The 144179-nt window shown below is 39.6% G+C and overlaps 1 protein-coding gene across 2 annotated transcripts; it reads right to left on the bottom strand.

The window, feature by feature from the left end:
• Window positions 1–36568: 36568 nt before the first annotated feature.
• On the bottom strand, window positions 36569–130615 carry phf14 (PHD finger protein 14). 2 transcript variants are annotated; one of them, XM_022746642.1, is made up of 17 exons: window positions 130536–130615; window positions 122099–122209; window positions 118983–119710; window positions 114032–114164; window positions 90626–90785; window positions 89695–89806; window positions 87630–87767; window positions 86711–86857; window positions 80456–80726; window positions 79021–79127; window positions 67157–67252; window positions 58474–58580; window positions 58166–58297; window positions 50841–51003; window positions 41632–41694; window positions 40682–40803; window positions 36569–38816 (listed from the first exon to the last, which is right to left on the bottom strand). In XM_022746642.1, coding segments are annotated over exons 1-17 (2598 nt in total). In that variant the 5' UTR covers window positions 130537–130615; the 3' UTR covers window positions 36569–38809. The 2 variants fall into 2 exon arrangements, with proteins under 2 accessions (XP_022602363.1, XP_022602364.1); XM_022746643.1 differs by lacking the exon at window positions 36569–38816 and having other exon boundaries at window positions 40678–40803.
• Window positions 130616–144179: the final 13564 nt, after the last annotated feature.

The raw sequence follows: 144179 nt of genomic DNA, 5'->3' as shown, positions 1-144179 counted from the left end.
CACTATTTGGCAAGATTAAGTTAATACTTACTACTCATTAATCTTAATAATGAGTTACTACCATTTATAACTGGTAAAAGGAGCCTTATAGTAACTCATCAATACATGATGATGTGTTTTACACTTAACAATAAGGCTCCCCTTTTATCAGTTATAAATGTTTGTAACTACACGACCTGCAATGCTAAAGTCCTAAAAAAGAGACCAACCAGCAAAAAGCATTTCCATTTTAATAACCACTGTGCAGAACAATCTGATAGCATGAATTACAATATAAATAAATTATAATTTATACAAATATGTGGTGAAGCAGCAGCTACAAATGCTGATGATGGAGAAAAAAAAGAAAGCTCAGTCCTTGAGTCCAAGTGAATTTTTGTGCCAAATTTGAGGAAATTCCCTCAAGGAATTTCTTGCGTTCACAAGAATGGGACGGACGTACGGACTATTGCCGGCACAGAGGCATGAAAACAGACTAAAGGTTGGATTTTTCCACCTCGACGGACACCCATTGGATGAGGAGTTGGTAAAATGAAATGCGTTCCCTGTGCCTCACTTTAAATACCAGAGTATGTGATGAGTAATGATGCCTATTTTTCTTTCAATTTACTCTACATAGTAAAGTCAGCCAAGTGTGACACTTCATTAACTTAATTAGGCTAACTTAATTACAGTCTTTCACAGGTCAAGTGATGAAGCTTCTGATTGATGGGCACAGCTTGTAAAGGTAATCTTTCTCTGAACTGGGAACAACATTAAAATCTACATCAGCTGCTACAAACCATCAAAGATTGAGGTCCACTGGTCTCATAAACACCTTGTAATGTAAAAAGGCAACAACAACCTTAAGCACATAATTGTCATACATACATAAACTGAGCTGAAGACTGTGAGATCACAACAGAACTTACAAAGTGTTTGCAGAGTGGGAGTAGGCCTATGGCTGTGGAGGAAGTAGAGAAAATTAAACTTTTATGGACAGTAATTTCCACAGTTGCAATCCTTTTGATGACAACAAGTCAGAGTGCAGCAAAAGTAGTGCATCCCACACAAGTTCACAGCTGAGTACTTTAAACACTGCCTGAGCGACTTTAAGAGCTTTTGGCATTTCAAACCTTTTATCCAAATCTTCTGGTCTGATTCACCGTGGAGCCCAGCATGCCAGGCAGCGCTGCAAGGGTGTAAATAAAGCCTTAAACAAGCGCCCCTTGGCACAGTAACAGACTTGAATTAAAGGCCATCCTTATATTATGGCAAGACTGCCACTTTATTACTGAAATCAATTCTGTGAGGGCCGGGGGCGACAGCGGGAGGAATGTGGCCTTGGTCAGAGCGAGGTTTATCTAAGTCGAGCAGGCTGCGAGAAACACAGCGTCTATAATGAACTCAAGCCTGTCTAATAAAGCCTTTTATTGCCCCTTTGCACAACAGAAATGTGTGCAACAGCACCAGCGCTGAGCTCCTGCATTTTCCTGCAACACTGTAAACCAGCAGGTCCTCTGTAATTTTTACTGTTCTACAAACACCTCAACAACACAATTCAGATGCACAAACCATCATCATCAAGATATTTTGTTAGTAATCACAATCTCATAGACAGAATCCCATCCACTGTGACCTTTAGCAGGAGACAATAAGAAAAACACGCACAGGAACAAAAGCACTTGTGTTGTAGGGATTGTTTTCTTTGCCAGGAGCTATAGTTGCATTTGTATTTGGTCTGGTCACACACCAAATACAAATGAACTGAGAGTCACAACAAAGTTATTAAAGATATTAAAACATTTTCTCTAAAAAAGTCAGGCCAAGAACTCAACATATCACAAGACTATTATGTTTCCTTCCAACCTCTGAATCACTGAAAACCTTGTTTGATAGTTCAAACATATGTGGTGTTGTGCTTGGTGATGGCTGTGATACTAATCACAGTTTTGTAACCTGGATTAAGAATGGGGAATTCATCCTCCCACATAGCTACGGTGGCTTCAGAAAGTATTCTCAAACCTTCACATTACTGTGTTGTAGTTTTATTTTAATGGATACATTTGCCATTTTGGCTCATCAATCTAAACCCTTAATTCCAATTCTCTGATATGACCCATAGGAGTGTCTTCTGAAATAGCACTGCTACTGAGGCTACTACACAGCCTTGGTTACAATAATAAACACACAGACTGTACTGACAGTGGCGTACCTATCTTCGTCACCATAGTTACTAAAATGACAGTCAAGGCTTGGTTAGGTTCAGGAAAAGATGGTGATTTGGGTTACAATAAGTACTTCCTCAACATGTTATCGAATATAAACAACATAAACTTCTACTTTCACATGGGAATCGAACACTACTCTTCTGTATCATATTCATCCATCCACCACAACCTCCTCTTGACGTGGACTTTGTCTCTTTTACTACGTCACTGCACTTTTCCCTTTGCTCCTGTCATCATTACTACAACCACTAGATGTCACCTAGCAACAAATCCTAGAGCTTCATATCTTCTTCTACATTCTACAATTTGCTACTAGTTCTCCATACCTCATTGTCATTGTCATTAATGTTGATTGATGGACCAAAAAACAAATTCTTTCATTTAAAATTAAATCTCTGAAACAATAAAGTGTACAGAAAGTGAAAGGGTCTGAATACGTCCTGAAGCCAGTGTACATCCAAGTAAAATGTGCCATCAGGCATAAATTACATCCCCGCAGCCATATATGTTGTGCTAATGGACTTGCAGAAATAATAACACTTAAACTGTGATAACTCTGAATGACATTCATATCCCTTTTCCTCCATACATCACTCATTATTGATTGGCCAGGACAAAACCTAACAAACTAACCCTACTGCTAATTTATGCAAACGTAATTTCAGACTGAATGAATTAAGTGAAATGAAATGGAAAGTAGGTCTAGGCTGTGATTTTAATATTTCCTTTATGGCAGGTGATTTTTAAAATTGCCACCAAGTCCAAATATAAAGTCAGGCTGCAGCTGATTGGCCTCCTGGCGTGAGTCAGGGAGCGACTGGAGTGCTGCAATGGCATCAACCTCAGCTGTAGGTCGTATTTGGTGCTAATTATCAAACACACAGCATGCAAACACACTTAACAGAGGTGGTGAACATGGTAAACATATGTTGCATAACATCAGCAAGTTTCCATTGCTGTTATCAACATGTTAGCGTGCTGTGTATAGCTTTGTGAAATGTAAAGCCTCACATGGCTATGGACCCTTATTGAGACTGTCACCCCCCCCCCCCCCCAAAAAAAAAAAAAAAGAAAAAAAAAAAGACAGTGTAGCAGGTTCTTATGACCCATAGTTGGGTTTTGTTGCTAGGCAACATCTAATGGTTGTAGTAATTTAGTAGTTTATATTATCCATGAGCGTTCGACAAAGTTAACCACGTTGTTATTATTGTAACCATGGCAACAAAGGTAGGTAGGCCGCTGTTGGTACAGTCCAGTATGCCTGCTGCTGTAGGGGCACTATTCTATTTCAGGAGACACTCCTATGGGTTGTATCAGAGGGTTGGTGGTTGTTGAGGTTGGAGGGCTGGTTGTTCTTATTGCATCAATGTGATGAAGTACTTTGATTTGTCAGGTATTCAGTTTGGTAGATCATCCATTAACATTTTCTCAATTGATTTAATACATGCATTATATATATATATATATATATATATATTTTATACATACATTAATATTGTGATCTATATATTGTGATTGGACCCACAACTATTGAGCTGTAATTACCACTAGAAAATTCCAGGGAAATTTTGAGTGCCACGGGGGCTACTGCCGGGATGAGTACATTACTTATTTCCAGTGTTCAAAAGCCACCCTGATCATATTCTGGTTTTGAGAAATGTCTTGATATAAAAGACTCTGATATAAAACAATGTCACATCCCTCCATCATGTATTATGTGGGAAATATCTCATATTCTGTGTTGTTTTTTTTTATAAAACAAGAGGCAACATGTCTTCAAACTGGCATTTAAAGGGTTAAAATCCTGAACAACTATAAACATTTGGTAGGTTTGAGCAGAACTGAAGTGGTTTAAGAGATGTATGCAAAAAAAAAGCAGAAAAAAATATTGATATATGATAATTTTATAGCATTTTCTTTTGGGTGTCCTTTTTTGGACGCGAGGAACCCCAGAGGGTACAAAATGTGTTACAGTAGTGTAAAATGACCTGTAACAGTACCTGAAAATTAGATTTGAAAAATATGTCAAAAAAGACACTTTCTTGCAGAAATCCATACCTTCAGCTGTAACACAGCCAAAATGATCAGCAAATCAAAAAAGAAAAGTGAAGAAAATGTCCAAAAAAGGACAGAGGGACCCCTGAGGGTTAATAAATCCATGAACCGCTATTTTAAATTACACTATTATGTTTTTTTTGGTGCTAAATTTAACATTACTGGGGAGGAGAGCAACGTGACTAGAAGTGACAGCGAGAGAGGGCTAGTAGCTTCTCCTCTCCTCTGTCTCAGTGGAGACATCACAACTTCATTCACTCATTTAACAAAACAAAAAGAAAAGCAACAAAGAAGCAGTAAATGGACTTACATATTTAAAGACTTACTAAATGTAATTTAAGACCTAACGTGGCTAATGTAAAGCTTAGCAGAGCTTGGAGAGTTGGTTTTATCTGGTTGCTAGGCACGCACACACTCACACAGTCAGGACTGCTGCCGTTGCATGGCAATGTGAAAATCTGCCCAGAATTTGGCTCTACATGGCTTAAAACAATTGCAAAATTATGAGAAACCATTACTTCTTTTCAAAAACCGAAAACACCCGTGACAGACACTGAAGCCAGAAGTTTTTACAGTCTCTATTTTATTCAGATATTCCTTAAAATGAGTGAGTAAGCTCAGTGCGAAGACAGAGTGAGATTCTTTTGAAAAAAAAAGACAATTACATTAGGTGTCAATGAGAGTGAGACAGGTTTTGCTTGCCGGACTCGGCACCCCGTTTAAATTTTGTGCGACCTTGCCTGTCAAAGTTACATTTTATGAATCCCAACAACTATGTCTACATTTTCAGAAAGAATTATTTGTCTCCTTTTTACGGTTTGGCCGTGAGCTCGAGTTAAAAATAAAAATAAAGGTTATTTTTTACTGCTTCACGCACTCTAGCCAACTGACGCTGTCACTCTAACTTTGAAGAAAAAGTGATTTCCATTCCTCCTTTGAGTGCTCATAGTTTGAAAAGTTTACATGTTATGTAAAAACAGTTGTTGTGTTTTGGAGAGAGCAGAAGTTTTCCTCCGTTTTATAGTTTGAATCACATTTCTACGTGCAGGTATGAAAGAGCTGGGTGACTCAGAAAAAATGTGTTTTGTAGAAAAAAGATGAAATTTTGTGGGTTTTTAAAGAAAATTCCAATGCATTCCTAATGCATTATTTATTCCCAGTATTTTGGGAATAACTTTGGGAAAAATTGGAATTTTCTGCCCCGAGTCACTCCTCTCAGCTATTCTAGCTGTAGAGGAGTGCCTCGGAGCTGAGCACCCGTGGCACTAATTACCATTATCTCTCTCTATGACTTCTGGCCCCACCTTTAACTGTGGCTCTTTGGAACAGGTATTACCACTCCTACCTTCAGACTGACACTGAGTATGACTGAGACCTTAAAGTTTGAAACTCTACCACCTTATTTTCAAGCAAACCTATGGTGCAAAGAACTGTGGTCAGCATTCACATACTGTAAGATACTCTGAGTTGCCTCCTGCATACCTCTTTATTCAGATATCATATATCTTCCTCTCAGATAAGAGCCGTGGCTGTAGGGGGCTCTGACAAATCACTTCCTGTACCATTCTTTGTAGCAGACTGTCAGGAAGAGGGGCTGACTGCCCACTATCTCTGCCAGCAGCTGAATCTCTGTCGCAACGATCAGGTAATATTCTGCACTTAATGTTGGCATTTAAGAAACATTCTTCCCCGACAGGCAAAAATGGTGCATGGCTTGGCATTTAAAAGTAGATAATAAAACTTTCCTTAAATACAGCTCTCATCTCAGAGTGCTTTTTAGATGCCCTTAGTAGAGTCAATTATCTCCCCACACTTGCTATTACTGAGACACTCTGAGCACCTTGTGCCTTAAAAGGTCTGTACACCATGCTTTCTCAAAAATGTCACATTCTTAACTGTCTCTCAAAAAGAGACCCTGCAACATCAGAAATGGTGAACACGTGTTGGCTTTTTTCATCCATTTGTTGCTTAAACATGCCTCTTCAATGTGCTGGATTAACTCAAATTCAATAATAAAAATTCTTCAGAATCAGAAATCATTCACTCCTTATGTATATCTGTGAACTACGAAGTAGAACATAAATTGATTGGTATAATGAATGCTTTCAATAAGCTTGTAGTAACTGAACACTTGCTAAAGGAATGGAGAAATAACTGTTCACACTAATTTGTCACGTAAACACAGAAGACGTTTTCTCCTGTCACCAGTGAAATGTCACCCTGATCTTGGAGCAAAGCAAGCTGAAGCCTGAAGGTTCTCCCATTTGATGTAAACAAGTAGGAGTGAGGAGGAGGAAGATGGGACCAACTTCATAGGGACAAGATGCTCCAGAGGGAATGAGATACGAGAGTCTAAGAGATGGTAGAATCAGAAAGATGACACACAGAGTTGAGGGGGAGAAAATCACAGTGAGTGGCTCAATCCTCACTATGTGTCTTTACTTCTAAGGATCTACAGAATAAAGTATAATATGTGGATACAGTCTATACTTGTCAATCAATAAGTAAAGGAAAAATTACAGCATTGGTTGAATGTTCTAATGATTAAAATGACCTAAGTAACTTCTTGTGGGTGTGGCTGTTCTATTTCCAAAGCAAAGGGGGAAGTTGTCTGACATTGTAAAAGTTCTCCAGGAGATGGGTCATCTGACTTTAACACAGAAAACCAATGTTCACTTCCCATCTCCTATTTCACAATAATCAGTGTACAACAATTGGCCATGACCAATGGATGAACCCACAAATGCATCAGTACACTGAACATCTCCACACTTCCCATCCCTTCCCTCCACCTTGGCAAACAAAGTGAAACACTAAAACAAAGAAAAATAAATAAATAAATTAATTAATTAATTAATTAATTAGAAGAAAAAAAATTATACAAGTGTGTATGCATTTGTATATACACACACAAACCTATATATATATATATTTGCATGTATTACACACCAACACATATACATACTGAGGTATGTCTCAGCAAAAAAAATTTGAACAACAGCAATAACGTGTCATGTCAATAATTCATGATGAAATAACTGCTCATGCACAGTATTTCATTACCAAATATTGTCCAGATATATTATTGGTCATTTCTAGAAAAAAATTCTAAACCAGAAATTAGTGTGGACCATAGGTCCTGAAAAATAAAATCGCAATTATATTTTTCCAAAGCTAATCTTTCTCGAGGGAAAAATTTGGTTCCATGGTCCAGAAACATCCCAAAAGTAGGAGGAGATTCATTTTTCCAACATATGAGTATGCATTTCTTAGTGAAGGGTTTAAATCAAAAATTTATTTTCTAAACAGCTGTAGTGAAGGAGTGAATTGAGTTCCAGAAAGGTTTTAATAGATCACATTGCCAAAACATATGTATACATTTTCCTTCTTTTGTTTTCTTTTATCTTTAGAGATCTTATACTTTTTTATAGGAATGAGATAAAATTTATGAATAAACTTAAAATTGGCTTCCTTGATTTTATTACTTTATTGCTTACTTTATTACTCTTTCACAAATGTTTAACCTGTTGTTTTCATTTATAACCATTCCTAAATCTTTTTCCCAAGTCTTAAATAGTGGTAGGAAAGATAAATGACCTCCTTTGAATAGGATATCATAAAATTCTCAGATTTGATTGTTGTTGTATTTTGTACTTCAGAATTTAAGGTAGACAATCCAAATCTTAATTTATTTTCCTTAATTAATGAGCAGTTTCAAATTTGTAGATATTAAAAAAAAATCTGAGTTAGGTATACCATATTCAGTTCTCAAATCAATGAATGATTTTAATATCATGTTTTTATGAAACAGATCTTTAAGTTGTTTTATACCCAAACGTGTGTGTGTGTGCTCAAGTGTTTGCTCAAGTCTGGATTCTGATAGATAGGAGAGTAAATGGAAGTACAGTTAGTGATACTGAATTTCTTTGCACAATCCCTCCAGGCTACCAAGTAGTTTTGTTCACATAATCTTGACCAAATCTTACAGGGGAACCCAGGGAGTTCTACTGCATATGTCCAACAACTTCTATGAAAAAGCCAATGTCAATGTAAATTTAGGAAAAACACCAATCCCACTTCTTCTCTTCTGTTCTCAAATTGAGGTATCTGCTCATACAGAGTACTGATCCAAAACTACTCTCTTATTCTAAACTTACCAATCACCGCTTCACAGTTGTATCCCTCCACCAACCAGCCAAGTATCAGGAAATAGAGAGTTATGGCATTGAATAATAGCCAGAAGTGTTTTTGCAGAATATTATGATGTCACAGTGAAGTTGACCTTTGACCTTTTCGGATATAAAATGTCATCACTTCATTTTATCCTTAGAGACATTTGAGTTATATGGTTTCATAATTAGTGAATGTGAACAGTGAGAGAGACACAGAAAAGTCAGAGAGAGACAGAGAGGGGATGACATGCAGCAAAGGGCCACACGCCGGACTCGAACCCAGGCCACTGCAATAAGGACTAAGCCTAAATGGTACGCGCTCCACAGATGGTAAAGTTTGTTGTTGCAAACTGCAGTTTAAAAATTTGTAGTGTAAATAATGTAAAACAGGTTGATGGCGAACCACAAGAATAATGACAACACATCACCCGTCCTGTTTTCTGACTAAACCAAATTTTAGGCCAGATATGAACAAGAGCCAATTGCAGACTGAAGCTCACAGCAGAATTAGAAACACATTCTGGAATTTGTCAATTATAAGAGCCTCTAGTGAAGTAGGTGTAAGATGTTTGAGTGACACAGACACACTTGGTGGAAGTGTTACTGCAACTTAAGGATGGTGACATGGATTGTTCTGACTGTTCATCCCACATTTTGATCCATCAATTAAAAGATTCCTTTTGACCTACACTCTGAAATCTACCAGCCTGGTGATCTCAGCAGCATGGACCATTTCTGTTCCAACGGTTTACTCTTGCTCCACTCTTAATTCAAAGTTTGTACCCAACACTGAAAATCATTGTCCAAATTTCATGAAACCGGCTGTGTCCATTCATGGTCCTCATGAACAGATAATGAATAATGTTTTGGATGACCCTCTTTAGTGGCCATTCCAGGCCCAGTATATGCTATTACCATAAAAATTCACTGAAATGAAATTGATGTGACATGATGTTCTTGCTCCTCAGATGATAAACCACTGGTTTTCCTCTGGACAAATTGTACAGTTTCAGTACAATATTAAGCCAATCAGGGCTTTATATATCTATATTAAACATACTTCAGTATATCTCGGTCACAGTGTATTTTCTTGTAATAATGTGTGTATATGTAACATTAATGTTGGGAACACTTGAAAATCTGAAGTGTTCAACAGACTTTGTGTCATCAAGTCTTAATGTTCTATGCAAACACATATAAAGTATAAGTATGTTTTGGTGAGGGCTGATTAAACAGGACTGGACCTGAGTGTCCTCTGGGAGGCTCTACTGTCTCTTCAGGCTGCCAGTGAGCACATCTCCAAACAGTTCTGTGTAATCCCAGTGTCCTCCTCCTACTGCTGTTAAAACCTGTCGCCTCTGTCCTAGCAGCTCTCATTCTACCATTTCTACCAACTGTAATAAGAACAGTGTTTGGATATTAACAGAAAATGACCAAAATAAAGCCTTTATTCTTTCATTTTGTCACATAAAAGCCTACAGACAACACTGCACAAACAGCCTTAAGTATAGATACAATGAATTTGGGCAGTTTATCTCATTCTTCCTCACACATCCTCTCAGACCCACTCCATCAGATTGGATGGGAAGTGTCTGTGAGCTGTCATCTTCAGGCCTCTCCACAGATGTTCTATGGGGTCTAAATCTGGGCTTTAGCTGGGCAACTCAAGGACAGTCAGGTTCATGAAACCCCTCCAGCATTTTCTAGGCTGTTTTCTTCAGGTTGTTGTCGTGCTGAAAGTGAACTGTTGCCCCAGTCTCTGGTTGTGTGGACTCTTCTTCAAAGACCCCCCTATGTTTGGTTGCATTCAGTCTTTCCTCACTTCTGACCAGTCTATTTTCATACTCTCAGTGTCCTAAATGCTGTTTGTTAAACTCCAGCAGGCGGATGCTTTTTTACTTAAAGTGGCCTCTGTCCAGCCAATCTACCATAAAGGCCTGATTGAAGGAGAGCTGATGACATGGTTGTCCCTCTGGCAGGTTGACCAAGACCCTTCTTGCCCAGTTACTCAGTTTGGCTGGATGGCCAACAGAGTCCTGATGGTTCTTTCAACATGTTCTATAACCTCGCTGTGATCTGTGCGTCTCCATTGTTGTATCAGAAGTCTACAGAGAGGTCCTGGGATTTCATGGCTTGGTTTTTGAAGGTCTAAGACCGAAATGGTGCAATAAATTATTTGCTGCAAGTCAGTGTGCAGGATTTTTTGATTGCCACTTTCCTTGTCCTACATCCTGTTCCTACGCATCTGCCTCACAGAATAGAGGTGCAAAGTTTTCTCCTGCTTTGAAATGTTAAGAATTTATCACAGTTTTTTTCATTTCTAATTAAAATCCTTTTTAGAGAACACAATTAAATGACATGGTGGAAAAAACTGCTGTTGCAGGAATACTATTGAGTGGAAACACAATCAGATGACAGTACAATAAAATTATTATACATATAATTCTCTAACTCAAAAAAACGGGTGCAGTGTTACGATAAATATGAACAAAAACTATGACTAAACATTTCATATTAACACAGCAAGAAGCCTGACAGTATTTGGCTATTTCTGTCCCAGCAGAACTGTGCTGTGGTCCATTAGAAGTTTGAATAGGATCTCAACTGAGAGGAACTAGCCCTGAATCCCATTCTGGATATAAGAGGGCAGATCTGATTCCGATACTCTTCATGTGTTCCTACATAGTACGAAAAACAGGTCAGTTGTCCCAAAGAGCACAGACAACACCATCAGTTTAGCAAAGGTTGGAGTAAATTATTCAGTGGAATATGTTATGTCATATATTGCCAACTATTTGTTATGTCTGTGTATACATTATACTGAAGTTGTACATTCAAGTGGACTAATAGTACATTATAAAACAAATGTGAATTTGATATGGTGACCACTTATCATTAAAAGAGCTTTAACCTTTTGGTTTCCTTAATAATTGATTGAAATTTTGTTCCTGTGAATCAGCATTTCTGCTATGGCCTTTATAATTAACTTCCTTTTTGCATCAATCAGCCACTATTTCCTACATAGATGGAGTCAAGCAGGACAAACTACTGGTTTCTAGTGAGATGGAAATGGGGATACATTTATCAATTAGGTTGAGAGGCAGCCAAATGTTAGGCTTTATTGCAATATAATTCAATAAAAACAAACAAACAAACAAGTAGAAAAGAAAAAAATAGTTGTGCAGGGATGATGTCATATTGATGTGTAATTTCATGAAAATGTAATCCTGATTTTAATATATTCATTTACTGATTTTCAATCTTACAGAATTACAATAAGTGAAGGGGACTTGTGTTAGCTTTGAGCTTTACAGGAAATAATTCGACAATAAGTAGGGAAGCAGGAGTCAGATGTAATTTAACCCATGTGTTCTCACAATTACCCATTTATATTATCAGACATTTTCTTAGCAACATGTTATGTTTACATTAAGTGGTTTTCAACAAAAAACTCTTAGGAAGGCTTAATCAAATTATTATCAGTCAGCTCTTTCTGCCTGTGTTCCATTAAATTTTAGAGCACTATACAATCTCTTAAGAAGTCATCACGGACACACCTCCCACCTCAAATCAAATAGATCATAGATCATCCATGAAGCTTTGAATCACCATTTCCTCTCCTTTAGGCTTTTATTTAATGTCTCCACATGCAGCTATAAACAGTTGCCATATCTGTCCAAGGCAGGGAAGAACCCATCACATTTTTGTGTGGATCTGTTTAAAGGGGCAGATCCAGGAATTTTTTATCACTGTCTTTGTGTGTAAGATTGTTTGGCCTTGGTAGAGGTATAGGTCTACTATAAGTGCCATTCAATTTATTATGTGCCTGCAATGCAATAGTATTGAAGGCATATATTATTATTCTGCATACTTATTAGTGTGAATGCTGCAGCATTGTTTTCCAGGTGCTACCTTTTTCAAAGAGAAAGACAGGTGGGCACCCAGTGAGACAGCATTATCACCAAGGCAAACTCTGAGTGGAGGGAGGGGGTACACATCTGGGTCAAATTACATGATTAGAGACTACTCTGATATCTGTGGTGTTTATTAACCACTTTACTGACATTTCTGCAATGATTTACAAACATCTCAACTGGTTTAACTGGAAATATGTTTCAGTCCAGTTTTAATCAGGAAGCATTCAGCAGTTCATTTCAGCTTGTCATTCTAACTGACACAGAAACACACATAAATACAGACAAGCAGAGAGGCACACAGACAGAAAGACAGGCAGACACAGACAGGTACACAGACAGGCAGATGGATACACACACACACACACACACACACACACACACACACACACGCTCACACACACACTCACACTCACACACACACACACACACACACACACACATACACACAAACGAACTGGAGACACATTGAAAACATATTGAATTTAACCTGCTCCACTGGTGCTTTACTGGAGATCCTCCTTTTACTTTCCTTTGGTTGTTAACTACTCCTGCATTCTTTGTACTATATAAACGGTTCAACTATGAAAACGTTCAGCTTCTTCAGGAGATCTATCCTCACCTTCAACTTTTTGATATTAATCAACATTTTTGAAAATAATAGATTGTTTCTGCAATTTTTTATAAATGTAAGTGAATGGAGACCATGCACTGTAAAAAAAATCTGTAATTTAACAGAATTTTTACTGTATATTTTACAGATTTTTCCTGTATTTTTAAAATACATGAAAATATTGATAAAATTACAGAAATAGACTGTGATTTTACTGTGTCAAATGTAAAATAACATGAAAACACCACAACTGTGAATAACCATAAAATTTCCATTTTTTTTAAAGAAATTACATTTTATTTCACATAAAAATACTGTTAAAATACATTTGCAAATGTATTGTAATTTCACAAGTATTTCTTTGTTATTTAAGAGATTAAACTGTTAAATTTAAGTTTAATACTGTAAAAAGATTATAAAATGAGATAAAATTACTGACCATTATCAGTAAAAGAAGTATTTGTTCTGTAATTTTATTGAGATTTGTTTGTTAATTTACAAAAATCTTGTATAATTACAGACGTTTTCACAACAAAAATGTTGAATAAATGTGTTTTTGTCAATGTATAACATGTATAAGCAGTGGTAAACTTTCAACATATAGTTAATATAGTTATAGTTTCAGATTTTTTCCCTATTATATAAGCTTATATATAAGGTAAAGTCAATGTTTGGAAAACGGGTTGAGTACACACCCTGGACAGAAAGGCGCCTTATTCAAATATTAAAGTTTGAATCTTTGCAGTCCAATCAGAGCATTGCACTCGGCTCCGCTTCCTCGAGCTCCGGGACAGTTGTGTGTGTGAACTACGCTACACTCTTCCCCTCCTCCAAAAGTCTGGCTAATTTGCTCCTCCAGAACTTTCTGTCTTCGGCTACCAGGGAAAGGTGGAGTCAAGTTTAACAAGGTAAACATTTTTTATGAGTGGAATTATTTAGATTATGTTGTTTATGTGAGATTATGTAGATTATGTGTTTTCAATTGCTACTAGCTAACGTTGCCGGTGAAGGGCAAATTGATAAGCATTTTAGCTGTGTCTAGATACGTTACCATTAGGCTAACGTTAGCTCTAAGGTAACTTATAGCTGGTATGTTGTTGGTTGTTTGGTTCAAAGACTGTAACGTTATCGGCCGGTCTGTGGACAATCTTTTTTTCTCAGATTTGTGTCAGCTCTGTCTTTCATCTAGACACAAGTGTTGGAACCAGCTCGTTAAGAGACTCTGATGTTTACAAAAACAGCCACACACACACACACACACACACACACACACACACACACACACACGTAGGGAAAAAGCTGTTAAAAGGTTAGTGCTCATAGAGAGAGATTACAGTTCAGACTGGACAGTATAACAGTAAATACAGCAGCAGACTTATTGAATTTACGTTGAGCTTTGAGCGACAGGAACTGTTCAACCATGATAGTAGCACTCCCATAGACCAATACAAAATCAATAGATCCAATACAAATTCAGAAGCTGATAGCAAACAGCAGGTCTTAGGTCTCAGCAGGTGCTGCTAACGCAGTATCCGGGAAGAAATGGACAAAGCTGATTCTTATTGGCTAATTGGACTTGATTGGAAACCCTCCTCCCTGCCCACAACACACACACGACCACCACCATCACCACCCCCACCTGCACCACCCCATTTTTATTACTTAAGGTAGGCTAAATAACAGAAACACCTCCAAATAATGTAATATACACTACATCCACCCCACAGTGACCAACTGAATCAACAACTGTCTAAAACTTTTAATAATAAATTGCCAACTGAGTATATTAGTAATTACCAGGTGTATGCTCAGGCTCCAAAGTACCTAACTGCAATTAATTGGTTGATTTCATTGCTGTTTTCACCTGGGAACTGATATATCTGGTAACCTAAAGATGTTTCTAAAGATGTTCTTTCATTTATAGTTTTAATATAAATAAATAATGTATCATTATTATCACCCTATAACATGTTTTACCCCTCCCCATTTTCAAATGTTACACGGTAACACCTTTACTCAGAAACATTTTAACTGACTTTCTTTGTTCTTTTATCTGAGATGAATTTTATACAATGATTTACTTCTACTGATGTCTTTTCATTAATACCAGTGACGCCGTTCACATCTTGACGTGCTGGCGTCAGTGTGGTGTCCCATCTCCAATCAGTTTCTGTTACTGGTAGAGTTTATTGTTGCTCTGTCTGAACACAGTTAATGTTGCTGTTTTCTTCATCACAGTGTCTAACTACCTGCTGTACATTCAAACTTACACTAGTTCTCCAGCGCTCAGAGAACTCTGCTCCTTTCAGCAACTTTCACTAACTCAGCAGTTGTTTAGATGCTGGTCAGATCTGCTAGTTACTTTAGCTTAGCAGTTAGCACTAGCTTCTCTCTCTCTCCCTCTCTCTCGCTCACTCTGTGTGGTGGTATTGTAACTTCAGTGTATAGGATTGTGATATTTATTACATCTTCAGCGATGTCTGCTTACTTTAAGCACAGCTCCACTCACTAACTGGATCCAACTGCACACTCCATCTTTGAAAATTTTCCTCAAAAAAGTCAGACAAGCTCTTTTAAATCCCACAATTTCCAACCTTCATTGACAATTTTTATATCAAAAATTTAAAGAAATTTTTGTCCTGTATCACCCAGTTTTGGTCTCATTCTGATATCTTTGACAGTTTCTGAAGAAGTGATGGGAGTACCCTCCACCTCTCCCATTGACTGCAAATTCAGGAGCAGGTGTTACTGGGCAGAAATGGGCAAAGCTGATTCTGATAATTAAACTGGCTAATTAAACTCATTAATTCTAAGCCTTTTAAATCAGGTATGAGAGCAACTGTAAGATAAATTAACACAGTATATTTGTGTGTACTTGTGTGTGCAAAATGATGTGTGGTTCTTTGCATGTGTACAAGTGTGAGGACAATTTTGGTTAAAAACCATTATTGTGAGGTCATTTTGGCCGGTCCTGACAACTTCAAAGGGCTGTTTGAAGGTTAAGCTTACACAGTTCCCAACACAACGCACACACATAAATTGAAAAACACACAAACTCCATGTCTCAACTGGGTAACACAAGCTTTTCAGAGGCTCTACGGTAGAAAGCTCTACTCCCACACATGACAATACACACGGGCTCATTGACAGGCACACACAAACACCATCTTACTTTTTTGATATTCACTTTCAAAATAAGAGTCTCAACTAGGTAAAAAGAACTTACTGGAGGTTCGGATGAGCAGCTCTACCGCTACACACACACACACACACACACACACATACATACATATATATATATATATATATTGATAGAAACACACAAATACCATCTCCACGAATTGGATTAACCTTCAAAATAAAAGTTTCAACATGTTAAGAGGGAATTATTGGCTCTGTTGTACAAAACCTTATGCAATTTATACTGCCAAACACAAAAGCACAAACACTTTCAAAATAAGAGTCTCAAAAAGGTAAGAAGTAAGGTAGGTCATAAAAGTTCAATCTTAGAAGCTATCGTCTATATGGAGACATAGTGGCAGATCAACATCTGTTAGGGCATGTACATGTGTGTATACATGTCTTGTTATGGTTTTGGGGACAAATTTGGGTTTGAAACCATCAGTGTGAGGTTATTTTGGCCTGTCCTGACAACTTCAAAAGGCTTTTTGAGGGACAACTGCAGTGACTGAGGTCAGTATCAGGATAAGTCTCTATGACATGAATGAAACTGAAAGTAACGTCCTTTGTCCAGATTGAAATGTGAGGAGTGAAGACACGCACCAAGCAGCAGGCACATTCAAAATTTCTCCAGGAATTTTCTAGTTACTATTACTATACATTTCTGTGTGGAACCTGCATTGTGCCATGTTCTCTTTCCTGCTGCAATCCAATTTTTTGTATTTTTGGACTTATCCCCTCCCCATAATAGCTGCCCTGTGGTTGTTCCTTGAGTGTAGGTTGCCTGGTTTGTGGGCATTGCACTAGAAATCACTCAATCATGTTTCAGAAACAAAATGTAAGTTCTCAATATCTAGTAAAACACAAATATTCAATAAAATGGTCAAGACCTTTCAATGCATCTGTCTCAAGTCTAAGTCAAGTCTCAAGTCATGAATATATGCCCCAGACTCCACCTGGGCCCAGACCCCTGACTCGTTTTCAGTCTGCCTTTGATACCTTTCAATTATCACTCCAGTTTTAAATGCAGAAAAGTACATGGTTTTCTCCACCTCCACCAGTGTCTCTGCCCATCCTGCAATTACAACTTCAAATGGCACCCATAACTCTCTTGCTGAGTCATACAAATATTTAGGAATTTGGCTTGACAGGAGAATATCATTCAAGATTCATATTCAACAATTTATTAAAATCAAACAAGGCTTGTGTAGGGTTAAAGGGTGTCTGTCTTTGTCCAAACATAAAACTATTGAGCAGTCAACCTTCATATCCGTCACTAAAGCTTCAGAGCAGTAGGAGACCTTGGTGTAAGAACTAAGTACAGTACTACATCTATTCAATGAGTGAAGGAGATCAGGTGAAGAAGTGCAGAGAAAGTTCACAGTAAGAGCCAGTTAGACATGTTAGGGTGTTCGAGGTGTGAGGAGAAGAGATGAGTCTTCAACAGACTCTTGAAGATAGAGAGGGACACCCTGCTCTGATAGACTTTGGTAGCTTGTTCCACCATCAGCGAACCACAGACCAGAACAGTCTGGACTGAGACTGTCTTGTGTGCAGGGATGTTGATACCAGACCACATTCATTAGAGGAACACAGTGGCTGAGAAGGAGCACCAGGCTGAATGATTGAGGAAGATGGTAGATTGAGCAGGTAGATGAAGCAGACCCAGATGTCACTCTGAAGGCAGTATTAGTGACTTGAATTTGATTCAGGAAGCCATGGGTAGACAGTGTAGGTCCATGTAAGTGACATGTGCCCTTTTGGGCCGATCCAACCAGAAGGGCAGAAACAGAAACATAAACAAAAATGAAGTTCCAAAGGTAACATACACAATTATATCTCAATTTTATATTTGTTTACCACCTTATTTTTTTTTTATTTAAAAAGTGAACTACTTAACCTTAGACATCCCCTCTGTACCCACTAGAAGAAGTGGTTTTAGGTACTATGCACCATTTAAATAGAGTGAACAACAAACTACCCTCAAACTAGAGTCTTGCATTTCTCTTAGAAATGTTAAAGCCTTATTATTTGATGTTTTTCATTTCTCTTGTAACTATTTTTCTTAACTGCTTGTTTCTTAGTACCTTGTATTGTGTAGTTATGATTTTTCTGTTTTGCAGATTGTGTTCTTGTGATTTGTTCTGGTTTTCAGGTCTCTTTTGGAAAAGAGATTTTAATCTAAATGAGACTGATTAAATAAGATTAAATTCAATTCAAATTACTTTCTGCTTTTTGCTGAAATATTGCTATACTGTCAGTGAAACCATCTGTAGGTACATGAATAACATCACTCATATGCTCTTATGTGATGATATGCATCCTTGTGTGTGTTCAGCATGAGATGTCCATCAAAACATGGCTTCAATCACCACTAGTTAACAAGTGCTGTGCTTTGAAACTGTATAATGTTTCCTAAGGTGTTTAAACATTACACATTTTGTTCAGTGTTGTATTTAGTTTGTCTGGGTTGAAACTGAATGTGTCTTTCCTTTAAATGGTATTGCTCAAATGTAATCCATTAGCACTGTTGGACTAATGTACTGTATTTAATACCATTAGATTTCCTGTAGACTTGTTTCAGTTCAAGTTTTTAACCAGCAGATCCAGTGTGATTCTCGTCTAAGTGAACAGACAGATTATCCAAATTACCAGCCCTTCTTAGGAGATAGAAAACCATCGAAGATATGAGCAGATAAGGGATAATTAATGTTTTCACATATGATATTACTTTGACGGTCTGCCATGTGCATTTTTAATTACCTGCCACTTATATTCACATAAGATTTACCACATGGGCAAGTTATGAAATAAATAACTGCTTTTCTTGTTAAAACTGATAATGGCCTCAATATAAATAGATTTCTTGTGTGGATGTTTGAATGAAGAGCACTGATAAGTGTAACTGCACTGACTATATGCACTTCATCAGCATTTCCATCTGCAATGGGACTAAAAGTAGTTTTCAGTGTGTTAGTGACTTAATGACGTGAAGGGAAATCCTAAGTCACTAAGTCATTAAGTTCTTGTGTCTTTGCTCATCTTGGAATAACAGATTGATGGCCTTGCTGACAATGAGTCTTGCTGCGATGACTCCACCAGACCAGTAAAATAGGACCTCAGGTTCTCTTTGTACTGTCCCCAAACACACACACTGAGTCTGGTCCATTTTCTGTAGCACAAGTTTCTTGTGTTTACCTTAAAAGTTTCACTACTTCAAGACTCCCTAGTACCACCCTCTACCTTGATTTGACTCATTGTGGTGACACCAATATTGGTCTAATTTAACCAGGAACACTGTCTATGTACAAAAATTAGTATCAGCTGCATGGAAATAAACAATAGCAAAATTCCCTTTTCTGTACATTCTGTGTTACTTCAGGAAAAATCTTAAAATTTCAGACTAAAATGATGTAATTCAGAATATTTTTACTGCTTCTGTGTCCTTCCCATTTTCACTCGCAGTGGTGCCAGTTGGTAAATCAAACCCTTGCTGAAGCCAGTCATGAGAAGAGTGAAAACTTTTCCACAGAGAAAAGCCTTCACTGCAGAGCTCTGCTCTACCTTCAATTAAAAAATTATCTCCAGTTATGATGTAACTGATGCTATAGCAGCATCTAGACTAACTTCTTTAGGAGCTGCCATTGTCGTTAAATTAACAGTAGATTCACTGTCATCACACCCAAGAGAGGTCTGTGGCTACCAGTAGCTCCTCCCTCATAGGGTGCTGATTGGTCCAAACAACTGTGGTTCAGCCACAAGTGAATATCATAGAGGCTGGAATGGTGGATTCTCGCTTACAAGAAATCCAGCTGCCTTGCAAGTTTATACGATGGCTGACAGAGGATCACTGCTGAAGCATTCTTGTTAACAGCCAAGATGGCTGTTACTGATGTGGCGAAATGTGTTTGCCGTATTAATGACAGAATTTTGTTGTTGTTTTGTAAGTCGCTCTCATGGATAAACAGATCAGGGAAGTAAGTCAATGATGAGGCAGAAATATCCAACTTATATTTGGTAGCTTGGAGTCCTGGCTGCTGAACAGCAATTGGCAGGACATATTGGCATCCGAGGTTTTCTAAGAAAACCTCATGGGAATTGTTGTGGATGAAGTACACCTCATGTACAAATGGCTGCTAAATCATGTCATTTCAAATGTCTGTTATGTTTCACTCGAAGCCAAATAAATTGGATGTTGGGACTAGCATATCAATTCTACACCATCACAGATCTTCTCTGCAATCTGTAGTATGTTTACATTTATCTCGCTCTGCACAGTCTATCCAACTGCATCCAGAGGCATCTTGGTGCAACCATTGATAATGCCCCTTGGAAACTGAAAATGAACGAGACGTTCCAGACCCAAATCAAAACACCAAAAAGTTCACCAACTTACACGAATTGCTTAGAAAATGTTGCCTTGGGGTGCCCTGTTGGCTCACCTGGTAGAGCATGTACCATGAAGGGTTAGTCCTAACTGCAGCGGCCTGGAATTGAATCTGAATTATGCATGTCATCCCCTCTCTCTTCCTGACTTTCCTGTCTCTCTCTCACTGTACTGATTAAAAGCCAAAAATACCAAAAAAAAAAGAAAACGTTGCCTCAATCTAAGTGATAGTTTTTACACTGTGTGGTCATCCACATTATTTTAATGGGCAGCACCTGGTTTCATTCATTCTCAGCACTCACCAGACAACTCCTCCCAGTTCCAGAATTGTTAATGGGCACAAAGTCACATGGTGCATTACTAACTAGAGAATATTATACTGTATAAACCATGCAAATGTAATCAAAAATTTGTTGTCCGTCCCATTACGACATTAAAGATTTAAGAGGGCCATCATGTTGTTTGTATTCCAGATGAATTTAATTCGCCTTTCTTGCGCTGATGAATACAATATGTTACTTTTTGATCGTGTTATTTTAACACCTGCTGACTCCTGGATAGTGTTGTGTTTGTTCTGTGTTGTAGAAATCCCATAATCCAGTCCCAACATCCAGCAAGTGTTAGCTACCTGTCTTTAATGGGTCAAGCAAGTGTGACGGCAGGAGACTGTCAAAACTGAAGTAGCTCAGTCTGTGATCTTAGCATTATATGTGCTCATTCACATTATACTATTTGACTGTAATTAAAAGAAGCCAGAGGCAGAGATTCGGAAAACTGTCTGCAAAGCCAATATAATAGACAGTTGACAATCCAATACTGATTCTAATTGATTATTGATTGGTTAGTTCAGCCAATAAAAAGGAGCTATAGCTAAATAGCTCATTTAGGATATTTACATGTTTTGACAACAAGGCTAGAAATGGGGATGACCAGCTTGGAGAATACAGGAGGTTTTTCCTGCTGTTCACTGAGTAAATGCAGCAGTAATGTATTGCTGCTGTAAGTGCTGAGGTTACAAATGAGGCCTGTTAGACTATTCAAAGTGATACAACAAACTATGGTTAATGCCCGCCGACACAGACATTTCACAAATCAAATGATGCTACTGAAACTGTCAGTTGATATCAAAAAACACCAACATAGAGGTGATGTTATCACTTTAGAAAAATAAAGAAAATATTGATTCCTCTTTTTGGATCAAATAAGCACACAAGCCAAAATGAACAGGAAGGATATACATGTTGATCTCAAGATGAGAGACGTCAAAGCAGGCCAGACCCCACAAACTGAATTTCACCTCTGCTGCATTCTAAGACTTGCACACACATACTGTACACACACTCACCTTGGAGGAGGATGTGTCACACTCTTGGCAGATCCAGCCATATCCCGTCTGCTTGGGGGATTTCTTCAGTGGGGGGTCCAGACACCCAAAGTGATAGCAGAGCTGGCACTCATCACACCTGAGGCACAAACAGGAAGGGCAGGTGTTACATGTCACATAAATAAAGCCACCGTCTTCCTTCAGTGATGAGACCAGCTCAGGAGGGTTGATAGATGATGACAAGGGAGCCGTTTGTCAGTCAGTCAGACTTTGTTAATGCATTCCAAAGTCCCTCTAATCACTCCACTCCCTTGACCTTACACAGCCAATGACTGTCCAATGGTTCGTATCAGCCAGCAGATAAATACAGGCCTTGTTAGTGTCAGATAAATGCCCATCAGGACTGTCTCTGTCCTCAGATAAAGCAACATGGGTCAGACCACACACAGGACACACACTGAAACAAATACAGTATGTCTGCAGAAGATGATCACCATGCTTATAAACAAGTTACACTGATTGAGAATATCACTCAGTATGGAATTTAAAAGCATTAATAGATAGATTTCAAGACCAACAGTGTGGGTTTAGCATCTGAAATAAGCAAGGCAGCAAATATATATAATATATATCCTAAACTGTCCAGTTTGCAGCAGATACAGTGCATTCAGAAAGTATTCAGACCCCTTGACTTTTTTAACATTTTCTTATGTTGCAGCTACTCAAGGACATTCACAGAGCTGTCAATAAGCCACTGCCCTGTTGGAAGGTAAACCTTCAGCCCAGTCTGAAATCCTGAGATCTGGACCTGGTTTTCATTAAGGATCGCTCTGTACTTTACTCTGTTCATCTTTCCCTCAGTCCTGACCAGTCTCCCTGTCCCCCCACAGTCTGATGCAGCCTCCACCATGCTTAACCGTTGGGATGGTGTTGGGCAGGTGATGAACGGTGCCTTGTTTCCTCCAGACATGATGTTTAGAACTGAGATCAAACAGTTCAGTCTTGGTTTCATCAAACCAGAGAATCTGGTTTCTCTCAGTCTCTGAGGCCTTTAGCTGCTTTTTTACAAACTGTAACTGAGGAGAAGCTTCATATGGACTCTCTGACACAAAGCCCAGGTCAGTGGAGAGCTGCAGTGATGCTTGTTCTTCTGGAAGTTTCTCCACACAGGATCTCTGGAGCTCAGAGTGACCATCAGGTTGTTGGTCACCTCTGTTACCAAGGCTCTTTTCCCTTTATTGCTCAGTTTTGCCAGGCGTCAAGCTCTGGTTGAAAGTGCTGGTTGTGCCAGACTTCTTCATGTCAGAATGATGGAGACCACTGTTCTTCTCAGGAACCTTCAATGCAGCAGAAATGTTTTTGAGCCTTGACACAGTCCTGTCTCTGAGCAGTTCCTTCCTCCTCATGGTTTCTGCTCTGATCTCCATTGTCGCTGTGAAACCTTATATAGACAGGTGTGTGTCTGTCCACATCATGTCCAATCAGCTGTGAGTTTACCACAGGTGGACTCCAATCAAGGTGGAGAAACATCTCAGAGATGATCCAGAGATATGGAGGAACCTAGTGTCATAGCAAAGTGTCTGAATACTTGTCTGAATAACATCATTAATGGGTACCGAGTGTAGATTGATGAGGGAAGAATTCATTTAAAAGATTTTATCATCAGGCTGCAACATATCAACATGTGACAAAAGGGAAGGTGTTTGAAAGCTTTCTGTATGCACTGCTGGAGCAGGTGTTATCCAACTTGAAGTTAAAATCATAACAATAATTGACTCATACTGCAAGAGCTGTTCCATCTTTCCAGACTTCATTGTTTGATCCTCTTTTATGTCTGTATGTATGTATTGCTCAAATTTATAACATCAAACAAGACTCCCATTCTGCAAAGCTGCATTGTTTATCCTACATCATTTTATCATTTCATTTTATCATGTTATCTCTTGTTTTACTGCAGTGTCTCTAACTACAGTGCAGGATGTCAGAATCATTCGGTGAGCACAGGCCTAGGTTTTGGTCTATGCAGAGACACAATGGTACCAAACCCTACCAGTCTAAGCAGGGCAGACACTGTATGATTTGGCCTGATTTCATACCTGAGTTGATCGCCCCAGACTAATTTCAGAATCAGGCCAAATTTTTGCCACATCAGTTGTCCTTTGACGTGCAGTTTAAGGGGGGTCATAATGTCTGATTTATTATCTAAAGCATCAACAGTCAGGCTCTGGGGTTTCTGGCAGGTCAGAAATGTTTTTGGCTAGCTGTCTGCCATCTGAGCAGTTCCATGGTCCACATTCCCACATGGCTGCTGTCAAAAGGTCTGTTATAAACGGTAGTGAGCTTGTTTTAGAATGACTGGAGTAGTATTTCTTATGTATCTAAAACTATAATCTTGACTGAGACTGTGCTGTGATATAAAACTGATATAAAACTGAACTTCACTGCAGTATAAACAAACAATATTGTCTACATCTTCTAGGTATCTGCAGCTCCACATTTCTCCTTTTCTCCTGTCACTTTCTATCATCATTGGTAGCTGTGTTGTAGAATAAACTTACAACATGTAGTGTGAGCTAACACAATGTACAAGATTGAGAAAAATGCAGTGTCTGGCTTTCCTGCGATGACTGGACTAAACCTGGGAAGCTGTGCACAATCACTACACCAAGAAACAGTTTTCAGACAATGAGCAGTAACTATCTAAAAACTAAAGTACTGCTGAGACTAATGGGAACGGCATTACTTTTCCACATATTAGCTCATAAATCAAAGCTCTTAACAAGCTGAAATACTGACCTGTTGATGGTGCTAGGAGAAAAGTAGAGGATCACCACAGTCATTAGAAGACATTAATATCCAAACCAAATTTCATGGCAATCCTATCAGTTGAGATATTTTGGTCTGGACTAAAAGTTGTTCATTTCAAACGTCATTTGAATTCCTTAAAAAGCTGCTTTTTAAATAAATCTGGTAAATGCTGCAATAAAACACTACAGGGTCTTAAGGTAAATCTTTTTTGGCTGGACCGCAACAGCAGGGCAAGCCCTATAATCACCAATGTACCTGACTGACTGACTGACTGACTGACTGACTGATCATATTTCCACCACTGGTCAGCTGAGTGCCTCACCACTGAGTTGGAGTTCCTGGATCAAACTGTTTCTATTAGGGGGACGTTTACAGCTGCAGAGAGACTTTTTCTCAAACAAACTGGGTATAAACCTGGTTCAGGTCTAGAACATGTATGGATGCTGAGCATCCATGTTGGCTTTGGTCAACACCTTTTGTTACAGGCAGTCTACTGAGCTGCTCTGGTTTCCCGGCTGCTCGGGACCTGCAGGGAAGAGAAGGAGCACTTCCAATACACTGAGCCTCACCTCCATTACAGCATATAAACTTTCATTACATGTATTATTATTACCAAAGGAGGACAGAGGAATAACTAAACATAAGACACACCGAGCAGAGAGAGCAGGAGAGAGGAAGTGAACTGCTAAAGAAACTAGCAGATCTGAATAGCATGTTAACAACATAAACACCAACAACAGGAAATGAGACAATAATCTCAATGCAGGACAGCAATAAAAGCCCTGTTAAAAGATAAAGAGTTTCTGTCACTGAAATGCTAGAGGTCTTTTAATTTGAAATGATTACAAGAAGTGTTGAGTTTGTATTAACACGTAATGCAGTAACTTTAACACAACAGGCCTAAGAACAACTGAAAACAAGGCTTCATACTAAAATACTGCTACGGCCAACTATACATATCAAATAGAAAGAGTTTGACATAAAGACCTGCCTCTAATAAAACTGATACATTCTGGAGTTGAAGTAAATAAAGAATAAACTACAATTTACAATGTTTACACTGTGAATCCACTCATATTCATATGTGTCATGTGGTGTTCTTCTTCATGCTCTGCTTGTTAATGATATGTTTGTAAACGATCTAAAACTCTATCGTGGGTAGATTAACCAGGTCTCAAAAACTAGATACACTTGTCAGTAGCGCCTTGTTGAGTTTCTGTCCCTGGCGTCAAACCCCTCATGCTGTCCTTCTTTCCCCAGTAATGGAGATGAATAGAGAGGGTTCAGGTTGACCTCCCTGTCTGTTACCGCTGTTATCAGATTTTCACTGAAGAATGTGAATCTCTTTCATTGATTAGGACATAACTGGCTCTAATTGTGGCGTGCGTATGTTTACCAGGCTGGGGGAGCTTGTTGAAGGGCAGTCAGCCTCATAAATGATTAAGAGAAAAGTCTGCTCTCCTTGTGCTACAGTCACAGGCCAATTTCCTCTTGTTCAGATAGACCCATGCTTTTAGTGCATTTTATTGTGTGTCAATGCAGTATTGACTCTACTTCCTGTTGTGGGGTATTTTACGAGCCTTACTGACATCTCCAGTTGTCTTGCTGTGTCCAAACAGGTCTGAATACCAAAGATATTCCATTTACAACGATTAATTGACTTAAACATTGTTGTCTTCACCACAATTGCTGTCATTGAAGTCAGTTACTCCTGGTTTGGATTCCTTCAGTGTCAATTGTTCAGGAGGTTTTTACTGAATTATCCACAGAGACAAACTGATCTGGTGATTAACTCCAGTAAAAAGACTGAATAAAATAGTTGTCTATAGTCATGTTAGAAATTGTCCCAGACCACTAACATTTGCTCAGTTTGTTCGTCTGATAACTTATGATCCAGATGTCCGATGACTAAAATCTTTCATCAAAACAACCAAGATCTGAAACTTGTATCTTAATAATGTGGCTTAAAACTGGGTGAAAAGTCAATTTTGATGCTTCTGGCATACAAACACAGTGATGATGCATGCACAACCCAACAAAATAAATAATATACAGTAGCTGTAGTTGTTTTTAGACATTTCAATGTGGAAAAGTTCATGTTACACCTTTAGTTAGCTAATGTTACCATGCTAACATGCTAAACTAAGATGGTGAACATGGTAAACATTATACCTGCTTAACACCAGCATGGTAGAACTGTAATTGTGAGATCAGGAATGTTTTCAGAGATTTGGTTTTGGTGCCATGAATTTGAGCCCGTGGCTCCGAAATAATTTTCTTCATAGCAACCATTATAAAAGATGTCACAGACCACTTAACTCACCAAACATCCCCAAAACTAATAAGGTCTTTTTATTTAGCAATCACAAGCAGCAAAATGTCTAGCCAGCTGAGTTGAAGTGGGGTTTAACTGCTCGAGGCATAAGCACCCATGTAGTAGGTGCCCTAACCACTTGACTATCAGGTTGTCCTAACCAGGGAAAAGTTTAATTATCGGCAAACCCTGTGCGTCAGACACTGCATGGCAACAAGTGGTACTAATAATGTAGCAATAAAATTATCATACACATATGAACACTGGCTGGATGTCACCAAACTCACTATGAGTCCCAGTCGTGTGACGACATTACCAGTAAAACTTAACACTTGCCTGTTGTGTCTGTATGTCGGGGGTTTCATTTGATTTTCTTTTAATTGACCACCGGTCCACAATCTTTTCCGTTGTTCATGTTTGATAGTTAACAGTCTGATAACTACAGAAATTAACACAATCCCAGGGCAGCTAACTGTTAGCTTCATCCATATTTCCTGTCAAATGTCACACTGATAATTTTTGACAGAAGTTGTAAAACAAACTGTAAACTGGTGAATCTACGTGAGTACACAGTGTCGCAAAATCTGTTACATTCCAACAACATTGTACAACAGCCAATTCAGATAATAATGTTTGAATTTACATGAGTTGATTTCATATTGAAAAAAACGCTTATACACTACTCACTACCAGGCTTTGTGGTCACTCAGACAATTTGAGAAACACTACATTTAAAGGGGACCTGTTATGCTTTTCTGAGTTTTTCCTTACTTATAGTATGTTATATAGGTTTTTGTGCATGTACACAGAGTCTCAAGGATCAGAGTTTACACCAAAGGGAGAAACTCTGTCAGGGTAAAACCCAACTTTCTCCTTTGAATGAAACGCCTCATTGGGGGTCCAGCCTTTACTTCCTGGTCTTACTGACATCAGTACTTCTCTTGGTGCTGCCCACCTGCAAGCTTGGCACGTCCTATGTCTTCTAAAGGATAAGTGCTTATAGTTAGCACATATTAGTTTTCATGTTTAGAAATATTAGACATATTTATTTTGCTTATGGACTTTTTCTTTGGTAAAAAAAAGTACTTCCAATGAGAAATGACCACACTTTGTTCTGTGGATTAACCAGATTAACAGGGACATTGTTTATAGAAAACTAAATTCTCAGAGACAAACAACCCAAAAAAGAAACAAAAAAACTCCAAAAAACAAATAAAACCAAAACTATCTGCGTGGATACGTACCACCAGAAATCAGATACAAATATGTTTTGTAATTTGTAATTTGGGTAAACCAACACAAGTGAGTGATAATTCACAATGCTGCTTCTTGAAATACAGACCTAAGAAACTAAACAGAGGCAAAGAACACTATGACGTAAAGCATGGTAGCATGAGCAGCACTTCATTTGCCATCAATTTTTAAATGAGGACACTTACTATAGGTTGAGTTAGTTTCAACTGTGACAGCTAAGTGATGTGTGAAGCATTAGTGTTGCTGCTGTGGTCTCCTGTTGTAAAAATATATGGATAATATATGAATAAATTCTAAAGGATCCACATATACCTTGGATAATGGTTACATAATGTTTTCTTCTTAACAGACACATCACTATCTCTCCCCCTCAGTCAGTAAAATGAGGAATCAGCAGGTGATCACTGCTCCTCAACACTGATTCTGTTTGATGTAGTTGGGATTGTTTGGCCTTTTCATGCTGTGGTTTCAGGCTGAACATCATGAAATCACATTATACGCTCCGTCCAAGAAGTTGTCTGTACATGATTAATATCAGACAGTGTTTGGATATCAACTACTAGTCCTCAACAATGAAGCCTGCTTTGTGTTGGATGTGTGTGCTGAAAGGAATTAGGCAGTTTGATGGTATCAGATCTGATGTTTTAGGATGGTAACGGTGTCTATATATTTATTTTAATGAAATGAATTAATTAATATCTTTTTAGAATAAAGACATGTCTCTATTCTAATCCAGCCATATTGAAGGTATGACAGCTACTGGCCTGATGTATGTCTATTGTGCTTTGAGGATCTCTTATTTGTATGTATATATTTGTATGTCTATGTCTCTATACATTGGGACTTGAGATTGTAAATATGGATATAATGTGTCGATTCAAGACGGCAATTGTATATAGTTAAATCATTCAGTATGTAGCTCCTGGATATCTCATTAATTTTTACATCAGGGAGCCATAGTGTACAGACCTTTACTTTTCTTTCTCACATTGTTTTATTAGTCCTGCACATGTTTATATTTATGGGATGTGTGCATCTACTACAGATACAGTAGTAGAAATAGAAGCAGTCAAACAGGTTTTAAATAAGCTGAGAGCTTAGTCAGATCATGTAAGGCAGGGACACACATTATAATTCTAATCATTCGTCTTCAGACCCGGAAGCTGCCAGTCCTTCTCATAAAGAATTTTTCAAACATGTTGGATGTTTGTGACTGACATCAGCAATCAGTTAGGTCACTTGTGTGCAGCCTGACGGAGACGTACCCGTAAAAGAAATTACCTTCACCTGAAGTTAGATTTGTTTTATAAATTCTCTAATCCCCAACTCCTTCTGTAGACACACAGTGCTACATGATTCTCCATCCAGGATCTCTCCCAAGCTCTCGATTCTTTTGGCCTCTTCAGCGCAAATGTTACTGTGTACATAACTACTGGGGATTTGCTGGGGTGATTTACTGCCAGAACATTATGGACAACTCGTTCTGTGTGTTCTGTGTATTTACTCAGTCGTAGGTTTGTTCTCCTTCCCGTCTGTCAAAGACTGAATGATCTGTACAAGTTGCAGGAAACAATTTATGTGTGGTTTGTCCAGTCACTGTAAATTTCAGCTAGTTTTCAGATTCATCCCAATCTTAAATCACTTTATCTGGACGTAAATCTGAAAGTGAGCACACCTGAAATGTTGATAACAACCCCTCACTGTAGGAAAACCCTGTGGATGTACGACTGTGGTAAGAACAGTAGGCCAGCATTGAACTTGAGTCTATCTGTAAACTGTGATGAACATTTTAAACAGACACTTTAGGTAATTGTTTTACCAGTCACCTTCGTTTTCTTCCAAATATGTTTGGCTAACCTGGCAGTTTGTGTGGGCTTACTACCTGTGACTGTTCATGTTCATGTTCATGTTCATGTACTCTTGACAGCTTGATCCCAGATCTCAGTAATTAACACAGTGACTTGTTCTCACTAGATAGTTTTGGGTAAATGGCCAAAAGTGAAAAAAGACCAATGTTGTACTAAACCAGAATTATCTTTTAAGCAACCAACAGCACACAGTGGGTACTCCACCTCTGTGTAGACTGAGACTAGCCAAACTCTAATTAGCATGAAGTTATGGAATGCAGCCCTCTGGCACTAGACAGAAAGAAAGAAAAGCTGTGAAACAGGTGTAATAATACACCTGTAGTGTTTTCACATTAAGCATGGTAGATTTACTAAAATCTGAGTAGAAATTTAATTGGCATAGATAATTGGCATCTTATGAGTGGTAGGGGCATAAGCAAACAGCTGCTGCACATTAACACAAATATGCTGAGGCAGGTGGATCTCTCCCCCACACTTACACACTGACACACACTGACACACACACACACACACAGACAGACACTGACTGACACACACACACACACACACACACACACACACACACACACACACACACACACACACACACACACACACACACACACACACACACACACACACACACACACAGAATCTTGGACGGGCTGAGCATGCGTATCTGTCTGGAAACAATGGGAATTTAAAGTGCCCTCTGGCTACCAAGCGAATAGAAGACATATAACCAAAGCGTGTGTTCTCCACTAATGAGCACACTCCTATTGTTGCACACAAACCGGCAATTGATTTCACATGAATCTCCATCTTTAGTTTCGCTGCTGGAGTCTGTTGAAGACCTTCCAAACTTCACAGAAGTGCTCTTTTCATTAGGCAAGGCTGTGACAACTACTAACATGCTTCCCTAAGTATTGCACCTTAATGAACCCTTTGTAATGGCTGTTGTGTGTCGCGGGGAAGATTGGTGGGCTAAACTTCATCTGAAACACTGAGCTTGGACAGTCCACCCACTCACAATAACGTGACCACAGTCTACTACTGTAGGGGCCTGGTACTCCTGCATTCATGGCAATCCATCCAATAATATTTGAAATATTCCATTCTGGACCAAATTGTAGGACTGACTGACACTACCATCCCTACAGTCGCTAAAACTGAAGGCTCAAAGAGTAATTTGAGGCATGTTTGCTTGATTAAAATGTCTCTAAGCCCAACACAAATAGCTGTGATGGGTTTTGTTTCCTTGCAACATCTGAGTAGTGCCCTCCTTGCCCAAATTTGGATATTCTTTAGTAACTGCCTCTGCAACCACAATGTCAACCATCAAACATCCATTCAGAAACCTATAGGTGACATTAAAGACACACTGTCCATGTTTTTTTACAGGCTGTTCAACTACCCAGGAAGTGAGGAAACACACATCTGGCTGGTGTTTGATCCATGAAAGACAGATTTTAGCAGCATTGTGTCTTTGGAGGATGGTGAATTTGGAGCCTTGCTGGCTGATCTGTGTAATGTAGCCGGTGTTGTTCTCAGTCTCTCAGACAGTGTGAGTCACCTGCTAGGACCAGCCTCTATCTGCTCCCAGCACTGCCCTTACACACGCAGCCACTGCAAGGTCCTTGATGTTATCAAAGCAATTTGACCCTGCTTTAATCATTGGGAAAATTGAGCAACCCTCCCCACCCCAATCACCACCACCACCCATACCCCACCTTGTACGTTTGAAACTGACAAATCCAATCACTCATAAGAGAGGTTATTGATTGATGTAATCTTATTGGAGGTGAGGTGGTGGCGGGGACATGATTGATTGCTTTTGTCTGCTACACATGTTGCTCTCAGTTGGCGATTTGTGTCCACTTTCATCTGATGTTTAATCTCTGTGTGAAGTTCTCAGATCCTCCCTCCCCTCAGGCATCACCCCAGGACCTGTCCTCACTGAATGAGGCTGAAGGCCCACAAATCTAAGATGACTTTGTTTGATCTCGTCCACCTCTTTCTGTCTTTGCCACATTTCTTTCCAGGTCTCATAAAGAGAAAGAGTCATTGCTCGTGGAACCGCAATGAAGAGGCTCCATTTATTCATATAGCCTGCAGCAATATTCACTAATATATCACTACAACTAAAGTAAATCACACTGATGAGAACAAAGGTGAAACTATATTACACTGAGTCCTGGACAGAACTGAAAATTATCCACATAGGAGGGGCTGTTCTGTGGATCTTGTGTAACACTCCTAAAAAGTTCTTTAAACATAAGGAACAGTCTGAACCTTTACAGAACATCGGGGTCCTTCCTAAAACATCCTCTTTAGATTATGAAAGTGCTGCAAATTCGAAGTTTCCAATATGACTTTAAAGGGACATTCCATTTTAGTTATTTTATGGTCACATAGCAACATTCCCTGTTTGATGCAAACAGAACATTCATGTCAATATGGTCCCGTGTTAGTCGTATGAGAACCTTTAGTTGAGGACTAATCCAGAACGTTTGCATATTGGTCTGAGTTGGCCATATCATAACATCCCCTATATGACTTATATGACTTTATGCTCTTTAGGAGAGCATCCATCCAGAGTCATATTGCAATGTTGCAAAAGACAACATTTGGGGTGTAAACAGAACGTTCCCCCATTTGGTCATGTAAAAATATTTTGTTGAGGACTTAATCAGAATGTGTGCATATGGGCATAACCCAGATAAAAATTACATTACCAGAATATATAAAGGGCATCGCCTTGTAATGTTCCCAGACAGTCATGATACGGAGTACAGGGTAGGGAGACGTTATTTGATTGAGATTCAGATTCTTGGAACGGTTAGGAGCAACATAGGAGCTAGTTTCTTTTAAGCATACCCCAGTCCTAACACTGACCCAAATTTGTCACTGTAGTCCCATGTAATAATTACATGTACACCAAACGAAGTAGAGGGGTATCAACAATGTTTATTTGTTTGGGGCATTATCATTTTGCTTGCCTTCTGATTAGCTTCTCTGTGGCTGAACCCCAAGAGGACATACGGTTTCCACGTCCAGTTCATTATTACAAAAACAATGACAAAAATCAACATGACAGCATTGAAACACTCAGTGATGCATGTTGCTTCCCTACTGCTTTGTACCCACAGTTAAGGGTCCATGCAATCATAGTGGGATTTTAGCTTTAGAAACCTCTTTTGTCTCCAGCAGCACTGGCATCTGAAACCAAGTGGCTGAAACAAGGCAGTGAATTTATCACAAGTGAGCAATGCAATTACCTTGGGAGTGGCCACGTGACAGAAATCAATATGACACAAAGCACTCAGCCATTGACTCTCATCCATGACAAAGTGCGCTGGTGTCTTTCTGTAGAAAGGAGTGGATTATTGGACTTTGCAAGCTCCCTAGTTTTTGATTTACTGTTGGGTCATTGCAACATTATAAAAGAGCCATTGTTTTACAAGAGGGGGAAGTAATGTATTGACTGCTGAAGTTGCACCTATGGAGAAAGCGAAGTCAGAGCGATTGACTTTATTAGCTGATCTGGACACAACTCATTCACAGCTGGAAAGGAAGGGAAGGGAAGGGAAGGGGAGGGGAGAGATCTCTCAGCTCTCCTCTAACTCAAGTTTCTCATGTTTGCCAGCAGGGGGCCTCAGTGAACTGGGTACAATACTGTAGAGGAGTTTGAGAGTGATTTCAGCGGCAGGTCTATGTCCTCACCTCTGTGGGACAAACTGAAGCCCTGACCTCACCAGAAACTCTCCTCAACTGGTACCTCGCTACAGAAATTCCACTAGAAAAACACTCATCTTGTAGTGCGCTGCATCTCCTTTAAAACAAGTCTATGATGAGGTGGCCAGTTAAGATATAAGGTATCCATAGGGCTTTGTGGTTCATGTTCTGTGTGTAATGATTAAACATTGGGGTAGGAGGAAACACAGTGCAGTTATGAGAGGATAAGACAGAAACCATTTAAGGGGGAGGAGAAGGAAGAGCATGTACCTCAGGAAGAATTTGAGCAGACTTACACTGTGGCAGATTCAGTGGGATAAAGAGAAGGGGAAAGAAGCTGGGGAGTAATAGATTTTAGCTGCTTGGCCACACTTCCCACACAGCCCCAGTCCCAGCTCTTGTGTTTTCTGTTTTAATAGGGGGGAAAAAGGGTGAAGTCAGCAAAAACAAAATGCCACCATTAAATCATCTCCCCGGATCCAGTGTCAGAGCAGTAATGGGAAACGCACTCATCATCGGAAAGGTTACTGCTTTCCAGAACCTCCCTGCTAGCTTTTCTCTCTCTTTATCTCTCGGCCCCTCCTCTTCCTGCACTTCGTGGCCTCAGTCTCATCCGCTGACCAGAAACCAGCTGTAACTGCGCTAATCTCTGGTTTGCTGTTCAGTCCCAAAAGGCCTTGGGGTTGGGGATGAGGGATTGGGGCAGCTACACTTTGGCACAGTCAGTTGGTTCCATCTTGCAGAGATGCCACCAAATGATGCTGCATCCATGTTGAAAACCAATTGTAACCCTTTCTGTGTTCTGCCACAATTGTTTAAAGAACAAAGAGCGCCCACCCACTTGCAGACAAAGTGCTTTTTGTTACACTTGGTACCAAATGTAATATTGGCTTTTTACAGGACTGCACAATTTGAAATTTGAAAGCCCATAAGGTCCATCAGTCACATTTTTTGACCTTCATCAGTGGATAGTGTTTTCTTAGTTGTCATGGAAAGCTGAAAAAAAATCTACATTACAACTGAGAAAACACCGTCCTTTGAACACCACAAAATGTGGCAGAAAGTTCTAGAAAATCACCAGGAAGTGGACCTGGTGCTAAGAATATTTGTAAAATTTCCAACATCAGTAATGAACCGCCATGAAATTTGTTGTAGATGACTCCTAATGTGTTTTAGGTGACCCCTTCAGCTTTTCTTTACTCTGACAAAAAAATCACTGATCAACATGCCTTTGATTCTCCTAGTCTCTGGACTCTGAAGGATGAACCCTTCTTCCAAAAGATATTCCCTCATTTGATGTTTTGATAATGGTGGTGGAGAGTGCTGTCTAATGCTGGGCTCAGACTTCAGGAGTTACAGCCTGACTTAACCCTGATTACCACTCCTGACAATCGGAGGAGAAGTCTGGCCCTGGACCTTGGTCAGTACCGATGTTTGGCTCAGATTATCTGGTAATGTGAGGGGCTCACAGATCCAGTCTTAAACCTCCAAAACTGCTGCTGCCCCGGTAATATCAAACATGTTTGATATTTAGGATTTAAATTCGGGATGGTTACAATTATGATTCTGTCAGTCCCAAAGTTGCCAAGCAACAGTAAGCAGTCTAGCACTTTAAGATAATGTTAACAAGCACACTACTGTTGACAGAAATGTTAAAATCTCACCGCCACTTTTCACTGAAAAATTGACAACCCATGCTGACCACATCTCACCAACCATTTTCTCATCCAGACTCCTTTAGCCTTCTGCTTTTGTTTTTTTGTCATTGCAATGTTTTACTAATGCTAACAGCAGGTTGCTGCATCAACAGACTGTAAATAAAGATGGACGTAGCCTCTGTGACATCACCCAAAGGTTTCTGAAGAGCGGTTTTGAAGCTAAGAGTGAGCTGCTCCACTGTTGCCATCATGGCAGTGTCTGACTTCGCCCGTAACTCCTAGCTAATCAAAAAATGGTCAGAGAGGTGTGTGGAGCAGAGACTACAGTGAATGCCGGTTTGTGGAAGCATACGCTCACCACCCTGTCACTCAAAGAGGCCATGCCCTCAATTATGCAGAACATCAAGCCTTAATAAAATGTAAACAGGTGAGTTGTATAAACAGCTGGCATCAAGGAGGAAATTAGCTATGGAGACGAAAACTGTTTTGGTAATTTTAACATGGGAGTCTATGGGGATTGACTCACTGTTGGAGCCAGACTCTACTGGCCATTAGACAGACTGCAGTTTTTGGTTCTTTAGTGTTGGCTTAATTTTTTACCCTCAGCTACTTGGCCACGTCTTTGGCCTTGGCCTTCTTCTCTTCTGTGTTGTCATATTTCGATATGATGCATGCGCGCGTGCACACACACACACACACACATATACACATATACACATACACATACATATATATATATATATATACACACACACACACACACACACACACACACACACACAGTTTTTACATGATTACAGAATTATTGTGGAACCCATCCATTCTTTTTTATTTGTCTTTGAGCTGTCAGCTTTAGTATTCAATGCTCTAAATCTAATTTTCAGAGGTCCTTTTTATTCTGACAGCAATCAAAGAATTAGACTGTACTCTGTGTGAGCTGAGAGGCAACATTTGCCAACAAGAAGGCCACTTCCCAGGTGATAAATCACAGGTGACAGAGGGCATTACACGCACAAACGGACCGCCGCTGCCGCACCTTTAGAACGATTAATTAGCTGGCTGACACTCATTTATCACTGCAGCAATAAGGTGAAAAAGTCAAGAGTTTATTAAAGCTCCGCTTAATTTTCAAGAGCTATAGGCCAGAGACTGAGACACTACATACACAACAGGAGCAACATTCATGTTGTTACTTCATACAGTATCACAATAACACAGTACACAATTAATCTGAAATATTCCCTTAAGAACATGTCTGTAAACAAAGGTAAACAAATGTTTGGCAATTAAAAGAAAAAATGGTGGTTGCTTCAAGACTACATCACAAATCAGAGTTCAACTCTGTTCACAACACAAGCTTATGATATATAATGAAGTCTGTAGGCACAAAAAAAAAGATGTATGTTTGGCCTCTTCAATAAATACTGTACATATCGTCACACTACCTGGCATTCAAATTCTACAAGACCACATCACTTATTTTCAGTTTTAAATTATTATACATATCTGGGTAAATAGATACAGCCATGCATTGTATAACTGACACACAGTCTTTGGGACTGACTGAATATGATTGATGGAAAAGAGCTGGTCAGGAGTCAGCAAGTCATTCTGCACCAAGATCTCATCTCTAAAGACAAACCCACTGGACACACACCAGAGAGGCAAAAAGCAGTAAAACTGCATGGGTTTGACTGCTCCCAAAAGCATGCATATTGGGCCCTGGATAGGCAACAGACTGACACATGAGGGCAGAATGTGACACTTGTCATAAGCCCTGACAGACCAGCAAGCAGCTGTTGTTTTGACAGCACTGACTATGGGCCACCAGGGACATGGAGACAAAGCTGGGGTTCTGTCTGAGGACGTGTCAGTTTAACTGTCACTTCAAGATGTGGAGACAGAGGAAGACTTCTAAATGCCTAAAGACACTAAAGACATCTGGACTAATATTTAAGTGCTATTACCACTAACTACACTAGTTTGTTCATACTACAGATGCTTTATGGCAGCATTACTTTACTGCTACAGTTGACAAACCAGAAACTGTTGGCTTTTCTATAAACACTGACTTTTCTTCTGGTACTTCACTTAAAAAACTTAAAAGATACAACACAACACTCACATCTGAGAAAGCCTACGTTCAAATCCGCCTGTAATTAACCACTAATAATTGTGTGTAACTCACACTGAAATTCTAAAGAATGACTGGATGACTTCAATGACAATCAATCCGGCTGATTGGCTCTGACGAGAAGTGGCACAAGGAGGTGAACAGTCTAGAGTGCCAGCCGAGTACCAACACAAACAATCTGCTAATCTAAATCATTTCACATACATGTTGAGTAGCTAGGGCCACAGAGAGTCAGACTGTCACAGAGAGTGCAGCAGGTTCATGACTTTAAGAGCTCTTTCAGCTTTTTGTTGTGCTTTCACACAGCGAGCAACAACCCAACAGGATTTATTTCATTTCCTAAAGAGTGAAGAAGCCAAACAAACTTAGCTGCCATATGAGCAGTCAAAAAACTCATCAGCCTTGGACCAACTAATTACACATAACAGCCAGATTTGAATGCAATCTATAAGATCCCATGAAATGGGCATTTGACCTTCCTGGAAAACTACAACGATGGAAACCAATTCATCTTCAATGCTGACATCACGTTGCACTGGTGGGCATACCGTAACAGCGAAACCTGTCTTCTGACTCATCTGACTCCATAGGTTATAGACCCATCAGTTTGATTTCTTACTGTCTCATGAAAAGCCCCAACATCTTATTTCAAAATAAAATACATCACATTCAGGAAGTAATGATGCAATACCATGTAACTTCTGAAGATTACAGGACTCAGGGTCTAATAAAAGATAAAGACAGTTGCATCTATCAGTTGGCCCATTGATAAGCACTTATGTCATTGGGCTACATAAATAGCACAGTATTGTGTTCACTTGCTAAAATCTTTTAATACAGACCTTTCCATAGATGCAACTGGAGCCCAAAATGATAAACAGAAAAAAAAATGAACCCATCAATCAAGTTACTTGTAGTGTATACAAGCATTTCAGAGTCGAGCATTAACCAAACATTACTGGCTTAAAGCAACCTTTCATGATTTGGATTCCATAATTTAGATTCAGACAGTTCTGCTCAATTTTCGTTGGACAGTTGTTGGTCCAGTTTGGATCAGAGGTGGTTGTGGGGCGGCGTGACGGTCTCATTCTTCAGCCTGACCCGAGTGCCATCCTTCAAACGCCTCAATTTGCCTCTCTCTGTCTCTAAGCCAATGGTCATCTGTCCCGAGTTTTTATGGGAGGTGAGGTGGCTGCCCGGGCTCTCACAACCTGTGCAATGCAAAGATAGAAAGAGTCAGGGCAGCACACCTCACACCCCGACCAGCAACCCTCACAACGTAAACGCTGCCTCAAGAGCACACAAGAGAAACACAGACACTTTGACATTCAAGTGTTCAGCTTTTTTGCATCTATTTCCATGATACTGGTCTTGCCATGGGCATGGTATCATTTCAAAAAGCTGTACAAGCCATTGCTGCATGGATGTAAATGAGGTCTATCATAAGTACATACTTTCTTGTGCAGATTAGATTTTACCTTGGCTTTAACATTAACATGGCTTAACCTCAAAGCATCCTGTCTACACATTCAGCTATGTCAAGTATTACAAAAGAAACTAACTTAAAAAGTGAGTTGGGCAAGTAACATTTAGTTTATACAGCACTCAAAGCACAGGCAGGGTTACAAAGCACTTCAGGTGAAATCTTAAATAAAAGCCTGTATTCAAGTCTCAAATAATAAGCCTACATGAACAATAAAGGCCAGTTGATAACAAGGGTGATAATACTGGGGGATGGTGGGTGGTGAAATGGCCTAACTTGCAGCAGAGAGAGCAATAATTTCATAAGAACGACAACAGAGTCATGTCATACTCAGAAACATGCTGCTTTTTCCATTTAACACGCACATTTACAAAATAAATCCAAATACTTCCACCTTGTTGTTGCCTTTGTATAATTGTTAAAAGACCAAAAGAAAACACAGCAGATATGTGACATTAAAAGCCTGTTTGTAAATAAACAGATTTAGGCCTGCAATTAATAATTTTGATTAACTGATTTATTGACAGAAAAAAACATCTGAAAATAATGGTAATATCCTGGGGCCCAAAGTGATATCTTCATAAAATGTTATACAATTTTGGTTGGGAAATTACTGAAATGATTATATGATTATCAAAAGAATAGACAATTCATTTTCTGACTGACTAGATGTTTAAACCCATCAGGAAGAAAATGACTGACTACTGAAGTAGATGCAGCTGGGATTAATTTGTGAGTGACAGAATGACAGTGTTTCTGTTAAAAACTAGTATCAGAGTGTTTAGTATGGTACAACTGTTGCTATGATCATGGTATTAGTGCTGCACAATGTACATCATTGTGAATTTATCAAGACAACATATACGGATGGAGGAAGTGTTGAGTTGGCATCAACAGCAAGTTAAAACAGAGTGGATTAGAAAACCAGGAGGTGCCAAACTAAACTGATGAAAAGGAATGTTAGGGAATAAATGGCAGTCTTTAATACACTGGTCCTCACTGCCGCTGTTTGAGAATTTATAGTTGAGTAATTTGTAGAATGTAAAAAGCTACAGTATCTAATTCAAATGGTTGGAGTTATGTTTCAACACAACAATTCAAAAAGTCATAAACAGGTTCAGGTTGAGACGAGCCGGTTTCAGAAGACAGTGTGAAATTGATGAAGAGAATTCTGTTCAGTCTGAGGTGAGAAAGGAGTTTTATGTAAGAGATTCATCACATGACAATGGGCTGACAAGGTGCCTGTTGTGATCTAGGATTTTTTTTTCTCCACAGAATTCCAATGTCAAAGAAGAATCCTGTTTATTAGATGCCTGACACCTGAGATCCCAAGAAAGGAGCAGAATAAACTGAGCTATTCATTACGCCTTAATGAACTGTGCAAATGTACGTGGCAGGTCAATACAGGGGGCCTATGGATAAGATACCCGCAGCCCCCTCATTCTGCACAGTCCAGGCAGCCAGAGCCTAATGAAGACTGAACTTTAATCATCAGGAGGATATGGCTGCCTCATGAGATACACACACGCACCACACACACACACACAGAGCATGCATAATAACCCCAACCCCTTCCTCCACATATTCTCTCACCTCACTAGATTTTCATTGTCGCCCGGTCCTTTGCAGGTTGTACACTCAGTCCTCGTGTCTTCGGCTTTGGGTTTTTTCTGCATTACAGACTGCCGTTGTCGCCGTTCCCGTGGCAGTGGTTCCTATGGAAACACAGCTGATTAGAATCGAGAGCTGTATGGGCACTTGCTGGTGGAGATGTAAACAGGAATGAAATGTTAAACTGAGGAAAGATGAAATTACAGTGGAGAAATATTTCCTAAACACAAGTCATGAAAGGGACTTTTGAGGTTAGACTGACCTGAATTCTTCAGTCAATATCAAGACGGAAACATCTGGACTTAAATAAGGATGTTGATTTAGATTTTTTTTCTGACTGATTGCCAACGCTCGTTAACCAACCATTAACAAGATTAAAACGTATTACTTAGTATAGACAAGTGTCTGGAATCCATTAAAAAATACCAATACACCTGGGTTAAAGTGGAATAGAATGATCCGGAGTGTCTAAACAGAGAGCATAGAGCACGTGTGTGTGAGCGCACACACACACAGGGAGGAGAGAAGCCCCTCCCCACAGATCATCACACAATTTCATTGTTGCAGAAGAGATGTTCAGATGGTGCTGATTTCCCAGGAAATTTTAACTTTTTAATTAATGGATCAAAATTCTTAATAATGGTTAATGGTTAAGCTGTTAATCATGAACAACATTAGACTTAAAGCAACTATTCAGTTTTTATGTGCCTTTTAGTTTTTGTGGAGGTAAAAGTGAGTCTAATGACTTTCTGCCACTCATTACTGTAGCTATTTCTCTGACTTTATATTAAAATTTTAATGTAAAAACACTTTTTTAAAATTCCCCTAAATAAAGGGTCAACATGGGTAAAAGGGGTGAACAAAAGCAAATATGAGTGAAGGTAATTAGTAAGTAAGCATATAGTTTTCTGCAGCAGGATTGAGAGACAAACCTCAATTTTATCTTCTTTGTCTTCACAGATGGGAACTCTCTTCCTCTTCTGTCCTCTGGTTCTCTGTCAAACACAAAAAGATCACTTTTAAGCTCTGATCAAAATTATAATGCACTACAACTCCAAAGTCAAATTTTCATTTTCATTAAACTTTGCTCTGAGTGGGTCAACACCTTCTTGATATCACAGGTTGAGTAATGTAAACAATGTAAACAGTGTCCACTGACCGTCAGCTGCTAAACTCATGATGAGAGAAGCTGAGTTGATAAATAATAATCTAGTTGCCCTCAGTTATTACAATGTACTAACAGTTATAAGCTTTACGAGCTGCAGCAAGTTCTTGATGAACAGTTTTTTTATGGATTTTGCCTCTAGGGCAACAAACCCACCCTCTGATTCATGATGCCATAGTAACCAAACAGGAAGCTTTGCAGACATTACTTAAAAAATAGCTATACGTCCTCAGCAGGTTTTTCATGTAAAATCAATGAATACATGAATAATCAATATTTTGACTAACAATTATTCTCCTAACAAAATGGCCAGAGTTGAACATCTCAAAATAGAAGCAAAACTGAGCTGATATATGACCATTCTCTATCCCTATAGAGAGATGAAATGGTTTATATCCATGCCCTGATCTGTGCCTTGTCACAGTTTTGTCACAGAGGTCTACAAAGAGTTCTCTGGACTTCACCGCTTGGTGAGTGCATGCAGTGTGAATTGTAAGACCTTATATACAGACGGACTACTTATGTAAATAACAGATTTCACGTGCGTGTAGACAGATGGACAAATTGCAAATGGCAATATTAACCACTTAAGATTAAACGCACACAAAGTGAAGGGGTCTGAATACCTTCTGAAGCCACTGTGTATATACAGTACATGCGTATGAGCACTTCATTAGGAAGATATACAGGTCGTATAACTGCTTATGGAGATTCAGGTGATCAGCCTCAGTTCATGTTCACATCAAACATCACAATGAGGACAAATGTGACTTTGACTGTGACATGATTGTTGGAGTCAGATGCTGGTTTGAGAGTTTCTCAAACTGCCGATCTCCTGGATTTTCACTCATATTCAATAACCAGAGCATTTACCCTATTCACTCAAAATCAGCAGGGAGAGGCAGAGAAACAGATGTTTATGGCTCTCTATCTCTCGTGGACTATCCCTTCCCTGTTAGGACTGAAAGTTCTGTTTACAACCACGAAAAACAAGCGGCAGCTACGAAACTGAACTAAATGACCTGTCTGTCTATCGATCTCTTCCCCTCTGTTTAACCACAGCACAGCATCTACACACCTAAATGACAGTCAGCTGGTTGGGGTGAGTGTGTGGTATGTGCGTGTGTGTTATATGCGGGGGAGCCAATGTGAAACTATGGCAGGGCAAATTAAATTTGACATTAATTCAATACTACAAATATAAAAGTTAATATATTAATGGGAAAACAGGCCAAATATCATTCTGACATTGGCAAAGACATGAGCCATCATTCATGACTCTGAAGACAGATGGACCTGGACCTGGTTTTCATTAAGGATCGCTCTGTACTTTACTCTGTTCATCTTTCCCTCAGTCCTGACCAGTCTCCCTGTCCCCCCACAGTCTGATGCAGCCTCCACCATGCTTAACCGTTGGGATGGTGTTGGGCAGGTGATGAACGGTGCCTTGTTTCTTCCAGACATGATGTTTAGAACTGAACTCAAACAGTTCGGTCTTGGTTTCATCAAACCAGAGAATCTGGTTTCTCTCAGTCTCTGAGGCCTTTAGCTGCTTTTTTACAAACTGTAACTGAGGAGAAGCTTTATATGGACTCTCTGACATAAAGCCCAGATCAGTGGAGAGCTGCAGTGATGCTTGTTCTTCTGGAAGTTTCTCCACACAGGATCTCTGTCACCTCTGTTACCAAGGCGCTTTTCCCTTTATTGCTCAGTTTTGCCAGGCGTCAAGCTCTAAGAAGAGTGCTGGATGTGCCAGACTTCTTCATGTCAGAATGATGGAGACCACAAATGTTTTTGAGCCTTGACACAGTCTTAGTGTCAGAGGATACAGAGGAACCTAGTGTCATAGCAAAGTGTCTGAATACTTGTCTGAATAACATCATTAATGGGTACCGAGTGTAGATTGATGAGGGAAGAATTCATTTAAAAGATTCTATCATCAGGCTGCAACATATCAACATGTGACAAAAGGGAAGGTGTTTGAAAGCTTTCTGTATGCACTGCTGGAGCAGGTGTTATCCAACTTGAAGTTAAAATCATAACAATAATTGACTCATACTGCAAGAGCTGTTCCATCCTTCCAGACTTCATTGTTTGATCCTCTTTTATGTCTGTATGTATGTATTGCTCAAATTTATAACATCAAACAAGACTCCCATTCTGCAAAGCTGCACTGTTTATCCTACATTATTTTATCATTTCATTTTATCATATTATCTCTTGTTTTCACTGCAGTGTCTTTAACTACAGTGCAGGATGTCAGAATCATCCAGTGAGCACAGGCATAGACACCATTGTGTCTATGCAGAGACACAATGGTACCAAACAAATGGTCCTTCCTCCTCATGGTTTCTTTTCTGATCTGCATTGGCAGCTGTGAGACCTTAGCTAGACAGGTGTGTGTCCAATCAGCTGAGTTTACCACCGGTGGACTCCAGTCAAGGTGCAAAAACATCTCAGAGAGGATCAAGAGAAATGGAGGAACCTGAGCTCAATTTCAAGAGTCACAGCAAAATATCTCAATACTTATGTCAATGTGAAATTTCATTTTTTTCTTTCTAATACCTAAAATTCTGTTTTTGTTTTCTGATTATTGGGTATATATCTATGATTGATGAGGGAAAATATTCATTTTAAAATATTTTAGCATCAGGCTGCAACATAACATGTATAAATATACTGTATAGTGTGTGCGTATATATACACACATATGCAGACATAACATATGATTTTTGGATTGAAAAACCTTTTGACATCACTGGCTCCCCACTTCTGAAACCAAACCTACACCTTTGGATAGTTGGACACATTCCACTCAATTAGTAAAAGGAAAAAGTTGATGTTCACAAGAAATGTGATTGTACAACCAAAAGCCTGTAAAGATATTGTGGTTGAGAGGGAGCCGAACTGATCGATTCAGAGCCCTCTCTGTGTTGTAACCACTAATCTCCTAATTTCAACACATGAACACAGCCAGACTCGCAGCGTTACAATCTATCCACTTACACAGCTGGTCATGTTGTGGCAGTAAATATGACTTCTGAACATGCCAGACCATCAATCACATTCTTCCTGTGCAAGCTAAACAGCACTGGATGGATGTCTACCAACACTTCCATCTACTACAGGTCTAAAGTGTCCCTTTTACTCACAAGAGCTTGAACAAAGCATGAAAGGAAATAAAAATCAAACATCTCCTTCTTGCTGCTAGCTAGCACGTGTTGGAGCTGCTAAGGAGGGTTTAAAAGGGGTGGAAAAATCGACAACATATTTAAACAGACTGTGAAAACAATTCCATCTGTCGCCTTTGGCTCGCCACCACTTGCCAGATGGAGCACTTATCATTAAGAATGCTAACTGCAAGAATGCTGCCAGTTGGCTCCTTCAGACCTTCGCCATTTCTCCTGCAAATGCAGCACCAAACAAAAGGCCTGACATTATTTAATAATTTCTGCATTAAAGTGGTGTCTGTTAAAGTAATCTATAAGACCAGAGAGAGCAGAGAGTAGTTCAGTAGCTGGCTCAGCTGAAAGGCGCTCAGCCACACTGCACAGCTAATCTCAGGCTCTGCTCAGGTGAGGAAATTAAAACTGCAGGCAGTTTATAAGTACGACGCAAAATCAATCTTTTAATTAAGTACATCAGTGCATCTTTAACAAGCATGAATCATTTCACACAGGATTAGAGAAATTAACAGAGCATAGGAAGTGGTAGTAACTAGATATATTAACTTAATTCTCATAATTTCCAAATGATTAATGGCATATGTTCTTATGGGCAGTTTTAATGTTAGCACTGTGGTGGGTTGCGGCAACAGTAAATCATGTCCCATTAGCAGGAGCATTTTATTACCACCTTCAGTTAGCCTCTTGAACCTTAAATTCCCACTTAAATTTTCCCTAATTCTTTTTAATGTTAGAAAATTGCTATATCACTGCCACAAATGAATACAGGGTTTTTAAGTGGATTTATTGCCTTCTACTTTTACAACTATCATTGATTAACAAAATTAATTATAGTTGAAATGATTAAAATTTCTTGACAATAAAAATAATCCTAAAAAAAAACCTTTCATCATCTTTAAATAACTTTTTTTCCCCATCTTAAATATCTTGAATATCATACTGAAGAACTGTGATCTGTAACTCTCAAAAACCACAATTTGCCAAACAGGTAACTGCTGTAAACGGAATAGGTGCCACCATCTTTGTAGTGAAAGTTACCTTAAACCCTCTGAACCTATTTTTTCCTTTATTTACAGGCTTATGGCTCTGTCACTACATGTATTAGTTGGGCTTGAAATGTATACTATTGAGAAATTTATAGTTTTTTTTTTTTTTTTTTTTTTTTACACATAATTTAACAGTCATAAAGCAAAAATCTGTATTGACAGGAGACAGTGTCAGTGTGTGAATAAGAACCATATAGATTTGATGATAACGAGGTAAGATCCGGTTGTATGATTTCTAAGTGGACCTTTATCAGTGACAGGGATGGACAAGGTTGACCAGACGTCCCCATTTTCCAGGGACAATCCCCGTTTTGGCTGGCCTGTCCCCGGCTGAAGCTGTCCCCAGAAATGAAATGGAAATGTTTTTAACTGTGAATTAAAAACACAATGGAAAGAATAAAAAATCATTGGACATTTTAATGATAATGAACCACTGAACTGGAAATGTCCCCGGTTTTCATTTCAGAAATCTGCTCACCTTACCATGGACACCATGGAGATATTGCTATCACTAGAAAACCAGCAATATTTGTAGTGTATGACGACAAGTTGTCAGACACAAACTGCATTAACTGGGCTCCAAGAGTTAAACAAACTGAAAAACCAACAAGCACAACTATTTGCAAAGGATCCAACAGTCAAAGCTGTAAAAGGAGCCTTTAATTGTTCATAAGATAAACAGATTATGATATGAAATATGAATCAGTGAACACTATGAAGTCCTTCTCTGTTGAAAGTGTTATTGCAAACAGCCTGAAAAAGTTTGAAAAATAATGATTGACTAATGGTGATAGTGGCAGCTTCATCTGACAGGTTTATAGCAGGTTTACAGCTCTGACAGGATTCATTTATGCCACGTTTTTTTAATAGTAAGACACAAGTCCCTGTCTGCACAACAGGTCAATGTCAAACACAACTTTTAGGTGTGTAAACATGTTCCAAACAAGACTATTTTGTTATTATCATTAAAAAGATGCATTTCTGTTTAAACTTCTTTCATTTTCAGAATGATCTACTTGTGCTTAAACAAACACCCTTCACTTAATTAGTGCATTGATTAATTCATGCATGAGGAGCATCAGGGAGGGAAATAAAACCTGCTGACAGTGAGAAATGGTTAGAATTAAAACTGATTGATGATAGAGTTCCAAAAAAGCAGGTTGTGTTTCTTTTACATCTCCCACATTGAAGAACAAATGTGTGTTAATGAACTGTCCTTGAGTGAAACTCAGTCTTGCTATCTTTAGCAGCGCTGCGTAAAACCTGACAGAACGTGCTACAGAGCGTTAATTTTACAGCTGCGACATTACGTACATGCTAAATAAAATTCAGCTCACAGGTTGATTTTAAGGGTTTTACTCCAGAGGGCTGTACCCACTACAGGCCATGAATAACAGCAACAAAACCCTCATCTTCATCAAGGTGGCAGTGGGCCATGTTAGCCCTTTTGGCCAAATGTGTCTGTGTGTATATATTAGTGTGTGTGTGTATGCATGTGTGTGCTCAGACAAATACACACTCACAAACTGCCTGACACACACACACACACACACCTACAGCGCAGCCTTGGAGGCCAGCAGGAGGTCGATTAGCCAGTCCTGATAAATTGAAACATGGCTTTAGAGAAGTGCCAGCACTTGGGTGCCCTGGTAAAAGCATTAAAAATGCAAAGCAGGGCCCTTTTAGCGCCTGCCATTGCACGCCTTGCATTTGAAGATAAATGCTGCACTGAAGTGCTGCGCCTGAGTGGCTGTGGCTCCAAAAAAAAAATAACAGGAAGCTGCTTAATCCCTGAGAGCTCCAGCAGAGTCCTCAGCACATGTCTGGACCTCGGGTTTCCAAACCTGAACAGAAAAACACATTAACCCAGACTGCCACTGTGCTCCAACATTCTGCTATGTCCCCTCTAAGACAGATAGAGCGCAGAGTTTGGGAAGTGGCTGTGACTCCTCCTTTTCTTTGTTAATTTCTCTATTTGTGACAGAGAGTGTGGACAGGAGTTGCTTCAGTGGCACTGGCTCTACTGTGAGTATTCAGTCTGAAGAGGAGAGCTCCCTCTAGTACCAGGTGAAAGGCAGTGGGTCACACATTGACAGTGGAAAAACAAAAGAGAAGTTAAAGATAACTCCACTCCCCCCTCCCTCGCCACCAAGCTGTCAGACTTCAATCTGGAGGGTTTCTTGAGGCAGCTCAGTATCGCAAGATCAGAACATGGATGGAAGCGGTAAGTAGGAACCAGTGAGGGTTGGAGAAGAGCTCTGTTCCCTCTTACAACTGACACAAAATGTTATACCACAAACTGACAAAGTCCACATGCTGTCAGTCTTTTATGGACAATGAAAAAACTCAGAGATGACTTTCAAAATCCCAAGAACACCTGCTTCTGTCACTGGTCTTAATGATCTACTCTTATAGCTTCATTAGGATTACAGAAAAGAAGAAACACTGCAGCTACACCTTCCTCTGAGACTGAGCTGAGGCCCCAAAATAAGTTTTAAAAAAGACACAATCACTGACCGCAGGGTTTTCACGTGGAGCCAATGACACTAACAGAAGCACCAACCCAGGGTTGAGACACAACAGATCCATTTTACCAGTCTGCACAGCAGCTAGTTGTGTGTGTGTGTGTGTGTGTGTGTGTGTGTGTGTGTGTATGATGAAGTTGCTCCCTGCACTTGTGTGTCTGCGTCCCCAGAAAGGCAAACTGTCTGACAGTGTGAACAGAGTCAATTGCCTGGCAGGTTTACCTGTGTTTAAAAAAAACTGTTTATAACTGCTATAATGGGAAATAATTAAGTTCTCATTTTATTTATTGTTTTCAAGTAGTTGGTGCTAATATAGGTGATAAAACATGTTCCCTGTAGGTGGTGTAAGTGTTAAGCTGCTAGTACACTCCATCAGTGCTGCCTGTCAGATGATCAAAAAGCTTGTGAGAAAGTTGGATTTTCCTGAAACCGACTATCCAACATTTGCACCAATTTCACATAGTTATTGGTCAGCTGACCAGGAATGAGCTTTTCTCTCCAGCTGACTTATTACATTATTACTGCCTTTACTTCTGCAACTCAACATTAAAACATTGTTCATGAATAAAAAAATACAAAGAGAGAACTTTGTACTAAAAAGACTGTAACTTTCCACTCATATTTCCATCAGATAAAGGAAAACTTTTCTCGATTTTTGTCATCAGTGCATCAGGAAAGGATCTTTAAATGGCTTTTATAAACAGCAGGAATGATTTCAACAGGCAAATCCTGTTTCAATGTTTACATGGACACCTATGGCAAGCTGATTTAAGATTTAATTACTATACTGGATTTGTATTTCAGACATCTGTAATTCAATTCTTCCTAGTCTAAGGCAACATTTCAGACATCCACAACATCATTCTTCCTCAGACAGATGATGTCACATTTGTCATTCATGTGTATTGGGCTTCTAGTTTCAGATATCCACAGTTTCATGTTTGAAAAACACAACAGACTTCTTACTAAGAAAAACTTTTTTTCAGATTTCAGATATCCACAATCGAATTGTTACTAATTTCAGCTATCAAAAATAAAAAACAAAGTCCGCATATCCATTATTTAATTTTGAATATCTAAAATACATTGCGACTAGTAAAAATGGATATCCGCAACTGTATTTATGGTCAGTAAAAATGCAATCTCACATACCTTCATGTAGAATTATGACTAGACACAATGCAATTGCTGATATCCACAAATAATACCTGTTGACAAGTAGGACACATGACTAGTAACAACTGGATTGTAGCTATCTGAAATGGAAGTTAATATGGATTGTGGATTTTGCATGTTTGGTTCTGGAATATCAAACATGCAACTGTGGATATCTGAGAGTGAAAGCACCATACACGTGAAAGGCAAAATGACTTCATTTGTCCTGGCAAGTATGAAGGTGTGGATATCTGAAATGTTTCTTTAGACTAGGAAGAATTAAATTATAGTTAGCTGAAATATACAGTATATTCAGTGATAAGAGTGGCTGTGTCATCCTGACACACTTGAAAAATTGTAAACATATCCTTTGACTTCTTAAGAAGTTTGGACTGGCATTTAACTGAGTCAGTGCCAAGTCCTCTTTCTCAGTCTTCTAGAGGTTTTATCTTATGGCTGTCAAATGCAGAAATCTCTTCATAAAACCAACTGAAGAAACTGCATATCATCATGAAGGCATTAGTGCTTTCAGTCTGTGGGGGCCTGATGCTTTGTTTACATGACTGAGCAGGTGGCCTTTTCTCATTTTTTATGAGCCTTTAAAACTATTTGACTTCTGTAGAGGTTTAGGAGCACAGACAACTTATCTCTAGGTAAAAAAGTGTATTTGTTTCAGTTATTTCCCACCAGGTTGATTCCTTCCTACTCTTGTCTCTTGTCTTTCATCAAATGAAATGTTGTATCACTTCAAAGTTCTATTTTTTCATTCTAGTTGAAATTGTTTTTTTTTTCAATTTGAGTGGATGCATCCTGTCTCTGTTCCACCAAGAGTGAATCCACGTGTTTTGTTTTGTGCTCAGGGAAACACACTATCACCTTGTGCAACTTTGAGATAACCTTAAGAAGAGCTTGACACTAATGAGAATTGAAGTTAATTATTTGTAATCAATACAGATCAATTAGCCAACAGTTACACTCTAATTGTGTGGAGGATGAGGTGGGCATACAAAACTTTTCATTCTTTTTAGTTGTAAAAAATTTCTACTGAACAGTGTGAATACACACCGTGCCTCTCACTTGATGTTTCTTGGGCTCTGGCGACATCTCCTGTGGGATGAATTTGATTGGTCCTTTGATCTGCCTCCTGGACCTCTTGGTGCCATCAGGTAGTGTCTCCATGGCGATATCGGCCTCATCGCTGCTGGCCTGGTCGCACTCGGAGCATTGCCTGAGGAGAAGAAAGAGAGCTCCTCTCACCAAACTGCATTGATTTTATTATCACAGGCGCAAATCCTTAGTCTGTACTGTTAAAAAAAAAAAAAAGAGACAGACTTTCACAGCTTGTTCTGATCAAGAGGGCTGAATGAAAAAAACAAACTCAATATGTTTCACTTCTTTCTGACAGAACTGTTTTTGTAAATTCTAAATGTTGTTGATTATTAGCCAGTACTATCCTTAGATAGTGTTTGTCCTTAAAAGGGCACAGAGTCATCTACTGCATTATTGGTGACCTATCTGAATTTTGGACAGAGCCAGGCAAGCTGTTTTTATGCTAAGTTTGACTAGCAACATCCTGACTCCAGCTCTGTATGTAACGCAGAGACATAAAAGTGATATCAATCATCTTCTCTCACTTGCATGCATGCATACAGGCCTATTTCCCAAAATATTAAACTATTCTATACCTCAAGGTGTTTTTTTCAACACTGTGTAAATCAATAAGCCTGATGAAGAAGTATGGAAGTCAAGGTCTGATTCTTCTATCAGTCCTCATCAGTGATTATGTATAGATAGTAGACAGTAGATAATATACAGCAGGAGCACATAATGAAAGCAATACTTGTAATGCAATCCGACACAACAGTAACCACAAACTTTATGAACCTTATAATGTCATTATTTGTTGATGCCAGAGAGATGATGATAATTTTAGCCATGCTAGCTGAATGGTTCTTGGAATGGCAATGTGAGTCCACTACTTAGGGTCCAGACTAAAATATCTTGACAAATGGATTGCCATGAAATTTGATAACTCTGATTTCAGTAGGTAGAAATAAAGCACCTTGCTCAAAACCAGCAACCAGAAGCAGTGCAACCACAAATGATAAACAGAAAATAAATATATGGCCGTTAGTAGTGACTGGCCACATAGCAACTACTCGCGGCAGCCCTAGATAGCCTATTATCAGGCAACTGTTGGATTTATCAATAAAATTTTTTTATTGATTCGTCCTTTCTGTGCAGCCTGGTAGCGAATATACTGCAGCACCAGTCCATGGCAGTTGGGGACGACTGGATTAGACTGCATTCTAAGGCTACCTTATGTCTAAGTCCTAAGGTCATGGGGCATGTTGTCCTGTATTGAATCAGTACGGGATGCAATTTGTCCCATATTTTCATTCAAGTTATGTCCTCAAAGTGCTGTGAATACTGTAATGTCAAGTAAAACCAAACCAGTTGTAGCTTACAAGTGGATTGGAGAAGTTTATCAATTGGCAATAGACTGACAAGCTCTATGTGCTGTGAAAAAATGCACAAGACAGCGGTACAGTGCTCCGGTGGTTTACCTGGTAGAACGCATGTCATTAAAGCTTAATCCAAATCGCAGTGGTGTGGGTTCGAGTCTGACCCATGGCACTTAGCTGCATGTCATCCTCTCTCCCTGCCTTTCTTCTCTAATACTAATTGTAAATCATCATTAGTCTACATTTTTTGTTACCCTTGATATTTCTGTCATTTTGGGTTATAAGCACATAAAAGAATGTGTATTGGCATTTTAAATTCTCAAAAAATCTTAATCAGTAACATTAGTAATATGTTGCCGCAAAAGGCAAAGAACAATAATAAAGCTGACTCTCTCCCAGTTGAGGAGGACGATAAGTGAAATGATATCAGCCAGGCTAGCTCAACAGGTAATGTTAGCACTGCCCTCCAGTCAGAGGGAGCATTGGCTGAAACGACCCAAACCTTGGATTTTATTCAAAAACTGGACACAGTTCAGTTCAGTCCTGAATGTAATGTGTGAGGCTGAGGACACAGTTAACTCAGATTAAAAAAAAACACTAAAGTGCTAGTTAAACAAGTGGCTCTCCTTGCACACAAACGTGACAAGCTCAAAAAACACTTTTGGAGATCCAACTTAGCCAACTGGTTAACTTTCGAAAAAAAGTGGAAAAGACAGATGCAATCACTTTCCTAGTGAAATGGCTACCTTAAGTAGTAGGCACTGCAACCTTTCCTACACTGACCGTCATCGAGAGAACACACAAGCTCCCTGGTAAGGCACAATCAAACCGTACATCCCCCACCATCCCCCAAGAGTCCTCATTATGGAGTTTTTGAACTTGCAAGATAAAGTCAGAGTAATGTGAGCAGCCACAGCCAAAGGCTGTACAGTGAGCAAGAGGTCAGGATTTCCCCAGACTTATTGGCAGAGCTACACTGGCAGAGGAGGCATTTCAACGGGGTATAACAACAACTGGGAACCCTGAACATTAGCCTTGGAATAGAGTACCTAGCAAAGCCTCATTTGACAATTGATGGACAAAAATTTGTGAGCTTGAATCCCCAGCAGATGCTGAGAAGTTTGTTGGGGGACACACCTGGAAATATGAAGACTACCGCTACTACACAATGCAAGATATTAGACAGTTTGGACTGTTAACTAGTGAACCTACATGCAAAGGGTAATATTTACACCTCTTTATTTGAAAGGCTGTCCTGTTCAGGATGACAGCTAAGGGACTTGGATATGGCAGTATTTTGTTATTTTATGTTTGTCTATTATCCTCACAATATAACTCCATACAACGGCATAAGGTGACTCCCACAACGAAGCAATAGGTGTATTTGTGGAATAGAGCTGATAATATGCTGTACAGTCTGGTCTAATTACTTCAAATAAGAAAGTAAAATTCACCTCTTGGTATGTAAGGGGGATGATTTAAATGATAAAGTTATAACAGGTTATTACTAGGATTAGCAGCTTGAGTCTTTATGACTTTTATCCAAGAGATTCATTAATTTAGAGCAACTTCTGATGGTACAAATCAGGAATGGAAGGCATCATGTTTTTCTTCTCACTCTAGAGGGGTCATGGCTTCAATCCACAAGACTGTGCCATTCCAAGTGCATAATACTCCGATAGAGCTGGTAGGTATTTGGTTGAAATCAAACCACCGACCTTCTGATTAGTGAACGACCCGCTCTACCTCCAGCAGTATACTTTGAATGAACATTTCAGCCACAAGGTGAAGAGAAAAAGGGTTAGGGATAGAGATAAACATCCTCAGTCCCTGGAATTGTTTCACCATTTGGACAAGACGATACACAGCCCTATCAGTTAACACTGGCATCAAGTCAAATTACACCTGGGAAAGGCACTGCCCTTAAATTCAGCTTCTCTCCTCTCTGTTTGTTTGTTTTGTCTCTGTACATGCACAATTGTGTAATTAGTTATGGCTCTGCACCCTCACACCTTTATGATTCAAATGGTTTAATTTTCACCCAATAAAGCAAAAGAGCTCCATGCTCATTATCAAGTGCGACAGTGTGGCTGGTTTTTTTTTTTCACCTTGCCTCACCTCAAGATGGTGTCCAGTTTTATTCTAATTTCAAATCAATTACTCCACTCAGACAGACTGTAGCATACACCCACAAACACATCCTGAAATGTAACACCAGATACACCTCCACATTTATTCAGTTTACAAGAGAAAGAGAAAAGGCTTTGTCCTTTTTCACCACAAGATCTCCTCTCTAAATAAGGAACTACAGTAGTTGAGAGTCGAGACTGTGACATTTCCACCATCTCCCCATCCACCATGTGATAATCCTGCTGCCACCAACCAGGCTCAAATGTCACCAATAATATGAATAAACAAATTCTGCTCATATGAATGAATATGAAGAATGAATATGAAAAGCAATTCCTGTTCATATTCACACAATGACATCTCTGTTGCTAAAACAGATCTCCATCTGAGCAGCAACAGTTACCCACAGAATCACTTCCTCTTTAGCGATTTTGCTTAGAAAATAAAAGTGCGAGAAAGTTATGGTTTCTTTTGCAGCAATGCTTTATTTCAAGCTATTGTGAGCTTTTATTCTAAACATTCTGAAAGGAAGTTCCAAAGGTTGTGTAGCTTGCTTGACAAACCTCTGACGGAGTGGACATATGATGTGTAATATGACAAAAATAACACAAGTTCAGTAAATCAGTCCAACCTATAATATATGACTGTGGGTGGACAAGCTTACTTTGGCAAATAATCTACTTTTCAGATGAATCATACAGATCGCATCATTAAAGTTAAGTTTCTAAATTTAGATATTTAATTTTAAATGTTCAATCACCAGACCATGTTAACTGTTTAACAGCTAGCCTGCTAGCTAACTGCAGCTGGAGACAGCAGTCCTTGTTCTGCTCTGCAGCCTCAGTGAGTTTGTTGTAGCTCCATATGAACCAGTTCACCACCTGAGCAGAACAAGAACCACCGTCACCAGCTGCAGTCCGAGAGGGTGGAGTTAAGAGACTGCCCACGGACCAGAGACCTGCTGCAGGCAGGACAACCCGAGGCAGGGGTAGACAGGGCTAGCTAGTCAGCAGCGACTGAACTTTCAAATTAAAACACTTACATATAGCACCTCATAAATAAATAACAGCACTTTACAAATGATTACTCCATATGAACTAAGCAAAAAGCAAGATTGGTTGTATCACATTGTGTAAACAGAAGACAGCGTTGTGGGTGAAGAGCAGTGGCAGGCAGACAAACATCCAAAAGAATCACAAGTTCTGGTCACGGCTTTCAGAATAAAATCAGAGCGAAAACAGAATGCAGGTGATGAACAAGATCATGGATTGTGATTCTACCCAAAACGATTGTCATATGATCTTTTTACCAGATCGCCATCCCTATCTGTGACTGTGGGCCACAGCGTTAAATATGTGAACAGTAACAAAGTAAATTCCAGTTGCATTTTATCAATCAATTTCTTTTATTAGCCTTTGATTATGTTCTGGCCTGCTATCTAGTGGATTAGAAAAAACAATTTACTTGTTTAAAAGAAACCCTGCTATAGACAATGTTGTGTAATTCCCAATTGAAGCACTAGAGATTTGCACTTTGGATTAACTGTGTTTTTAAACCTTAGTATCACCACCCTTGAAGATGAGGAGTTACTCCTGTTCCTTTTTATGTTCCTGCTGGTCTAGCACCACCCTTGTATTTCTAACTGAGGATTCTACAGAGCCTTCACAGGGTGGAAGCATGAGAAGATCATTACTGGATGTTTGTGTATGGACAAGTGAAGTTGTTTTCTTTTCTTTTCTCTTTCTTTTCATGAACAGAAAATTCAAATAGATGAGACCAACTTACCAACAGCTCCATCAGCAGAAGTAACTTGGGAGGCTTTAAAAGCCTATTTCAGAGTTCACATAATTCAATACTCTTCATTTAAGAAGAAGGAAAACTATGTTAAACTGCAGGAGCTTGAAACACAGATCAAACATACAGAGTCAAGCTTTAAAAAAAGAAAAAAAAATATGTCTCCCAAAAAGGGAGAGGTAGACTACAAGCAAAATACAATAAACACAAAGACGTAAAGCACTATTCCTATAGGGAAGATTTATCTCCTATAAGGAGATAAATGGAGCTTTATGTACAACTTCACACCTCTGAGTGAGAGGTGGACAAAAAAGACATTACTTTCTTTCTGTCAAATCTCAATTGTCCACAGTTGTCAGAGGACCCGCTCAAACATCTTGACTCACCCATTACTACTGTGACTATCCTTATCAAACAAATACCTTCAAATAAGCACCAGGGTTAGATTGCTCCACAGCCAAGTTTTACAAGGTTTACTCTGAGGAACTAGTACCATTACTCCGAGAGACTTGTAATGAAGCCCTGGAGAAGGGAAACCTTCCTCCTTCTTGATCTGAGGCCATTAATAGCTTATTCCTCCTGCAACAGGAAGATTTTATCTATAATTGTAGCTAACCATCTGGCTACTCAGGATAACACCTCTCCTATGCCTGCCATCTCTTTGCACGCCAAACAGACATTCAACATGGTGGAGTGGCAACATATGCCCTCAACACTGGAATGTTTTGGTTTAGCAAAAAGTTAATTGATTGGATTAGTTTAATATACACTCATCTCAAGGCCTCTGTGCTTACCAATGGCATCATCTCTTCTTCATTTCAACTGGAAAGAGGCACCAGAGAGGGGAATGAGACATAGGGGCATAATTACTGTATGAATTCTTCAGTTTCGGCCAAAAACGTATTTTATGAGATCACAACGACCTTGACCTTTGACCACCAAAATCTAATCTTTTGAGTCTCCCTGAAGGTGTTTATAAGACCAATATGTTTTGTGAGGTCACAATGACCTTGATCTTTGACCTTTGAGCACCAAAATCTAATAATTTCATCCTACAGTCCAGGTGAACATTTAAACCTAATTTGAAGACATTTCCTCGAAGCATTACTGAGATATTGTGTTCATGAGAACGTGACCACAGACAGTCAGGACCAACACTGATATGCAAGTGTTCCTTCTGAGGAATCTTAAACTGTTCAACCTTCTCTGAGGGAATTTTCTCTTGTCAACCTAATGAATGACTGACTCACAGTGAAAGGTCAGTGTGAGGCCTTAGATCTCTGTGCCACAGCTACTGCATTAAATCTTACAGGCACACGCTCAGGCTGCTCCTCCAGACACAGCTGTTGGTTTGCTGATACTGTTGGTGCCACGATTGATAACAGCAGACCTTGGATGGTCAGTAACAAGTGGCTGGGTGTTCTAAGAATCAGCACTTGTGCGTATATAGTCTTGTTTCCTTGTTTATGGTTAATGAACCAATAGTTTATTCACAAATCCCTCTTCTTCTAGATATTTGACCAATTATGGAGTGTAAGCTATCTATAGTAATCTCTCTGTGTATAAAGACTATTCCCAGGGGTTTCTGCTTGAGATTTGAGGTGACATGCATCATGCACAGAAGCCTGTATTGATGAATCCTCCTTTCTCCTCGTTCAAGCTTTAAGCATAAGAGATTCTGGACTCCAGCGCTCTTTCCTCACCACCGATGATAAGAATTTTCCCTAACACCTTCACTAATGGCTCCCTGCACAGCCTGCTTATGCTGTTGTTACCTCAAGCTTACAGTGGTTTTCTGGCCTGTATGATTCCAAATATACAGAACTAAGAAAACTTTACTTCATCGTCATTACTACATCGTTTTATGTGGACAGCTTTAAGGTCACAAAGTCTACAGACAGTGTTATTTCACATGTATTTCTTCACAAATCCTTAAACAAACATATTCCCCATGCACATCTCCATCTCCTCCCATTCCACTTGTTTTCCCATGTTTCTCACCAGTAGCTGTTCTTAGTCTTCTTAGGCATGCGTGTTAGTGGTGGCTCCAGGCAGCCCAGGTGGTAGTACAGTTTGCAGGTGTCACACAACACCAGCAGATGTTGGTCCTGGTTCTTCTTACAGATGCCACAGCTGCAGGAACAAATCAGGTGAAATCATGTGTGAGAACATGCTGTTTTTTGACATTATTAGTCATTATTTTGGAACTCTAGCAGGAAGGACAAAATGAAAAAAAAATATTTGTTTCAGTGCTGCATCATCATTACTTTATCATTTGATCGTCATCTCTCTATACACTGTATGTTCACCTGTAGAGGATTGCTGGCAGGCTGGATGACTTGCCTGGGGTTCCTCCCTCCTTCTTGCTAGGCTTCCTCTCTTTTGGGGCTTTCAGAACAGCTGGAGTATTTAGTTTCTACCAAAACAAAAATAGGGGAAATGTTTCATCAATATTTTCATGTAACAGGCATGAACAGCAGCTTGTCTTTCAGTGGCACTGGTAGTGTGGACAGCATGGCCAGTGGGTTATTCCAAAGTTACTAAAAGTTAAACGTTTTCATATGAATATTTTTATTTTATAGAATAGATTTCTAATGACAACTGTCATTGTACGGCCTGTAGAGTAACAACAACACTGTTTCTGGAATGACAAGTTGCTGTTGACTTTTTTAAGCGTCATTTCTCAGTGCTCTGGGTAGGTTAAAATAAAATCCCATTCATCCCCACCGTTGTAGCCTGATTGTTTGTTCACTTTGATGAGAGGAGAAACAGAAAATGCAGATACTTCCACACAGAACACAGGGGTCACTGAATGGGTTGATGAATATGAAATGATGTGAGAATCACATGCTGGTCACAGTCACCTGATCTAAACCCAATTGAAAACTTATGGGAGAGGTTGGACCAATATGTTAGACAGTGCTCTCCACCACCATCATCTAAACACCAAATCTGCTGTGGTAAATGAATTTCCCAGTTGTGGGATTAATAAAGTTAATCTAATCTAATCTAATCTAATCTAAATGAGGGAATATCTTTATGAAGAATGGATTACCCTCCAACACCCTACTAAGACACTTTATATTGGTTTTTCCTAAATGCTTTTCCTTTTAATTAGTAAATTTAACTGCAAATGGATAAATTGCAATTTTTCCCATCAACCTACACTCAATAACCCATAATGACTTGCTGTGGCTCTCCAAACTAGGGCCAGGTGCTTCCTGTTAGCTTTAACTTTCCTTTAGATGTGACTTCATTGTTTTTCTTAAAGAGCACCTATTATGGCCATTTTTAGTGTTCATCATTTCATTCTTGGTGTCGACTAAAACAGTTTTACATGCTTTAATGTTCTGAAAAGACATTTTTCTTTTCTGTACATTTTATACTGTACTCGCTTCATCCTCTGTCTGAAACACTCTGTTAGAGCTCAGGGCTCTTTAAGGCTCCGCTCCTCCCTCTGAAGGCAACTACCATGGCAATGTCACATTCCGCATGTCTTGTGTAAACAAACGGTTGTGGCGGCTTCTGTTCTGCCTTATCGCTTTGAGCAAGAGTCCGATCCTGAACCAGAAGGTGACAGACCCAATCCACCTTCACGAGCTGGACTGGAGCAGAAAAACAAGCATACCCACTGTCCTGCAGCAGGAAGGAGGGAGAAATATGAAGAGCACTGTGAATCAAGATGCTGGACAGTCTGCTTGACTTCAGATGACAGTATTCATAACTTTGAATACTTTTCTGAGAAACCCTTTTGATTTTTTATGTGTGGACACTTCCGGACTAAAGTAATATAAAGAATGGAGGAACAGACAGACGGTCAACAGGTAGAGTCTCCACGGCTTCACCTCCTGCTCGTTTACATGCCGGTAAATCTGAATTAATTAAACATTTGTGCGCATAGTTAATGAAAAATGAACTCAGCGGTTAAATTATGGATAATTAATCCAAGCTAACAAGATATAACATGTCAATACCGACAAACGTTTAAGCATTTATCTTTGCTGCTGCTTCTTACTAACGTGATCAGGTCGTGGTAACATGATTAACATCACAGAACCACAATAACAATGCAGACTGACAGGCTGTGAGTCCCCTGTTCGGCCACATTAAGTGTGAATTACATTAAGTGTGAACTACAGAAATAACCGTTGTGAAAATGAAATGTCTAACGTAGTTTCTGAAGCAGTCCTCCTTGAAGTTCAGTTTGCACTATAATGTTTGGAGCAGTGGAGAACCGTGGAAAAATGAAGTTGATTTCTCCAGGCAATTCAAAACATGTGTCTTTTCGCCATGGCTAGAAATATTTAAGAAAAGTCTTTATTATAAGTAGTTATGTGCTGGGCCTTGTGTGGGGACGTGCCAAGCTTGCAGGTGGGCAGCACCAAGAGAAGTATTGATGTCAAAAGGACCAGGAAGTAATGTCTGGAGCCCCAACAAGACGTTTCATACAAAGGAGTAAATTGTGTTTTTACCCTGACAGAGTTTCTCCCTTTGATGTAAACTTTGATCCTTATGACTCTGTAGACCATGTACATGCACAAAAACCAATATAACACACCATAAGTAAGGGAAAACTCTGGAAGAGCATAAAAGGTCCCCTTTAAAAGACCTCTCTGTGTTTGGCTACCTTAGACATGGTTTTATGCATTTGGCCTGATCCATGTCTTGCCACAGTTTTATCACAGAGGTCTACAGAGAGTTCCTTGGACTTCATGGCTTAGTTTTTGTCATGATATGCAGTGTGACACACAGGTGTGAGTAGACTGTGTAGACTGATGAAGTTAATTTCTTTGAATTTAAATTAAATCTACAACACAATAAAGCATGCAAAAAGTGAAACAGTCTGAATGCTTTCTGAAGCCAGTGTATGTCAATATAATATTTATTAATTCTTAAGTTGACTTACAAGAACCTGTGCAGTCAACTGCACTAGTTGAACTAGTGGGAAAGTAATAAAATACAAAAGTAAGTTGGGTAACTTGCGTAATGTGAACATTTAAATTTGGAGTCACATATAACTAAAGCAGGATTCTGTGAACTGCATGGCCAAATGTTTGCCTCAAATATAACTGATTTGGATGGATAGCTTGGGAGAAACAATACAGAAACGGATGCCATTGTTTTGAAAGTAAAAGGGAAGAATCAATAACTGCTCATCCAACCAGGTTTAGGAGGAGTTCATGTTGCTGTAAGAACAAACTTCATGCAGTCTTAATAAACTAATTACACCACAGTGTTGCAAAGGTCAGAGTTGGGGTTACTAAGTTGGGGTTGTCTGTATAAAGACGCAAGAAAGAGTCAAGTGACAATTATTGAATATCTGTTACCTGAGAGTTTGGACTGTCAAATAAAGCATTAGCCAAAGTAGAGCTGCAAAGTTCCCTTACAGCAGAGTAGTGAGGAGAGTTGAGAAGGGAACCTGTTGTATGTGGCAGGTAAGAAGCAGCAGGAGATAGCCAGTTTATTCTCCCTGCATCTCAGGTGCATTGCTGCCACTCAGGTTAATTAGAAAACTTATCTTGTAAGGACCAAGTCTGTCACTAAATAGACAAAGTTTTCCCTAGGGAAGCTTTAATCTGAGCATGCTTACTCTGCCTGTAGCACAGGGGAAGCGTCCCTGCAGGGAGGCCTGATAGATGGGGGGACAGGGCGACCAAAGCACAAGGGGCTGCTGAGGTTATCTCCCCCCACCTGGATCACAGTCTGCCTGCATCCAACTACGAGAAAAATTATCTCAGCTGCTGATATGGAGCAGTTTCAACATTGTTAACATGCTTTATCAGACAGATGAAGAAGTTTAAAGGTATATTTTATAAATAGTGGGTGGAAGCAGTCAGGTGCATAGACGAACTTTAAGCTTTCTGGTTTCTTACCACACTGCTGTGACCTCAGGGAAAAGGCATCGAAATGTAACAGTGCAGGAGCAAACTGGGCACTTTCTCTGGCTGAGAGCAATTTCATCATATTCAATATAGTAAAATCATGAATCACTAAGCTGTGGCACAAAATATCACTTGAAGACACTTGTGAACAAAGAAGAAGGCTCCTTCATAACTACTGGGTCCTAGAGGCTCTTCTATCTCAAGCTCTCAGATCTAATATCAAATTCTACGGTACAAAAATCTCTCCACTGCCTTCTGACGACGCATGTGGCTAGCAGCAATAATGGCAGCCATTATTAAAAAGACAAAGTATGTACGCAAACAATCTATTATCTCAGACTTTTCTTAGTCTCAGGTGTGTTTTGACCTTGATTTGTCTTGGTCTTGGCCTCAGGATTTGCCTTCTACAGTCTTTGGTCTCAATTAGTTTGACTGTTTTTGTGCCCGGAGCAACTAGCTCCTCTGTTGGCAGTCAATAAAAAAATGTGTTTTCAACTGAATGTCTTAATCATTATGTTTCAATGTAGACAGAAATGTAATCTTTTATTCTTGTAATCATGTGACATTGTTTCAAGAGGCATTTCTAAAATTAAAAAAACAGTGGCATTTGCTCAGTCTCTACCTTTATCTGAGATATGGTTTACTAACACTGAAGGAAGTCCTGTTGTTGTTGTTTTACTATTAAGAGTCTCCAACAAATATCAGCCTTTTCTTTGCAACAACTGACAGCTCAAAGATTTCCAACTAAATAGAGAAAAAACAGCCTGATAATCGACAGAACAACCATCAACCATTTTGATCAATGTTTTAGGCATTTTTCAAGGTGCAAAGCATGTGGTATTTTCAGATTTCAACATGTTAAAATTACTCTAAATTTCCTATCACTATAGGTGGAATGCCTGTGTTTGAAGATGTCATCATGGGCTCTGGAACATTATGAAAGGCATTCTTCACTGTTTTCTGATGTTCTTTTTGGATAAATTAAACTAGAATTCCCAGACGACGGAATTCCTAAGTGTGGTTAAAAAAGCGGCAATTAACACGTGTCGCCACAGGTGTCGCCAAAGATAATGAAACGGAGATCTCTCCAAGACTAGAGCAAATGCTGTACGTAGGAGGCAACCACACAAACAAATGTCCTGTCTTAAGCCTCAGTCAGTGATGGTCTTGGCCTCTTGGCTCCTCAATGCCCTCAGGGTGCCTTCAGTTCACCATCAGATGGCTGAACTCCAGTATATCTGCTTAAAGGTCTATTTCATAATTATTATTCTGTTGATCGATACTAAAGCCTATTACTGAATTGCCTATTATAATATCTCTCCCCTGGTATCTGTTTGAGCCTCAAAGTGTTTTATAGAGGCTGGTGGAAAATATCTTCTGACTTTTTTTTGTTAAGTTGCCAGGAGAGCTAAACTTCTAGAGCATCAGGAACAAAAACACTGACTGTGTACTGGAAGAGGGATGAGCGTCTTAGTTGGGGACATCAATAATTTCTGCAAGTGCACAGGCAGGATGACAACTAGAAGATGAAAATATGGCAGATAGATGGCACAAAAGCATGTGGTGCTGTGACTGATGTTGCTACTTAAAGCGTGCATGTTCATAATTAGGTGATTTATGGTGGTCATTGCAGATTCACTGCCAGTTTCCTTCTCATTCCTGTCCATTCTGCTGCCTCGCCACCATATTAACATCATTTGACCATTTATCTACATGGCTCATACTCTCAACAACTGTTCTTTTAATAAGGCTTTTTAGGGATTTAGCTGCTACATTTATACACGAAACCCTAAAGGAGTCACGACAGTCTTTAATAATTTCCCATAGAAGGTCAGAGTTTGTTGCATTCTCTACTGTCTGAGGTGAATACACAGGTGAATGTTTTATAAGTGACAAAAAAATGTTGACTAAGAATATTATGGACAATCAAACACCTGTAAATATACAATATAATATATTGTATTACATTGCATTACAACACAGCTACAAAAAAGATTTTGTTCTCATTAGTCAGGCAACCACACAGCTCTGACAGCAACCTCCTCATCATCATCATTCTACTGCTTGAGGATCAAAGTTCATTCTTGACCTTGGACACAGTAGTTTTGCAGTCAAACAGAGTCAAGAGGATTGTGCGAAGCACATTTGCAAGCAAGACATTGGCAATGTCAGATGGAATTGATAATGCCATCTTTCTGTCTACACTCTTCTCTGAGCTCACCACTGGTGATGTTGAACATGATACACCAATAATCTGTTTTACAGACCATCACTCGCTGGCTGACGCACTTAAGTCACCAAAGTCAGTCACTGAAAAAAGACTCAGTCTTGAGATAAGCAGCATCAAAGAACTCCAAAACAAAAGGGTGAGAAAGAGCGAGTTCTTTGGTACAAGACAAAAGAACAACTCGCGGACTGCCTCACCAAAAAGGGGGCTTCAGCTCTCCAGTTACTTAAGTCACTCAGTGAAGGGCAGTGGGTTTTGTATTAACAACTAAAATTATCTGTCATATGTTAGACTTGCATTGAGTTAATGTTAAGTTATATTTCTGTTCTATGTGTTTATTTACAAAGTGAGGTCATAAGGCTTTAATTCAGTACTGGGAATGCATGCCAATTTTGCATGCATATAGTTTTTCAAAGACTGAGTTTGTTAAGTTATAAACACTTTTTACAGGAAGTAGAAAATTTTATTGTGAAAAGAGATAAAGTGATGCAGTTTTTTGCATGTATGTGTTGTTGTAGATGTCCTCAAGGTAAATATTTTTTTTCAGGATTAGAAAGAAAGATTTTAGGGTCAGGTATCAACACGTTGAACATTTGTATTTAGTTAAATGTTAAATGTGAAATCAATAGCCAATTTTTACACTCAACTTTTCTGTCCTAGGGCGGTACGGTGATGCAGTGGTTAGCGCTGTCGCCTCACACCAAGAAGGTTCTGGGTTCAAAATGCAGGCATGGGGCCTTTCTCTCTGTGCCTGCGTGGGTTCTCTCCGGGTACTCTGGCTTCCTCCCACAGTCCAAAAACATGCACAACAGGTTAATTGGTGACTCTAAAGTGCCCATAGGTGTGAATGTGAGCGTGGATGGTTGTTTGTATCTGTGTGTCGGCCCTGTGACGGACTGGTGACCTGTCCTGGGGTATACCACCGCCCTCACCCAATGTCAGCTGGGATTGGCTCCAGCCCCCCTGCGACCCTATAAGGATAAGTGGTATAGATAATGGATGGATGGATTTCCCATCCTTGCTAAAATATTAAAGACACAATATACAACTGTTAATTTTAACTTATCATCATGAAGTAAATGAAGTAAATGATTGCATAATGCAATGGCAGAAGGGCATTTAAATGAAAGAGAGAGTCACGGTTGGACTGAGACAGAAATTCAGTCCTGGACTTGTCTGCTGGGACTGATTTAATGATTTTTTTTTCTTTTTTTTACAGATGCGCTGATTACAGGGCTTTGTCCAGGTAGTTTCTCTGGTCAGTCCAACTATGGATAGAGCTCAGGGATGTGAGAGGGTTCAAAACTTATGTCTACTAGATCAGTAAGTAACAAAACCTGCCAACTTATTAATACAACCAGGTTCACTATTCCTTTATCACAACACTGAGATCAGGGTTTCCAGTTCAAACTGGGAGTCTTGTTGTTTCTTGCTTTGGACAGTAGCCATGTTGCTAACACCGCGATTCATTATCCATTTAATATAAACAGGCGATGACCTTTCTAAAATGAGCAGTAGTGAAACATATTATATTCTGCTTTGAGACAGCTGCACCAACATTAATATCATCAATAGAAAACTCTAGAGGGAAAGTAGTCTACTGCCTCTTTAAATGATTACTATAAAATAAAAACACTGGGAAATAATCAAAATGGAGAAAAACAAACAAACAAACATACAAAGTACCTGTGAGTCAGTAATTTGAGACCCCTGATCCAGAAGCTAAAATACCTTTTGTAAATGGTTTGTCTGCAGATGAACTGGCTATTATTTTCTCTCTGAGGTCCACTTCCTGTTAAACGACTGGTTGGTTGTGGGAGTACACGACACTCTGACCTTAGTTCCATCATCTTTTTTAAACTGTGGAGACGGGAGATGTGACTGGATATTTTTAGATTTAGGTTTGCTCTCGAATACTATTTGAGTTGACTGTTTCAGTTGTACTACTACTACAGTATATACAGGAACGAGAAGTGGGAGACAGCTTATACCTTGACAGTGAGGTCTGACTTCATGGAAAAGGTCAATCAATTGCAAAATGAAAGGATTTCCATAAACAGGAGAGTCCTGCTCTGCTCCTCACATGGAACCCACAAAAATCATTTGTAAAGCATAAAATGTATGTTTATATTAATTCACAGGTAAAAATGAACTAAATGTGGGTGGGCAACAAAAAAGAAAACAGAATACACAATAAATTATAGGCCCATTTTTTTATTGTTTTATTTATTTTTATTTTTTATTTTTTTTTAAATCAGCCCTAATTAGCCACCATGACTTTTTCATTGTGAATGCCTCAGACACAACTTCTCACCCCTCAACTAATCATTCCAGAACTGAGAATGCAGCTGAGTGAAAGCAACAGACAATCACTTTGAATATGTGGACACATGATTACCTTATAATTGGTTATCTTTGTGTGACTTCACATCAGCGACAAGTGGGAGCTGACTGAGCGAGTGTTGTGACAGTACATCACATAACTTCAGACCGGCCATCATACAAGCCCTACTTCAATGCAATCTGGTGAGTATTAAAGTCAGTGACTGTGTAGCCTCTGTGTTTAACGTTACAGGTAGGGCTCAAGGAACTAGTATGAATGGGTCAGGTCAGTTCAGACTTGATTTAGAGATATTTGCAAGTAAGTTTGGTTCTGGTACCAAGCAGATTTGCAAAAGTTGACCGATGTAGGACTCTGCAGCAGGGTTATTACAGGCCATGTCGCTTGCTACTTGCAATTTGGAAAGTTCTCCATCACACATCATTGCTAAAGAAGCTAAAAAAGGAAAACTACAACTTTCACAACAAGTAATCTGTGCATGAAGAGCATAGTGGTTGGAGGTAATAGGAGAAGGTGTGAAGTGGCAGAGATTGTGGTCTTACCTGGCCCAGGATGCCCCCCAGCAGAGTCCACATGGCCTGGCCTTCACTCCGCAGCTCCCCATTCACATTCAACAGCTCCTCCAGAGACTCACAGAGCTGCAGTCAGAGAGAAGAGACAAATCATAGCAAGGACAAGACTGTTTCAACCCATTAGTAGACAAGTACACACACACAATCAAATATTCAAAAAGTGGAATTTATCTACCTTACAAGTAGATTTCCTTCTTTCAAAACCAGAGAAGAAGAAAGAAACCATTCTTCTCACAGAAGAAAAGTTGAATTCACATCTGAGTTACGTATTTGCTTTCTTTGCAGAGTGAGTTGAATAATATATATCATTCTCATGTCTGTGTGTTACAGAGCCCAGTCTTGACCTGGTTAGCCTAGCTAAGCATAAAGACGGGGTTCTGTTCAAAGTTGATAATGCAGGTTACACCTCTAAAGCTCGTTAATTAACATGTTGTCTATCACTTCCTTAATCCACACACAGACAGAGAATGTGGCAATAATATGTGGTTTAAGGAAGGGTTCTGTGCCAGAACTATTTCTTGGCAGCTGGCTGCAGTGACTGTGTGTCTCTACAGTGAAGTTATCAGGTTTTTACATTTCTGGCTGTGTTCAGATCAAACGAATGATAGTGACATATTAAATATTGATCTTCAGAAGTGTGTGTAGGTGAGGGTTTGAACTCTGGGCCAGGCTGTTTCCCATTACTTCTAGTCTTTTATGCTAAGTGCTAAACACAAAGACACAGTCTTCTTCTTGGAAAGAAAGCAAATTAAACATTTTCCAGAACAATGAAGATTCCTTCATCAACCTACAGTCGGTCTTAGGTTTTGTAGGAAATTGCTGAAATAGTGTTTGTTGAAGATAGTTACCATCAGAAATATTAAATAAATGAATTAAACGTTTTTTTTTAAATTGACTATTGCTGTCTAGACAAATCAAGTAAATATAGTGTTGAGCAAGTGTGTGTCTGAGGGCTGTATTCTTTTTTTTCATTTAAATTATTATACATTATTAATTATTATATTATTAATGTAAATATGCCTTTAAATGAGGTTTTTCTCAATTCTGGAACAGAACTTTGAAACTGTGCTTTCACTTCACCTTTCTATAGCTCACTTACGTTTTCTTGAGTTGCCAAACAGTAGTGGAGAAATAGAGACCCCTCTCGTTTTTTGTAAGACTTTGATTTAATTAGCTCACGGTCAAAGGATATAAAAGTAGTGGGAAGGGTCAAATTTAGAGTATAAACTCTGACCCTTGGTGGCTATAAAAAAAAAGCCTAATAAATGTTATAATATACACAGTTATAATGGATGAGGTGAACCTCTGAACCAGTTTTGCAGTCAGTGTAAGTTTAATGTTAACACTTCCTATGATGTGCAGGAGTTGAGCCTTGTGTCATGAGTGAACCTTGCACTGGGCTCTACTACTATATATCAGTCATAGCTAGACTTGTAATGACATTTTCACCAAGGCCAAAGTCATGTACGGTAACAGCAACTTGAGCAGTGCAATTAGCAACACACACTCCATTAATAACTCTTAACACGCACGGCAGAAGACTGAACGCAACATTAACTCTTGTGACTTTTACTCTGCCGTTGTATTCCCTTACTCATGTTGACAGATGGAGCAGCAGCCTCTACACAGAGGTCACTTTTGAGGAGAGATGAGAGGTACTGGCTCAGGATTCAGGTTTTAGTGAAGGTGTTTTACAAGCTAAGCTCAACACTGCCCATAAAAGCTGACATAATAACCACCTGATACCAATTAATAATGGATTCTAGGAGAATGAGAATGGATGACCAGTTAATTCATTGACAAAATGACAATATCACCAAATTAGAAATGCAACACTCGATCAGCTGGCGTTTGGAAAAGGCTGGTTTTCAGCATGTTAGACTATGATCAGTGACTGGCCGTCTTAGATTTCCAGTTTGGTAAAATTTACACTCATGCTCCACACGATGGTTCACTTTACACAAATAACAGCATACGACAAGCTACACACGAACACAACATGCGGTCATATTCCAAAAAGGTTCAGCTTGTCTCCATAAAACAACATAAATAACAACATGCTGTCAGCGTGAAGAAGACACAAAGCTTGCAATGTGTAATGCCTGTAAGGCCAAAGTAAGCCGAGAACATGCGGAATAACTTAATCAGAACTTAAACAACATCAGCCTATTGAACATGTCCAATTTCAAGAAGCCAAAGACAAAGCAACTAAAACTAGTCCCACACCACTGACCTCACCTGTGCTTGATGGCTGGCAATCAATAATAATAATCATCCTTCATCGACGAGCAGTCCAAAAAATTGAGACTTGTAACCAGAAAGCAGTCACATGATCTAAATTTACCGCCGTTGAGAGCGAGAGAGAGAGTTCTTCACCTAGTCAATGTTTTATTTTGAACATACAATTAATTGTCTGTTAAAAAAAAGTTACAAAATGTTTGTATAGCTGTCAATTGTAGAAAGAAAATCAGAATCAGTCAAAATCTGTACTGGCAGCTTAGACTTTAAAAAAAAAAAAAAAAAAAAATTGGAATTGGCCAAGAAAATTCCATTCGGTGCATCTCTAGAACAAATGCTACTTGAAATTCACAATTGATTTTGTATTTCGGAGAAAAAGATTGTCACAATAAATTCTTTGCCTTAATCTTTCAACTGAACACATATAGCAGTATTGTTAATGCTGCAAAGTGAAACACAAGTGCTAATTTCAAACCAAAGCTGACATTTTCCTGTCCAGCGCCCACGTTGTTTAAATAGCAAATACACATGCGATCATCTGAGCGCTCATGGGCGTGTTGGCTTTAAAATGAGGTGTGGTCAGGCGCATTGCTGGCACATTGCTATTTTAAAGCAGCCGAAAGTGATTGACCAACAAAAACCTGGTCTTGGGGCGTCGTGTGGTGTAGTGGTCTAAGCAGGCAGCCATGTGTAGAGGCTACAGTCCTCGCTGCAGTTGGCCCCGGTTCGAGTCCCGCATCGGACGGCCTTTGCTGCATGTCATTCCCCCTCTCTCTGTCTTTTTACTGTACTATCAAATAAAGGCATAAAAAGCCCCCAAAACAAACAAACAAAAAAAAAAAACCTGGTCTTAGTAGCACAGTATTTCACTGTTGATTAAGGTATATTATCAAGAGAGTAATATGCACCTATATGAGTGCATGAAGCAGAGTGAGCTGAAAATGTGCTTCAAATGTTTGTCAGGTTAATATTACAGCATAGCCTCAGAAGATTGAAGGATTGTGACATATTGTCCACAACAATTTCATAATGAACCAAAGATTTGTTTACACTTCACATAATGTAACATAAAATATTTCTATCATTGTGAATTGTCTCGTTATTTCTTTGTAGAGCTGTGTCATTCAGCTCAGTCACAATATATAATCAACTGACCACAAATGGTGGCACTGTGATTGGTTTATTGTAATAGAATACTCCCATGAATAATTAACAGACTAAGTATGACCATTTTGAACCATGAGCCTAGAGCAGTGACAGTTTATCCGCCATTAAATTAGTGCAAGTGACATGGGCACACCATAAATGCACTTGTGCCACACGCTCCGGACTGTTAAAATAGGGCCTGCCTTGCTAGCACCGCTGTGCTGCACTTAGGCATCGTGGTGCTTTGACTAAATGCTAACATCAGCATACTAACATGGTCATTGTGATAATATAAACAAGCCAATGTTTAGCAGGTAATGATTACCATAGTCTCAACTTTAGTTTAGCATCGTAGCAAACTAATATTTGCTCAGTAGCAATGAACACAGAGTACATCTGAGGCTGGAAATGTCAATAGTTTTGAAGGTATCTGGTCATAAACCCAGATATGGGACAAAGGACATATTCTCTGATGATGGTAGATTAAAAATGACAAAATAACCAGTTACAATTAATCCCAATGGGGATATGGATATCTGTATCATATTTAATGGCATCCATCAGGGCAATTCACTCTGAACAATTATCGTGGCCGTATAAGAAAAGTCAAAAGATAAACACCTTCATGTTCCCCTCTGAATGAACTGGAAAAACTGGTGATCTGCTGACTTTTCATCTAGTGGCATCATTAGGTCAAAATTTCAATGTGTCCAGTGCTTTGCTTTGGAACCAAATACATGTGAAACTAATGACAATCCCATCAGCTTCAGCTGTACTTTGTGTTTAGTGCTAATTAGCAAATGGTTAGCCTGCTAAAATGCCACACTAAGATGGTGAACATGATGAAAATTTTACATTTTAGACATCAGTATGTCAGCTTTGCAATAGTGAGCATGTTAGCATAATGATTTTAGCATTTAGCTCAAAGCAAAATTAACACCTTTAAAAATATAAACGAGAAAAATTCCTGGAGAATTTTCGAATTTGCCTGCTGCTTGGTGTGTGTACTTCAGTCCTCACATTTCAATCTGTCGAAGGACGTTACTTTCAGTTTCATTCATGTGGCAGAGTCTTATCCTGACAATGACCTCAGTCACTGCAAGTATCCCTCAAAAGGCATTTTGAAGCTACCACAACTGGCCAAAATAACCTTACACTGATGGTTTCAAACCCAAATTTGTCTCCACAACCATAGCAAGACATGTATGCACACATGTACATGCCCTAACATATATTGCAATAAAGGTATACCACTATATCCCCATAAAGACGATAGCTTCTAAGATTGAACTTTTATTACCTACCTTACCTCTTACCTTTTTGAGACTCTTATGTTGAAAGTGTCTGTGCTTCTGTGTTTGGCAGTATAAATTGCATAAGGTTTTGTTCAACAGAAACAATAACTCCCTCTTACCATGTTGAGACTTTTATTTTGAAGGTTAATCCAAATCATGAAAATGGTGTTTGTGTGTTTCTGTCAATATACAGTATATATACAGTACTGTGCAAAAGTTTTAGGCAGGTTTGAAAAAATGCTGTAAACTAAGAATGCTTTCAAAAATATAAATAATAATTGTTTATTTTTATCAATTTACAAAATGCAAAGTGAGCGAACAAAAGAAAAATCTAAATCAAATCAATATTTGGTGTTACTACCCTTTGACTTCAAACCAGCATCATTTTTTTTGGGTACACTTGCACAAAGTCAGGGATTTTGTAGGATTGTAGTCATATGTATGATCAACCAATTATACCAAACAGGTGCTAATGATCATCAATTTCACATGTAGGTTGAAACACAGTCATTAACTGAAACAGAAACAGCTGTGTAGGAGGCTTAAAATTGGGTGAGGAACAGCCAAACTCTGCTACCAAGGTGAGGTTGTGGAAGACAGTTTCATGTCACAGGTCATACACCATGGCAAGACTGAGCACAGCAACAACATACAGCAACATACTGCATCAGCAAGGTCTCTTCCAGACAAAGAATTCAAAGCAGACTGAGGTTCCAAGATGTGCTGTTCAAGCTCTTTTGAAGAAGCACAAAGAAACGGGCAACGTTGAGGATCATCGACGCAGTGGTCGGCCAAGGAAACTTAGTGCAGCAGAGGAAAAACACATCAAGCTCATTTCCCTTCGAAATCAGAAGATGTCCAGCAGTGCCATCAGCTCAGAACTGGCAGAAACCAGTGGGACCCAGGTACTTCTACTGTCCGGAGAAGTCTGGCCAGAAGTGGTCTTCATGGAAGAGTTGCAGCCAAAAAGCCATACCTCCAACATGGAAACAAGGCCAAGCGACTCAATTATGCATGAAAACATAGGAACTGGGGTGCAGAAAAATGGCAGCAGGTGCTCTAGACTGATGAGTCAAAATTTGAAATATTTGGCTGTAGCAGAAGGCAGTTTGTTCGCCGAAGGGCTGGAGAGCGGTACAATAATGAGTGTCTGCAGGCAACAGTGAAGCATGGTGGAGGTTCCTTGCAAGTTTGGGGCTGGATTTCTGCAAGTGGAGTTGGAGATTTGGTCAGGATTAATAGTGTCCTCAATGCTGAGAAATACTGGCAGATACTTATCCATCATGCAATACCATCATCATTTATTCTGCAGCAGGACAACGACCCCAAACATACAGCCAATGTCATTAAGAACTATCTTCAGCGTAAAGATGAACAAAAAGTCCTGGAAGTGATGGTATGGCCCCCACAGAGCCCTGATCTCAACATCATCGAGTCTGTCTGTCTTACATGAAGAGACAGAAGGATTTGAGGAAGCCTACATCCACAGAAGATCTCTTGTTAGTTCTCCAAGATGTTTGGAACAACCTACCAGCAGAGTTCCTTCAAAAACTGTGTGCAAGTGTACCTAGAAGAATTGATGCTGTTTTGAAGGCAAAGGGTGGTCACACCAAATATTGATTTCATTCACTGCATTTTGTTAATTGATGAAAATAAACTAACACTTCAATTTTTGAAAGCATTCTTACTTTACAGCATTTTTTCACACCTGCCTAGAGAGAGAGAGAGAGAGAGAGAGAGAGAGGGGTCAGCGAACCTCTCAAACTCCTGCCATTTAATGAAAAACGGTACAGATATCAGCAAAATTATCACACGGTCAGCGGTCTCCTGAACAACTCTATGTGGTTTTGGTGTTTCTAGAGCCAAAAATGTGGAAATAGGAGCTAGAGTTACGAAGGAGGGTCAATTCTCCACATTTCAACACATTTAGTGTTGGAGCAGTCTGCACTGGAATTTGACAGAAATGTCAGTAAAGTGGTTGATACACGCCACAGATATCAGAGGAGTCTTTAATCAGGTAATTTGGCCCAGATGCGTGCCCCCTCCCTGCACTCACTGGATGCCATAGTGATAATGCTGTCTGTCTGTCTGGCTGCCTTCCTTTCTTTATCTCTGAAAAAGGTAGCACCTGGAAAACACTGGTTAAAGGTAATCCACCAATCACAAAGAGCTCTAAAGGTAATTCACCAATTAGAATATATGTAATGTGGAGTCTGTTAGAACAGAAACTGAAATTAACAGCCCAATGTTTCCTGAATGAAACTGTGTCTATCTGCCTGTCTGAAGGATTTGAACATCGTCTCCATTCACTTACATTGTAAAAAATATGCAGGAGTAGTTAACAACTGAAGGAAAGTAAAAGTAGGATCTCGAGTATAACACCAATGGAACGGTCATCTCCCTCTATAAGTACAAACTTGTAAACAGCTTCCTGTCTGTGTGTGTGTCTGTGTGCCTTGACATTGCCAACAGATCCTAAAAGCAGTGATTGAACTAACTACGTCAATGGTATGAACGGGAGGCGAACTCGAGTCTACTGAATAAAACACCGTCGTCTATCCCTCACACCCAACAAAACTCCTGACATCAACATTCGTCATAGTTCCTTACGTAATTAGCATGTGGTGTGTTTCATTGAGCTTCATTATTTCAGAGTTTATCCGGGCTCTCTCTCTGTCTCTCTCTCTCTTTTACTGTAGCAAACGTTTTATATACACCCTATGGTCACAACTAGAATGGACTGCCTAGAGGGACATCATAATCGTCAGGGCACAAAGGATTCTGGTCCTTGTAGCAGACTATTTTATGCTTTTATGCAATACAGAAAATGTGACCCATTTTTACTGATTCCTATGACCATATAGCAACAAAGTTAATTTACTCTAGTACTGTATACTGAAGTACAATTATTTTGTGGTACTCTTACTTCACTTCAGTATTTCCATATCGTGCTACTTTATATTTCCCACTCCACTAGAATTCAGAGACCTATTGTTACAGATTGCGTTGTCTTAATTCATTATTGTAGAGCTCCTGACTGCAACCTTTAAAAAAAGTTGCATTTGTGGTGTTTTTCAGTCACACGCCATGCACACATAGACAAAAAGACATATACAGACATCGCTAATAGATCTTAAAAAAGTGATTGAACTAACTTTAGTCAATAGTATGAATGGGAAACAAATTCAAGTCTACAGAACAGCAGACTGACATTTAACACACACACTCAACACAAATCCTCTCATTCACTCACTCATGTTCCTTATGTAATATGCATGTGTGTGTTTCATTCGGCTTCATTATTTCAGAGTTTATCTAGGCTCTCTCTCTCTCTTTTACCGCAGCAAACGTTTCGTAAAACCTCTATGGTTATCAAACTGGAGTGGACTGCCTAGAGGAACATCGCAATCGTCAGGGCTCAGAATGAGCTCCAAAGGTATTCAACCAATCACAATGAGCTCCAAAAGTAATCCACCAATTAGAATATATGTTATGTGGAGTCAGCTAGATTTCAAACTCAAATCAACAGCCAAATGTTTCCTGAATGAAACTGTCTATCAACCTGTCTGTCTGTCTACCTTTCTGTGTCCGTTTGTGTGTGTGTCTCCGGTTTGTGTGTGTGCATGTGTAAGAGAGAGAGTCTGGCTGTTGAAGACACAGAGCTCATACAAATATATGGGAGACAGGGGTCAGCAAACCTCTCAAACTCCTGCCATTTAATACAAAATGGTAAATAACATCTGCAAAATTATCACATGGTCAGCACCTCAAGACTCTCCTAAACACCTCTATGTGGTTTTGGTGTTTCTAGAGCCAAAAATGTGGAAATAGGAGCGAGTTGCGAAGAAGGGTCAGTTAGGGTTTTCTCCTGAAATCAACTCCTGAATTTGTATTGCAGTCTATGGGAGAGTTTGAGGAGTGCTCGCATCACTTGGAGGGTCACGTTTCAAATTCTATTAGTTTCTGTACCGAGGTAGAAACTTTTTATGAAACAGGGCAAATGTGTCTACTAATGAGGAAGAAATTATTTGTGAAGACTGAAATATGTGGCTGGAAGGACGAGTTACACGAGTTAGACAAATTTTAGAGCTTTTCCCACTAAGAATGATGTCATCCACTCTAGCCCTGAAAATTCCATGCAATACACACCCATTATAAACTCAGAAATTATCTGAAAATAGCATGAAACTAAAACTGTGATCATTCGAAAACTGTTGAAGATATCAAAAAGTTGAATACAAGTTTAATAGCTGAAAGTCTTCTCTTCATTTTAAACGCTGAATGAAGTCTGTAGCTGAAAATATGCTGAAGTAGTTAATGTTTAAAGAGGCTGAAGATTTCAAGGATTTGAACATGGTCTCCATTCATTTGAATAACAAAAAAAAAATTATAAAAAGCTAAACATTTCAAAAATTATACATAATATAAAAAATCTGAATACATCCAATAATGTACAGAAAAAGCTGAAGGTTTTGATAGTTGAACGGTTTCTGTAGAACAAAGATTGAAGAAGTAGTGAGAGACCGTAAAAAGAAGTATAAGAATAATAATGAAAATGCAATGAATGCTGAGAGTTGAATGAGATTGCTAAAGCAATGCTGAAGTAGCTAAAGCATTGCAGAAGTAGCTGAAACAACTGCTGAAGAAGCTGAAGCAACTGCTGAAGCAATGCTGAAGTAGCTGAAGTAATAGCTGAAGTAGCTGAAGATTAAAAGCAGAACTTGAAAGCTGGAGGTTGAACGTCCTGAAATGGTTGAAAAAGGCCTGAATAGTTGATGTAACGTGTAACAAACAGCATTGTTGCAACTGCAACTGTTGTCATTTTGTCTCCCTCTATGAGTACTAACTTGTAAACAGTTTTCTGTGTGTGTGTGTGTGTGTGTGTGTGTTTGTATACATGTGTCTGTGTCTCTGGTTCGTGTGTGTGAATGTGTGTGTGTGTCTGTATCTGTTTGCTTGCATGAGTCTGTGTGTGTCTGTTTTTGTGTACCTTTCTATCTATCTGTGTGCCTCTCTCCTCTCTGTCTGTATTTATGTGTGTTTCTGTGTCAGTTAGAATGACAAACTGAAATTAACTGCCGGATGCTTCATGATTACAACTGGATTGAAACATTTTTCCAGTGAAAACAGTTGAGATGTGTGTAAATAATTGCAGAAATGTCAGTAAAGTGACAATGCTGTCCATCTGTCTGGCTGCCTACCTTTCTTTATACCTGAAAAAGGTAGCACCTGGGAAACATTGGGTAGTAAGGCAATTCACCAATCATAATGAGCTCCAAAGGTAATCCACCAATTGGAATATACTGTATGTAATCTATCTGCCTCTCTGTCTGTGTACCTGTCAACCTGTCTATGTGTCCGTTTTTTGTGTTTGTGTGTCTCGGGTTCATGTGTGTGCGTGTGTGTGTGTGTGTGTGTGTGTCTATCTATCTGTCTGTGTACCTCTCTGCTTGTCTGTATTTATGTGTGTTTCTGTATGGAACACAATAAAGATGAATAACAATAGTGTGAATGCTGCAGCAATAATAACTAAAAAATGCATTTCCTGTTGAAAATGCGTGTGAATGCTGAGAGCTGAATGAGATTGATGAAGCAATACTGAAGTAACTCAAGCAATTGCTGAAGATTAAAAGCAGAACTTGTAAGCTAGAGGTTGAATGGGATGATATGGTTGAAAAACACCTGAATTGCTGATGAAGGCAGCTCACATTTATGTGCTGTGCTTTGAAAATTAGATGCCAAAATTATGAACTGGAGGAGCAGAAAACCATTAGCTGCAAAAGTTGAAAATTGAAACATGCTGTTGAAAGTCAAATTATAAAATGCCAAAGGTGGAAGTAGTAATAAAATGCCATAAAAATGAAGAAGTAATCATTTGTATTAGTAAATGATAGATGGACTGCATCCTAAACAGTAGAAATTTTAATTTATTATATCAATAAGCTGAATAATCACTTAATAGCTGAAAGTCTTGAGAACAGTTTAAAGTTTGAGTGAAGTCTGTAAGTCTTTCAAAGACATTAATGTTTTTAAGGAGTTGAACATCGTTAGTATCAAAAAGTTGAAGGAAAGGATACAACTCCTGAAGAAGCTGAACATTTTGATAGTTGAGCGGTTTATATAGCACATAGAATGCAGGAGTAGTTAACAACCGAAGGAAAGTAAAAGGAGGATCTGGAGTATAGCACCAGTGGAGCAGGTTAAATTCAATATGTCTGCTGCTGTATCACCTGTTGGTCTGTCCAGTCTGAACTGGTATCTCCCCCTATTACTACTAATTTGTAAACAGCTTTCTGTCTGTGTGTGTTTCTGTGTGTGTGTGTGTGTGTGTGTGTGTGTGTGTGTCAGGGCTCAGAATGAGCTCCAAAAGTAATCAACTAATAAGAATATATGTAATGTGGAGTCAGTTAGATTTCAAACTGAAATTAACAGCCAAATGTTTCGTGAGTGAAACTATGTCTGTCTACCTGTCTACCTTTCAATATGTCCATTTGTGTGTAATTTGAAAGGCAAAATAATTTCAGGAAAAGATTAATATTTTGAAAATTATTAATAGTACAATAAAGTTGTATACATCTGATAATCTACAGAACAAGCTGAATGTTTTGATAGTTGAATGGTTTCTGTACGAGAAAATATGAAGGAGTAGTTGGAAACCGCGGAAAGGTGGAATAAGTAGCATTCACACTAAATATAAAGATTTGAAGAACAACAGTGTGAATGCCTCAGCATTCTAATAACTAATAATAATATAACTAATAATAAAATAATATAATAAAATATAACTAATAATAATACATGCCTTCAATGCTATTGCATTGCAGGCACATAATAATTTAAATATTATAGTCTGAACCTTAAATAAGCAGTACAACACTTTTGTTTTGAAAGACACTGGTGGCTGTAGTCTACTTTCTCACAGCTACACCAGGTGATGATTATTTGTTCATATGTTTAATTATGTGTGGTTGAATGACTTCCTAGTCATAATCTTATTTATCATAATATTAACACTGTAAAAGTAACACTGTTCATTTAAACTTTCAAATAAGCAAGAACCTGTCTAATATATCTTAAAGCACATTGCACATTTCACACACCAGCCCATCCCCAGAGAAAACCCAGATTCCTGCAGGTTTGGATTGTGCTACTCACCTTGTTGTACTCCACATGCAGTTTTTCTTGCTCATTCTCCAGCTTGTCTTTTAAGCTCTTCTGTTCAGAGATGTTGTCCTGGATCTGGATCATTCGCATGTTCCGCTCTGAATATCAATGGGACAAAAATCAATGGTACGATCACAATCTCTATACAGGAAAAAGCCCATGAGAGAGTGTACTGATGACAGATAGGCCCTCTGCTGCAGGCTAACGTTGTATGCTCTCAAGGTTACTACCATGGCCTCTCCTCCACATCTGGCACCATCATCATTTTTGGGGAGAAGAATTCACACACATTCACAATAACTTAGCCACCCTGTACAACAGTTAATGCCACACAGTATATCTTCAATAAAATTGCATGATACCAGGCATAATTTCTGTGCTTTGGATCTAATAAATAGAGAGAAAGAAACTAACTGTATATTATAGAAACATTTTTTATTGATGCTTTGAATGCATCAGTAAAATAAGTGCATGGCACAGAAGACAGCCGTATGAGTGGCTCTCAGCAAATGTACATATATGCATCACATTTTCAGCTCAGACCTGTTTCTCTGAAGGAGAATAGAGGAAGATGGAAAGGGGGAAAAACATACATCTCATTAAATAATTTCCTATGAAATTAACGGATGTACCTTTTATTTCAGGCAGGGTGGGGTGCCTCGACAACATTGCAAGAAACCAGTGTGTTTTTCATTCACCTCCTATACCCACTAGAAGCATGAATTCATAGTGTCAGAAAAGTAGAAAACTATAACTAACACATAACCACTCCTGTATCATGCACATAACAGAGTGACCATCAGTAGAGAGACTCTGAAGAGTTATTTGGTTGCTAATGGATTATTCACGTGAGGATAAAGTATAACTTGTGCTTTAACAATGGAAGAGGAATTGTATAGTGGCTAACATGCTGTGACTTGACTTGTTTTCGGTCTGTTGAAAGGAGTATTCCACTGATTAGTATTGCACTCATGTAAAACTGTTGGACTCATGATGGACAGGTGTGTTCATACACCTGTAGTTTAGTTAATTTGATCTGGGCCAAGGGAAAAATCTTTCTGAATGCATTATAAATGCTGCATTAAATTACTTAAATAATGCTTGGATTTTAAAAAAGTTGTAATAACTGTTTTGTAACAAATTTTATTCTGAATGCCAATTTCAATGCCAATATTTTTCTCTACAAATGCTCTGTAGGTTTCTGCTCTTAATGCTTTCTTGTTTATTTATAGACATCTAAAGCATCAATTATGATTCTCACTCACTGCAAGCAAAGGTTTCAAAAGAGGAAAAGTGTTTTTTCTTGTTTCAGAGGCAGCTCTACCCACGTTACACAGGAATAAGAGGTAAAACAAGATTGGCAAGAAAATGAGAGGAAAATAAACAACAACTGCAGTCACTGGAGCTGTGGGAATAGGTTCCTCACCCAGGTAGTAATTGACAAAGTCTGCTGTGAGGGCCGGCTGCTTGTGCTTCCTGCGTCCGTCCATGCTGGCGTTGGCGTCAGATGTGTCCACGGGGAAAATGTCGGTGCTGATGCCCATCAGCTCCGCCTTCCTCATCAGCTTCCTGATGGCTGAGGCACTGGAAGTCAGAGGTCGTGGCAGCTTTTCCCGGGGCACCCAAGCCTGAGGCCGGGTGTTCCTGGACAACTCTGCTTTTGCCCTGTACTGCTGTAGGCGGGTCGTGATACGGGCCTGCAGGAGGGACACAGACACACACACACACACAAATGTTCATAGACATACTCCCACATTTTAAACCATCAGTGTTGCCACAGTGTTGCCACAAATCTGGAAATACATTACTGTCTAAAATTGTGTTTTAAAAGTATGCGTCCTGACCAAAATTGGTTGTGATACATTTTTACTTTTTGGGGGGAGAGTTCAAAATGTTCAACATGCTCTCAGTCATACCTACGCATATTGCTTAATACAGTATTTTGTGTTGCTGGAACAGTTTCCACACCTGTCAGTCTCAATTGTGACATTTCCTCAAGATTATTCTTGCCCATGGTGAGTGACGTAAGTGTACTGTCACTCACATTTTATGGACTCATAGTCATATTCAGGCTGTCCACAGACAAGTGTCATCTTGAAGGCTGAATTCATGTCAACAAAATACCTCTCATATGGTTTTGGTAGAAACAATGAAAACTACTGCAGAATGTGGAGAGTCGTATGTAATTAAGTCTAGAGTGCGGACCACATTGTGTCACTCATGACAATATGTAGTGACTGAGGTTTGAACATGCCCACATACTTGTTAATGTGTGCAAGTGAACAGCGTGACGTGGTGGTAATCTGCTTGTGCGTATGTGTATCTGCCCCTTAGCACTCTATGTGTGTATGTGCGCGTCCACTCCAATCACAAAAAGCATACTGTCATTACCATGAAAACAAGTTGTCACCATTAGTCTGGTGTGTAATGCTAGCAGCAAGATGCTGTTCTCCAAGCTCTCAAAGCAAAAAACAGAAAATGAGAACAGGAAATTCAAACATGCAGAGATAAGCAGGAAACCATTTCCAAGTCTATCACTAACCTACAGTGTGTGCTCACACTAGGGGTCATACAGAAGTCACGGTTAGGTACGTGCTTCGGTTTTGGGGTCACGGTTCAGTATGAATTCGGTGCAACGGGAAAAAAAAACAACAACTCCCAAATGCATAATTCTAGGTTTCTTCTCATTTATTTTGAACAGACAGTATGGTAGTAAGCTACGGTTTGTTCCACCTAGTGTCGTTTAGAACTACCTGAGGTAGTTGGCACAGCCTATAGTATATTAAACAGTGATCAAAACATACTCACATAAGTCATATTTTTATGTAGTGCTGATAAAAAACAAAAGGCAACAGGTCACAATCAGCTACAAAACTGAAAAGCATCTGTTGTTATAAAAGTAAAAAATTTATACGTAGAGTAATAAAAAATACAACTTGTGCAAGTTGTATTTTAAATATACACACACACACACACACACACACACACACACACATATAAAACACACACACATATAAAACTCATGCTCAATCACCGCTCAGGCATGCCTATAAATGGCACTGACCATGGAGTGGCTTATGTGCACACGGGATGGGACATTGTAACAACGCTTGAGAACTTTCAATTTAATATACTACTGCATATGGTTTAAATATATATGCCATAGCTTCGGTAATGCCTTTGGCCCTGTCTGCTTTCAAATCTGGAGGCTTCTTAAAACAGTACGGATAAGTTGTTGGACTCCTGTTTTCTTTTGCCTAGCTCCAGTGATTGGCACATCTGGGTGATGCCGTCTAATATGCATTAGCATGTTTGACGTGTTTCCACTGACATTAAGCATAGCTGTGGAACAACACCAACACACTGTGCTCGTCCAATCCACCACTCGCACGCCATCACTGTTATAGTCCACAGGGAACCCGAAAGTTTTCCCACATGGCTCATTGAACAGAAGCAGGTGGGTCTTCTAGTTCTTCTGTGTCATCTGAACTGGATGGACTTTATTTATCACCTAAGGGAAATTCATGTCAATAGACATAGTTACTCTTCTTCTTCTGTTTTGTTGCATTTTCTTCTTCTTCCGGTTTTTGTTTAAAGGCAGCTGGCTAACTGGGCATTACCGCCACTTGGGTAAGAGTGTGGATGCTGCCATGTGTGACTGACTTTTTTTCCACTCAGACGTATTCTTCGTATGACTGGATGCACCAAACCATGATGTCCCTACCATGACGGTTCGGGACAAAAACGCATACCGTTACACTCCTAGCTCACAGTGAAGCTGCTGACCAGCGATCACTTGGCTCACTGCCTTTCTGGCCTTTTGAGCCCATAATCTGGTTACAGGAAAACTGTGCTATTTTTTTCCACAAGGTCAAGCCACCATGCTGTCTTGTTGAAGGTGTGTAATGTAAAAAGTATAAAAAGTATTCAGACACTTTTACTTTTTACACACTTTATTGTGTTGTAGATTTAATTTAAATTAATTCTTATTTATTTTTAATTTCTATTTTAATCAGAAGAGAGGCTCAGAGCCCCTCCTCTGATTGGCTGACTTATTTCTGGGTGATGCACAGCCAAGCCAGCCACAGGTAACAGATTATAACCTGCTCCTGTAACTTGGTAAAACTAAAAGGTAAATGCAAATAGCGATTGTTCAGTCAGTGCTGAAAACGGACAGTCAAAATCAGAGTAAAATGCTCCGTCTGGATTTGGTGTGGAGCTATACATCAGAGTCTTGGGCGTGGTTCCAGTGCAATCTGGCCATGTCAGGGTGACTGTGGCAGACCCTGCTACCACGCCTCCAGCTCACTCTCCTCAGCTGCTAGACCCTCCAGGTGAACCAGTACAGTGCCAGCGTGCATCAAGGCCAGCCAGGGTAGTGTGCATGGCTGCAAAATCGTAGAACATTGGGGACATTGGGGAGGTGGGTGAATGGGCAAGCTGGGACAGCAAGAGTGGAAAATGGCGAGTGGATTACTAGGGGAAGGAGAAGAAGCAGTCTATCCTTCTGTCACGCCATAGCATGTGGAGTTTTGAATGGGACTGCAGACAATAGACTGGTGGCCATGTTAAGGGAAATGCATGGAATGAACATCTACCAGCAGCGGTGTGACAGTGGCATATCGGGGAGAAATTATAATGGAAATATGCTTTGTCTGGGCAGCAGCTACAGAGACAAAGCCGTCAAGCAGCTTATCCTTTTTTTGGAGCTCTGTCTCCAGGCACTGGATATCATCGCTCAACTGTAAGTAAGCAAGTTCACAGTCCACACACACAACCATAATAACAGCTGCTTTTTTAGTCCAAGTGTAACTGTGGGTCCCAATAGGCAGTGCTAAGGGCATAACTGAGGGCAATGACTGTAAAGTTGTGACATCAGAAAATTACAGAAGTCATGATAGCTAATTTTAAGGCACAGTTTCTGCCAGTAGACTTTCTACTACCTGGCACTGGACCCCATTCCCACAAACCTCTTCAAAGCCATATCTCCCACCATTGCACCTGCAGTCACATGTGATAAATACTTCACTGGCTTCGGGAACATTTCCAACTGCATTCAAACCGACTCATGTAACTCCTCTGATCAAAAAGCCCTCACCTGTTTATGTGGAGAACTGTCGGCCCATGTCACTATTTCCATTATTATCTAGGTGTATACACGGATCAGCTTTTAAGCAGGTCTCAGAATTTCTATCATGGAACAACCTCCTTGATCCAGATCAGTTGGGCTTTAAGAGCGGCCACTCCAGCGAAACAGCCCTGTTGTCTGTGACATAAACTCTAACAGCAGCCAGAGCTGCAGTTCAGTCCTCAGTTCTTATCTTGCTGGACCTCTCAGCAGCCTTTAATACAGTGAAGCATCTTGCCGTCTGTACTCTGTTGAATCCTATCTCACAGGGCAGTCCTTCAGTGTGTCATGGCAAGGACAAATGTCCCTATCCCATCCCCTCCTCATTGGAGTGCCACAAGAGTCGGTACTGGGACCCCTCCTCTTTGCAATATACACCACCTCCTTGAGTCAAATTATCCACTCACATGGCTTCTCATATCATTGCTATGCAGACGACACCCAACTATACCTGCCCCCCGCCCCAGATGATCCAACTGCCGCTGCGTGGATCTCGGCCTGTCTCTCTGATATATCCACATGGATGAAGGAACACCACCTTCAACTAAACCTCTCTAAGACTGAACTCTACTCATCCCAGCTAATCAGTCTTTTCATCACAATATAAAAATCACCTCTTAATCTCTTATCCCAACCAAGGTCATGGAAAACAGGGGTGTCATGTGTGATGACCGGCTCTCCTTCTCATGTTGCATCCGTCTCTCTGTCATGCTACTTTGCTCTATACAAAATGAGTAAAATCAGGCCTTACTTGACTCAGTACTCCACTCAGCTCTTGGTCCAGACCATTGTTATCTCTCGCCTCGACAACTTTAATGCCCTTCTGACAGCCTTGACTTGACACTCTGACAGTGAAACCCTTACAGATGGTCCAAAATACGGCAACTGGTCTTGGATCAGCCCAAAAAGGCATGTAACTCCGCTACTCATTGACCTACACTGTCTACCCATGGTCGCCTCAATCAAATCCAAGTCACTAATGCTGCATTCAGAGTAACTTCTGGTTCTGCTCCATCTATTTGAACTCAGTCATTCAGCCTTTCTTCTCCTTCTCAGCCACTGTGTTCCTCCTAGGAATGTGGTCTAGCATCACCATCCCTGAACACAAGACTCAAGTCTCAATCCATACTCTTCTGGTCTGTAGTTCCCTGACGGTGGACAAAGCTACCAAAGTCTGTCAGAGCATGGTCGTCCCTCTCTATCTTCAAGAATCTGTTGAAGACTCATCTCTTAAGAGAGCACCTCCTGTTCTGACACCTCTAACACCCTAACATGTCTAACACTTACTATGCACATTTGGAGTGCTTCTTCACCTGATCACCTTCACTTCTTCAATAGATGTAGTACTTACACCAAGATCTCTGCAATCTACTGCACTGAAGCTTTATTGATGAACACAATTCTTCCTAATGATATTCCCTCATTTGGTGATGTGGTGGTGGTGGTGGAGAGCGCTGTCTAACATGTCAGTCCAAAGTCTTCCATAGGTGCTCAGTTTGGTTGAGATTTGGTGACTGCAAAGGCCATAGCACATGATTCACATAATTTTCATATTGATCAAACCCTTCTGTGGCCCCTCTTGCCCTGTGGATGGAAGGATTGTCATGCTGTTTCTCAGTTTTCAGGTTTTTCCTTTATCACCATCTGTATATAATTTGTACATAGACCTGCTCTTTAACTTAAAAAAGATGCAGAAATCTCACTTTCTACAGCGGGACCATTAATTATTCTTGAGATGTATCTAAAACTTGATTGGACTTAATTATACTCTGGAGCAGGTTCTCTCCAAGGAGCTCTCTGTGTTTGGCTGCACTCATCCTTCCATCAATTCTGACCAGTCTCCTCATCCCTGCTGATGAGAAGCAACCCCATAGCATGATACTGCCACCACCATGCATCACCGTAGGAATGTTATTAGCCAGGTGATGAGCAGTGCCTTGTTCACTAGACACAGTGTTTGGGGTTCTGCTTGAAGAGTTCCTCTCACCAGACCGTCTGACTGTTGAAATTGAGATGGTGCTCAGTCTGTGCTTATGTGAATGTAAGGGAAGGTCCCCTGAAGTTTCAGAGCAAACAATCCAGCAGGACCAGCAGTTCCCTCAGAACACATTAGGAATGCTGACTTACAACACATCAGAAACCAAAACAAACTTCCAACTCCAAGTTACCTGTCTGGTAGTATGTCTGAGCATGTAATAATATGTGCCTGTTATAGTCACCCTTTTATGCTCTATACTTAAATCAAGTCCCCCTCAGAATCAAAACCATATGAGCTCACAAAATTCCTACATGAAAAAACATAAACAGTGGGACACCCCAGTGGGTGTTTCATAAACAGTGGGACTTAAAGTGAAACTTAAAACATTGCAAATAATATACCCTAAACCTAATCCTAATTGCAAACCCAAACCTAGGCCTCATCTCCACTACTTAAGAAGTACACAGTAGCAAACTGCCCAGACTTAGGGCGTATGGATTGAGGTACAAACACACATGCACATTTGGAAAGTTGAGGTTTGGCTGCTGCAGCTGATGTAAATTAATGAACCTTACCTGAGCTTCAGGAGTAAGCTGTTTCTCTCGCTCCTGCAGGGAGACCTTACAGTAAGACTGTAAGGCCAGATAATTCTTTCTTTTCCACTTCCTGTCAAACCGGTCTGCATGCTGTTTGCAGTACGCAAAAAAAGGATCTGCTATATCCTAAAGAAACAAAAATGATATACATGAGTGTAGCAGTTATATATATTTAGTCAAAACAGGGGCATTATCTTTTACAGCTTTTATTTTTTGCCTCCATTTATCACTCTGTCACAGGAAGAAATATGACGACAGCAGAAGCAGTTTTTCCAGCTGTTTGCTTCCTAGAATAATTGCAGCTTAGCTTGCTGCAGTGGAAGTTATCAACAGTTTGACTATGCTTGTTCTATTATGGTTTACTTGCGCTTGCATGTTCCTGGATGGTTAGCTTGCAGTTAGCTCAAACTTAAACTTCAGTCCTTCTGATCAAGTTTTATCCATCCTCAAAAAGAAACATCACATTTGTTCTGCTTCAACAGTCAGTACAGGTGCGGACACAGTGGTGACTGTTTGCATCATGCTGCCTTTAGCTAACAGGCTAGAAGCTAGACAGCAAGGGGCCAGGCCTGGTTTCAATGTGTAAATCTATCAATAATAACACTTGTAAGTGGGTGTGACAGAAGTTTTGCTAAAAAGCCCCACAAACAATTTTAAGTGGTACTTGAAGTACTTCAGCTTCAACATGTCATGTGACTAGAATATAGATGAGGTGTGGCACAAACACAGGGCCTGTCTTTTGTGTTCTGTGTCTGCATAATAAAATCTCAACTCTTTTAACATTGCATCACTTGAGCTTGTCATTTAGACAGATGGCTAGCAGCATAGCACCTAATATTGAATTTTATTCACCCCTTTGAAAGTTAAGTGACAATATGCCATTGTTTGCTCCCCTTACCTCCTCCGCTGCAGCCTCAGACAGGAGTCCCTCCCTCTGTGCACAGGTAACATGGAAATAGGACCGACACATGCCCGCATCGCAGCTGATGCACACACCAGTCCTGGCAAAACGGGTATCTTCACAGAAACTGCACTCCTATGTGTAACAGAATACAACACTGAGACTTCAAGCTGTAGCTGCAGTAAGGTTGCTTTCTTATACACGTATGTGCCATAGTTTCTCCCAGTGGTTAAGTCACATATCTACTCTAAAACAATGCATTTTCTCTTAAGAGCCACTGACGACAATGTTTAAGTATGAAAACAGGGTGGATGAAATGTTGAAACGTTCTATCTCTGTCTTGGAGCTTGACTTCAAGGTTTTTTACTGACATTCATGTCCAAACAAACTACAGCACAGTGGCATGGTGTTCAGCAGCTGAAAAGGCCAAAAAGTGTCAATGATAGGGCTCATGCAGCATTTTAAACAGGCCTCTATTCAACTATGTCACTGTCATGTGCTGTCAATAATTTCACTTACACTCATATTTGAACTGCTTTCACAACAAACACTGAAACAGTGTAAACAAATAAGCTTCCCAAGTTTCCTTCAGAAAATTTTGCATTTTCTAAATCTAGAGGACAATAATTTAAGCAGGAATAATGTCAAAACATGAACAATATGGATTAATCAAACACTTTATTAGGAACACCTATATACCTGCTTATTCATGCAATTATCCAATCAGCCAATCATGTGGCAGCATAAACTCTCCTGGATTTTCACACTTAACAGTCTGTAGAGTTTTAACTCAGAATGGAGCAACAACAAAAGCGTCCAGCTCTGTGTTGATGAGAGAGGTCAGAGGTCAGAGGAGAATGGACAGACTGGTTGGTGCTGACAGAAAGGCTACGGTCACTCTTTACAACTGTGCTGAGCAGAGAAGCTTCGGAGTGAACACCATGTCCAACCTTCAACAGCAGAGACGACATCAGGTTCCACTTCCTGTCACCAAGACCAGAAACCTGAGGCTGCAGTGGACACAGACTCACCAACACTGGACAGTTGGACAGATGGTAGAGTCAGAGTTTGAATCTATGGACCAACCTGCCTGGTGTCAACAGTCCAGGCTGGTGGTGGTGGTGTGATGGTGAGGGGAATGTTTTTCTTCTTAATACCAATTAATCATGGTCTGAATGTCTCAGTCTATCTGAGTATTGTTCATCCATGTTCTTCCTTCATGACCACAGTTCACCATCTTCTAATGGCTCCTTCCAGCAGGATCATGCTCAATGTCACAAACTGGCTTCAGTTTGTGACATTGTGAGTTCACACAGTGAGTTCAGTGAACTTAAGTTCACCCCCCCCCCCCATCTCCAGACCTGAATCCAGCAGTTTTATCAGTGGCAGCAGCATGTCAAACACAAACACAAAGAGACTGGACAAGCTGGTCAAAAAGGCTGGGTGTGTGCTTGGCAGGAGTGTGGACTCACTCAGGACTGTTGTGGAGAGACGCATGCAATGTAAGATGGAGGCCATCTTGAACAATACCAACCATCTTCTCCACAACATTCTGGCAGGACAGAAGCAGCCACAGGTGCAGCAAACGTCTCACCTCACTGTGCTGCAGAACAGAGAGGTTCAGGAGATCCTCTGTTCCTGCTGCCATCAGGCTATACAACACCTCAGCCAAAGGAAGTGGACTAATCTAATTATTATTGTTTATTTATCATCAACTGTTATTATTATTATTATTATTATGTGTGGAACAGGAGATTGGCAGCATGAATGTGCAGCTGAAAAATCTGAAGAAATGATGTGATGCATCATTTCAAAGGAAAGTTCCCAACATCTAGTGGAATCCATGCCACGAAGAAATTTTGAGAACAAAGGGAGCAACTACCCAGTGTTTGTTAGATGCTCCTAATAAAGTGTTCGGTGAGTGTACTTGGATATAAAGTCAGGATACAGTAATCAAAAAGCAAATCTAAAACTGGCTCCTGCAGGATGTTAAGCATGACAATAAAACCTTACTAAAGCTATGCATCACTAAACTGCATCAGTATGTGAAAAGAGTACTTGCCTTGGCCCCGTATTTTGAATAATTCATTTCTGTGAGCGTCACTGGTCGTAGTTTATCGATGTCTCCAAATGCTACTCCAGGAACATAAAGTGCACAAACCACATGCACCCATCTGAAAATGAAGATGGAGAAAATCTAATTGGCTGATAAACCGGTTTGTTGAAGAGGAACAGCACAAACTACAACACATTAGTATGAAAATCATGACCTGAAAATGTTTCAAGATTAAAAGTAGTTTTTAAAAGGTGACATTTAAAATGTATTGACTTCTGCATGCTGATTTCAAGAAACGTCACTAAATTGATCAAAATCGACGACTATGGTTACGTTTGCATTCAGTGTAGTGAATTACTGCAAACAAAAGAAACTAAATATCATGAAATTGGCTGCAGTGACTTGCTCAGACACTTCAAAAAGAAATGGATTCATAGATTTATGTAGCCCCAGACTCTTGACTACAGTTTGCTGTGACACAATTTCAAATGCGGACTTTAAGGAAGAGAATCCGAAGTCCAATATAAAGATATCCATCTCTGGCAAGCAACCGCTTCACAGTTTAATTTGCTGTGTTTTTCATGCTCTAGTGAAGTAGTAAATTCGGGTGCAGCCTGGCTGAGGAGCACTATCAGCGATAACGTGGCTGAAGTCTCCACGCTTCACATAACACACTCTTTTCTCTCACTCCTTTTCTTCCTCTATCTCTTCTCTTCCCTCCATCCCCCTCTCTCATTCCTCTGCTAGTTCTCTCTCTCTCTCTCCAACTTCCTTTTCTCCCCAGCACTGAATATATGCACAATTTAGATAGCCTTTGGCTGCCAGCAGAATTTCGACCAGCTAAGGTTATTAGGTGATATTTGTTTCTGAACATGTTCCACTCGCTGCCCTCGTAAATATCAACTGACCACTGGGTCAGAGTGCTACTGTATCCCACCTCCCAGCGTCGGTCTCTTTGAAGATGCCATCCTGGTTGGGGCAGAGCTCACAGCTGGGAGTCACTCCATTCTTACAGGCATCACAGAACCAAGGCTCTGTCGAATTCTCCGAGGCTGAGCTCATGATCGAGTCACTTTCACCGTCCACACCATAACACCCTGGAAACACAGAAAGGCATCGCCAGTGTGGCAATATCAGTTACATTGTTGATTAAAGATAACACCAGTCATCCTATTTTCCATGTCACTGCCTCTGATATAGAGCAGTAATGTGAACATCACGATTTGTCACTACCCTCCAAGAAGCAGATGAGCACCTTTGAACGCCAATGAGCTGTTTTAGTGGCCAGAGGGGCTGATTTGAAAGAATACAACCATGCAGCCAGTGTCCAAAATAAGGGGGGTCTTGGATCCCTTAATTGACAGCTAAGATCCCCTGAAAACCTGAAAATCTAATTTTTTTCTTTTAAGGGTAGAGGAGTTTTAAATTGATTAATTATTTTGTACTGACTGTAAAGTTAATTTTCATGTAATTTTCAGGGCATCCAAGCCATAGTTCTGTTCCGATGAGGAGGAAGCCAAGGCAGATGTGGCTGAAGTAGTGCACCACAGTTTGGAATCAAAAACAAACAAATGAATGAAAGATGTGCAACAACCAATTTCATGGCAAGGGTGGAAAGACTAGATGCAAATAGAAATACTGACAAGCAAAGCTCCTGGCAGAGGAAAAAGGTCCTAACTGCAGATACAAAGTAGCATTAATTGTAATATACATATATAAGTAATTCTATTTTTTAAAATAAAGAACATGTAACAAAGGTCAGCTTCTCAGATTTTAATGTATAAATACAGACTAACTGATATGTACTGATCTGTGCTGCCCTGCTCAGCTCTGCACTTTTGAAAAGCCTTTTCAGTCCAATAAACATAAACCAGTCTACTTGCAAAAAATTTCTTATGATTATGTGCCTGCAATGCAATAGTATTGAAGGCATATATTATTATTCTGCATACTTCAGTGTTTCCTCTAGGATTTTTTTCAGCAGTGGGGGGCATGCCTCGGTGGTGGTGGTGGTGGTGGGGGGGGGGGGGGGGGGGGGGGTGGCGGGTCGGTGGGGGCAGGCATACACAAATGACCAAATGAGCAGTTTGACAGCAGATTTTACTTTCAAAACCTATTTATTGGCTGGCCAGTTGAAAATGGCTTTTATCGCTACCATTGAACTTTTACAAATATATATCTCAGCCCACTATAATCAATATCAAGAAAAATAAATACCTTTGGTTTGTGAAAGATAAATGTTACTTCAACTCTAACCAGATTGAAAAATGTAAAAAGTAAAAAATAAATAAAACAATAACATTAAATAAATTAAAATAATAAATAAACATATAAAGATCAGCTAGATGGGGCTGTAGAGTCAGTGGCAAAGTTTGCACCCAGGCTCAGAGCACTTAATTTTCAGTGTTATATAGTTTACACTCACATCACATCTGATTAAAAGTGTGAACATTAAAATACAATTTTTTACCTAACCATCATCATTTACGAGTCAGTAAAAGGCTTATGATAGGCTACCTGACTAGCGTCTTCTTCATCTGTTGTCTTTCTCTTCTTAGAGAAGTATCTGAACAAGCTCATCTGAAAATGCAGTCAGCAGTTAATACATAATGACGTGTAGATATTAGCTTAATGCTATCAATTAGTTAACCCAAGTTAGCGTCACTGAGTTGGCTAATAAGTCTACCTTTTCTCCGGTAATTTGCTGCCTTATTCCTCACGACTACACTTCTCTGACTCTGACCTGGTGCCTGACGTGATGTCACTTTCAAGGCCGCGCTCTCGGGGATCCCCCAACCACCCCACTCCCTCTCTCCCTCCCCTCTCCTCTCCTCCCCTCCCCCCGCTGTTGCGCTCATCATCACACAGGCTGTGCTGTGAGGGTGGAGAGATGTGGCGGTGGTGCATTTTGCGACTATAAAAAAAAAAAGGAAAAAAAAAAAGAAATTTGAAGGCGTGGTGGCCCGCAGCCCGCCACTGCTAAATAAATGTAGAGGAAACACTGTACTTATTCATCTTATTCCTCTTCCGTATCGAGATTTCAGGACATAACTAGTCCCACAGCTTTGGGAAAACCTCGACAATATATATCAATGTAGCGAAAAAATTCCCATAGAGAATGAATAGGGACATGTCTTCAAAACTACCAACTTGAACTCTACTGCTGCGTCATACTTCAACGTAGAGAAATGGTTGAAACGTCAACAGCTCAGACTTGGATTCTTTTGGGTTGAATCGGTATTTACACAAAACCGCAGTTTATGTTTCGTATCATTTTTAGACCATATCAGACTTTATAATGGGTGTGTGTTGCGCGGAATGCTAGGGTGGATGACATCATCGCTAGAAAGGGAGAAGCTCTAGAACTCCTCTGAAAAAATTCTGTTAAACTCGTCCTCACGGCCACATATTTCAATATTCACACATCACTGCTTCCTCATTAGTGGACAAATTTGTCCAGTTTCATACAATGTGTCTACATCAGCACAGAGACTTACAGAATTTGAACATGAGCCTCAACGAGATGAGAGTACCAGCCACCTTTCCCATCAACTGCAATACAAATTCAGGAGCAGATTTTCCAAGAAATGCAGAAGTGACATTATTTTGTTTCTCGCTCCTTTATCCACATTTTCTGGCTCTAGAAACAGTAAAGCCACATATGCAGTGCACAAAGGTCTTGTACCTGTCATGGTCTGCTCATGGTTCTGATAGGAGTTACCATTTTTTCACAAAAAGCAGTCATTTGAGAGGCTCACCAAACACAAATCAAACCCAGCTCTGTGTCTTCCAGCTAGACACAGGTGTATGCTCAGGCTCCAAAGTGCCTAACTGCAATTAACTGGTTGATTTCATTGCTGTTGTCACCTGGAAACTGATATATCTGGTAACCTAAAGATGTTCTTTAATTTTATAGTTTTAATATAAATAAATAATGTTTTACCCCCTCCTTCCCCATTTTCAAATGCAACGCAGTAACACGTTTACTCAGAAACTTTTTAACTGACTTACTTTGTTTTTACACAGTGATTTTCTTCTACTGATGTCTTTTCACTAATAGTAGTGACGCTGTTCATGTGCTGATGTGCTGACGTCAGTGTGGTGTCCCATCTCCAGTCGGTTTCTGTTACTGGTTGAGTTTATTGCTGCTCTGTCTCAACACAGTTAAAGTTGCTGTTTTCTTCATCACAGTGTCTAACTACCTGCTGTACATTTAAACTTACGCTAGTTCTACTCCAGCACTCAGACCTCTCCACTCCTTTTAGCAACTTTCACTAACCCAGCAGTTGTTTACATGCTGTTCAGAGCTGCTAGTTATTTTAGCTTAACAATTAGCACTAGCTTCTCTCTCTCTCCCTCTCTCTCGCTCGCTCTGTGTGATGGGGTTGTAACTTCAGTGCAGAGGATTGTGATATTTACTACATCTTCAGCGATGTCTGCTGTCTTTAGGCATAGCTCCACTTGCTAACCGGAGCTAACTGCACACTCTAACTACCATCTCTGAAAGTTTTCCTCAAAAAAGTCAGACAAGCTCTTTTAAATCCCACAATTTCCAACCTTCATTGACAATTTTATTTAAAAAATGTAAAGATTTTTTTTTGTCCTGTATCACCCAGTTTTGGTCTCATTCAAGTTTTTGAGGAAGTGATGGGAGTACTCTCCACCACCCCCAATGACTGCAATACCAATTCAGGAACAGGTGTTACTGGGCAGAAATGGGCAAAGCTGATTCTGATTGGCTAATTAAAACTCATTCATTCTTAGCCTTCAACTCAGGTATGAGAGCAACTCTAAGATAAATCAACACGGTGTATTTGCGTGTACTTGTATGTGCATGTTGATGTGTGATTCTTTGTGTGTGGGTACATGTCTTTCTATAAGTGTAAGGACAATTTTGGTTAAAAACCATTATTGTGAGGTCATTTTGGCCAGTCCTGACACAACAAAGGGCTGTTTCAAGGTTAGAAGACACACGAACTCCATCAACATCATATGGATATTAACTGTATAAGTGTCTCAACTTGGTAACACAAGCTTTTTGGAGGCTCTGCGGTAGACAGCTCTACTGCCACACAATACAACAATACACACAGACACACATTGACACACAGACACACAGATACAGATACACACACACACACACACACACACACACACACAAACTCAAAAAGGTAAGAGGTAGGTCTTAAAAGTTTGATCTTAGAAGCTATTGTCTATATGGGGATATAGTGGTATAGCTTTATTGCAGATCAACTTCTGTTAGAGCATGTACATGTGTTTTTGTCTGTAGATGTGTATTACTGTCAAGAAGAAAATAAGTCTCTCTTTTATATTGTTTTCTCATTAATCTCCACCACTATCAGAAATTTGTAGAAGAAAACACAAGCAGCCAATCACGTTTTATTGGTCCCCATGTTAGCTACAGCGTAGGATAGCCTATAGTATAGCTTTGGGGCTGACACACATAGGCATGGAGTAGCCTTATAATGCAACCATATAAATCAAGTTTTATACTTANATACAGACACACACACACACACACACACACACACACACACACACACACACACACACACACACACACACACACACACACACACACACACACACACACACACAAACTCAAAAAGGTAAGAGGTAGGTCTTAAAAGTTTGATCTTAGAAGCTATTGTCTATATGGGGATATAGTGGTATAGCTTTATTGCAGATCAACTTCTGTTAGAGCATGTACATGTGTTTTTGTCTGTAGATGTGTATTACTGTCAAGAAGAAAATAAGTCTCTCTTTTATATTGTTTTCTCATTAATCTCCACCACTATCAGAAATTTGTAGAAGAAAACACAAGCAGCCAATCACGTTTTATTGGTCCCCATGTTAGCTACAGCGTAGGATAGCCTATAGTATAGCTTTGGGGCTGACACACATAGGCATGGAGTAGCCTTATAATGCAACCATATAAATCAAGTTTTATACTTAAGAATAATTTGGAACATGTAAACTAAGTGTTATACTTAAATGTCTTTTTATTATGAATCATTTCAAGGTACAGTGATATAACAAATTCATTAAAACTGATGTGAATGAGTTGACTACATGAACTCGCTTCCCACTATTAGGGATGGTTACTGAAACCCAGTATTAAACAGGCCCCGGGGCTAAATTTTTAAAGACCAGAGTATCAATAAGCTCCGGCATTATCAGTTCTGCTTTCGGTACTTGTTCTCTTGCGCATTCTATCTTACCAACTCTTTTTCTGATTAAGACATTCGTCTATGAATGATGCATTTTCACTGTTCCCAAACCAGAGGAGAGACCTCTCTCTCTCTCTCTCTCTCTCTCTCTCTCTCTTCGCTGCTCTCTCTCTCTCTCTCTCTCATCGCTTCTCTCATCTCTCTCTCTCTTCTCTCTCTCTCTCTCTCTCTCTCTCTCTCTCTCTCTCTCTCTCTCTCTCTCTCTCTCTGTGTGTGAGGGGCGGGGGCAGCTTTGTGTCATATGCTGAAGCACAGTGCAGCACAGAGACACAGACCCTGCTCTTAGTGTCAATGGCAGAGAGAGCTAAATGTTTTTAAGTGTGGTTCAGACTTTTGCATGTAAGAACAGAAACACAAGCAATCTCTGGAAACATCCAGTTAGTTCTGTTACATACAGATGGAAAAATGTAAAGTTCACAGTTTTTGACCGACTAGCTTGTAATTCATCCGTCATTGTGTCATGTGTGTTCTGTATGCTGCAGCCTGGAGCCACACACAGTAAATTAAATTATACAGACATGGGTTAATGATGAAAAATAATAGCCATCTAATTGTTATTGGCACATTCTTTGTTCATTTGTTAAGCAATGCTATGAGAAAATAAGCAAAAATAATTCTGTTTTTCATTTGTTTTGTTGTAACAGTACCGTTAAAGTACCAGATCAATAAGTGGTATCGATAAAAGTAGTAGTACTGTTAAATTCTTAACAATAACCATCCCTACACACTATGCCATTCGTTTGTCTGCTATTGCCACCGTTCACTGTCACGATTCGTTACAAAAATAAATAAATAATGAGGGAGTAAAATCTGCCTCCACTGGACAACCCTTGATTTTTGGTCAACAGTGCAAAAGGAATGTTGTTCAGGTTAGGTGTTTTGACATAATACATGTAACCATGTGGTTGACTGTTCTAACTCTCTCTCTCCATTGGAAACACATCAAATGACTCCATGGTCCAAAGCTGTCAATCTTCTGTGACACTGCAGCACCAGAGAATGAACATTTAATAAAAAAATTTAGCCTGAGAGAAGCAAGAAGCAGCCAAGCGAAAGCATTTTAATGTTGTCCTCTTAATTTTCTGAGGTTGCCTTAACAATTACTAGGCTGATGTGGTTTCTATGGCAGCTATTACACCAGGCAAACGTGCTCTCCACTACCAATGAGGGCAGCAATCTGTACTCTGCCTCTGTTGGAGAGATAACACTCTAACTCCTAATTCAGTCAACCAGCCTTTGGGCTTTTTTAGCAATGGGAAAGACTCACAAATCAAAAGCCCAGTGTACTGCATGTCCGTCAATGTGTGCCACACTGGGGAGCTGGGCAGCATCGAAAGCAAAAAGTGGGGCAGACAGAGTTGTATATTTAGCTCTGCACTGTTTGGTGGGTACATGTCCTTTTCTGATTGAGAGACCATTTGCTGTGTGCCATGGTGAATCACTAATTTTGAACTCTTCAGTTTTCAGGTTCAGGTTGTACAGCATCTTCAGTATTTACAGGTTTCTGGTTTCTTCTTAACCCTATAACGCCATGTGTATCATATTTGATACATGAGTTTCTGAGACCTCTATCTAATCAACATGATCAATCCTTTCCTGAAAATCCCATTGTATACAATCTGACACATGTTTTCTGCCCTCTGGTGAATTATCTGTGCACTACAAGCAGTGGCGGGCTTTTGAACGCCATTTCCAAAATGGCTGGCTTCATGTTTTGAGTCGTTCGGTTTTGGCAGGGACACTTTGGCAAATTTTGAAAAAGTTCCAGTAAGAATAGCATTTATATTGTTACAGTTTTTTCAAAATGAATATTTACTGTATTGAAACACCTTATAATTACTTAATATTTCGTACCTTATTTAATGGTAAAATCGTGTTGAAAACGTGTGTATAGAATATGATACAGCAGGTATCAAAGGTAATTTATCAAAAAAATCCTCAGTCGTCATTGTGTGGCATTTCATGATGCAATGCATTATCCCTATAACAATGACAAATATAAAGTTTTAATTATTTAATTAAACCAATTAAAGATTGAAATGTCATCTTAAGACATGGCATATTTAGAGGGAAAACTGAGATATTTATATGTAATTTTTATACATGCTATCTGGACTCATGATAATCACAAGGATGTTGCAATGGCTCACCTGCTAACAATTGTCTTTTTCACTAAAACCAAAAATCACCAGACTATCAATCTGTATGTTATATTGACTCATTTAGCCTGTTCAGAGAGGAAAGTCAGAGTGCACAGTAATTAATTTTTGAGTTCATTTTTAGATGGCAAAAAGGTACACTGTTGAAAATGTCATCAGCATGATTATGGATGGGAATTCAAGTGACCTAGAGCAGTTAGGTGAAGATGAGGATGAGGATGATGGTGAGGAGGAGGAATGGACTCCTAATGCAACGCTTACTGAAGGAAGCTCAGAAAGTAGTGATGAGGAAGACTTCAGAGATGAAACTGTCAAACAGACTAGCGCAGAAGTAGAGGGCCCAACAACAACAACACAGAGCACAACAACAAAGCAGTCAGCAGAGTGCAAAGACAAAAGGAAAGAATACAGATGGAGAAAAGTAGAATATGAACCTCCAGCTGTTGAATTTGAGGAGTGTGTTGAGGAGGCCTCGGAAGAAAGGTGTGAATGGACACCATACATGTATTTCAAACAATTTGTTACTGATGAAATGTTACAGGAAATTGCAGATCAAACAAACTTGTACAGTGTACAGAAAGATGGAAAGTAAGTAAACACAAATGCCAAAGAAATTGAGTAGGTTCTGGGTATGTACACGCACATGGGGTTAGTACAGATGCCCAATGTACGAGCCTATTGGGAGATGGAAACAAAGCATCCCACAGTTTGTGATGTAATGTCTCGAGACCGATTTCTGAAATTGCTGATACTGATTCACCTTTAGGACAACTTCAGTGTGTCTGATGATGCAAAGAAAGATAAACTGTGGAAACTCAGGCCGTGGTTACAGAAACTACAAGAACAATTTCTTTGCATACCTCCTGAAGAATGCCATGCAGTTGATGAGATGATGGTGCCATTCAAGGGAAAATCTCACCTATGTGTCTATATGCCAGCAAAACCTCACAAATGGGGGTTCAAGATTTGGGCAAGTGCCGGACAAAGTGGCTTTCTTTATGATTTTGATGTTTGTCAAGGTGCAGAAAATCCAGACAAAGAGAAATCTGATGTTGGTGTTACTGGAGATGTTGTCCTAAAAATGACATCAACCCTTCCAACTGGAAAAAATCACAAGGTTTTTGCTGACAACTATTTCACATCAGTTCCACTATTGGAACACCTAAATGGAAGAGGAATCCACTATATAGGCACAGTGCGAATGAACAGGGTAAAAGACTGCAACATGATGGATGAAAAAGATTTGAAAAAAAAAGGGGAGAGGATCGTGGGATTTTAGAGTAAACCAGGACAACAACATCATTGTAAGATGGTGTGACAACAAAGCTGTGAACCTACTTTCTTCTTTCATTGGCATCGAACCAGTAGGAAATGTGAAGCGCTGGGATCGAAAATCCAAAACACACATAATGGTTCCCAGACCAGCCATTGTTGAAGCATACAACAAGTTCATGGGAGGTGTTGACCTCCTTGATATGCTGTCTGCACTTTACAAATTCAGCTTCAGATCCCGAAGATGGTATATGTACATTTGGTGGCACACTGTCACAGTGGCAGTCATCAATGCATGGAACCTGTTCAGAAGAGACCAGAAGAAACTGGAGCCCCAGATGAAACTCATGGCCTTGAGAAGGTTTCAGGCTTCTGTTGGCACTTCTCTCACCAGTGCAGGAAAGGGCAGAATCAAGTGTGGCAGACCACTATCCTCTCCAGAGCCAGATGCAACACCTCCCCGTAAAAGACCAAACTCTGGAGTGCCTCCTGATGTGAGAAAGGATGGTACTGATCATTTCCCAACATGGGAAACCCGACAAAGATGCAAGCACTGCACAGGCAATCACTTCTCACATGCCTACTGCTGGAAATGTAAAGTCCATCTTTGCCTGAACAAAGACAGAAACTGTTTTTTTGCCTACCACAGGGCAAAATAAAAGGTAAAAGGTACTGATACAGATACTGTATGCAGGTAGTACTTCTACAGTGGTCATGTGTATTGCTCTTCTGTTTGAAATATCTCAAAATGAATAAGATGATATGAGTAATTTTAGGCTCGTTATGGCATGTACTATTCTGTTCAGTAATGTTTTCTTCTCAACATGAATGAAAGTATGCATAGCTTCTGGAGCAATTTAAATGTTCTATAAATGTCTGTAAATGTTCTATAATGTTTCTTTGAATGCATAGTTCCTACAGTAAGTTTACAGGATAAGTTTACATGAACAGCTTTATGGCTTACTGCAGAATACTGTAGCATTTTTCACATTAAACGTACCACAAATGTTGAAAATGTTAAGGCTGTCTTTGTGTATGTGACGACAGATTTTTTTTTTTTTTACTGTTCTTTGTTCTTACCTCAAGGGAAAATAAAAAGGTTGTAAAAGGTTTCAACTTTGAAAAAAACAGAACCAGAATAATTGAAATGTTCCAAATGCAATGAGCAATATTTGATTTTGTTTCTAAAATAAACATTGTTGTGGTCAATAAATTGCCATTAATTCCTGACGAATCAAATATGATACAAAAAAAATATCATATATGCAAATGATTTCATAAAAAAGTTTTTTTTGATTTTGTCAAAAGGTCCAATGAAGACTTCAATTTAAAAAAAATTAGAATTTTTTGACTATTATTTCATGTGTCAGGCTTCAATAAATAATAATCAATAAACTAAAAAGGATGGATAAACCAGTTAAGCTACTGATAACTCCACTGGTGCAATTAATTCACAGCTGAATTATGTCCTAACCTTGAAAAGAGAAGATCTACGTAGAACCACCAACTACCCAAGATGTGGCGATAACTGCTGCGTATTTCTACCCTGATTTTCCTCCACAGTATGTGGCAACAGCAGGATGCTAGCTACAAAATACTTCCATTCAACCTGTATTTTCTTATAAACAGGTATTACTGGAACACCTCTGGCAACAGTTGGGTGCTTCATCTTCACTGATTGGGCTTTGAACTGTGGAACTGGGGGTTGTGAATGACCACCATGCTGGCTTAACCGATTTATGGCTGAACCGTGGCACAAATCTTGAATGTTCCTTTTGAAATAAGTTACAAAGCTCAGACCGTTAAGCCATGGGTTGCTGGCTAATATGAGCTAAGCTGACAAAAAGTGATGACTACAGGATAGCTTCATAATCCCTGAGGGAAAGATTATCCTTGTCAGAAATGGCAAGCTTGGCAGAAAAAAAGAAGGGGCAAGGTAGAGTCGACTGAACCAAGAGAAGTACTTTTAACTGTATTGAAATTTCATAAAAAGAATAGTTTGATTGCCTTCAACAAACATATGCAGATGTATCCCAACATGAAAATATGAAATCATGTGTGCATGAAGACACAGAATAAAGGTAATGGGGGGGAATGTTTATCCATGGGATGAAAGAAAAAGGGATGAGCACCTCACAAGAGTGTTTCACAGTAATCATCCGTCTGTGCAAAGGTTTCTACATCTCCTAACAGGATCTGTGGAACTCAGAGTGGTCTTTGGGTTCTTGGTTATCTCTCATACTAAGACCCTTCTCCCTGACTGTTCAGTTTGGCCGGGTGGCTCAAGGAAGAGTCCTGGTTGTTCCACACTTCATGTCAGAATAATGGAGACCACAGTTCTTCTTGAGAACCTTCAATGCAGCAGAAATGTTTTTGAGCCTCGACACAATTTTGTCTCTGGCTTTGCAGCCAGTTTCTGTCAGCTCTGAGACCTTATACAGAGCTTATAAAGATAGTGTGTGTCTTTCCACATTTTGTCCAATCACCTGAGCTTACCACAGGTGGACTCACATCAAGGTGTAGAAACATCTCAGAGATGATCAAGAGAAATGGAGGAACCTGAGCTAAACTAAACGACAAAGGTCACAGCAAAGTGTCTGAATACTTATGTCAATGTGATATTTTAGTTTTTCCTTTTTAATAAATTTCCTCAAATAGCTAAAATTCTGTTTTCGCTTTGTTATTATACAGGATTCAGTAAAGACCGATGATGGATTTTTTTTATTTTATAGTAAAGCTGCAACATAACAAAATGTCAAAGAATTCTGAATGCACTACAGCTGTGCGTGTACCAAATAACTCAACCAGGCGACATATTTAAAAGAAAAATAACAATAAATGAGAGGAGAAACATAATGAATGCAGATACTTCCATACAGAGCTCAATGGTCAGTGAATGGTTTGATGAGGATGGAAACCAGATCTCAGCCCAACTGAACACTTATGTTAGACATCTATCTCCAATATAACCTTCAGAACAATAAATGACGAAATAGCAAATTGAAGACTCTATGACAAGGACTGAAACTGTTCTGCAGGCTTGTGGAGAAACAAAACCTTAATATGCCATTTTATGTTGAATTTTCCATTTGTCACAATAATGATCAAGTTGTTTAAAGTCATTTTTAAGCAAGAATGCTAAAAAAAAAAGTCACTTATCACAGTTTTTCAAATATAAACATTTACTGTTTTTTTGTCTTTTATGAAAGTAGCTGAATATCTTTGGATTCTCGACTGTTAGTCAGACAAACAATCTGAATACAACAGCTGTGTCCCAATGCTTCATGCTTTAAAAGCTGGATCTAAAGATCCGACTGGACTGTCCCATTTGGAAGGCTCCTTCAAATGCGGCCAAAAAATGCGTTCTTCTTTTCCTGGGCAACAAAGGCTCCAACAGGTGGATCTTGTGCGGCCCAACCTACCCCTAGATTGATTGCGTTCTGGTAATGGCAGCAAACAACACAGACAGGCAGCCTGAAGATTACACAACTTTTTGTGAAAAAAAGTTGTCTTGTTAAAGTTGCTAGGCGGTATGCAGCCCCTAAATTGGGACATTTATACTTGAGCTCTGGGAAAAATGAATATATAAAATATATATAAAAAATATATAAAAATGCTGACTGAACCTTTGGCACATTTGACTTTGTACTGTTAAATGAGATTTTTCAGACTAAACAAATTAATCAGTGAAAAGATCAGCAATCATATCAAAATCAAAACCTATATGGCTGAACCACGTAAAGTCAATTTGAGAAATCGAGGACATAGTTGAAAACTGTTGTGGAAGTCACTAAATATTGATAGATGATGTAATATGCTGATCAGCATATGGATGATATCTTCATGTGGTATTTGCATTATGCCTAGTGTCAGCTGGTTTCAGCTCTTTATTTATTTGCTTCTTTCCTACTCTCTGTTCTAACATATACAGTGTTTCAATACATCTGGATACAGCGGTGTAAACAGTTTCAGTCCATGAGTGACTGACTGAGTGACTGAGTGTAGCCAGTTCGTGAAAAGTTAAAAAAAAAATTTCCTGCAACCAACTGACCAATCAAGCTTTGGTAGATTGGGACTCTTGAGATCGACTGTTTGGGGACAGCCCTGTAAAATACAACACCACTTTCACATCACTGGATCAGAAAACAAAGACAGTAATTATGTGCCTGCAATGTAATAGCATTGAAGGCATATATTATTATTCTGCAGCATTCACATTATTGTTATTCATCTTTATTATTATTCTATTCTATTGTTATTCTATTATTCTTTATTATTATCTACTTCTGCCTTTTTACAGTCTCTAACTACTCCCTCATACTTTGTCCTACAGAAACCATTCAACTATCAAAACCTTTGTTTTTATGTAGATTATCAGAAGTATTCAACTTTTTGATATTATTTATAATTTTTGAAATATTAAGCTTTTTATGAATTCTTTTTACCATTCAAATGAATGGAGACCATGTTCAAATCCTTGAAATCTTCAGCCTCTAAACTTTAACTACTGTACTTCAGCATACTTTCAGCTACAGACTTCATTCAACCTTTAAACTGTAGACAAGCCTTTCACCTATTAAGCTTGTATTAAAAATTTTGATGTTTGATATGATAACAGTTTTTGAATTATCAGTTTTAGTATCATGATGATCATTTTTGAGTCTATAATGGGTGTATATTGCACAGAATGTTCAAGTCTAGAGTGGATGACATCATCGCTAGAGGGGGAGAAGCTCTAGAACTCCTCTGAAAAAATTCTGTCTAACTCGTCCTCAAGGCCACATATTTCAATCTTCACATGTCATGGCTTGCTCAATAGTAGAAATATTTGTACTGTTTCATACAGTTTGTCTACCTCAGCACAGGGACTTAGAGAATTTGAACATTAGCCTCCAAACGATGGGAGTCCCTTCCACCTCTCCCATTGACTGCAATACAAATTCAGGAGCTGATATCCCGAGAAATGCATACGTGACATTTTTCTGTAACTCGCTCCTGTGTCCACATTTTTGGCTCCAGAAACACCAAAGCCAGATATGCAGTGCACGAATGTCTTGTGCCCGTCACGGTCTGCTCATGGTTCTGATAGGAGTTATGGTTTTTTCATGAATAGCAGTCATTTGAGAGGCTCGCCGAGCCAAAATCACACCCAGATCTGGTCAGCTCTGTGTCTTTCAGCTAGACATAGGTGTTGGAACCAGCTCGTTAAGAGACTATCTGAGAACATTTTTACACAATGATTTAATTCTACTGATGTCTTTTCACTGATAGTAATGACGCCATTCACATGTTGACATGCTGACGTCAGTGTGGTGTCCTATCATTAGTGGGTTCTGTTACTGGTAGAGTTTATTGCCGTTCTGTCTGAACACAGTTAAAGTTGCTGTTTTCTTCATCACAGTGTTTAACTACCTGCTGTACATTCAAACTTACACTATTTCTGGTCCAGCACTTAGGAGTTCCCTGCTCCTTTTAGTGACTTTCACTAACTCAGCAGTTGTTTACATGCTGTTCAGATCTGCTAGTTACTTTAGCGTAGCAGTTAGCACTAGCTTCTCTCTCTCTCCCTCTCTCTCGCTCGCTCTGTGTGGTGTTTGTAGTTGTAACTGCAGCAGACATCACACACACACACACACACACTATTAACAAAGTATCCAGGGAGAAATGGACAAAGCTGATTCTTATTGGCTAATTAGATTCATTACCAATTAATTGGTTGATTTAGTTTCTGTTCTCACTTGGGAACTGATATATCTGATAACGTAAAGATGTTTTATAATTTTATCGTTTTATCATATATTATTATTATCACCCTATAATGTGTTTTACCTCTCTCTCGCCATTTTCAAATGTAACACAGTAAAACATTTTAACTGACTTACTTTGTTCTTTTATCTGAGAACATTTTTACAGTGTGGTGTCCCATCTGAGTTTCTGTTACTGGTAGAGTTTATTGCTGCTCTGTCTGAATAGAGTTAATGTTGCTGTTTTCTTCATCACAGTGTCTAACTACCTGCTGTACATTTAAACTTACACTAGTTCTGCTCCAGCACTCAGACCTCTCTGCTCCTCTTAGCGACTTTCACTAACTCAGCAGTTGTTTACATGCTGTTCAGATCTGCTAGTTACTTTAGCTTTGCAGTTAGCACTAGCTTCTCTCGATCTCCCTCTCTCTCATTCGCTCGGTGTGGTGTTGTTGTAATTTCCCTGTAGAGAATTGTGATATTTACTACATCTTCAGCCACATCCGCTGACTTTAGGCACAGCTCCACTCGTTAACCGGACTAAAATTTACTATAATTAATAATGATAATTATTAATGTTATTAGCTGTCATTTCTATCTTCATCAGTAGGAGCCATTACATTACTACTGCAGTTACTGCCGTTACTATCACTATCATTAATATTGCTTTCATTTTACGTTCTTGTTCTTTTCCTCTGTGCTCTCTCTTACTCTCTCTCTTGCTCTCTATCACTCTTTCTCTCTCTCCAGCCCAACAAGTCGAGGCAGATGGCCGCCCACCCTGAGTCCGGTTCTGCTCGAGGTTTCTGCCTCTTAAAAGGAAGTCTTTCCTTGCCACTGTCGCCTAGTGCTGCTCTTGGTTGGAATTGTTGGGTCTCTGTAAATAATATTGTAAAGAGAAGGTCTAGACCTGCTCTATTTGGAAAGTGCCTTCAGACAACTTATGTTGTGAATTGGCGCTATACAAATAAAAATCGACTTGACTAAGTGAAGCTAACTGTGAACTCTAACTGTCATCCCTGAAAATTTTCCTCAAAAAAAGTCAGACAAGCTCCCACAATCCAACAATTTCCAACCTTCATTGACAATTTTTATATCAAAAATGTAAAGATTTTTTTTTTGTCCTGTATCACCCAGTTTTGGTCTCTTTCTGATTCTCATTCGTTTTACAGTTTTTGAGGAAGTGATGGAAGTACCCGCCACTTCTCCCATTGACTGCAATACAAACTCAGGAGCGTGTGTTACTGGGCAGAAATGGGCATAGCTGATTCTGATTGGCTAATTAAACTCATTAATTCTTAGCCTTTTAACTCAGGTATGAGAGCAACTGTCAAAGATGAATTAACACAGTGTATTTGCGTGTGTTTGCGTGTACTTGTGTGTGCGTATTGATGTGTGATTCTTTGCGTGTGTGTACATGTCTTTCTATAAGTGTGAGGACAATTTTGGTTAAAAACCATTATTGTGAGGTCATTTTGGCCGGTACTGACAACCTCAAAGGGCTGTTTGAAGGTTAAGCTTACGCAGTTACCAACACCACATACACACATACATTGAAAGACACACAAACTCCATCATCACCATATGGATATTAACTGTATAAGTGTCTCAACCTGGTAACACAAGCTTTTTGGAGGCTCTATGATAGACAGCTCTACTGCCACACACAACAATGCACATATTGACAGACACACACAAACAACATCTTACTTTTTTGATATTAACCCTAAAAAAAAAAGTCTCAACATGGTAAGAGGGAATCATTGGCTCCGTTATACAAAACCTACAGCCAAACACAGAAGCACAGACACTTTCAAAATAAGAGTCTCAAAAAGGTAAGAGATAAGGTAGGTCATAAAAGTTATAACGTCTTTTATGAAGCTATCGTCTATATGACGATATAGTGGTATAGCTTTATTGCAGATGAACTTCTGTTACAGCATGCACATGTGTTTGAAAATTACAAATTTGGGTTTGAAACCATCAGTGTGAGGTTATTTTGGCCAGTCCTGACAGCTTCAAAAGGCTTTTTGAGGGACACCTGCATTGACTGAGGTCAGTGTCAGGATAAGTCTCTGACATGAATGAAACTGAAAGGTCCTTTGTACAGATTGAAATGTGAGGAGTGAAGTACATGCACCAAGCAGCAGGCACATTCAAAATTTCTCCAGGAATTTTTTTTTTAATTATTAACATTTATCTTTTTTATAGCAAACTATCATTGACAAGCAAACACTGCTGTCATGTAATGACAAATTAAGCAACCTGGATTTACAGCCTACTGAAGAAAGGAAAAACAGTAGATTAACACATAAATATCAGAAAAAAGGGCCGTTTGGCATTTACAGTCAAGTGGAAAAAGAAGCAAAATAGGAACTTGTGTTATGGTAAAAATGCCTGCCTGTATGACTGGCCAGAGGCTGATAGTCAACAGGCAGGCAAGTAACAGGACTCCTCTATGTACCCTGTGTAGATGCTTGCTTTGTAGACACCTGCTCATCCCATCTTTTGATCTCTTGCTACCTTTCATGTCAGCCTCTCTTCTGGTCTGAGAAGGGATGATGGTGTCCGGACAGTAATGCAAACACAAGAACAAAGAAAAGCAGTGCAGTCGAGCATCAAGACGGAGTCCAGATACTGGCAGCTCATCTCTCATCTCTACCTCAAAGTCCTCCCTCATTTAACCTTGTCTTAACCTTGAAAAAGGCTCTTTCTGATGGTAAAATGAGCTAGCATGTTACAAGGACACCTTTTCAGCATGATTATTTCCGATATTAGGACTATCCATCTCACAAGTCCTCAAATTAGCGAATCAAGATTTCAAGATATAGATTTAAAAATAAGACTTAAAAAATAAATTAAAAAATAAGATTTTATAGAACATTTTTTTCTGTTGATCTATATAATTTAGTCTATATGCTGTTGGAAAAAAATGCCCATAGCAATGGATGCTTGCTTTATCTGACCAACAGTCAAAAACACAAACATATCATGTTTTTTTGACATCATCACTCCCATAGAGAATGCAGCTAACTAAACTTGTGGCCTTATTAGAAGGTATAGCTGCATGTCATCAGTATAAAATTAAATAAGAATCCACTGCAGTGAATACAGTTACATTGCTCAGTAAAGATATTAACAGACGGGTGACAAATTAAAAGAAAAACTAATATAAAGTGTCTGAGGAAGGTATTGGGCAACCATGCAACACTAGAGCAGCTTCAGTGCTCCTGGGCTTTGTTTCTACAAGTGTCTGGACTCTACTGGAGGATGAACCATTTTTCATAAAGATATTCCCTTAGTGTTTAGATGATGGTGGTGGAGAGTGCTGTCTAACACGTCAGTCAAATTCTTTCAAAGGTGTTCAACTGGGTTTAGAATTGGTGACTGTGAAGGCCATAGAATATGATTCACATCGTTTTCATATTCATTAAATCCTCCAGTGACACCTTGTGCCCTGTGGAGGAGGACATTGTCATCCTGTCTCTCTCATTTTTCAGGTTTCTTCAAGTTTTTCTTTTAATTTCTGGATATAAGAGATAAAATGGGACCCTTAAGGCGCTCATAACCTATTTGTGGCCAATAAAGAGACTGTCACAGTCAGTTAATAAGAATATAATGGTCAGTTACTCAAATTTAGTAAAACAAAGCACATGCCACCATCTGCATCATTAGTTGACAGCAGACAGCAGCATCAGAGCAAGGAAAGTTTAGTTTACAGCAGCAAATACGCAAAATTGAGAAGCTGCAAGGCGGCTACTGTTCTGGCATTTTTACTTGATAAATGAGTGAAACGATAATTTGATTTGATTATTTGAAACATATTGTGGACTAATTTTCTGCCAATTGACCAAGTGCTTAATGAACTATTCCTTTCAGCAAGAATAATATTTTTGTTCAACATGTCCGCTGTAAAACTTTCCCTATCTCTAAAAACACTGGCCTTTGTAATGTTCAACAGGTTACTGTTGTTACACCAGCTATGTTGCATTCAAAGATAATGATCATGTAGTAAAAACAGGTTGCACCATAAAAATTAGAGCAGGTGGAAGTCATTCCTGATTAACTATTACCAGGGCAGATTGGTTAGTGAGTAAGGATAGATGAGCCAAAAGGATTGTTTCATTGATACTTACATTGGACTAGGAGCATATTGTCCATGACAGACTATATCTCTTTAAATGTGCAGTTACCATTATGTGGAATAGAGTATGAGACTGACTTTATGCTGCATCCATTTGAGATGGGAATTTCTTCTGGCACCCCTTGGTTAGCTGTATGAGAAACTTGTAACTACTATTAACTTGTAACTCGGTCATAATTACACATAAAGCTGATCTTTATAATAACCCCCCATCCCATCCCATGATTTCCGGCTACTTTATAAACAGTTTCATCATGAGTGAGTGAGTGATGAAACTGATGACAGGATGTAACTATTTAATTCACTGGGCACCTCAGAGGCTACCGACAGCTACCAGACACTTTTAAGGTGGAATGTTTTCTTGAGTGTTACTTGATGTTGATTGATGTTTGGAAATCAATCAATACACCCTCAATGTCAATATGACAACTTTGACAATTTTGTTTGTTTTTATCAGCTCTCTACATGACATACACTTTAGTGATGACTGGATCTTAAAACTCATAAAATTTTCATCAACTTGATTATTTGAACTGTAGATATTTTATTTCATCAGTTAGAGAAAAAAAGTAGCCGAGCATCATTCCAGTGGTTCCAGCAGTTCTACGCCTGGGGACATTATGTTACCCTATCAACCAGAGAGAGAGAGAAGTGACCAAAAAAGCAAGTGTGTCCCGTTTTGCTGCCTCTCTCCCTCATTGACTCCAGAAGTTCTATTTACCATCATAAAGAGCAGCAGGATCAGAAACTGAACTCAAGGATGTGTTCTGTCTGTCTGTCCATCTCCTCCACTCTTAAATCACAGCAGCTCCTACACACAACAAGCAGCTTCATTACAATCAGCTGATCAGAGAGTGTGTGTGCGCATGTTGCAAGTGCCGGTTATATGTGGTTGTATACGATAAACTGTGGCAGGCAAATTAAAATTTAGTATTAATTTAATACTACAAATAATAAGTTGCTACATTAATTGGAAGCCAAATATCATCTCGACATTTGCAAAGGCATGAGCAATCGGCGATATCGTCCATCGGCACAACCCTAATACTTGAATAATGTTATCTGTACAATTGATATCTGTCCAACAAAAGGACATCTTATAATAAATAATACTTGTTTGAAATAATGGTTTACCATCAGTTGCCAGTTTATGCACGACTTATTTTTATTGGCGAAGCTCCACCCCATGTCAGCACACATACTATATTATTTACCTCTGTTCACCGAAGCACTGTCATATCAGTCCATGGACAAAGATGCTTGCCCCAGAAATTCTAAAATAAAATCAATTTCTTATAAAACATGGCCACATCAACAATTGTGCTTATTGGAGAAAAATACATACTCTCAAAGGCAGGGCAAACCACCCTGCCTCAGCACAGCAGTTCTCCACAATCAAATAGCTAGGTATCAAAATTCCAACCCAGCCCTCCTCAAAATAAACACCTGGAAAGGCCTGAATTCATTACCACTAGCAACACCTTAAATGACAGTGCAATACTTAATAGTACACAATTTAAGACCTGGGAGGAATATGGGTCAACAGCCAGTATGATAACGGGCAAGAAATATACTCCTAATACACAGGATAAAAGAGTTTGTAAAGTTGATGGACAAGGAATCTAAAACAAATCCATGTCAGTAATATTCTTGCCCTAGTATCTGATATCTTATTGGAACTGCTCAGTCACAGCTGCTGAATGAGGTGTGTGAGATTCTGATGTGACTGCAGGCTTTTCTCCCTGCCTTCAAGTGTGGACATTCAGTCATAACTATATACATGGCCAGATATCACAAGAGAGTAGTGAGAACATGGTTTTCTTTTTTTGTCATTGTTGTTTGCTTGTTTGTATTGGCATATCGGGTAACTTGTGCCTTTTAATGGACCCTGAGATATACTGGAGGAAATATTCCATGTCAGAGATTTAAAGAATTAATGATGTGTCAATGTGTCAGATGTGTAAAAATGTGAGGGAAAAAAGAAACAAAAGATAGCTGAGTTATTAGAGTAAACTTCCATTAGCACAACAGATCTATCCATTATGAGCACAAGTACAAAGGAATGCCAAACCTACGGCTAGAATTCAGTTCCATATTTCCTGCTAAAGAAAAAAGGAAAAACATTTATGTCTTTGAAGAAGAAAATAAGAACTGGCCACAAGTGCCACAGCCTCCTCTCTCTCAAGCCTCCATTGTAAACCACTCAGTCTCCCTTCTATGTCTTTTCAGGGAGATTAAACATGTCTCAGAGGAATAAAATATCAACCAACCAAACGAACAAGATACATTTAAGACATGCTCCTAATATCTGCTGTCTGCCAATGGAGAATTGGTGATTAGGACTGTTCCAACCCTTCACTACTGTGTGTGTGTGTGTGTGTGTGTGTGTGTGTGTGTGTGTGTGTGTGTGTGTGTGTGTGTGTCATAAAAGAGTTCAAGTTGGACTGTATGAGATAACCTAACAAGTGTTGCTTGCACCTCAGAGGTGTTCACAGTTCAGCCAGTTAAAGTAATGGTGGCCTACATCAGCAAAATGTTTGTGCGATATTGTCTTATGTGTGTTAAATGTAGGATGGGAATTGATTAGATTTTATTGATGCCAATACTACGATCTACATAATATATTCATGAGGTTATTATAAAGATCATCTCTACCTGTTATTAAGACGGAGCAGAGCAGCATAATCGCTTGTTCTTTTTCCCTATAAGATTTGTGACTGTGTGACTGGGTCACCACCTGCACTGCACTGGATTTATTCTCACTGGTACAAGTTGCTTTCGATTCTTAATGAATCATACAAAAACAGAATTTTTATTTTCTCTGCAGTTTCATTGCAAAAAAGACATCTAATAACATTGCAACATTTATTGCAATTTTTAAAATAAGCTGCCCCAAATTTAGGTATTTTAACTGCAACAATCCCAAATAAAAGCTAGCAAAATCCTGGAGGGACTGGATTATTTGTAACCAAGGAGACCAATAACCAATATGCCAACAAAATGAGACATTTGAAATATATATTAAATCCTGCATTGTTAACAGCCATGTTTCCAGGACCAGGTAGTAATCTGCTTCATGAATACATCCCCTTTCAAACAGCAAAGGGTCCAGTGATTCAATTGAGGCTTTTGAAAACAGGGTTGGGGTTTGATAGCATTTTAACAAGTATGAATCCAGTAACAAGCTAGTCATGGAATTAACATTAGTTGACAACAACTGATATGACCTGCCATTTTTATTTTAACTGGGGAAAGTGACAAACAGCACCAACAGAAAACAAGAAACTGCTACCTGAGCTTTGTGCACTTTGAGCTTTACTAGAGATGAGTGGTTAAGATTTTATCAATTCTACTGCTCTCATCAACACTCTATACTTTCTTATTACTAAAAATATTTTTAAAAAGTAATTTAAAAAAAGAATAACTTCAGGACAAGATCATCCTTATTCTCACTGCTGATGTGGATTCACTGCAGGTGGAGGGAGGAGGGGCTGGTTTGGAGGGGGCTGCCATCTCAGCCAGAAAGTCTACATGAACTTGCTCAACTTTAATATGTGGTGAACTCTCATTTTATGGTTAACACAGACCGCAACACCGCTTTTTTCTGCAAGTTTATACTTATTTAATGGATGTTCTGATAAATTACTCTTTTCCTTATTGCTTGTAGAGGTTTTATTGCACAGACAGTAACAGCAAAGCTGTTGTCAAATCAAGTAAAATGTTTAACTTCACACCCAATGTCATGTTTTCCTCCATGGCCTCTCTCCCTTGCTATCTGCTCTGTCTGTGGAGGAGCTGAGGTCTGCCCTCAGTCAAACACCAGAGCAGAGACAAAGAGAAAGAAGAAGCTGCTAGTCTCAATCACTAGTTCAAGTGCCAATATAATGCTCCCCAGTGTTTCCCCTTCCATTGCTTTTAGGGGACAGAGGGTCCCACTTAGGGGTGGGCCACTGCCCCAAGAAACCAAAGAAAAAAAAAAAAAAAAAAAAAAAAGGCCAAACAAACTAACATATTTCCTCAAGTAAAAACCAGGAGTCAATTAAAAGCCAGGTCTCCAATAATGGAAAGGGGGCTTGGTCAACACAAACAAATAAAGGCCAGCCCCTAAATACAATTCTCAACAGCCGGACAGGATTAGAGGACAACAAAGAAAACTGGATCAGAATGCGTGAATCAGATACTTCAGATGAGTAATCCAGAACAACAAACAAGAAAGTGTTCAAGACATTTTGAGTCACAGCACACAAAAAATGACGGAAGAGGTTGGTGTGAATAATAAAAACAGATAGCTTGTTCAAACCTACTTTCACACTTCCACACAGCAGGGCATTTGTAGGGTAAAATTGGTCAGTGGTGTGATTGATAGATGTGTGAAAGCATGACAACAATATCAGTGTATACCATTGCCACTACGTCAAAACTGTGCTTGAACTAAAAACAACTGTGTAATCACCTTTTAACTTGTAGTAGTAGTACAGCCACAGTTAATACAGTGCATTAAGTACTAAATTACTTTTATCTGGGGATTTGTACTGTCTGATAGGCCAACTTCAGATCAAAGTAAGACTCTATAGCATAGATGCCCTTGCACAAAGGTTGGCTGAGGTCAAATTTCACTTTTAAGTGGGATCCTCTCAGTTGTTCTGAAGAGTACCACCTAATGAAGCAGTCATGACAAATACTGCGGACTGTTGTCTGACTGATTTTAAGTATGAATCTGTCCTAGCTCCACATATGTCACCACACTGATACTGGACTAACTCTGAAGCTTACCTTCATGCACAGTCACCCCACAGTTGTCACACTGGATGATCTCGTCTGCGTCCTCGCTGTTGTCTCCCAGACAGACGCAGCAGATCAGGATGTGCTGAGTGCTCCAGGTCTGGGATCGATCCAGCAAGGCATCCTGGGGAATCAGGAAACAGAGACACAGTAAAGCCACTTATCAACACCCTATGCCTCTGATCAGACCACAGATCCAGTAACTGACAGTAAATGCCATATACAATACTCATGAACACTGTGCTAGGTGAATTAAAACAAAAGCAGAAGTATTCTCCTGGAATCACTCAGATACCATCTAAACCTCTCACTGGAAAATATGGTGACTTTGTGACTCACTGTTGTTTGGTATTATGGAATGCCATACAAAGTAGATGTGCTGCAATGTGAAGTCCAAATACTTAGTGGTTTACATTACTAGGACAAGGTAGAAGACTTACTTCAATACTCAAGCACTTGTTCGAGTTGCAGTTCTTTCAAAGAGCTTTTAGCATGAGGTCTGGTCCACAAGAGCTTTGTCTAAACATGTCTCAGTTGCCTAAATTTGTCAAAATAAGTATAAACTCAAATGTTTATATGCTTGAACATGATTAAAATTATTTTAAAAGGTCAGTTATAATCATTAAGATTCAAGCAACTACAGTATCTTAAATGGGAAAGAGTAAACAAGACCAGTAAGCTCACAGGCATCCAAAGTTTGGCTACTTGACTGTTTATGATACTTATCATATTCACTGCTACATCTTAAAACTAGAATTCTGAATAAGCATCATGATGAATTAGTTTCTCTTTTGGCCAATATAGGCCATAAGTTTGATGTAATTGGCCAGGGGGTGGAGTGTGTCTATATGTTGTTTCAAAACACTGTCCAAATATTTGTGATGACCTCATTATTGAAGATGATCTCAGATTCTCAGTCAGATTCTCTATTCATTGAGATAAATGTAAACAATGGTAAAAACTTCATTGTTGGAGTCATCTATCGACCCCTAAACTCTGACTTTGACATTTTTAAGAATAAATTGGATCAACTATTATATAAATAAAAATAATAAGAATTATTTCATTCTGACTCTGAATCTATTCAACACACCATACCTGAAAAGTTAATTAGACATGGGGATGCCAATCAGGAACCTTGGGGGCAAAGGGCATTTTGAAACCCATCAACAAAAAGAATAAACTTTACAAACACTATATCAACAATACAAGTGATTCAAACAAAGAATCAAATACAAAATACAAAAACAAGCTCACACATGTGATTTGAATCAGCAAGTGAAGACATGAGACTGAACTTATTCAGGCTTTTCAGGGTGATCAAAAGCAAACCTGGAAGGTACTAAATTAAGTCCTCAGCTGGGGTCACAGAACCGTGCCTTCTGACACCAAAAGGAAACACATTAGAGGATGCCAGCAATGATCTTGAAAATGTTGACCTTGCTGATAGTTTCATTTTATCTCCATAGGTGAAAATCTCTCGAACAAAATTAGCCAACCAGTGGGTGCTCCTTTTTGAAAATAATTTATTTATACATATATATATGTATATATATATGTATATATATTTATACATATATATACCCTTCTCTCACAAACAGTCCATGCTTTTAGCATGCCAGAGAGACACAGAACGAGACCAAGGGTCAAAGGGTCAGCTCCAGAGGATCAAGCAAAGGACACCAGGCAACTGGAGAATATAGGCAAAATCCCCAGTTTGTAACAATAAGACTCTGTCTATTGATATTTGATTGTTTTCTTACATAGGACAAATAACACCAAAATGACTGATTATCACTAAAGTGTGAATCCTGGCCTCTCTGTGCATGAACACGCACGCACGCAACACCACACCAAAGCTCCCTTCCTCTGTCCCTCTCTAGATAAGAGTCATAAACTACAACCCACATTCTAATCCTGAGTAGTGACCAGCAGAACACCCTTCACAGACACAGATCTGAGGAAGAACGTAAATTTAAATATCTAACTGTTCTGTAACTCATGAGATGTTTCTATGTAATAGTTCAATCCCAAACTTCTATCCTATAGAATTTTTGAAATGTAACATGTAGACATTGTCTTATGTCTCATGTGACCATACTGTCAGCATCCTTCACACAAGGTAACACACACTACATGACATCCAGAATGTCCATATTATTACTATTACAGTTAAAGAACTGCTGTTTAATCCACATTTATAGACTATTAGCTTTAGGAAATGTTTATATTGTTGTTTGATCAGTTAACCACTGGTACTATGAATAATTCCAGGTTTGAGGGATGTAATACGAAATCCACACTTGTATTATTCCTGTCTGTCATTATTAGTGCCATTAGGTTTATATTTATATATTACATTTAATGCTTTATGGTCATGGTGGAAGACGGATGTGCGAGTTTATAGGTAAACTCTAGAATTACACTATTCAATGGAAAATTACTCTCTTCTCCAAGTTGAAACACAGGAGAAGATGGGTGACGCCCCTGAAACGTGCGCCAGCCCCCAGGGAATATGACAGTCGTGATCAATTCACACATTTGGTAGATGCTAAGACAAGAGAAGCTAGCAGAGAGAAACAATGCTAGAAGCAGAAAGCTAGAGCTCGAAAAGCGATGCAGAAACTAGAAGCTGAGAACTTTGCTCAAAGCTCAGAGTCCCGGCTCAAAGCCCGGCTCTGTAGCTATGGAAACTCTTAGCTCTAAGCTGCTAGCCACAAACCCATAGCTCTTAGCCATTTTTGCACTTTATCGTTTTGTCTGCGTCCTTTATTATTTCTTTGCCACGTGCTACAAGTAACATTCTTGTTGTTTACATGTGCAATCTTTTATTTTTATAAGCCAAGTCAAGACCAACTGAACCAAAACAACAGAAGTGCCTCAGAGTAATTTTGTAACTTTTAATCATCATCAAGTTTTCCTTTTTAAAGCTTTTTGACAACTTTAGAGTCAACTGGTCAACGCCAGTCTCCTCTAAAGTTATCCAGCCAAAGTGAAGAGCATTAGAGTTTATTTCACATCAGCCCACAAGAGACGCCGGCAGATAACGCCTCTGCACGACCGCCTGCAGAGAAGCCAACCAGAAATCAAGAGTGCCTGAGAAAGAGAGTCTCCTGGCAAACTCCACCAGAGCTGAATCGCTGAGACACCAGCAGAATCCGTCACAGTGATAATGGGACACGGCCTCCAGGAGAATCCACCTAGATCCCGCGTCTCCAGGGTTACCATGGCAACCACAGCCACCTGGGTTCCAGCCAAGGGTCCTCAGATACAGCACTACTCACAGTAGGCCGATCTTAACACTCTGCTCATGGTTGGGTTGATGTCGAAATATAGTAATATTTAATCATCAAATCTCATTCGTAGATGTAGTATCATTAGCTGTATAGCCATAGTGTATAGCCATTAAATACTCTCCCACCAATGCCAACTCATCACACCACTCATTTCATTATTTTCATCTTTATGATTATTACAACTTGCATTTACTCTGTAGATAGTAGTTTAGTTAATAAACTCCTTTATTTACACCCAGTTGTTGTCCTGTTGTATTCTTTTGACGTAGAGACTGGAGATCCATTGAATCGAGAAGTCATGGCTTCTGATATGAGACTGACAAATTTATCAGTGAAGTAATACATTGTTTTTCTCCCAGAGGACTTGTACCCCATTTCAACGAGAGTAAATTCTAAATTATGGTGTTAACGCTACACTTCCCTCACAGACATACAAGACCAGAAAAAAGCATTTTTTAGAGGGAAACAAACAAACTTAAATGCAAAAGTTTTAGTGTGGTTTGCAAAGGTCCACAGGTGTGAATGAGCTTGATTACACTGTCAATTTTTTTTTTTTTTTAATTTGTGTACACTAAAAGGCTGTGGTCTTCAAAACTGGTTACTCTACTGAGCTACTATTTTTATTATGAGTCTTGCTGTTATTTTTTATCTACCATTTATTTCTGATTGTGTATCTCACCTATTAAATTGATATATGGACTGATGGGATAGATGTTTTGGACCATTTAAGTTATTCTTTTTAGAGTTTTAGGTATTAGGATTTAGGTGTTTTTGGGGCTGAAATTGTATTTTGTGCATACTCACAAGGTCACAAGCTTATTGGGGTATCCCATTTTCACCTATTGCTATTATCATAGTTGTATATTTTGTATTCTATTTTGAATTATTATTTGTGTGAAATGAAATGAAATGAAATGAAGTGGTGTCACTGAACTGAATCTGAATCATTTTGGGATCAAGTCCAGTGTGAGTAATGATAAATGCTGATATTTGTGTAAACATGAATGTACACGTGTATTTTGAAATACCTTCAGATTTGTTGTCTAAACAGCTTTTACTTCTATTAGTCTGACTACTAAATTGCTGTTTCATTGTTTTCTTGACATCTAAAATGAGAGCAAATAGTAAACGGCTACTTTCACTAAGAGGCAACAACCCATGTAATAAATATATTTATCACCTTTAATCAAAGTAATCAAATAAATCAATTAGTGTAAAGTAAGGTTTTTTTTGTTTTTTTTTTCAAACATGTGGAAGCTCCACTACATTCACCAGCTAGTCGCTAACTGCATCTATCCGCTGTTTAATGCTGGGCAGGTAGAGGACAGCTTTTGTTACTGAAAAAAACGAGGACAGAGAAAATGAGGCTGATGAGAGTTGAGTGCCAGCGATCAAATCAAAACCATAAGTTAAAAGAGGCTAAAGAAGCTTCTTTTAGAGCAGAGTTGAGTGATAATTCTCTGTGAGTTTGTGACCTAACAAATTACATACAGTCAGTTTGACCTGTTCTTATAAATAATACTGAGAAGTGCAGCTTTAAATCTGCTTTGGAGTAAATCCCGATCGCTGGCTTAACCGATAATCTTACTTTATTAAACATCTGTGAGACCATCAGTCTGAACCTGTGAGACTGAAGTTGTACTCACCTCATTGCCTTTTCCCTGTGACATGCTGTCATTAGTGAGCTCTTCATCAAAAGTACTGGTGCTCTTAGGCTTCTTCATGGGCTTCTTCACTTCTTTGTCACTATCACTGCTACTGTTGTTGTTGTTGTCATCACCATCTTCCTTGTCATCATCCTCATCATCGTCGTCATCATCATCATTATCGTCATCATCATCATCGTCGTCGTCACTAGCGCTGCCACCTTCCTCTTCCTCAGTGCCTCCTTTCTGGGCGGCTGCTTTGCCTTTCTTCTTCCCTGCTGTGGGTCTCCAGTCGTTATCGTCTTCACTGTCATAGTCGTCCATCTCATTCAGCTCCTCCATCGTGGTGAAGTCCAGCAAGGGACGGTTCCTGCGGAAATTCCATTTCTTGGGCTCGGCCTGACTCTCTTCAGTGTTCACACTGCCAGATCCGGTAGTGGAGGCAGTATCAGCAGCTGGAGCGGGCTCAGGCTCTGATGTTTTCCTGCTCTTGCGTCGGCCTTTTAGTGGGGTGACAGCCGGGGTGTCTTTGGTCAAGCTGTCTGAGGAAGGCTGCTTATTGGTCTTCTCTTCATCTTCGGTTAAGTTGTCCTCAGCCGCCAGTTCTTTGGCCTCCTCCTCATCTATACCATCGTCTGCAGAACCACCGTTGTCCGAGTCACTTTCTGAACCAGCAGCGCTCGCTTTAGACCCTTCTTCATCACTGCCATTTCCTGTGCCATCTGAGCCTATCAGAGCACAAAATAATAACTTAATCAAAAGAGCATTCAGGTCATTCTAAAAGGCTTGGTCGGTGCTCCAGCATCTGAGGAAACTTTGTTAAAAGAAAAGGAAATCACTACACATCTCCATGGCGTTTGTTTTGACTTATGTACTTAGTTGCTCAAAAGTGTAATAACAAAGAGGAGATTTGAATTTGATCTATTTTTCTGTAGATATACTCCCCCCCAACTTGGTGCTCTAACATTGGTGTGGACAGGCACTTAAAATTGTTTTTTTTTTTTTTATTCCATAAAATTTGTTTTTCAGTGGGGAACACTCTCTCAGTATTATCCTCTTAACGTTATCAGAGAACAGTGGTTATGGGATAAATAAACTAGTTTCCATTGGATGCGCTTTGGATGGCTCCTAAAAGTTGAAAGTTGATGCATTAGTGCATCAGTCGAGGAGATGCCGAGCCGACTCACCCCATCAGTCTACTTGCTGCTTTTTTTTTCAACTGTGTTATTGTACACAGAGTAATGCAGACTCAACAGCACTGCAGGCTGTAAACTTTACAAACCGAGTCTTGTCTCAAAATGACCAACCAACCACCACTGGGATGTAGAGACAGGAGATGTAAAAAAAAAAAAAAGCGCAGCACAATGCTAGACAGTGAGAGGCAGGGCAGCTCAACTCTGTCAGCTCCAATGAGCACGCTCCCAGTTAGGAAAGCCGATTGGGAGCACCATCAGAATGGCAGAGCTATGTGTTGGTGTGCACAGGGCCACCAGAAAAAAACTTATTTAGACACTTTTTAAACACCCACCAAAACAATCCAATATCTGTTTAAATGTAGCATCATGTAGAATATTATCAGCGGTTTATCTTCCCGTGAAAACAGCACTTTCCTTTGGCACCACATGTTTTCACCCACTGAACTACAATATTCTTACGCACAAGCACATCTATGAAGCGCACTGTATTACACCACAGCCGCAGGTCAACCGAGGGAATCAGAAAGCGACGTAACACAGTGCACTCCTACTACAGTGCCAAAGAAAAGTGCTGTTTCACGGGAGGATAAATTACTGAAAATATTCTACATGAGCATGGCGCTGCCACTCTACCACTCTGATGGATGCTCCCGGTCAGCTTTCCTAACTGGGAGCGCACTGATTAAAATCTACTGCAGGTAATGTACTAACTATACATGACTACCTCACACAACCCCACGTCAAAAACCCGAACTATCCCTTTAAGGTCTTTGATAGTACGGCTGTTGGTGGTGAATAAAATATTACAGTGAGTTTTATGTCTCAATTCACAAGTGTAACATTAAGTTAATTAAATTATTATTATTATCTATTACTTATCTTTCTAATTATTTCTTACTGGCATTTTGCAGTTTTTCTTTCTTGTACTGTCCACTTTGCTGCTGTAGCACTGCAAATTTCCCCAGTGTTGGACTAATAAAGGAATATCTTATCTTATCTCTTATTTATCTATGTTAGCTCTGACTGGACAGTCACTACACAAGTTGTATATAGAGAAGTGTCCAAACGACTGGCACACATCAAGTGTCACATCTCATTCGACTGGTTGTTGCTGTCACACACTAACAACCAAAACAATTGTCAATGGCAGTTATGCTGAAGTATCATGTGTAGGAGTCTTACAGGTGGTAATAGTAAGGAGTAAAATGCACAATATATACCATATAAATATAAGGTTTATGTTACATAAGTAAAAAGGTCACAAGTTTCATTTATTTATCATTTGACACAGGGTTGTAACATCAAACTCAACCATGAAAAATTGTTTTATTTTTATGACTTATTTATTCACTCATTTACTGTATATAATATGTGTATATCATTTTTTGTTTTTGTGAGCAGCATAGAGGAAACTACAACTAGCACTTCCACTTCAAAAAACAAGCACTACCACTTCACGGCATTAACCTACATGTGTGGGAAACACTGCAGGCGCATTGTACACAATAACTTCATTGCATTTAATAAGGATGCGTGATGCCCCTCCCATTGTCTTATGGGTTGTCCTTGCCCACACTGGCAGGCAATTGATTGGCATGGGAGAGTCACCAGCTGATAGAGTATAAAAGCTGGCCCATGTACTCACTTGTCTTCTCCCTTCAATCTGTTGACATCCATTTGTTTTGCTTTTGCACATACACCACCACCACAGCACATGTACCACTCATACATGCACTGCTTTCATAGCTAAACTTGTTGATTTCCACACCTCATTGCTTATTTGTCCTATGTTTTAGTTATAATAAATTGCTTGTTTTATTCTATAACCTTGTGTGATCTCCCTTATTGTCACATTCATTGAGTCAGTTTGTGACAGGATGTAAAATTTGCCTTACTTTATGGCAGTTAGACCATCCTTACCTGAGGCATCTCCCACTTCAAAGTCACTATCATCTGAGCTGTCATAATCCAAGGCATCTAAGAGAGAGGCAGCAAGTGGCTTCACCTGCCGGCGCTTCAGACTGCGATCCACTAACAAAAGAGAATTAGAGAAAACAAAGTTTTTTCAACAAGATAACACATTTGGATTTTGTAGTGCAGTACAAAACTATAAAAAGGCCTTTTTTTAAGGCTTTTTTTTTTTTTTTAGCCTATCTAGTAAACTGGTTTCAGTCTAGTCTCAGCTGGTTTCAGTCTAGTGTAGGCTTGTTTCAGTCTAGCATCAGCTGGTTTCAGTCAAGTGTCAGCTGGTTTCAGTCAAGTGTCAGCTGGTTTCAGTCTAGTGTCAGCTGGTTTCAGTCTAGTGTCAGCTGGTTTCAGTCTAGCGTCAGCTTGTTTCAGTCAAGTGTCAGCTGGTTTCAGTCTAGCATCAGCTGGTTTCAGTGTAGTGTCAGCTGGTTTCAGTCTAATGTCAGCTGGTTTCAGTCTAGTATCAGCTGGTTTCAGCTCTTTATCTGTTCTCTTCTCTCCTCTCTGTGCTCACATATACAGAATTTTAATACAGGTGAATTCACAATAAAGCTGTTCTCATTGACATGTTTATTCTGTTTCTGTTGTCGTGACAACAAAACAAATATGAAATAGTAAGTGAAACACGAACCATCAAGACTATTGATTTTATTATTTTAATTAAAAGACATCACATATACTGTGATTATATATAACCTGAGAAATTATCACTCAGAAAGAAAGTGTTTTCGTCAACTAAAACTAGACTAAAATGTTTGTTTTTCTTTGACTAAGATGAGACTAAAATGTGCAGAGTTTAAGAGTTTTCACTCTAAAAATAAAAAGATTGACTAAATCTTTGAATACGCTGAAAACGCTATCTACTTGATCTCAGTGCAGACACTTTTCTGCTTGCTCTCACCTCCGCTTGCATTTTTTCTACCGATATTCTTGTTTTTCTTCCGCGATAAACTATAAGCAGTGGCTCCTGGATACTTATAAACACTGGGACAAATTTTTTGTAGATATAGTAGGCTATTTTTCTATATTTCAACATTTTTATGACATCCTCAGTACTACGTGAGTGAGGCCTACCAGCAGCACAAGACTGTAATGCAGTGACTGGAAACGTGTCACTTAGCTAAAGCTAATTAGCAGCAAAATGCCTCCCTTCTTCACGAATGACTAACACAAACTTCTACTAAAGATTGCAGTGCTGGAAACCAAAATTCACCGGTTAGAAGTGAATTGACTATGTGGGAATGACGCCACATTACCATGGAGTCAAAACAGTGGAGAAGAGCATGCTAACATACAGCTAATTAGCACCACCAACACTAACAAGAAACAGGAGGGCTGTCAACCGGATAATAAGTCTATGACTGGTAGTCCCCCCTGGAACTCTCTTGGTGCAAAGCCTAAGAGTAAATAATTTCCCCGGGAAAATGGGAGGACGAGTAACAGGCTGAGCCCCGCGCTCTGAGATTTGTCACACAACTGGCTGGTTTGCATTATCATTCAGGCAGAGCGCCTCTTCAACCCCTGTTCTTAGTAGGACACAGCCGTTGACAGCTGCGAAAGGGAGAACTAACAACAAACTTCCCCCAACAACTGAGAGTGCAACTAGAGAACAGATTGTTTCCACTGCTGCAGGACCCTGGATCTCCGTCTGATGACCCTTCACATAGCAGGGTACGGACTGAGAGTAAATCAGAAAGTAAAAGGCTAAAGGGAAAGCTAATGCCTGGGCGTCAAACTCTGATTTTGGGTGACTGTGTTATAAAAGATTTAAGAAGCATGTGCAGTAAAAACACCAAAATACTCTGCTTTCCTAAGGACATGGTCTCTGACATGTCTGAAAGAATCCTGCATATCATGGATGCACATCCAAATGTGAAAAACGTCATACTGCACATAGGGACCAATTATGTCTGAATTGCTGAAACAAGAATTTATTGATCTGTTGAACACAGTCAGCTCTCTGAATGCTGAGGTGTTTATCAATGGCCCTCTACCACCAGTCAGAAAAGGAGTTGAAAGATTCAGCAGATTGTTGGCAGTGAACACATGGCTCTCAGCTGCATGTATTGTCCATTCACTGCACTTTATTGACAATTTCAACTTTTTCTGGGACCGCAGACATCTTTTTAAGGCAGGAGTAAAATTGTTCATTTCTAACTTATTTTACTTCCTGTGTCACCCATCAGTTCCCTCTGCCAGGGACAAGAGACAAGAGGAGTCAAAACAAGAAGAAGACATAACAAAACGCAGCAGAAACCTTGAAAGAGTCACCTCAGCCCCCGCCTGAAGAGAGCTTTAAACATGACTCAGTGTCATCACTATCGAGAGGAGGAGTCTCCACCCCCCTCACCAACTTCCACCTTTGAGGATTCACCCCTTTCAACGCCCCGCCCCCCCCATTCACCCCACCCAGGTCACTTTCCTCTCCAATCACCCTTTCCACCTCCTCTCCCTTCTTGGAGTTCATTGACCAGAAGAGCTGGTCACTGCAGGGACCAAACTTACACCCTGCCCTACTCACATTTTCTCTCCCCTAAACCTCCCTTGTTGTCCACCTCCACCAATGGCTTTAAGTCCTCGACCAGTTTCGACACATTCGTCACAGTTACAAATGAAACAGGAAGCACTCAACCAGTTCTGCAAATTTATCAAACTTAGCATCCATTCCTCGTCAGCCACAGCTTGTCCCAAAAAATTGGTTAGATAATATTCTAACACATTAAATTTAGCTTTATTAAATGTTAGGTCTTTGTCAGTAAAAATATTTTTAGTCAATGATTTTATCATCAAGCACAACCTTGATTTTATGTTTTCAACTGAAACTTGGTTAGACCAAGATAACAGTGCAGCTGTTCTTTTCGAGTCAACCCTTCCCAACTTAATTTTTAGGAGTGAAGCTAGAGTACATAAGAAAGTAGGTGGAGTTGCCATTTTGTTTAATGATTCCCTCCAATGCAAACAGATGTCTTATGGAAACTTTGATTCTTTTGAACATGTGGCTCTTAAGTTGAATTCCTCTTCCCGAACTATATTTCTTAATATCTACAGGCTACCTAAATACTGTGCTACCTTTTTTTGATGACTTTGCTGAACTGCTGTCTATAATCTTTATTGACTCCGACTGTGTAATTATTGTTGGTGATTTTAACATCCATGTTGACAACCCCCTGGACAGAGGGACTAAAGAACTGTATTATGTTCTTGATAACTATGGACTGACTCAGCATGTGACAGAGCACACACACAACAAGGGGCACACGCTGGATTTAATCATCTCCGAGGGTCTGAACATTTCTAAGGTTGTGGTGACTGATGTTGCTCTCTCTGATCATTCCTGTGTTTTCTTTGAGAGTACTATCTCTGTGCGCACAAATGTTCAAACAGAAGTAATCGCAAAACGGTATATCACTGAAAACACCAGTGAAATATTTATTCAGGCTCTCTTCCACACCTTCCTCTCATGGGTCTCAGTCAATGAGCTTGTAGATAATTTCAGTTCTAACATTACAAATGTTATTGATGCCATTGCACCCACTAAGGTGAAGGTTGTCTCTGGTAAGAGAAGATCTCCATGGAGAAATGCCACACTGGTCAGAATGGAAGAAAGAGAGTGTCGAAACTGCCATCATGAAGCCACTCTTAAACAAGAACAATCTAGACACTTCACTAATGAACAACTATAGGCCTATATCAAACCTCCTAAAATCATAGAGAAAGCTGTTTTTCAATAGCTGAACAACTTTGTGGCACTAAACAACCATTTTGATGTCTTCCAGTCAGGATTTCGACCACACCACAGCACTGAGAATGCTCTTGTTAAGGTCTTCGGTGACATATACTTTAACACTGACAGTGGCAGAATTACAGTATTAGTATTACTGGATCTCAGTGCTGCCCTCTGGAAAACTGGGTGGGACTCTCTGGTACAGTACTGAACTGGTTTGAATCCTACTTAAAGGACAGGGACTACTTTTGTCTATAGGCAATTACACATCTGAGTGGACAAATATGACATGTGGAGTTCCCCAAGGCTCCATTCTGGGGCCTCTTCTGTTCAACATCTACATGCTCCCACTAACTCAGATTATGGAAAACAACAAAAATACATTACCACAGTTATGAAGATGACACACAAATTTACATAACCATATCACCAGGGGGACTATGGTCCAATACAAGCACTGAGTAAGTACATTGAACAAATCAATGATTGGATGTGACAGAATTCTCTTCAATTCAACAAAGACAAAACTGAAGTAATTGTTTTTGGAGCCAAGGAAGAACGATTAAAAGTCAGCAGTCAGCTTCAATCAATAATGTTAAAAACTACAAACCAAGCCAGAAATCTTGGTGTAGTCATGGACTCAGACCTGAATTTGAACAGCCACATTAAGAAAATTACAAAGTCAGCCTACTATCACCTTAAGAATATATCAAGAATTAAAGGACTTTAATCAGCAATCTCAGCAGGATTTGGAAAAACTGGTCCATGCATTTATCAGACAGCTGCAGCTGTTCCAGAACACTGCTGCTTGAGTCTTCACTAAGACCAAGAAAGTGGATCATATAACTACAGTTATCATATCTTTACACTGGCTTCCTGTCTGTCAAAGAATTGATTTTAAAATACTGCTGTTGGTTTATAAAGCACTGAATGGTTTAGGGCAATATTACATTTCTTATCTGATGCTACGTTATGAACCCTCTAGACCTCTCAGGTCATCTGGGACAGGTCTGCTTTGTGTCCCCAGAGTAAAAACTAAACATGGAGAAGCAGCGTTCAGTTTTTATGCTCCACATATCTGGAACAAACTCCCAGAAAACTGCAGGCCTGTTGCAACTCTCAGGTCTTTTATTTCACAGCTGAAGACTTTTCTGTTTACCACTGCCTTTTATTAAACCAAATTTGATGGAAATATTTTACACTGCACTGTAACTTTCATTCTCCTGTTATATCTGACTTATTCCTTTTTAGTTTCTTTTTCTTTGCAAATTCAACACTTTTTAATTGTATTTAAATGTCTTTTTACTTGTGTTGCTTTTATATTCTGTCTTGATGCCTTTTATGCTCTATGTACAGCACTTGCTTTGTTGTTGAAATGTGCTATACAAATAAACTTGCCTTGCTTTGCCTAAATGTGACTATAACTAAAATTGACTTTTTATCTCAGGACTAAGACTAAGGCTAAAACTAATAATAGCTGACAAAACTAACACTACTGCAGAGGGAAAGCCTGACCACTCTTCCACAGAAAGAAGCTACTGTTTGTCCAAAAAGTTGCTAGGTGCTTTTTTGAAAAAGTCTGAAAAGAGGTCTGAAAAGTTAATAAACCTAATGGCAAAGGCCCTGCTGTTAATGTAACAAACATTTCACATCAATTAATTTTGAAAGAGGAACAGCCAGTGGGGAAACTCCAACACCTGGCCAGCCAACCAATGGTGTAAATTCATCACTCAGTCACAGCACATTTGGCTGACCACAACTGGTCTCAGACTTTTGAACCCCACTGAACGGTGTAACTTCATCACTCAGTCACTCATCAGTCACAGATATTCGCAGTTGTCAGGTTGGCCTCGTTGTTGTGGTCCAGCCAAAAACTACCTATACGAAGTAGGCCATCAGAGAAATATTTTTATTGTGTATCATATAAAACCTGTAATCAAAATGATACTTAAAGATGAAGACATCCACTCATTGACATTAGAACCTAGTGGAACCTACCACCTGCTAGGGCTGGGCGATAAAACGATAAAGATAATTATTGCAAGATAACTTTTCCTCAATAGAAATATACGACATGGTCGATACAACATCAATAGAACTCATTCATCCATGTTTTGACAGACAACACGAACCGCCAATGATAATGAGAATAGTGCCAACGTTTGGGCTACTACAGCCATGCCCACCAGTACGTCAGGAGTGGGACAGAGATAAAAGAGAAAATGACGGCAGAAAATGTTAACAAAAACTCAAGCAACAGCATTACCAAAGAACCCCAACAGACACAGCCCAAGGCTCAAAAGACGAGGACATCATTGAAAAGAAGGGTCAGAGGAATTTGGTAGTGTGGAGATACTTTGGCTAATTAAAGTTCAATAAGAAGCAGAGCAGTGTGCACTGCAAATTGTGTCGAAAGTAAGTTCCCACAAAGACAGTTAATCCCACTAATCTTTTTTACCATCTGAGGCAATGCCATCCTCTTGAGCACGCACAATGCAAGACTTTACAGTCCCAGACCAAGCTTTTTATGGTCAGAGTTAAGATTTTGGTTTATAATATATACCTATTTTCTTTTTTTGAGATAGTATAATGTTCGATAGTATGTTTGTCATGTTCAACTTCTGACAGAAAAAAATTATATTTAAACCAAAATTAATCCTTATGATATCTTCACATCTCACTTAGGACTAAAAGGGAACCTTTAAGCTTGACAGAAATAGTGATTGTATATTGATAGACTGATATGAAACACATTATCGTGACAAGATTTTTTTCTATATCGCCCAGCCCTACTACTCACCATAACCGTTCTCACTGACATACAATACATTCTGTGACATGCACTTCTGATTATGGTATGCCACTGCTGTGTTCCACTAACACATGTCACTTTCCATGTGCATACACCAATAGAGAGTGTCACTCTTGCTTTAGTCGCACATGTCCACATCACTTAGTGGTATGCCCCTGCTTTTCCACTGACATATGGCACATAAATACAGCATGTTACTCATGTTCTACTGACACATATGTACCACCCTTGTGGCATAAACCAATTCTTAGTAGCATACAAGTTGGTATAGTGTGTTACTCCTTAAATGTGAAGAAAAATAACTTGGATGTTTTGACATAATGCCCACTGGTACATTGGCAACAACAACAGTCAAATTTTCCAGGAGACTAAGCCTGCTTTACAACTATACAGGGATAATGTATGGCTTGCATACATGTAGCTATAGATACAGCTACGCCCACTAGCTTAGCCACCACAAAAATATAGTGTCCCTCACAGTCACAACTGGAGCTCCGCAAGTAAGTTACAAGTTTAACACATCATTTGCTGGTTTGAAGTAGCAACTGTCATTGGAGCACAAATGGCACTTTCTTGTTTCAGTGCAATATGCAAGGTGAAAAGCAGCAGCTCAACATTTGTCAAAGCGACAAAACACAAACAACTGGTATATGACTTTGAAACAAGAGCAACATACCATCTGTATGATGGTGGAGAAGTAGGCCCACAGGAGTGAAATACCATATTAACCAACAAACATGTATGTCAGTGTGAAGTAGTAGGTGCCAGTGGAACATGAGTAACATACTGTATTGTTTATGAGTTAGATGCCAGTAGAGGAGCAGTGGCATATTTACAAGCACCACGGAAACTCCACATATTACACAGAAAAAGCATGGAATTGCATCAGCCATATTTTGATCTCTGCATCTCATTCTCTTAGTATTTAAGTTCAACATTACTGTGAACTCAGTTACTTTGTAGTCAAAATCTTGCTGTAACCTAAATGGTACACAGCATCTTCAGCAGCAGGAAAATTGGTGAAACTTGTATGTGGATTATAAAATACTGTTACTTGAACGATTTTCTTTTATAACCAAACACTAGCAGTCCCAACTCTGGTAACTACTGCTCTGCCGAGTAAGACTCTGGACCTTTACACAGACCACTATGACCCAGTTAAACGCCAGCAACAAAAAGTTAAACCACATGTTTAATCGGATGTAGCCCAACAGCTTCAACTATGCTGAAACTGGGACAATAATGAGATACTTGGATGCCCCTCACGCTGCGTTTAACATTAGCAAACTGTTAGCAAACAAAGAGCACCGCTGCGCTTCTGCGGCTATCAAAACGCTGCTAATGTTACAATGCTGGTAGGAAAGTATTGCCCTTTTCACCAATAGTTAACCACACACACCTAACAAGCTTGAGTGTACATACCAATTCCGTCACCGTCAAACAACATCACATTTGCTGCAGTCGCGTTACCACCTCACATTCTTATCTAGCAAGCAAACTAGCTAATTGTGGCTAGTATTAGCTGTTGTCATTCCCTTCAAATTGCAGCATTGTTAAGTCCTCTTCACACAAATATAAGTCTTTGAATTGCATGAAAAGGTAAGATTCCTGTTAGAGTGTCAATAACAGCCCAAACGTGCCAAGCTGCACGTACAACAAATAAGTATTAGCATTATTAGCAACACCAAATGCTAGTCACAAAGCATAGCAGGGCTAGCTTATACGGCTAGCTGCTAATTAGCAGCAGTTCGAGATAGGAAATTATGGAGTTTAATCGGTGCACCGACAAATCTAACGTAACAACATCGTGCTGAATATTAGAGGAACATTGCAGTGGTGAAAGCAGCACTCACTCTGTGGTTCGTTTTACTACAAGGAACGAAGCAGGTCTCCTAATAGCAGCATGTTATGTGGACAATGGAAAACACACCAGTGACGTCCAGACGACAGGATGTTGTTGCCATGGGGACAGTTAAGGCTGAAGCGACAGGATAGCTACATTAAATATATAAATTAATGGAAAAAGGAGTAGTAAATATATACAAATAAAGATTTTATGCATGGTTTTATATTTATTTTTAGGTACTTATTTTATAAATGTAAAACTGCATTGGTGTATACATATTCCTCTCTATTTGTGTACAGCATCAGAATTTAGAAAGACTGTGGACTGAGAGCTTACCTCTAAACAGTGTCACCACCTGCTTCTAAAACCAATTACACCTCACATCATTGCTGACAATGAAAAAAAGATTAAACAATAACTTTTTTTAGCTCACCAAAGAGCTCATAAATTGTAAGAACATCTCTTAACTGTACTTGAGTGTGGTATTGGTGTTCCACACATTGAAAACCAACAATTGACAAATTAAAGGCAAAAAGTAACATTAAGTTTCTCCATAAGGTGATTGGTGTTAATCCACCACAAGCCTCCAGAGCAGCTCCACTGCTCATTGTCAGAGATTCTCAAATGTGTGAAATTTTATTGGAGTGCTGACTGACACATCATCCCAAAGTATCCTAAAACTGATGAGAAAGAAATTATAACTGAGATACTCTAATAACCACAGATGAGAGTGTGATTCTTTTCTTCTACTGATGATGAAACCCTAACCAACCAGTCTGCCTTCCTTTGTTACTTGTCTTTTTCTCACCATTTTGAGAGAAATGTACAGAACTACTTCCTACATTATTGTTCTTGTTATGCATCAGTGGGTGTAGTAACACAGTTAGTTTCAAACACTGTCTTTGTACAGACAGTTTGTCAGTATTCAACCTGTAGGAAGTTTTCATTCATTTCAAGGCTTCATTTACTTCCATTAGCACAGGAAAGCTCAAAGATCACCAATTTCTTCATCTCTGAAAAAAAAATCTATTTATGGTGACCTAATTTTTTTTTCTTGGGCATTACTGCTCACTTTGTATGATGTAAGGATATTTACTTGACTTAAACTGCTTAAATTTCAATAAAAACTGGAAAAAATGTTTTTTTCTAAAGCATTTGACCTGTAGTGAAGTATATGAAGACAGTGTCTTACAACATATCAAATAAAGCTTTATGTTTTTGATGATAATAAATATTCAGATATATTCAATGCCCACTTTGCTGGGCACACTTGTGCAATGTAATGCAACCCAGTACATTGTACAATTATAGTCAGAAGTGTTTCCAATATTCTGCCCCCATCATGTATGTAAATGGAAAGGACAAAAAAACCCTCAATATAATGTAGTCCAGCACAGCACCACCTTCAGTGATTACCTCAGTTACAAAAATCAAATTGAATGTACACATTTCCAACAATGTCACCAAAAACTGAACATTACAAGCTAAAAGGGAGAGATTATGGCTGAGCTATTGTATTAATTTGAAATATAGTGTGCAGGTGTAACTAATAATAATATTAATAATAATAATAGTGACCACTGAGTATAACGATATTGTATAATCATTATGAGAACATAATAAATATAATCGTATTGAAAACCAAAGAAATGGGAACATTTCAACATGGATGGAGTTGCAAATTTGTGCTTTGTCTCATTTTTAAAATGATCTTTGTTTCTGTTGTCCTTCTTTGACTTTGTCAATTTAGCAAATAAGAAACGATTAAAATAAATGAGCCTAGATTGGTCCTGATACATGGTAAGGGGAAGACTGATTGGGCTGGCAAGCAAAAATTATGATTACACCTGTCGTTGCATGATGAAAAATGGCCCTGTATTGTGCTGCAGAGAGGTAGTTTTTTTAATCAGCTTGCATCAAAACACTTTGGAGATATCATGGTAACCATCAATGTCATCATCACTATCAGCATTTCAATTGTTTTCCCTCCTGCCGTTGCTTTGATCAACACAGAGCCTGTGATACAGCCAGATAGTGTTTGTAGGGATATGACAAGTAGTGGGTCTGAAACTGGAATTAATGTGATAATGTTAGTTAGTCCAGGTGTAGATTTAACAGAATTACATTCACTGGATAGCATCTTTTTGCCAAGCAGATCAAAGTTTATACAATTTGCAAGTAGTGCAAATAGGTATAGAGAAGTAAAGTAAAAGCTACCTTCTAAACATTAGGTGAGATGAGACACTGAAATCTACACAATGTGTTTTTGGCAATGACTAGGCCTCCTGAGGATGCAATTTGTGAACAAGGATCATGCTGGGTGAGCATGTTGAGCAATTTTTTCACTCCAACCATTTTATCAGGCTCAGTCATACAGTATAAAAACTCAAATAAAAGTCTGTCTAGTGTATGTTTTTCTTTTTTCCTTCCCCTGGAAATCACTGAAGCACAACCCCGGAGTAACAAACAGTCTCCTAAACAACACTGAGTGAACATTCAGTCCAGAGATCTCACAAATAATACCAAATGTTCATGAATAGAGGTACCATCAATACAGTTGGTACATTGGATGTTTAGGTCAAATTCACACAAATGGAGCAATGCAGAACACACCTTTACAATGTTTTGAAAAGTAAAAACTGAAATATCACATTGACATAAGTTTTCAGACATTTTACTATGACTCTGTAAATGTAGCTAAGGTTCCTCCATTTCTCTGGATGATCTCTGAGATGTTTCTACACGTTGATTGGAGTCCACCTGTGGCTCACAGCTAAGATAAAACAGGAGTGGCTTAGGGACAACTCTGTAAATATCTTTGAGTGGCCCAGCCGGAGTCCTGATGTGAACCCTATCAAACTATTTTGGAGAACCTGACAGAGCCCGGGAACCTCAGCAGAGAAGAACAGAGGAAATCCCCGAATCCAGATGTGCAAAGTCTGAATATTTATGTCAATGCGATATTTCACTTTTTTCTTTTAAATAAATTTGCAAAAAAAAAAGATAGAAAAAAAATCTTAATTCTGTTTTAAATAAATTTGCCAATAAATACCATGTTTGTGGAGTGGTCCAGGAGTTCAAGATGTATCTGTGCACACAGTAATGAAAAAAAGTGATAATGTTTTCATCAGGAATACAGGGATATGAATTTCTCTATATTCAATTAAAATATATATCCTGGATTACATATGGACTCCACCATTTCATACATTGGTATAGAAAAGTGCTTGAGTCATTTAAAGGGGATGAATGAGGTGCACAAACATATTGTACACATGATCAAAATTCAGCTCAAACATTAGTCCAAGGAGGAGAATGAAATGCGTCAGATGATAAAAGTCAACGGTGTTGGCTTTAGTGAAGTGTGATTTACAGTGACCAGTGATGGCTGAGGACCAGTAGAGAAGGCTGTGCAGGCTTGCTGCAGAGAGCTGAGATCTTGAAGAAGTGTCCTACAACAGATATCAGTCAGCGTGATGAACCAAAGGACAGAAGCAATTACATTGAGAGCAAGAAAAACACAGGGTTTAGGAAATAAAAACATTACTATAAGGACACACCATGACAAGACAGGTTTAAAACCTTATTTGAAGAGGAGTAATTGCATTAGATGTTATTTATGAATGCTGTGATAAAATGTACCAAAATGTCTGTGTTGATCTACAACCTCCCCTCACCTCAAGATTTTGCATTTAAATTGGAATATTTATCCATTCATATGGTGTAAATCATGTGGGTCCATGTTCTGCATTTATCTTTCATGAGACTGCCTTTACATTTGTCTGTAGACAGTGAATTGTACTATTACCCCACTGGCAGTGCCTGATGATGTCTTAATGCAATAAAATGTTCACTGGTAACCAATTACTTGTGAGGCATGCAGAACAAATTATATTTAAAGAACTGTCATTTACAGCTCTCACTAAAATAAATCTGAAAATGCAATTTGATCAACATATAATGAAATAGGAACTCCCAGGGGTCCATCAGGGGTTCCAGGACTCCTTGTGGAGGAGGGATCCAATGGATTGACAATCAAAAATATTTCAGTTACTTGTAGTTTCACTAGGCCTCATGCAAGAACATTTTTGAATTAACACCAAAACTCCTTTTACTTTTTTATATGCATCTTGCACATAAAAGGTTTCAACCTGATTAATAACAATTTTTCATCCAAATTTTCCATGGAGAATTTTGTGAGTCATTGCTTCAATAAACAAAAACAGCTATCCTGTATGGCTTTTTTTTATTTCATGAGAGCTAGCACAAAGAACTTTCATAATTATATTATATATATGATGCTCACTGTGGCCATAGATAATAAGAATTCCATAATTGTATACAATACGAGTCTTGTTGGTTTTGAGATTCATTGAAAACACCCTGGACCTTTGGAATTTGGACTCTGTCCTCAATAATGTTCAAGTCTGACTTTTCTGATGATTATTTTTGCAGACTAAAACCAAATTGATAATTACAGGTGTATCAGAAGAAGGCTTACAAACTTTGTTACATGTTCAGGAAACACTTCTTCTAGAATGTATGATTTTGAAGTTCATGGAGTCCCCTACAAAGTGAACTGTGTTAAGTTACACCTTTGCTGTGAATCTGTGTCATATGTTCAGACTGCTGAATTGTTGTGTGTGAGAACAGTTTATTGGTTTATTGAATGCACTAAATAATATATTCACCTGACTACTGACATAGAAATGCTACACACACACACACACACACACACACACACACACACACACACACACATACAGCATAAGTATAAGCAAGGTTAATAGATGTCATGGAAACTCTATTCATTAGTCCTGGCACCTTGACACTGTGTTACTGGGCTGTGAATAGACTCCTCTCACTGTAGCAGGAGATCCAATCGTTTCCAGATAAGCTTTCAGCTCTGCCACTTTGTATATGATGATGTTTCAGTCATGTTCAGAGGGAGAGAGAGACTGGAGATATTCTCACAAAAATGCAGATGGCATGTGTCTGACAACTTCCAATTTCCTTTAAAAGGTGCAACTATTTATAAAACTTCCAGGCGCTCTCTCCTTGGTGCTTTAGACACAGCCTCCATTTCTCTGATGGATTGGCTGTCATATTTCGACAGTGCAGTGCTTCTTTCACTTTATGGACGTCTCTGTGCTCCTGACTGTGCACTGCAAGCTGTAGTTTTTCTCCCATATCATTACACTGCTGTTTCTGGCCTCCTCCTATAAACAAACAGGAGGCACAACTGCATAATCATGACTTTGGGACAATTTAACTTTAACTTTGGTGATGATGCTCATAAACTATGTAAGGTAATCATCATCACTTGTTGCTTCATCAGAAATGTTAATTAATTGCATGATCGTGATGTTACAGTGATATGCATGAGTTGTATGTTAGTTTGCAATTAAGTATGTAAAATGTATGTGTTAGTTCTAAACAGTAAATGAGATCACGATAACAATAAGAAAGGTGGAGCAGATGTCTTAACGTTGGCAGCATAATGTAGGTTTAGTGTAAAGATTATAATTACGATTATGACTGAATTAGGGAAAGGGCTAAAGGGATTAAAGTGTTTTCTTCTTGCCAGCTGCCCCAGGACTGTACAAAACACAAATACAGCACCTTATCCCATTCTTGAAAGCTTTGTTCTGTCAATATGTATTTTTCAATGTCACACCCACAATGTCCCGACCATATAAACCATAGACCTTTTCCACTCGTCTCGTCTCGTCTCGTCGTCTCCCGCTTATCCGGATCCGGGTCGCGGGGGCAGCAGCCTCAGCAGAGAGGTCCAGACAGCCCTCTCCCCAGCCACTTCTACCAGTTCCTCTGGGAGAATCCCGAGGCGTTCCAAGGCCAGCCGAGAGATATAATCCCTCCAGCGTGTCCTTGGTCGACCCCGGGGTCTCCTCCCGGTGGGACATGCCTCCCCAGGGAGGCGTCCAGGAGGCATCCTCACTAGATGCCCGAACCACCTCAACTGGCTCCTCTCGATATGGAGGAGCAGCGGCTCTACTCCGAGTCCCTCCCGGATGACCGAGCTCCTCACCCTATCTCTAAGGCTGAGCCCGGCCACCCTGCGGAGGAAACTCATTTCGGCCGCTTGTACTCGCGATCTCGTTCTTTCGGTCATTACCCAAAGCTCATGACCATAGGTGAGGATCGGAACGTAGATCGACCGGAAAATTGAGAACTTCACCTTCCGGCTTAGCTCCCTCTTCCCCACAACGGACCGATTCAGCGTCCGCATCACTGCTGACGCCGCCCCAATCCTCCTCCTTGAACCGTCACCTTACCATGGTGGAGGAGTTTGAGAGCCCTAATGACCCTAGGAGCTATGTTGTCGGGGGCATTTTGCCCCTGGTAGGGTCTCCCAAGGCAGATTGGTCCTAGGTGAAGGGCCAGACGAAGAACGGTTCAGAAGATCCCAATGATGAATACTATCCAGAACCCGAGTACCCGGCCCGGAGGGACACCGGGGCCCCGCCCTGGAGCCAGGCCTGGGGTTGGGGCCCGTGGACGAGCGCCTGGTGGCCGGGCCTTAGCCCATGGGGCCCGGTCGGGCCCAGCCCGAACCGGCTACATGGGTTCGTCTCCCAGTGGGCTCACCACCTGCAGGAAGAATCAGAGGGATCCGGTGCATTGTGGATTGGGCAGCAGACCAAGGCGGGGGCCTTGGCGGTCTGATCCTCGGTTACGGAAGCTTTTCCACTGCAGTATCATAAAAACATAACATATACAGAGTTCTTTGGTTTTCTGCACTAATTGGTCAATTAGTAAAATGGGATCTGAATCTATATCCATCCAATAACAGTGCACAGAGAGTGAGGGTGGGGTGGGGCTATAAAAATATAGAGCAGGTGACATGACTTTCTTCATCTCTCTCCTCTGCTCTCATGGATGTATAGGCTATAAAGAGCTGCAATGTTGTGGGCATGTTTATTTGTGCTTTAGAATGTAAATGCAGTGGAACAAACAAAATATATCTTATTTCTTTGATTTAATGCTTTGTTCTCACTAATGTCAAGTCAAGTCAATTTTTATTTGTGTAGCGCCAGTTCACAACATACATTATCTTAAGACACTTTCCAAATAGAGCATTTCTAGACCTTCTCTTTATAATAATTTTTACTGAGACCCAACAATTCCCACCAAGAGCAAGCACTAGGCGACAGTGGCAAGGAAAGACTTCCTTTTAAGAGTATAGGAGCTAAGAGGAGCTACCTTTGGGACAGTCTCTGTGGTGGCCTTTTGTAGGGGAAACCCAACGGGTGAAATAATCCATAAAAACCAACAGGTACACATTTCCATTGGAGCTCCTCAGCAAGGGACCCATCAGGTCCACCCCAGCTTCTCCCAAGTGTGGTTTACCACAATCTGCTGCAGCTTCCCGGCCGCCAGGTGGTTCTCAGGTTTAAAACACTGACACACTTGGCAGGTCTGCACAGTGGTTTTAACATCCAGCTCATTCCAGGCTGATATGCCAGAGCTTGTAACCTCTTATAGGTTTTGTATCTGCCAAGGTGCCCAGCCCAGGGGTCCTCATGGATCAACTGCAGCAGGTGTGGACGGAGACTCGTCGTTATGAGGATCTGATAGACAGTTTTGTGAGGTAAGTGCAACATCAGTAGACTTTGTCTTCCAGGATAGTGTAGTTGGTGGCGTCCATTAACGTGACCTTTCATTCATCCATCACAGCCTGATACAACTGCTGGCACTCTGGCTCATCCTGTTTTGCTCTCCATATCTGATAATCCAAGAGGAGCAGATCCTTTCCCGTCTCTCCTCTGACTAACAGCAGGGTGGCGCAGGCAGGTGGTAAGTGGCTGGTGGAAAGATTGTGTGCAGTTCTGTATAAGGTGCCTGAAATGGTGTTATATTTTACTTTCGGGTATTCCACAATGAAATAGAATTCCTGCAGTCTGAGGGCAAACTACAAAGGGGAGGTCAAAGTATGGATGCCCCAAGATGGGTGGAGAGACCAGAGAGGTTTTCAGCATGTCGAAAGCCACCTGACATTCAGGTGTCAATATGAACTTGGCTCCCTTGCGCTGCAAGGCGTTCAGTGGTTGCGCCAGCTGTGAAAAGTTCGGGACAAATCGATGGTACCAACCAGACATTCCCAGGAATAGCTGGACCGCCATGAGATTTGTCGCCACAGGGAATTCTTAGACTGCCTTCATTTTGTCTTGGTCCACCTGAATCTCTTCAGCAGACACTATATACCCCAGGAATTTGAGAAAGGTTTGGAAGAAGCTACATTTGGCCATGTTCACAGTCAGCCGGGCCTCCCTGAGCTTTTGAAAAACCCTCTGGAGGTCCCTGTAGTGTTTTTCCCAAGATGAGGAGTAAATAATGAAGTCATCAAGGTAACCTAAACCTAAAAGATGTGGCCGTTCAACTCTCCCAAAGTCAATTCCATTAGCCTTTGGAAAGTGGCGGGTGCATATTTGAGGCCAAAGGTGCAACTGATAGAGTCCAAAAGGGCGGTTGAAAGCAGTTTTGTCCTTACTGCTCTCCTCCATCAAACACTGCCAGTAGCCACTGTTTAGGTCAACCATGGGAAAAAAAGTAAGTGAATCCAAAATTTCAGTGTTTCAATTTTAGTTGGCAAGGGATAAGCATCAGTATATCTCCTTGCATGGAGCTTGATATACAGTAGTTCACGCAGAACCTGGGCTTCCCTTTTTTTTTGGAATGAGGACCACTGGAGACGCCCAAGCCGTAGATGATGGTTCAGTGACAACAGCTCCTTGATCACCTTGGCCTTAGCTGGGGAGACCCGGGAAGATTTGTGTTTAATGGCAACATCCTGGGTGAGGAATATCTCATGCGTCAGTACATTTGTCTTTCCCAATGCTGAGGTACACACATCTGCATTCCTCTGTAGCAACTCCCAGAATAGTTTCCTACCACCTCCATCCAGCTGAGTCTTCACCACTGCCTCGTGCCACTGCTCTGTGTCCAGGCTCAAGTGGGTCAAAGGAGCAGTATGCCGAGTCAATGGCCAAGAAAAACGTCTTCCCATTCCCCTTGACATTCTGCCAAGACTCCTCATTCAGCAGTGTGTAGGATGAGCCTGAATCCACCATAGCCCTGCCAGTCACCAAGCCAATGGTTACAGGCACAATCAGTTGGCGAGGAAGAGGACTGGCAGTGAAGAAGGAGAAATCCTTCACTCCCGGCTGTTGCTGTGACACTGTATGCATTGTGGGATTGCTGCCAGTGGAGGGCCCAGATAGTTTCCACCTGTGGCAGAGTGCTTTGTACATATATGCAATGTCGTGTATGCTCTCCTTCTTTCCTTGCACTCGTGTTCTGATTTTCTCCTCCAGCTCATCCATATAATCTTCAGATAGGAGGGCTGACAGAAACTTATGCTCGATTTCTCTCCAGGTGAATGTTTCCAACCTCACAACGTCCCAGTAGTCACGAGCTGTACCATACAGGACATTGCGAAGGGTGGCCAGAAGTTCTTCATCTGTAAGAGGATTCAAAGCCAAATAGTCCCGAAACTGTTCCAAGTACATAAGAGGGTCAGTGCCATCTCCCTTTCTTCTGAAGCAAGGAAACTGCAGCTTAATTGGGCTCTTCCCCATTAGCGTTCCTCTCGTATCCCTCTGGATAGGTGAGGGCACTGTAGATTGAAATGGCTCTGGACCACCTTCAAGTTGCATGATGGACTGTAGTTGCAGCCTAGCCTAAATCTCCGGTTGTATGGTAGGTAGCGAGGCAGAGGATTGCGGTGGTGGAATGGGAGTGGTTTGCACTGCAGTTGCCTGTAATGAATGGTGTGGGGTGAAGAGGTATTGCTCCCTGAGTGCACTCACTCCTTCAACCATACTCAGTAACTGCTCATTTAATTACTCATTTCATCCTGCAGGTGTGTGACTGTGGCCACCATCAGCGGCATGACATCCTTGATGTCCTTAAGCACCTCCATGTGGTGTGTCTGTGACCTGCATCTGGAGATACTCCATTTGTTGTTTCAAGCATTCCCTTAATTGTTGCTGACCTTGTTCCTGCATCAGCCTCAAGTCACATTTATGGGCAGCCAGAATGTCCAACATATCCAGATCCTTAGTCTGTTGCTTAGCTTTGCACTGTTGCATTAGATCTTTCATTCCCTTTTGGCTTTTCAAAAGGTGTGCTGTATGCTTGTATCATCCAGCAGCTGTAACAGTATGCCTCAACCAAACCCTTCAATTTGCAGGGCAAAATGTAAGTTCCACACACTGAGTCAATACTGTCACAGTCTGCAGTTAGTCTGTCTTGGCCGTTTCAGTCAAGTTTCCAACAGAGTGATACCTTCTTGGTGGCTAATCAGCCGTGCAGCACTGACCCAGGCCAGCAGATAATATCTTGGAAATGATGGCCAGGACAATCTCCGTATGAGCAGAAGGAAGATGAGTGTAATCCAGGTGACAGGGAATTCCGAGATGAGCAGACTAACACTTGCGAACTGAACGTGATGCCTGGGATGGGCAGCGTAGGGATGAGCCATGGACGGACAAGCCACTTCCAGATCTGAGCGTCCCCCCGGAATCTGCCCCTTTTGAATGAGGGGTGTGTGTCTGACGTGGGTTGGGGGGGGATGGGAAGGGGGCAGAGAAATAGGGTTATTGTTTTTGTACCCAAAGGTACATTCTTCAGAAAAGTATCCTGGAAAGTACTAAAATGGTCCTTAGGGTTATAACTGTGGACCTTTGTTTAATTTTAAAGTTACAAAATCATTGCTGATAGCAAAGGGTAAATAACTTTACTTTTAACAAGATGAAGGTTCAGGCAGATGATGCTGCAAATCACTGATTACAACAGATTGATTTAAATAGAGAGTAGGGTTATCATAAAACAGGCGACAATTTCCATTCAATTCTTGGTCTTGGAAGAATTTTATCAGCTTCATTAACAACATAGCTGGATGTGCATTTTAGTGATTTCAGCTAGTTTTTGCTATAATAGTTTTAATAATGTTGTAGGGTCATGAGGCAGGCTTACAAAGCCACTGTTAAAACACTTAATGAATTGAATACAGTATGTGAGTTATGAATTTTGTAAGTGCACTTTGTAGTGTACTGAACTTTACTGAAAATGAAATTTTGCTTGGTTGCACTCAGTGATTAGAGAATGTGTCATGGGTTGCCATGATGGACATTTTATTTTTGAGCTTTTGTGTTAAGTTTGCACTTTTAGTTTGGTCATTTCCTGTTTTATTTTGTATTTACTTTCCTTGTGTCTCTTGATGTTTTGACTTCGTTGTCCCGTTTCCCTCCTTTTTGATTGTCTGCCCCGCCCTAATGTGTTTCTCATGTGTTCAATCACCCTTGCCTCCCTTGTGTCTATTTAGTCTATTTAGTCTCCCTTTTGTCTTGGTCAGTTCATCTGTTCGAGTCCACCATGCTTCTGTTTCTGTTTAAACCCCCTTGTGTTTCCTCATGCTTCTGCTACCTGTTCAAGTTCCCTGTTCCTTGTACTTCTGCTTCTGTTCATGTCCCCTGTGTTACCTGTTCAAGTCCCCTAGGTAATTTTGTGCTTCTGCTTTCTGTTTAAGTCCCCAGTGTTACCTCATGTTTCGGCTTCCTGCTCAGTTCGTCCTGTTTTACCATGTTTGGATTTTTTCTTTTTCCTTGTGTCCCTTTCTACTATGCTCCTTGTGTTTTTAGGTTCAGTAAAGTCCTTTTCATTCCACCTACTCCCTTGTGTTTTGTCTGCATTTGGGTCCAGCCATATCCTTATTTGTGACGGAATGGCTCCTTAGGTAAAATTAATGCTTTTTTTTGTCATGTCACGTTTTTTTTTTTTACAGTTTTTAAAAAAATAAAATTTGGTCAGTAACTGTAAATGATTTTTTCTATGAATTCAGGGGGATGTTTTTGCCTCATAGAGGTACAAAATTACATCTTGCTCCAACTGTACCCCATAAGGTTCCAATTCTGGGGGCGCCTCAGTGGCTCACCTGGTACAACACGTACCACATGAGCTTAGTTCTAACTGCAGTGGCCATGGCTTTGAGTCAAACCCGTGGCCCTTTGCTTCATGTCATTCCCTCTCTCTCTCCCTGACTTTCCTGTCTCTCTCTTATTGCATCTATCAAAATAAAGGCAAAAATGCCAAAAAAAAAAACCAAAACAGACTTAGAACAAAAAATAATTAGGTCCCAATACTGCACCTTGCCAGTGCATATATTTTTGTACCAGGATATAAAGGTACACTTTTGTCACTAGGGGTACAGAAATGTTCTTTTAGAGGTACAGACAAGAAGGTACAAAAATGTACCAATGTTCAAAGGTACAGTGCTGTACCCTGCTAGGGTAAAGCTAGATTGACAAAGCCTTTTGTACCCTTTTAGTTCCATTCCTGTACCTTCATTTCTTAGTCTGTGAGGAGGTTTGTGATTGTCATGAACTCTACACCTAACTTGGAAGGTTGTACTGTGTTGTTTATGTTAATTTCGTGTCAATGGATGAAGGACTCTTGAAAACCAAACATGGGCAAGGTACTGAATAAGAAATACCAGTTTACTTTGTCAAATGTTTAGGTGAAGATCTGCTCAGGGTGGATTAGCATGTCTCAATTCTGGTTGCTAAGGGTTTGGTGATCATTTTTAAGCCAGTTTTGATTAGTGAGCTGGAAGGGTGGGTTGGGTCTTTATTGGGTTTTAACAGGAGTGTCATGACAGCATTTCTGTGCATGGGTATGGTTGAGGAAGCTTTAATTTCTGAGGTTACTCATAAGAAAAAAAAAGAAGTTTCTATAAAATTCAGCCAGTAGTCCATCTGGTCCAGGTGATTTATTATTTGGCATTTTATTCAAGGCTATAATGAGTTCTTCAGAGTTCTTCAGATGGGTGCATCTAAAATGTTTGCCTGCTCTCTAAGTAATGTTGGTAAGTCCAGGTTATTTAAAAAAGTACCTATTTCTGATTGCTTGGGTTCATGATCTGTGGAGTATAGGTTGCTGTAAGATTTTAGAAGACATTATTTATATCCTGAGTATTCTGGGTAACATATTATCTGTAGTAGGTATCTATGGATGGGATGATCTCTCTTTTTTGCATTTTTGCAGATTTGCCAGATATATACAGGCTTTTTTCACAGGATTGAAAATGTTCATATTAATTTGTTTGATCAGGAACTGTAATTTTCTGTGTATGATACTTTGAAGTTGGCTTTTGATTTTTGGTTTAAAGTTCTCTCAATTCATTTTGTATTTGTTCACTGGAGTTATTGGTGAACAAGATAAAGGTCAATTCTGGAGGAAGATTGATGGAAGGAGGAAAAATATGTACCGTATATCCTATATATATCCTATTCCAACTATCGGCAAGTCCATAGTCATGTGCTGGTGTATTATTTCAGTGGAGTGCCAGTTTGCAACAGGGGGTACTTGAGCTCCAGTTGTGCAACAGTATTGAGGCAAACAGTCTTCCCAAAAGCCTCAGACATTATTCTGTTTACAATACAAGACATTATAATACACCCTACTGAAAACCCTACTTCTTCAGGACAGCCTGGACTGTGTCTGTATGTTTATATGAACACGAATAGTCTTTCTCTTGAGTTTGTGTCTGTGCCCAAAGTACATTTAGTAGGATGAAAATGGTGTAACTCGCCAACACTAGTTACCAATGTAAGTGGGCATGACTGTCAGG

This window comes from Seriola dumerili, unplaced genomic scaffold (assembly GCF_002260705.1).
Source record: "Seriola dumerili isolate Sdu_G_001 unplaced genomic scaffold, Sdu_1.0 BDQW01000108.1, whole genome shotgun sequence".
In the NCBI taxonomy this organism is placed as follows: Eukaryota; Metazoa; Chordata; class Actinopteri; order Carangiformes; family Carangidae; genus Seriola; species Seriola dumerili.
This window is presented reverse-complemented; position numbering and strand designations above follow the sequence as displayed.

Excerpts from the sequence above, each read along its gene's own strand:
- phf14 (XM_022746642.1), bottom strand. Across the intron at positions 89,807-90,625 it reads AAAGAGACCGACGCTGGGAG|ATGGGTGCATGTGGTTTGTG; the intron begins GTGGGATACAGT and ends CTTCATTTTCAG. Across the intron at positions 41,695-50,840 it reads AACATCAAGTGAGAGGCACG|AGAACCAGAGGACAGAAGAG; the intron begins GTGTGTATTCAC and ends TGTGTTTGACAG.